General features: G+C 39.2%; 1 long non-coding RNA gene and 3 other non-coding genes across 5 annotated transcripts; 1 reads left to right on the top strand and 3 right to left on the bottom strand.

The window, feature by feature from the left end:
- Positions 1 to 56,217: 56,217 nt before the first annotated feature.
- TRNAY-AUA lies at positions 56,218 to 56,290 on the bottom strand. Its single transcript has one exon. It is a non-coding gene; the product is annotated as a tRNA-Tyr (tRNA).
- Positions 56,291 to 92,832: 36,542 nt separating this feature from the next.
- TRNAF-AAA lies at positions 92,833 to 92,904 on the top strand. Its single transcript has one exon. It is a non-coding gene; the product is annotated as a tRNA-Phe (tRNA).
- A 15,721-nt stretch (positions 92,905 to 108,625) lies between these two features.
- On the bottom strand, positions 108,626 to 108,697 carry TRNAW-CCA. The gene has a single exon. It is a non-coding gene; the product is annotated as a tRNA-Trp (tRNA).
- A 13-nt stretch (positions 108,698 to 108,710) lies between these two features.
- LOC123334105 lies at positions 108,711 to 141,273 on the bottom strand. Of its 2 annotated transcripts, none has more exons than XR_006551878.2 (2): positions 141,089 to 141,273; positions 108,711 to 110,033 (listed from the first exon to the last, which is right to left on the bottom strand). It is a non-coding gene; the product is annotated as an uncharacterized LOC123334105 (long non-coding RNA). The 2 variants fall into 2 exon arrangements; XR_006641217.1 differs by lacking the exon at positions 141,089 to 141,273 and adding an exon at positions 126,901 to 126,959.
- Positions 141,274 to 144,179: the final 2,906 nt, after the last annotated feature.

Below are 144,179 nucleotides of genomic sequence, written 5' to 3'. Positions count from 1 at the left end.
GGTGAGTGATCATACCATCGTGATTATCTGGGTTGTGAAGATCATTTTTGTACAGTTCTGTGTATTCTTGCCACCTCTTCTTAATCTCTTCTGCTTCTGTTAGGTCTCTACCATTTCTGACCTTTATCGAGCCCATTTTTGCATGAAATGTTCCCTTGGTATCTCTAATTTTCTTGAAGAGATCTCTAGTCTTTTGCATTCTGTTGTTTTCCTCTATTTCTTTGCATTGATTGCTGAGGAACGCTTTCTTACCTCCCCTTGGCTATTCTTTAGAACTCTGCATTCAAATGGTATGTCTTTCCTTTTCTCCTTTGCTTTTGGCTTCTTTTCACAGCTATTTGTAAGGCCTCCTCAGACAGCCATTTTGTCTTTTTGTATTTATTTTTCTTGGGGATGGTCTTTATCCCTGTGTCCTGTACAATGTCATGAACCTCCATCCATAGTTCATCAGGCGCTCTGTCTATCAGATCTAGTCCCTTAAATTTCTCACTTTCACTGTATAATCATAAGGGATTTGATTTAGGTCATACCTGAAGAAACAACTAGCAAAGGATTAATTTCCAAAATATACAAGCAGCTCAATACCAGAAAAACAAACAACCCAATCAAAAGCAGAAAAAAGATGTAAACAGAAATTTCTCTAAAGAAGACATACAGATGGCTAACAAACGCATGAAAAGGTGTTCAATATTTCTCATTATTAGAGAAATTCAAATCAAAACTACAATGAGATATCATGTCACACTGGTCAGAATGGCCCTCATCAAAAAGTCTACAGACAACAAATGCTGGAGAGGGTGTGGAGAAAAGGGAACACTCTTGTACTGTTGGTGGGAATGTAAATTGACATAGCCACTATGGAAGACGCTGTGGAGATTCCTTAAAATACTAGGAATAAAGCCACCATATGACCCAGTAATCCCATTCCTAGGCATATACCCTGTGGAAACCAAAACTGAAAGAGATAAATGTATTCCATTGTTCATTGCAGCACTATTTACAATAGCTAGATCATGGAAGCAACCTAGATGCCCATGGACAGATGAATGGATAAAGAAGTTGTGGTATATATACACAATGGAATATTAGTCAGCCATAAAAGGAATGCATTTGAGTCAGTTCTATGAGGTGGATGAACCTAGAATCTATTATACAGTGTGAAGTAGTCAGAAAGAGAAAGATAAATGTCATATTCTAACACATATATATGGAATCTAGAAAAATGGTACTGAAGAATTTATTTACAGGGCCACAGTGAAGAAACAGACATAGATAACAGACTTATAGACATGGGGAGAGGGGAGGAGAGGGTGAGATGTACGGAAAGAGTAACATGGAAACTTATAATACCATATTTAAAATAGATAGCCAAAGGAAATTTGCTGTATGGCTCAGGAAACTCAATCAGGGGCTCTGTATCAACCAAGAGGGGTGGATGGGGAGGGTGATGGGAGGGCATTTCAAAAGGAAGGGGATATATGTATACCTATGGCTAATTCATGTTGAGGTTTGACAGAAAATAGCAAAATTATGTAAAGCAATTATCCTTCAATAAAAATAAATAATTTTTCAAAAAATAAAGAAAAAAGAGAGACACAAACTACTAGGTACAAAGTAAACATACAACAAGAATATACTATAGCTTTAAATGGAGTATAACTTATAAAAATATTAATCATTATGTTGTACATCTGGAATTAATATTGTAAGTCAACTATATGTCAATAAAATTTTTAAAAAGTTAGAAAAACAATGTACATATCGTAATTTAAAAATACTTTGTTCCTAAAAATTTCTAACCATCATCTTAGACTTTAGCAAGTTGTATAGTAACCTCAAAGATCAGTGATCATAGATCACTACAACAAATAATGAAAAAGTTTGAAATATTGTGAGAACTAACAAAATGCAACACCGAGACATAACGTAAGCATATGCTGTGAAAAACTAATAGACAGTGATAGACTTACTCAACACAGGGTTGTCACAGTCTTTCAATTAATAAAGAACAACATCTGGGAAGCACAATAAAGCAAAGCGGAATAAAACAAGGTAGGCCTGTATGATTTCAGAAAATCAGAAGCTGAAAGGATTCATCACCAGCATAGCTACACAACAAAAAATATTAAAACAGTCTTCAAGCTGAAGAAAACTCATATAAGATGAAAATTTGAATCTGTACAAAGAAATAAAGACAGCTAGAAAGGGTAAATAGAAGATAAATCCCAAAGATATTTTTCTCATTTTTAAATTTTCTTCAAAAGAGAATTGTTAATTAGTAATAAAGCAATTGAATAAATATCAAAGATAATTGTTGAAAGAAAAATAATAGTCATGTATTTGGAAATCTAAAACACATGTGCACATGAAAATTCTAACCATAGCAGAATAAAAGATGGAAGGAAAAAATGATTGTATACTGTTGTATAGTTTTGATACTATAATGGAATGGTATAATGTTAAAACATAGTTTGAAGGAAAATAAAGATGCATATATCAAACTTTAAAGCATTGAAAGAACAAAGATCTTGAGCTAATTAAAGCTTATATACACACACACACTCACATGCAAATCTAATTAATGCCATTCAAAATCAGGATAGTTATTAACTTCATGGGAGAAAAAATTAGAAATGGCATAAGAGGAACTTTATGGTAATGTTTTGATATCCTATTTGTCATCTACAGGTTTATTTCATGGGTATATTCAGTTTTGATAACCGAATAAGTTATATACACTTACTACATGTATATTATTGTATTTGTTCAGTCTCTCTACCATATCCGACTCTTTGTAATCCCATGGACTGCATCCTACCAGACTCCTCTGTCCATGGGATTTTCCAGGCAAGAATACTGGAGTGGGTTGCCATTTCCTTCTCCATAATTTATGTATACTTTTCTATATTTAAATATATTTATAAAAGGGCTTTCCTGGTGACTCAGTGGTAAAAAAAAAAAAAAATCCTCCTGCCAATGCAGGGCACACAGGTTTGATCCCTGGATCAGAAAGATCCCCTGGAGAAGGAAGTGGCAACCCATTCCAGTATTCTTGGCTTGGAAATCCCATGAACAGGGAAGCCTCAAGGGCTATAGTTCATGGGGTCATAAAAAGAGTCAGACATGACTTAACAACTTAACAACAACAATATTTATAACATTTTTAAAATATATATATATGTATATCTTTGTGTATGTAGATATACATATGCATGTATCCAGATGTGCATGTGTATATGTATATACACACATATACAAGAGACAGACATGAGAGCATCTTAGGAATTATCAAGACTGTCATACTGCCCAACTCACAGGAGAAAATTTGTATCACAGCCTTTCTTTCGGAACAGCACCCCTTGGAGGCAGACCTGAGCAGATTGCATGACCTTATGTTATTGCTGTGGAAACTACCCTTCTATTAGAATTATATTTCAAAAACATTTAGTGCTCTCTATACTTCAAAGAACATCAAGCTCAAAGAATGTTAATCCCTGTTTCATCGAATTTATTTTCAAATAGCTTCAGCCAATTCAGCTTTCATTAAACAAATGCTTCAAAAGAACATTAATGAAATAGTTCTTATATTTAAATATATTGTTTCCAGAATCAAATTTTAGTTTATAATTTGTGCATTATTTTTACAAAGACACAGCTCATAATTGCAAAGGTCACTACAGTTGTCCAGACACTAATTGGGTCATAAGTTGAGACCTTAGATACAAAACAGACAATGTGGTTGTCATGATCCTGTTCAAATATCACTTCCTCTGGGAAGTCTTGCTGGATTCCCCTGAGACAGATAGAATTACTGTGTCCTGAAGCATCCCCAGCATATTGTACACTCGTCTATTACAGAATGTGTCCTAGTGAATAAAGTTGATTTGTTTATTTCTTTGTCTCCCCTGCTAGACTGTTTTAGCCATCTTTGTGTGCTCAGAAACACATGGCAAGTGCTCAAAAAAAATAAATAAATAAATACTAGAAGTGAGGGAGAGGGAAGACATAAGGAAAGGAAGAAAAGAAAGGCTTTTCTTAACACTAGCAAATTAGGCAGAAGATATCCTTGGTCAGATGAAACAGTTGTTTGTCCAGCAAGTTTCACTTTGCATCCATTGTCACAAAGTAATTAGAATCTAGGTTATTTACAGAGATGCCTAGAAATACTTTGGAAGTATTAATCCAGTGTTAGACCGATGCTTCATGTCCTGCTATGCCATATGAATCATTTCACTTGTGGGCTGAGGACAGTAAAATATTTTACAAATATTATCTTACCAAATGGGTATGTGTAAAAATTGTCCTCAGGGCTTCCAGTGACGAAAGAGTATGCACACCAACAAAACAAGCACACATCCCCAACCCCCAGGCAACATTTTTCACTCCCTCCTCTACTTCCCAGAGCACATTATTTATTCCTGTAACATAGCCTTCAGCACAATGTGTCAGAGTCTGCTGTGTTTCCCCTGCCCAATTGCATTGTAAGCTTCTTGAGGACAGAGGCTATCTTCATCTTTTTATCTCCAGTTTTCTCATCACAGGGAGTGGCACGTGAGAGTTGTTCCTTATTTATTTATTGAATGATTAAACAAGAGGACATCTTGTAATACTCATATTTGAGTACATTTTAAATGTCCAGTCAGCTTAGCTCTCAGGCATTCAACCTTAGAGACACCTCTAAAATGAGGAGTCAACAAAAGAATATTTAGCTCCTGACCATGTGGTTGCAGTATCATAACCAGAAAGGGACCTTAAGTCTTTTCAGTATCCTAGGAACTCTCAAACCATCCTGTGAGAAGGAGACCATCTGATCATTAATAAAATCTAGCAATAGTTGTTATTTTCCCATGTAAACCTGAAAAGCTCAGAGATATTTAGAGAATTCTGAGCTGAGAAGTAAAAAAGCAAACAGAAGGAAAACAAAAGGATAGAAATGGAAAAAAAAATCATTTCTATTTAAGCACCAACATATGCTTGGTATTAGGCTAGGTGCTCAGGATTTAATGTTCAAATAAGATGTGCCCCATGGCCTGGCTCACATACTATCTGGGTCTGTGGAATCCTAAAATATCTCCTGGGACAACCTCAGAATGTTCTCAGCAGAGGAAAGAACTTTAAAATTTATCACTGCAACTGCAGCAACCTGATGTTCAATTTTGGTTTGTGTTTAGCTTTTAAATCCCATAAAACATACTCTTGACTTACCAATAGATTAAACAAGTCAATAAAACAAAATGTCATAATCATGGTTTCACTCCCAAAATCTTAAATTCTTCTTCATAAGAAAAATAAGAACTCAGCAGTATCAGAGACAAAACTGTTCCACCCTCTACATTCAATCATAAAACACAAAACAGAGCCTTGGCAATCAGCAAAACAAGCCCTGCATTGGGGTTTTGACAATGGGATCAAACTGTAATCAAAGCAGTTATACCTGTCCAATTGCAGGGCAACTGACAAGGAGATATATGAAATATTCTTATGAGCCCATAAGAATACCAAGAAGAGAGGGTAATGAAGGGACCATGTGGGGTGATGGTTTAGAAGTTCTGAAATAATCCCCCTCAAAAAATGATTTTTTAAATATGCCAATAAAGAAGGACATGGATGCAGCATAATTACAATCTTCAGATGAAGCTTGAGGTTCTGTATATTAGAACTTATTTGAATGTGCTCACTAAAGGCTACTAAAGAAAAATATCCAGTAGCCCAAGGTCTCCAAAATGCTTTACTTTATTTTCTAAAAATTTTATTGGAAACAAATATAAGACCCAAATCCTTCCTATTTAGGAACAACAACAACAAAAAAAAAAAAAACAACAAACAAACCAAGGGATCCAAGGTAAAAAAAAATAAACTGGACTTTATCAAAATTTAAAACATTTTCACTTCAGAAAACATCAAGAAAGTAAAAGACAAGTCACAAATTAGGAGAAAATATTTGTAAATCATATATCTAATGAGAGACTGGTACCCAGAATAAAAGAGCTCTTATACTTCGATAATAAGACAATGAATAAGCCAGTTTTAAAATGCACAAGGAAAATTAAACAGGCATTTTGACTAAAAATACATATGAATATGCAACCAGATCATGAAAAAAATGCCTAATATAATTTGGCATTGGGAAGATACAAATTAAAACTATAATGAGATATCATTCCATGCTCACTAGAACGGCTACAATCAGAAAGCAAAAGCAAATGTTAATGTGAAACAGAAAAATTGGAAATTAGAATGTTAAAAGATACAGCCACTTTAGAAAATGGTTTGGCAGTTTCTTTAAGTGTTAAACATAGATTTACATATGACCCAGTGATTCCATTGCTTGGCATCTCAGCGAGAGAAATGAAAACATATGTCCACCCAACCTCGTACATGAGGAGCAGTTCGTAGCAAAATTATTCATAACAGACAAGCTGGGAGAAAGCATGATAGGCAAGTATTAGGAAGCCGTTGATAATGGGGATCAAAATGAGGCATATTTTAGGAGAAATCAGAGCTGGAAATCAGAACTTCAGAAAATCAAAACCTGACTTGGAGTCTTGAAGAATTTCTGACAAACTGGGAAGGTCTTCCTGGCTGTGACTCTGGTAGTCTCTGTGAGGTGACCTGCGGAAGTGCAGGATCCTGTCATGGATATCACGACAAGAAGATACTTCTTATCCTCTGCATGGTTGACCACTCATCCTTAGCACTTTCAACTCAAGACTGCCCCCAAATACAACCACATGATTAAAATTTCCTCAAAAGTAGGGACCACATCTTATTAACTTTGGTTTATGACACAGGCTCAATGGTCTTTACCCTTAAACCTGAGGACAGTAAGCAAAGAGAACTGTTTGTAATAGAGTCCAATGTTTCAGACAGAAACTTAGTTTCTAAATACATGACCTCAATGGGTTATGCCTCTCCTTGGAACTTTGGTTACATCTTCCCTGCCATGTAGGTAATTACATTATATCCCAGGGTTCTGATGAGATCTAAATGGCAGATATAAATAGGTCAGTCACTTGGAACTTGGTGCTCAATAACTGATGGTTATTATTTTTTCTGAAATTTAGCACTGAGCCATGGCTTCTCTGAGTCCATCACCCTGGATCTTTGTTCTTCCAGCATATGCCCTGTACTACATAATATTGTCACAGACCTAGTAGGCTGGCCTGCATCCTAATAAGCAGGTCCTTAGAATACTCAAGAAAGCCATCCTCAGCGATCAATGCAAAGAAATAGAGGAAAACAACAGAATGGGAAAGACTAGAGATCTCTTCAAGAAAATTAGAGATACCAAGGGAACATTTCATGCAAAGATGGGCTCAATAAAGGACAGAAATAGTATGGACCTAACAGAAGCAGAAGATATTAAGAAGAGGTGGCAAGAATACACAGAAGAACTGTACAAAAAAGAGCTTCATGACCAAGATAATCACGATGGTGTGATCACTCACCTAGACCCAGACATCCTGGAATGTGAAGTCAAGTGAACCTTAGAAAGCATCGCTATGAACAAAGCTAGCAGAGGTGATGGAATTCCAGTTGAGCTATTTCAAATCCTGAAAGATGATGCTGTGAAAGTGCTGCACTCAATATGCCAGCACATTTGGAAAACTCAGAAGTGGCCACAGGACTGGAAAAGGTCAGTTTTCATTCCAATCCCAAAGAAAGGCAATGCCAAAGAATGATCAAACTACTGCATAATTGCACTCATCTCGCATGCTAGTAAAGTAATGCTCAAAATTCTCCAAGCCAGGCTTCAGCAATATGTAAACCGTGAACTGCCAGATGTTCAGGCTAGTTTTAGAAAAGGCAGAGGAACCAGAGATCAAATTGCCAACATCCGTTGGATTATCAAAAAAGCAAGAGAGTTCCAGAAAAACATCTATTTCTGCTTTATTGACTATGCCAAAACCTTTGACTGTGTGGATCACTATAAACTGTGGAAAATTCTGAAAGAGATGGGAATACCAGACCACCTGACCTGCCTCTTGAGAAATCTGCATGCAGGTCAGGAAGCAACCATTAGAACTGGACATGGAACAACAGACTGGTTCCAAATAGGAAAAGGAGTACGTCAAGGCTGTATATTGTCACCCTGCTTATTTAACTATATATATAGTACATCATGAGAAACACTGGGCTGGATGAAACACAAGGTGGAATCAAGATTGCCAGGAGAAATATCTATAACCTCAGATATGCAGATGACACCACCCTGATGACAGAAAGTGAAGAAGAACTAAAGAGCCTCTTGATGAACGTGAAACAGGAGAGTGAAAAAGTTGGCTTAAAGCTCAACATTCAGAAAACAAAGATCATGGCATCCAGTCCCATCACCTCATGGCAAATAGATGGGGGAACAGTGGCTGACTTTATTTTTTGGGGCTCCAAAATCACTGCAGATGGTGATTGCAGCCATGGAATTAAAAGACGCTTACTCCTTGGAAGGAAAGTTATGACCAACCTAGATACCATATTTGAAAGCAGAGACATCACTTTGCCAACAAAGGTCTGTCTAGTCAAGGCTATGGTTTTTCCAGTGGTCATGTATGGATGTGAAAGTTGGACTGTGAAGAAAGCTGAGTGCCGAAGAATTGATGCTTTTGAACTGTGATGTTGGAGAAGACTCTTGAGAGTCCCTTGGACTGTAAGGAGATCCAACCAGTCCATTCTAAAGGACATCTGTCCTGGGTGTTCATTGGAAGGACTGAGGCTAAAGCTGAAACTCCAATACTTTGGCCACCTCATGCGAAGAGTTGACTCATTGGAAAAGACTCTGATGCTGGGAGGGATTGAGGGCAGGAGGAAAAGGGGATGACAGAGGATGAGATGGCTGGATGGCATCACTGACTCGATGGACACAAGTTTGAGTGAACTCCGGGAGTTGGTGATGGACAGGGAGGCCTGGTGTGCTGCGATTCATGGTGTCGCAAAGAGTCAGACATGACTGAGCAACTGAACTGAACTGATTACATAATATTCCAGGTATTCTACCTCAGGTTGTTATAACAAAGTTCCCTGGACTATGTGACTTAAAGAACAGAAAGTTTTCTCACAATTCTGGAAGCTAAAAGATTGAGATCAGGGTGTCACCATGGTTGGAGCCTATCTTCTTGGCTTGCAAATGGCTGCCTTCCTTCTGTACCCTCACATGGTGGAGAGAGAGAGATCTCTTCTGCTTCTTATGAAGCCACAGTCCTATCAGAGAAGAATCCCACCTGCATTTAATCTTAATTATTTCCTAAAGATCATTTCTTCAGTAATCGTCACACTGGGGGTTAGAGCTTCCACGCATGAATATTGGGAGGACACAATTCAGTCCATAGCACCAGAGAAGGTCTGGTTAGCCACAGAGAGAATGGGTGCAGGGCCCGTGTCACAGTGAAGGCCCCTTGGTTAGCTTCCTGTCTTTCATTCGTCCCCTCTCCATTACCAGGCTGGATTTGTGGGTTTTTTTTTTTTTTTCTTTTTTGTTTTTTCCTTTTTTTTCTCCACTGATTAACCATTCCAAAAACCTAAGATTTGGCCTACAAAAATCATATTGACACCTAATGAGACATGAGAATTCTCCAAGCCCCTCCTGAGTGCTGTATTTCCTGTATAAAACAAGGTTTCAGGATTTCTTGTTTTTTCAGTTTATGTTTAGATATTTCTCAGGCTCCTTTCAATGGACCCCATGGTGGCTTCCTGTTAAACCAGTAACCCTGATTACTTTAATCTGAAATTCTTCCTACTGGTATTTCCCCATGCACACACTTAGGCAATGGGCAGAATCTAGTTGACCCAGAGGCCCTACAGAGACTATGGACCTAATGTTTCATACGCTAAAACCCTAAACTGAATGGGGTAGTATTTGGAAATGGGGCTTTCAGAATGAAATTAAATCCTGAGAGTATAGTCCACATGAATGAGATTAGTATCCTTATAAGGTCAGAAAGCTAACTGTGGATAAACTACCTAGTTTGGTAGTTTGTTATAGCAGCCCTAGCTGACAAGATAGGAAGGCTTCATAAAATAAGTAAGACAAGTTGATATTTCCCTTCAGTGTTGAACAAAATTCCTTGGGTACATCACTCATTATTAGAGAAATGCAAGTCAAGACTACAAAGAGATATCACCTCAAACCAGTCAGAATAGCCATCATCAAAAAATCTACAAACAATAAATGATGAAGAGGATGTGGAGAAAAGGGAACCCTCACGCACTGTTGGTGGGAATATAAACTGATATAGCCATCATGGAGAACAGTATGGAGATTTCTTAAAATCTAGAAATAAATCTACCATATGACCCAGGAATCCCACCACTGGGTATACACTGAGAAAATCACAGTTTTAAAAGACACATGCACCCCAGTGTTCATTGTAGCAATATTTACAATAGTCAGGACCTGGAAGCCACCTAGATGCTGATCAACAGATGAATGAAAAAAGAAGATGTGGTCCATATATGCAATGGAATATTATTCAGCCATAAAAAATAAATGAATTTGAGTCAGTTGTAGTAAGGTAGATGAACCTAGAGCCTCTTATACAGAGTGAAGTAAGTCAGAAAGAAAAAAAACAAGTATTATATATTAATACATATATATGGAATCTAGGAAAATGATACTGATGAACCTAGTAGAGAATGAAATTGTGGCCACAGCAGGGGGAGGTGAGAGCGGGGCCAATTGAGAAAGTAGCTTTGACATATGTACACTATCATGTGAAAAATACATAGTATTGGTATATAACACAAGGAGCCCAGCCTGGCCCTCTGTGAGGACCTAGGGGGTGGGATGGGGATAGAGGAGGAAGGTATATATATATATATATATATATATACACACACACACACTTTTGTGTTTGTGTTGTGTGGCAGAAATAAATGCAATATTATAAAGCAATTGTACAATTAAAAAATGTAAATATTTACTTAAAAAGTCTGTTGGTATAGGGTAGAGGGGAAGATGAAAATAGAACCCAGAGCTGGTGATTGTATACTATATATGGGCACTTTAGATACATTACACAGTTTACCAACTACTATCCATTCTCTTACCAATATAATACCCTCTCATCAGAGTCTCAAATCCCTACTTCCCCCTTTCCAATTCACTTCTCATAGCAGTAATTTCACCAAAGTATTCATTTACTCTGGAAACAAGAATTTTATAATTGACCTTCCCATGATAGATTTGTTAAGAGCTGGGGCCTGGAGACCTGGATTTGTACCCCAGCTATTCACCAGGAAAAATGATTTAACCTCCCCTGTAAAAATAGTTAGTCACATCTTCCTCATAGAGCAGTGTAAGAATTAAACAAGCAATTATGCTGCATGCTTACTGCATGCCCTGACTCAACAAAATGTAGCTTTTAATATTGTTAGGACAAGTGACTTGTCCAGTGTCACAGATAGCAGAGAGAATTAGAACCCTCGGTATCACATTGAAGTCTTCCATGATGCTTCTTTAACTGAACGTCTTTGCATTCGAGGCTAAGAGATGGAATTGAGTAGGAAAAAGAGCATAAACATAAACATCTATATGAGGACCGGGCTCTACTTGTCACCATCATGTGCTAGTTCTGTTATTTGGTTAAATTCTGAGTCTGTAGTTTCTTTGTTAGGTCAAATGATTGACTGTGATAGTATGTTCTAGAACATCTACTAAATATTCATAAGATCAGCTAGTACGTAGTCTGGAAAAGGGAATGGCAACCCACTCCAGTATTCTTGCCTAGAGAATCCAATGGACAGAGGAGGCTGGTGGGCTGAAGTCCATAGGAGAACATCTACTAAATGTTGGTAAGATCAGCTAGAGTCTGTGGCATTTGAGCCACAACCCTCCCCTTTTCCCTACATGCTTACTGTGATGGAAACTCCTTTTCCTCAGCTCCCAGACAAGGATTACAGTATACCCTCCAGTAAAGGCAGATCATCAGTATTGTTCTCAGATGCTTTTGAATGTTAGTTGCTTGTTTTTTGCTTCCTTCTTTGTTAATGCCAATAAGGGACACCCCAGCTCAATTTATTCCATTTATCTTCATGACTCTCTTTTTTCCCTTCCTGATATAGATTGTTCTCATGTTCTCTCTGCCTGCTGCTCTCCAGTATAAATCTACTGTAAACAAAAAGCAGTCAATAGTTAAGAAGAACTTAGAGGAGAAGTGACATTTACTTGTTCGTTGCTCATTGACCTCATTTTCACTCATCACATCATCCTTTCCTGGTGAGCAAGAATGGGGCTTCAAAGTCATCATCATCCAGAGTTCTAACTGCTATTACTAATCGATCAGAGCCAAGATCCTATCTGAAACTTATTTGGCCATCTCAGACTTGGTGTTGTATCCATGCCAAGTGCAATATTCTTTTAAAATATTCCACAAGCAGTGTGTAAAGGTAGCAGGGGTTACCAGCAGTGGTAGTGAGGGATGCAGGGGAAGTGACTAAGGGGATTCCTGGCACAGTGAACTTACTCTAGCAGGCAACTGCAAAAGGCTAATAGATCATTCGTAGGAATCAATGGAACTTTCAAAACAACTGAAATCCAACAAAAGCAAAGCCTGCAATATCTCAGAACATCTGTGTGACATAGATCAATGGAAACTCAGACCTCCAAAAGAGTAATTATTCCAGAGTTCAGACCCCTCAATCCTGATCTCCAAGGTTCACCACTATTAAAATTGCGTTAAAACTGAAGCTGTTATTACTTCACCTGTCTTATCTACTAGAACTGAAAGAAATTTTAGAGAACTTTTCACTCAATTATAATAAAAATAAATATGCTGATTAGAGTCTCTCAGATTTGGAATGGAACTCAGAAACCACCAAGCTGAAACCTAACAATCCCCCTAACCTTGCATTGGCTGCATACGTCTTCTCTACAGCGAAGGGAGTATTCAATTTCTCCTTGCAGACATTCTGAATAGGGAGCTCAGTTTCCTAATAAGGATTGAGCACAACCCAAGGGCAAAATAAAACTATTATCTGGATCATCTAAAATCTGCAGAAAGACAAAATGTACTAGATTCAAAGTTGACCTTGGGCAAGTCCCCAGGCCTCAGTATTTTCATCTTAAATTTGAGCTGTTAGTAGTTCTCATCTCCTGGGTTTATGGGGATTAGAGAAGATGCATATAATACAGTTATTTTTCAATAAACGTTAGCAATTGTCCTCATTATTAAAGTTCATTTTCCCTATACATCTAAAGTGGAGACTTGGAAAAAATAAAACTAAATTTTATTATATACTTTGCAAATTTCTCAAATGGAAGTGATAGTGCTTTGATTCATAAATATTATTATGGTTTCCTTTGGCATGTCATAAAAACTGAATCCGGTCAGCCCTTTGTTCTCTGGTGTGTGTGTGTGTGTGAATTACTATATTATAAAAAGAACAGTGGCTGCCACATATTGAGCCCCCACTTTGTGTTAGAGCTTTTCACACTTTACCTCATTCAACACTCACAATAGTTCCACGAGGTGCCCCAACTCAGATGAGAAATCTGAGATTTAAGATGTTAGGTAACCTGCATAAAGTCACCCAGCCATATCTCTGGCTCCCACACTCCCCGCACCTGCCCTAATGTTTTTTGTGTTTATTCCTAAAATGGACCCTTGATTTAAGAAGTAAGAGCGAGGTTCCTGGGGGCTGGAAATGAAATCATACTAGTCTCAGTGCCTTCAGTGATCCTGAATAAGAATGCAAACTTCATGGAGAACTAGTAGCCTCGGGAAGAAGCTGTCAATCTCAATTAAGACATCAACATGTCAAAGGAGGAAGGTGCCACCATGAAGCCTATTGTTGAATGCGTGTCAGGTGAAGGCAGTAGTAATCACCGCATGATCCAAATGTGTCCATTTCCTACTTCTCCCAGACTAAGGTCACCGAGTTATTATGGCATGCTGGTTTGCACTACTTTGGATTCCACCAAGTGGCAGGTGGCCTGACAAACATGCACTCAGCATGTTTTGTTGGGTCCGTACAGCTGTGCTGCCAATCAGTTCAGGATGGCTGCAAGTTAATGCTAATTAGCTTCTGTTGATCTGCATATTCCAACAGCCTCCCAGGATTCCCATTTTGATATGCAAGATTGCCAGTTGGGTATGTGATTGAATTAAGGAGCAAAAAAGATTTTCTTCACGGAGGGATATGTGGCTCTGAATCCCCAGCAGAGGCCGTTACCCTTTTGGTTCACAGTTGGCTGCTCTGGCCCTTAGCATAGAGGCATGGGTTCCAGGCTGAGGCTGCTGCTGCCCTGCTTATAGAAACAAAAATGATGCCTTAACCTCCTAAAGCTATTAGGAGTAAACATTCTTTCCATCTGGTCTGTGAAATGGCACTGGCAATTTAGATGGGAAAAGAATCAATAGCTTTTTCTTCTGCTTGGTTCAAATCTAAGTTCAAATCATCTAAACCAATCTGACCAATTATTCATTAAGAATTGCTTCCTGTGGCATGCAAAGAGAACTAATCCCAAATGATTGGATAAACTACTTTACCTTCTGTACTCAGTTTCCTCAAATGCAGTGTTATAAAGCTGTGCTACAGCCCATTAAAGGAGAGAAAATGCATGACCGAGATAGCAAAATGTTTAACACGTTAGCCCCTGGAGATATATATATATATATCCATGGGGTCACCAAGAGTCAGACACGACTGAGCAACTGAACAATTACAAAAAAACTGATATTTTAAATCAGTTTTAAAATATAAACAGCTATACAGTACATGGGCTTCCCAGGTGATGCAGTGGTAAAGAATCTGCCTGCTAATGCAGGAGATGCTGGTTCAATCCCTGGGTTTGGAAGAGCCCCTGGAGGAGTATATAGCAACCCACTCCAGTATTCTTGCCTGAAGAATCCCATGGACAGAGGAGCCTAGCATGAGGCTCGCAAAAAGGTCGAAAAAAGTTGGACACGGCTAAGCGACTAAGCACACATGCAGGCATCCAGTACATACTAAGCACACATGATAACATCCGTGATAGCACAGTGCACATGGCTGGAGATTCAAATATGAAAAGATTATTCCTCTTCCTCCAGGAGTATATTGTAAACAGACAATTACAATGGAATAAAGTACCTCCTAACTATGGTATTCTATAATTCTTTCTTTTTGCTATGACTTCGAAGGAACACCACAAGTTTCTGGCTCTACCAATTAGTAGCCTTGTTTTCTTGTGTATGGTGCTTAACTTCTCTGGACCCTTGTTTCTTCTTCTGTAAAAGTCATGCACACCACATAAGGTCACTGAGTCTGTGAAATAAAATAATGTTTGTTAAAGTTACTGACACATATCAGGCATTCAGTAACTAGTATTTCTTTCTGTTTTTCCTTTCAGAGGATATTATTAGAATCACTTGAGTACAATAAATTTTGGGATGAAGGACAGAGGTAGAAGAAAAAGTGGTGGAAGGATTTCAGCCACATAAGAAAGGAACTCAGCAGGAAACTGCACTATGGGGGCTGGTGTATTTAGATTTTGCACCTGTATTTCATCAGGGCAATGAAAATATGATCTCACTGAGTAAACATTACAAAAACAATTTTCAAAAGTTTAACTTGGCTGCAGCCTTAGAAAGTTCTGCTTCCCTGAAGTGATTAAACAATATTTCTTGGAAAACATTTGCTAAATATAATTGCAAGGGAAAATTTTTTCTCCTTTTCATATTGTTAGATTTAGGAGGTCCGATCATATTTTTGTAGGAAAAGTTACAAAAACCATTGCTGAAGTTATATTTTATATTTATCACATAATACATATTTTCATGTTTGTGTGTATACATAAATATGTATGTCTCCATTTCTTTATGTATATCTGTATAACACATGTGAGAGTGTGTCCATATATATGGTGTATGTATATAAATATATGTATATACATAGATGCATACATCATCTCTGTAATATATACATTTATGTTAATTATGATCTGAGAATTGAGTACATGCATACACATATACATGTGTTTTATAATGTGGCATCTGTATTTATCATTCATTTAGGCATTATATTGTAGTGGTTAAAAGCATAAATTATGAAACCAGATCTCCAGAAACTGAATTCTAGTTCCATCACTTAATACTATGTGACTATAACCAAGTAACAATCTCTGCATCTCAGGGATTACCTTAAATAATGTCTTATTTAAAACATTATCTGTAAGATGGAGATAATTGTATCTACCATAAGGAATAATTGTAAGGAGTAAATAAATTAACATATATGAATGTACTTAAAAATAAACTTGGCAAATAGTTCTACTGATACTGTTACTATTGCTATTAAGACTTTATTGTTATTATGACTATTATTGTTATCTTTCATAAATTCATTTGTTCTAAATTACTTTGATTGAGTTTTATTTGTTGTTGTTTAAAACTTCAACACTGAGAAAGAAAAATGCAGCTGGAGGAATTAGGCTCCCTGACTTCAGACTATACTACAAAGCTATAGTAATCAAGACGGTATAGAACAGGCACAAAAATAGAACATAGATCAATGGAACAGGGTAGAGAGCCCAGAGGACATGTACCCATGGTCACCTAATCTATGACAAAGGAGGAAACAATAAACAATAGAGAAAAGACAGTATCTTCAATAAGTGGTGCTGGGAAAACTGAACAGCTGCATGTAAAAGAATGAAATTGGAACACTCCCTAACACCATACACAAGAATAAGCTCAAAATGGATCAAGGACTTAATTATAAGGCCAGACACTATAAAACTCTTAGAAGAAAACACAAACAGAATACTCTTTGACATAAATTGCAACAAGATCTTTTTTGATCTACTTCTAAAATTATTGTTCAGCCACTAAGTCGTGGCTGACTCTTTGTGACCCCATGGATTGCAGCCTACTAGGCTCCTCTGCCCATGGGATTTTCCAGGCAAGGATACTGGAGTGGGTTGCCATTTCCTTCTCCAGGGACTTCCTAGAGTAATGAAAATAAAAACAAAAATAAACAAATTGTACCTAATTAAAATTAAAAGCTTTTGCACAGCAAAGGAAACCATAAACAAGATGAAAAAAATCATCCTCAGAATGGGAGAAAATATTTCCAAAGTGACTGACAAAGGATTAATCTCCAAAATATACAAACAACTTATGCAACTCAATATCAAAGAAATAAACAAACCCAATCAAAACATGAGCAGAAGATCTAAAAAGACATTTCTCCAAAGACATACAGGTGTTCAAAAAGCACATGAAGAGGTGCTCAACATTGCTAATTATTAGAGAAAAGGAAATCAAAACTACAAGGAGATTATCACCCTACTTCAGTCAGAATGGCCATCATAAAAACCACACACACACACACACACACACAGACCATGGAATATTATTCAGCCATAAAAAGGAACAAAATAGTGTCATTTGCAGAGACATGGATGTACCTAGAGACTTCCACCTGATGCAAAGAACTGACTCACTTGAAAAGACCCTGATGTTGGGAAAGATTGAAGGCAGGAGGAAAAGGGGACAACAGAGGATGAGATGGTTGGATGGCATCAATGACTCAATGAATATGAATATGAGTAAACTCTGGGAGTTGGTGATAGACAGGGAGGCCTGGCATGCTGCAGTCCATGGGGTCACAAAGAGTCAGACATGACTGACTGAACTGAACTCAGAGATTGTCAAACAGAATGAAATAAGTCAGAAAGAGAAAGATATCATCTGTTTATATAAATACGTGGAATCTAGAAAAATAGTAAAGATGAACTTATTTATAAAGCAGAAATAGAGACACAGACATAGAGATCAAATATATGGGTACCAAGAGAGAAAGGGAAAGTGGGATGAATTGATAAATTGAGATTAACATTTGCACACTACTATGTGTAAAATGGGTTTCCCTGGTAATTCACCTGGTAAAGAATCCACTGCAATGCAGAAGACCCCAGTTTGATTTCTGGATTGGGAAGATCCCCTGGAGAAAGGAAAGGCTACCCACTCCAGTATTCTGGCCTGGAGAATTCCACGGACTATATAGTCAATGGGGTCAAAAAAGTTAGACGCGACTGAGCGACTTTCACTTAATGCATAAAATAGGTAACTAATGAGAACCTACTGTATAGCACAGGGGACTCTACTTGGTGCTCTGTGGTGACCTAAATGGAAAAGAGATTCAAAAGAGAGGGACTACATGTGGAGACAAATACTTTGGTGCTCAGCTATCTTTATGGTCCAGCTCTCACATCCATACTATAAATTCATGCCGAAGAATTGATGCTCTTGAACTGTGGTGTTGGAGAAAACCCTTTTAAGTCCCTTGGACTTCAAGGAGATCAAAACAGTCAATCCTAAAGGAAATCAGTCCTGAATATTCATTGGAAGGACTGTGGATAAAGCTGAAGCTCCAGTACTTTGGCCACCTGATGGGGAGAACTGACTCATTGGAAAAGACCCTGATGCTGGGAAAGATTGAAGGCAGGAGGAGAAGGGGATGACAAAGGGTAAGATGGTTGGATGGCACCACCGACTCGATGGACATGAGTTTGAGAAAGCTCTGGGAGATGGTGATGGAGAGGGAAGCTTGGCGTGCCGTTCATGGGGTCACAAAGACTTGGACATGACTGAGCAACTGAACTGGCTGAACTGATATGTATAGATATGGCTGATTCACTTTGCTGAACAGCAGAAACTGACATAGTGGTTTAAAGCAATTATTCCCTGATGGTTCAGTAGGCAAATGATCTGTCTGCAATGCAGGAGACACAGTAGATGCAAGTTCTATTTCTGGGTTGCAAAGATCCCCTGGGGAAGGAAGTGACAACCCACTCCAGTATTCTTGCCTGGGAAATCCCAAGCACAGAGGACCTTGGTGGGCTACAGTCCAAGGGGCCAGACATGATTCAACGACTAAACACATACACTCCAATTTTTTAAAATAACCCTCAACAAATGGATGTTTTTAAAAAGTAATAGAGCTTTTCTATTTTACAAGTGGTAGGTATTTTTAAATTTGAAATATATCACTCTTTTGTTGTGGAAAGAATCATCTGGATATTTGTACTTAGTTATGCAAATGTAACATAAGTACTCTCTGCCACACCCCACCACCATCCCCTTTCTTAGAAAAAATAGTGAAATAACCTGAATGCATATGTTTTAGACTAAATGGATAAATGTGCTATTTGGCAATGCAAATTTAATGTATGTTTTAGCAAAGCTATTTTTTTTTGCATACTTTGTTGCTTCTTTGAAATATTTCTTTATTAAGTAGTTTAGGCTGTAAATTATTACTTGTTTTGACCAAGATGCATATGCTTGTGTTTGATCAAAAGAGATTAGTAATAGAGATGCAATGATTGTAGAGGGGGGGGGAAAGTGCAGGCCCAGCATTTAAGTCAAGATGGAATAGAAATTGGATGAAAGAGCTGTGTGTGCTCGGGCCACCTCAGGCTGGACTGGATTTGAATCTCAGCTCCATCTATTCCTAGTGTTGTGACCTTAGGCCAGTGGTGAATTCAGAGGTAAATAGCTGAGCCTTTCAACCAATATTGATGTTGGACTATTGCCCTCTTGTATCAATGTCTTGTGGTCATAGAGCCAGACAGTACCTCTGTCAGTGAAAAGTAGAGTTTTTCATAAAGAATGTGGGCATTTTCACAATTATCCCTGGAAGAATTCAACCTTTGAACTGAAATGAGGACAGAAAGAGAGAAAATTACAGTTTTTATGGCTATCTCTTTGTTTCTTCAAGAAATTCTTATAACTATGGAACTGATATTCACTAGACTCCTATTCTGGGTCAGGTACCAATGGGGGTGTTAAGAACAGGAGATATAAGAAGACAAGGTTTCTTATACAGGTTCTTACAATGCCCATAGTTAAATGAGGCACATAAATAAGTGACCAGTCATTCATATGATGAATGCTATCTATAGTAGAGTATAAAAACACTGGATACAGACAAGGAGGAGATGGTTAATTCCAGGAGTAAGTGAAAGCATTTCAAATGAGATGAAGCTTGTTTGTTGCTCAGTCATGTCTGACTTTGTGTGACCCCATGGACTGTGGCTCACCAGGCTCCTCTCTCCATGGAATTCTCCAGGCAAGAATACTGGAGTGGGTAGCCATTCCCTTCCCCAGGGGATCTTCCCAACTCAGGAATCATATCTGCGTCTCCTGCATTGCAGGCAGATTCTTTATCATCTGAGCCACCAGGGAAGCCTGAGATAAAGCTTGAGCTACCTCTTAAAGAAAGGGGTGGGATATCATGAATGGATCAAGGAGGAAAGATATTTCAGGCAAAAGGAATACTCACAGTGACTGAGGCAATAGAGTCTAGCAGGTTCAGAGAATTGCTAGTAATCTAGTGTGCCTAGATCTCAGAAAATGAAGATGTAACAAGATGTAGGCCTGAAGAGATAATCAGCTAGAAATTGATACCCTATGTGCTGCTGCTGCTGCTAAGTCGCTTCAGTCGTGTCTGACTCTGTGCGACCCCAGAGACGGCAGCCCATCAGGCTCCACCATCCCTGGGATTCTCCAGGCAATAACACTGGAGTGGCTTGCCATTTCCTTCTCCAATGCATGAAGTGAAAAGTGAAAGTGAAGTCGCTCAGTCGTGTCCGACTCTTCGCGACCCCATGGGCTGCAGCCTACCAAGCTCCTCCATCCATGGGATTTTCCAAGCAAGAGTACTGGAGTGGGGTGCCATCACCTTCTCCGATACCCTATGAATGATATCCTAAACTGCATGGTTTATTTTTCCCAAAAGCAATACGGAACTACTGAAAAGTTTTAAATAGCTGAGAGACATATTTATGCTTTCCCTTTAGATAGTACATTCCTGCAGGTCTGTGAAACAGAAACGTGAAGAGGGGAAGAATAGAAGCAGGAAATTATTTGAGATGGCACAGCAGTAATGGGGACATGGAATTATAAAGGTTAGAACTAAGGAAGTCATAGTGGGGAGTAAATACAAAAGAATGTAATTTTTAAATCTTCATGGCCACCCATCTCTAAGACTTGGAAACTGGTCCATGGCAGGAGAGGGTCAAGAAGGACCAGCTTCCTTGTTTGGAGGTGGTTAAGTAAACATTAAAATACAGGTTTAATAGCAAGTTGGGAGAAGAAGGACAGGAAAGATGAATTTTATTCTGAAAGTGGTAAGGTTTGGGGACTTTCAAATTGATACAAAAATTTGGATATGTGGATTTGGAGCTAAGAGGAAAGATTGGGGCAAGGTAAAAATTTGAAAATAATTAGCTTACAGTGGGTAATTATGAGAATAGATGATATAACCCACAAAATGCATTCAAAGTAAGATAAGTATGAACAAGAAAGAAATCACACATAATGGCAAAATTTAGGAGGAAAAATTTCAATCTATTTATCAATCTATCATCTAAGTCTCATTGGTCTTTCAGTATACCAAATGAAGCCCTAGATTTGCTAAAAAGACCCTGATAGTCTTAGGATGTATTGTACTTTTCCAGAAGTTTTTACTTTCTCTGCCAAGGTGAAGCCATCTGAATCTAGAAGAAATAGCAATCTCTAGCAACTAGAGAAAAATAGAAAATTAAAAAGTCAATGACTACCACTTTGAATGCTATTGCTCACCTTTTCTTTAACACAATGGACAGACACTTCATCTTTTAAAGTAATTAAGCATCCAAAATGTAGGATTCTATTATACAAGAAAATAGTCCTCCATTGCAACACTATTACAATGAAATGAGACATTGAAAGGCTCTATTTATACAATAGTAAGAAGCAAGATAACCTTTTGGTTGCTGTTGGTTTAGGGAAATTTGAAGCTCATGAGTGAAAGGTCTCCAAATGATGTGGCCTCTGTGGTTTTCCTCAAATAATTTAATAAATATGAGACCTAGGGCTAGCTTAAAGATTAAGTTTGATCAGGAATTTGGAGTGAGAAAAAAACCTTAGGATATTTCTTAAAAATTGAAGGTAAGTTTTAATGAATTAGGTGGAGTTGATAATAACCCTGCTTGTTTAACTTATATGCAGAGTACATCATGAGAAACGCTGGGCTGAAAGAAGCACAAGCTGGAATCAAGATTGCTGGAAGAAATATCAATAACCTCAGATATGCAGATGACACCACCCTTATGGCAGAAAGTGAAGAGGAACTCAAAAGCCTCTTGATGAAAGTGAAAGAGGAGAGTGAAAATGTTGGCTTAAAGCTCAACATTCAGAAAACTAAAACCATGGCATCTGGTCCCATCACTTCATGGGAAGTAGATGGGGAAACAGTGGAAACAGTGGCTGACTTTATTTTTTTGGACTCCAAAATCACTGCAGATGGTGATTGCAGCCATGAAATTAAAAGACGCTTACTCCTTGGAAGGAAAGTTATGACCAACCTAGATAGCATAGTCAAAAGCAGAGACATTACTTTGCCGACAAAGATCCGTCTAGTCAAGGCTATGGTTTTTCCAGTAGTCATGTATGGATGTGAGAGTTGGGCTGTGAAGAAAGCTGAGCACCGAAGAATTGATGCTTTTGAATTGTGGTGTTGGAGAAGACTCTTGAGAGTCCCTTGGACTGCAAGGAGATCCAACCAGTCCATTCTAAAGGAGATCAGTCCCGGATATTCTTTGGAAGGAATGATGCTAAAGCTGAAACTCCAGTACTTTGGCCACCTTATGCGAAGAGATGACTCATTGGAAAAGAGTCTGATGCTGGGAAGGATTGGGGACAGGAGGAGAAGGGGACAACAGAGGATGAGATGGCTGGATGGCATCACTGACTCGATGGACATGAGTTTGAGTGAACTCCGGGAGTTGGTGATGGACAGGGAGGCCTGGCATGCTGCAATTCATGGGGTTGCAAAGAGTCGGACACGACTGAGCGACTGAACTGAACTGATAGAGCTCTAAAGTTTAATCCCCTCTATATTAAGGAAATGATCCCACAGTGAGAAGGCAAATGGTAAACATGATTCATGAAATATTTTTGTCTTTAAAAAAGTTAATTATGAATGGATTTCATAACTCCTTAGAGTCATAAAGCACATTCAGTTCAGTTCAGTCACTCAGTTGTGTCTGACTCATTGCGACCCCATGAACTGCAGCAAACCAGGCCTTCCTGTCCATCACCAACTCCCGCAGTCCACCCAAACCCATGTCCATTGAGTCGGTGATGCCATCCAATCATCTCATCCCCTGTGGTCCCCTTCTCTGCCTGCCCTCAATCTTTCCCAGCATCAGGGTCTTTTCAAATGAGTCAGCTCTTTGCATCAAGTGGCCAAAATATTTCAGTACTTCACTTATTCTCTAAGACAGGACTTCATGAATATTTGGGGAAAGATTTGGTTTAGGATAAATTAGATGCAATGAGTTCTTTTTTAAAAAAAGTCATGAGATATATAATAAATTTCTTTACTCTCATTTAAGCTTGAGTCCCTACTTTTTCAATAGCTGAATTTCACTTTGATTACAGCCTTCTTCTGCTCCTGTAACTTTAAAAACCCTACATATTCTAAACTCATCAAAGTCATGTACTACTCAAGTTACCTGGAATATCTTCTTTTTTGATCAATTATTCATCCTTCAAGATGCAAAACAATTTTATCTTCTGTGAAGTCATCTCTCATTTACTCTCTTGTTCCTACTTCTATGACTCAACAACACCTTGATCATATCCCTGTTTAAACATGTATTAATTTTCACTATAGTTACCAGCTACATGTGCATCTCTATAGCTGGACTGTGCCTAGCTCCATGCCTAGCACCCTTTCAGTAAATACTTTTTGTTATGTAACAATTGCTTTTTCAATCATACATTTCAATCATACATATATATACACATCTATATATGTCTGTGTCTGTCTATAACTTACACAGATACATAAAAGGTCTCTCCTGAATCTCAAGATAATCACACAAGACTGTAAGGACAGCTATCTTTAATCCCATTTTTCAGATAAGGAAGGGGAGAAGACAGACTCAAGGGAAGTCTTATCCAGTACAGCATGTGAAATAAACAAGAAACAAAAAAAAATCAACTCCCTTTTTGTGATTTCAATTCTAATATGCTGTCTTCAATTAAGTAGAATTTTTAGGGTCCTGCGTGCTTGCTCATTCTCTCAGTCATGTCTGAATCTTTGCAACCTGATGGACTGTAGCCTGCCAGGCTCCTCTGTCTATGGAATTTTTCCAGGCAGGAATACTGGAGTGGGTCACCATTTCATACTCCAGGGGATCTTCTGGACCCAAGGATCAAACCCACATCTCTTGCATCTCCTGCATTGGCAGCGATTTCTTTACCACAAGCACAACCTAAGAAGACCTGTTTTAGAGCCACATGCTTATAATGTATTCCTTGGAGTTTTCCTTTTATTTAAGTATACCTAAGATATCGCCCTGGGTGTTCTTTGGAAGGAATGATGCTAAAGCTGAAATTCCAGTACTTTGGCCCCTTCATGTGAAGAGTTGGCTCATTGGAAAAGACTCTGATGCTGGGAGGGATTGGGGGCAGGAGGAGAAGGGGATGACAGAGAATGAGATGGCTGGATGGCATCACCAACTCGATGGACATGAGTTTGAGTGAACTCCAGGAAATGATGATGGACAGGGAGGCCTGACGTGCTGCAATTCATGGGGTCGCAAAGAGCCGGACACGACTGAGCGACTGAACTGAACTGAAGATATACAAAATTGGATTAATCATATCCCTAGGTTTATCTCAGTCATCACTAGTTCATGCATGTCCCTGATTTTTTTGCATGTATTTTTTTGCATGTTCATTTTTTAATATGACTAATACTTATAAATTCACCACTCATTCCTACAACTAAAACATTCTCATTAACTATCTACATCTATAGACTTTTCCTTCCCTACCTCACCAACTCTTGATTTGCTGTCCAACCCTAAAGCATTTTTAATTCGAATATTTTCTTTCTCTATAGTTTTTTTCACTTTTTATTTTTGAACTTTATATTAAAATTATCTCATTTATGTAGTTTTTGAAATTTTATTTTCTTTATTTAACATTACTATATTCGTCCACTGTTTTGCATAGTTGCAATTCCTTATTTTGAGTATTGAATAATATTTCATTTTATGAATATACTGTAATTAAACTATCATTCTAGTCACAGAAATTTGGGTCATGTTCAGTTTTTTGTTTTTGCTACTATGAATAATGCTGTCATGAAATTTTCAACATTCTTTCAAGTATATACCTGAGAGAATTCCTGGGTTGTAAGTTATGTAAATATTTAATTTTACAGGAAAATGCCAAGTTGCTTTTATAAAATAATAAAAATTTACAAACCCACTAACAAGGTATGAAATCCTGATGATCTACCTTTTCTGCTGTAATTATCAGGTAACCGTAAAATGATATCTCATGGTATCAATTTGCATTTCCTCACTTGCTAATGAGGCTGAGACTGTCTTTATACATTGACCATATGTATTTTTTTGGTGCATGTATGCATGCTAAGTCGCTTCAGTTGTGTCCAACTCTCTGTGACCCTATGGAGCCTGCCAGACTCCTTTGTCCATGGAATTCTGTCCATAGAATTTGTATCACAAAGAAGTTTTTTTGGTAGAACTTCTTTATTTGCAATAAAAATCCTGTCGGGTCTGTGCATCCAAATCCTATGTCAGGTCTAAGTTAAGAATCTTCACCTAGTTTGTATGTTGCCTTTTGACTTTCCTAGTATTTGCTGCTCATGAATGAATGTTAACTGCTTGTAATTTACAACTGCATCTTTCTCAAAGGAATTATATGTGGCCAATGGGTCTTCCTTACACAAATCCTCGAAGTCAGCTTATAGCCAATAACTGACTAATATACAGATATAAGAGGCTAGTCCCCTTACCTTGAGACAAGACATATTCTGTGGAACAATTCATGTTCCAGAGCTTCCTATGAAATTAGACTGAAGCTAAACTCCAACTGAAATCACATCGTCTCAGCCCCTTCTTCTCCCTATATTTTTCTCATTTCCATAAAGGTGACTCCTGACAGCGTGCCCTCAATACACTATTCAAACAAAAGTCTCAATCTTAGGTCCTCCTTTTAGGATATTAAATACTATGAGATATCTTCGGATGAACACTTCTTAAATCTCTTAGTCAAATTTATCAGTCTTTTATGGATTTTCTTTTTAAAAATCTCAATCTTTTTTTCCCCATGGTCAGAAAGGTATCATGGTCTGTATTTCCAGTAAATTTTAACTTTGCTTTTAAAATTTAAGTTTTCAATCATCCTGAAGTTGATTTTTATATGTAATGTGATCCAATAATTTATTGTATATATGAATACATTTAGTTTATTAAATTCATTCATTTTCCTATCATGGATCCTTTTAGAAAACTAGTGATTTCTCAACACATTTTTAAATGCTCTTTATATCAATATATTGAGAGCCTTGCTTGGTGTTGGGGCTATAAACATAAAATGTTATTACAAACCTCCTCTCCCCACACTATCAAGGGGCTTCCAGTGTAAGTAGGAAAGCAGAATGCAGCTACAGTTGAAGTATATTCAAAATAAATTAATATCTACTAGGAGTCAAGAAAATTTTCTTAGAGAAAGTGAAACTAAAAGAACAAATATTTTATAGTTGAGAAACATGGATAATTCATGGCATTTCCAGGTTGAAGAAATCTTTTACAAAAGCACAGATTGTAAACTAGCATGAAATATTTTAGAATGCCTGCAGTTTTATACGGCACAAAAAGTATGACAGCAAATAAGAACTGAAAAGTAGACAAAGGATTTATTCATAAAGGATTTTTTTTATGGTATACCTTAATTTCTACCTGTATCTCCCAGCACTTTCCCTTCTCTTTGCATGTGGCTTCCACTCTTGCCACTGGTTGAAAGAAACTATGTGACCCAAGTTTGGCCACAATACTCTAGTCCTTTACACACAGGGATTGTCCTAAGTGTGGGCATCCAATGTCAATAGGTACAATGAAATCCTCCTACAAGGTATAGATGTTAATATAAAGAAGCCATTTCTGTTCAAGTTGCTAAACTGGGGCTAGACCAATCATGTTCCTTACCACATAGAGAATACCTGAGTAAGAAAATAAAGCCTACACACACACACACACAAAGATGAGACAGTAGGAATACAGAACTCACATAAACTTAACGTTGCATTGAAGTCCCAACTCCATTGCCTGACAACTTATCTCTTACAGATTTTTCTTCAGTTCTATTAGCTTTCCAGTTTTATTCTTAGGAATATAAGGCAGTCCATTATTCTTTTTTTTATTACACTTACTGAAATTGTCTGATATTTTCAACTGAGAAAAAATTAACTAAAACAAGCAATGACTTTATCCTGGTGACAATAGCCATCAAATAGTTTTTTCAGGAAAATATAATGGTTAGACTTGCCTAATGGAAATTTTCCTGTGGCCACAAGGTGGAGGGGGTTCAAGGAATTCAAGAACAAAAAATAAAAGGAAAAAAAAAACTGATGAAGGACATGCCCTATATCTTCTTGATTATGCCCAGCACTAGACATGATTTATGGGGCTTCCCTGGTGGCTAAGTGGTAAAGAATCTGCCTACCAATGTGGGAGATGTGGGTTCAGTTCCTGGTTGGGGAAAATCCACTGGAGAAGGAAATGGCAACCCACTCTGATATTCTTGCCTAGGAAATCCCATGGACAGAGGAGATTGACAGGCTATGGTTCATTGGCTTGCAAAAGAGTCAGCACAACTTAGTAACTAAACAACAAAGATCTGATTATATTACCTCTCTTCCCTTCCATTCTCTTTAAAATAAGTAGACTATCTGTATCAAACAGTTTAATAACATTTTTTTTAGGGTTCTTGAAGAAATGTTGCTGAATTATAATTTTGTTCTTCATAAAAGAGAACAATACTTTTAACAACTTGGGGGTTTTGTTGTTACAAATTAGAGGTCTTTATAAAAAGAGAGAAGACCAAAAAGTTTTAAGAAAATTAAGATTACCCATAGCCCCAACAATTCAAGAAAAATGATTAAATTTTTACTGTCTTATCCTTCAGGCTTATAAAAATATGCAGATAGTCATTTTAAAAACACAATATAATTCATTCCCTGTTTATCCAAATACTATACCATGAATAATTTCCCATGTAAATATACTTTGAATATTGAATTACTACATCTCATAGCATGGATGTAGTATACTGCTTAACCATCAGTCTGTTTTGCAGACTTTGGTTGCTTCCAATTTTCATAGTTTTAAAGAATGCAGCCATAAGTATCCAACATGTAGATCTTTTTCCACATTTTAGATTTCAGATTGGATAAATTCCTAATGGAATTACTGGGACAGAGGTTACATACATTTTTAAGACTCTTTCCACAAAAGAACTTTGCAAATTAGACTATATGTTTTATTTCAGCAGAATATGACAAGTCTGAAGTGACAGATGATCCCAATTCCCAGAATTTCACTGCACTTAAATGTGTAGGGCAATCAGATTTGGCTGCTCTTCTGCGTTTGGGGCATAATGTGATGGACTGATTTCTATTCTCCCCCTACAGTATTTTTGACTGATATAAATTCTTCAAAGTTTCTTTTTTGTAGGAACTAAATAGTCTAAGCAGCGTAAAACTTAACATTTGGAGTGTCAGCTGAATTTTTCCATGTTTCTTTGAGGGTGAAACGGGGTGTGGAATATTTTTCTTTCCTGAAGACAGGAAATGAATTCCGCAGATTGAAGCCCTTTTTTGAGAACTAACTACATCAAGATTCTTGTGCTTATGATCTCATTTAATCTCTCCCAATAGCATTTGAGGAGTTGAGTAATAGATCAGAAAACTTGCAGGTTTTGCTATCAGATGAATCCAAGTTCTATCCATTGTTATTTTAATTGAATGGCCTTCTGTGAATTATTAATCTGAATTAATAAAACCATGGGGATAGGAGTATATATTGTACTGGATGGATAATTTTAATTAAATGAGAAAATGCAGGCAGAGCAATCCACATAGTGTATAGCTCTGTCTTCATCTGGGACCCCTGGGACCAAAATCTGAGGCATGCATATGGTTTATTCTGGAATTGATCTACTAGAGCATGGGTAAGTGTTCAGGGAGGAGTACAGGGAAGAAGGGAAAACCAGTACAAGAATATCATCGAGTTGGTCACTAGTGCAGATGACTGGTGCCTAACCTTCTTTCCCTGGAGTCTTATGAAATGAATCTTAGAACTTTTTTTTTAATCTAAACACATTTATTGAAACTATTATGCTTAATGGTTAGATGGCATCACCGACTCAATGGACATGAGTTTGCACAAACTCCACAAGCTAGTGAAGGACAGGGAAGGAAGCTTGGTGCACTGCAAACTGTGAGGTGGCAAAGAGTCATACACTACTTAGCAACTAACAACACTGGATATTTCTTAACATTTGAGTAAAATGCGTTTCTCCGTTTGAAAAAAATAATGTGTCCAATTACAGTATCAAAAATTAAATGCAGAGACACTCTCTCTCTTCTCATTTTTGTATGGTTTAAGTTACTATGCTTTATATGAGACTCCATCTTATTTTTTTACAAATATTTTACATATTACTCCCATTTTTTAAGAGGTTACCTTTTGTTATTTTCTTTAATATCACTTACTACCAAAAGGAAAAAGAGGAAAGTGTTTACTCATCAGCAACCTTCCTCTTCCACCACAGGCGAGAGCAACTCTAGCTCACTCATTTCCAGGTTGTATATGTTTCTCAGGGAGTTCCCAGAGGCATCAGAGACACCTTCAGTAAGATATATGAGGGGTGAAGCCTATCTGGTTACAGCTCCTCAAAACTAGTCATTACTGGTCACTACAGCAATAGTTAAATTAAATAAAATGGGGAAAACCACTAGACCATTCAGGTATGACTTAAATCAAATCCCTTATGATTATACAGTGGAAGTGAGAAATAGATTTAAGGGACTAGATCTGATAGACAGAGTGCCTGATGAACTATGGATGGAGGTTCATGACATTGTACAGGAGACAGGGATCAAGACCATCCCCATGGAAAAGAAATGCAAAAAAGCAAAATGGCTGTCTGAGGAGGCCTTACAAATAGCTGTGAAAAGAAGAGAAGCGAAAAGTAAAGGAGAAAAGGAAGGATATAAGCATCTGAATGCAGAGTTCCAAAGAATAGCAAGGAGAGATAAGAAAGCCTTCCTCAGCCATCAATGCAAAGAAATAGAGGAAAACAATAGAACGGGAAAAACTAGAGATCTCTTCAGGAAAATTAGTGATACCAAGGGAACATTTCATGCAAAGATGGGCTCGATTAAGGACAGAAATGGTATGGATGTAACAGAAGCAGAAGATATTAAGAAGAGGTGGCAAGAATACACAAAGGAACTGTTCAAAAAAGAGCTTCATGACCAAGATAATCACGATGGTGTGATCACTCACCTAGAGCCAGACATCCTGGAATGTGAAGTCAAGTGGGCCTTAGAAAGCAGCACTACAAACAAAGCTAGTGGAGGTGATGGAATTCCAGTTGAGCTATTTGAAATCCTGAAAGACGATGCTGTGAAAGTGCTGCACTCAATATGCCAGCAAATTTGGAAAACTCAGCAGTGGCCACAGGACTGGAAAATGTCAGTTTTCACTCCAATCCCAAAGAAAGGCAATGCCAAAGAATGCTCAAACTACCGCACAATTGCACTCATCTCACATGCTAGTAAAGTAATGCTCAAAATTCTCCAAGCCAGGCTTCAGCAATATGTGAACAGTGAACTTCCTGATGTTCAAGCTGGTTTTAGAAAAGGCAGAGGAACCAGAGATCAAATTGACAACATCTGCTGGATCATGGAAAAAGCAAGAGAGTTCCAGAAAAGCATCTATTTCTGCTTTATTGACTATGCCAAAGCCTTTGACTGTGTGGATCACAATAAACTGTGGAAAATTCTGAAAGAAATGGGAATACCAGACCACCTGACCTGCCTCTTGAGAAATCCGCATGCAGGTCAGGAAGCAAGCGTTAGAACTGAACATGGAACAACAGACTGGTTCCAAATAGGAAAAGGAGTACGTCAAGGCTGTATACTGTCACCCTGCTTATTTAACTTCTATACAGAGTACATCATAAGAAACGCTGGGCTGGAGGAAGCACAAGCTGGGATCAAGATTGCTGGGAGAAATATCAATAACCTCAGATATGCAGATGACACCACCCTTATGGCAGAAAGTGAAGAGGAACTAAAAAGCCTCTTGATGCAAGTGAAAGAGGAGAGTGAAAAAGTTGGCTTAAAGCTCAACATTCAGAAAACGAAGATCATGGTATCTGGTCCCATCACTTCATGGGAAATAGATGGGGAAACAGTGGAAACAGTGTCAGACTTTATTTTTCTGGCTCCAAAATCACTGCAGATGATGACTGCAGCCATGAAATTAAAAGATGCTTACTCCTTGGAAGGGAAGTTATGACCAACCTAGATAGCATATTCAAAAGCAGAGATATTACTTTGCCAACAAAGGTCCATCTAGTCAAGGCTATGGTTTTTCCTCTGGTCATGTATGGATGTGAGAGTTGGACTGTGAAGAAAGCTGAGCATCGAAGAATTGATGCTTTTGAACTGTGGTATTGGAGAAGACTCTTGAGAGTCCCTTGGACTGCAAGGAGATCCAACCAGTCCATAGTACAGGAGTTCAGTCCTGAGTGTTTACTGGAAGGACTGATGCTGAAGCTGAAACTCCAATACTTTGGCTACCTGATGCAAAGGGTTGACTCATTGGAAAGGACTCTCATGATGGGAAGGATTGGGGGCAGGAGGAGAAGGGGACAACAGAGGATGAGATGGCTGGATGGCATCACCAACTCAATGGACATGAGTTTGAGTGAACTCTGGAAGTTGGTGATGGACAGGGTGGCCTGGCGTGCTGTGATTCATGGGGTCGCAAAGAGTTGGACACGACTGAGCGACTGAACTGAACTGAGCAGCAATAGTTGGGCAAATGATGAAGACTACAGGGTTTTTCAGAGACCATTAGAGGTGGTGTTTCCTATTTATTACAACACATTATCACAAACAGTGGCTTCAGTTCAGTTCAGTTCAGTCTCTCAGTCGTGTCTGACTCTTTGCGACCCCGTGAATCGCATCATGCCAGGCCTCCCTGTCCCTCACCAACTCCCGGAATTCACTCAGACTCATGTCCATCAAGTCAAAACAACACTAATTTGTTACCTTACTGAGCTGGAGATTAGAAGTTCAATAATAACTCTAATTTGGCTAAAACGAAGGAGTCGAGAGGGCGGCATTCCTTCTGGTGGCTCTAGGAGGAACTCCACCTCTTACTTTCACCATCTTCTAAAGGCTGTTCATTTCTTGGCTCAAGGAGACCTTTCAACAATGGCCTCACTCTGACTTCTCCCTCCACCATCACACTTTCCCCCCTAACACTAACACCTACCTCCCTCTTATAAGGACGCTTGTGATTACAATAGACCCACCTGATAATACATGATACTCTTCCCATCTCAAGATCATTAGTCACATTTGCAAAGTCCCTTTGCTATGTAAGATAACTCTTCCCAGGCTTCATGGATCAACACATGGACCTCTCTGGGGAGTCATTATTCTGTCTACCACAGTGCCCAGTATAAGAGTCTAATAAATGTGTATTAGGTTCTCTTCTCTTGCTGATCTCTGACTTTACATCTTGTCACTATTCCACTCCACCTTGTGTAAATTTTGATCAAGTCACTAGGTAGTAAATGGAAAGGCAAAGCCACAAACTCATATCATCTGGTTGCAAATCTATTCATCTGGGGGTCTTGCAATCAGTGACTCACCGTTGACTATGGTAAAGGACAGGGTTGGTGATGGTGCTGCTAGCATAAGAGCTGATGTGATTCAGAGTTGAGTGAGGATGAGCCAATGAGAATGAGGAGAAATTCCACCAAATAGGCCATGCTGGAGGCCCCAACAATTTCAGATGCCATTTCCAATGTGGTTATAGCAAATCACTTTCAATTCTCTGGGAAAGGAAATTTATTCTTTTTAAGATACCAAAGATGGATAACTTTGACTAAAAGATAAATTTGCTGAATCTAAAGCAGATCATCATTCATCTGATATCCTGAATAAATACTAAATGAGAAATACTTATTAGCATGACTTTTTAACATGACAAAACCTTGCTCAGGTTTTTGGTAAAAAGAAACACAAACAGAAGATTCAGGTAAATTTCAACACAACTGCTCCAATTTGAATATTTATAACAAAAGTATAAGTTAAAAAATAAACATTCACATAACCATCATCTAACTTAAAACACACACACATTACCACAATGTGGTACACAATTACACAATGACTTGATAATTCCTATACTTCTCTCTGATCTCATTCTCTACACTATTCCCTAATGAAGATCATTATCCTGAATTGTATGATATCCCTGTTCCTTCCTTGATAGTTTTTACAAATTATTTATATACTCTTAAACAGTGTGTTGTTAGTATTTTGTGTAAATTGAATCATATTATGTGAGTTTTGCCATTCAATATGTACGTACCTCTTGTTGATTCAATTTTTTACTGCTGTGTATTAACTCATTGCACTGGTAAACTATAATTTATTTATCCACCTCTTGTCAATGGAGCTGTTTCTCCTTTGGTGGTTTTTGTTGTGGTTGCTTTATTTATTTTGTTTTTTCCTCTCTTGGCCATTACGTACTAATGAATGTGTTTGGACTTGACTCTTCATGCACATGTGTAAGAATTTCTGTAAAGGAGATGAATTGCTTCTTTGTAAAGTCTGATTTTAGGAGAGGATTCTAAATTCTAAATTGATTTCCAAATAGTTTATATAGTGTAAATACCTATGGTATGAGACATTTTATTTATCAAAATTTGACATTAACTGATTAAAATTTTTGGAGAAGGCAATGGCAACCCACTCCAGTACTGTTGCTGGAAAATCCCATGGACGGAGGAGCCTGGTAGGCTGCAGTCCATGGGGTCACTAGGAGTCGGACACGACTGAGCGACTTCACTTTCGCTTTTCACTTTCATGCATTGGAGAAGGAAATGGCAACCCACTCCAATGTTCTTGCCTGGAGAATCCCAGGGACAGGGGAGCCTGGTGGGCTGCCATCTCTGGGGTTGCACAGAGTCAGACATGACTGAAGCGACTTAGCAGCAGCAGCAGATGAAAATATTCCTTTTTTAGCAAATATAAATAGTATATTTACAAAATGGTTAAATGGTTTTATAAATTTTATATAATTTTGTTTTTATGACAGTGTTTTTGCATCTTGTTTTTAAAAGCATCCGTTGCCCCAAGGTCACATAGATATTCTTTTATATTACCTTCTAAAATTTGATAGTACTTCTTCAAGTTTAAGTATTTAATCTAACTGGGATTGATTTTTGCATATAGAAAGATACAAATCCAATTTAATTTTTTCTAATATAGATGCTGTTTCATACAGTATCACTACTTAAGTAATCTCTTCTTTACACAATGATTTGCACTGCACATTTTGTTATATATCAAGTTTTTATGTTTGTGAGTTAAGTTATGTAATTTATTTTCAAATTTCATTATTTATTTGCCTGTTTTCAAACAAAAACTTTCAAACTATGGTATTGGAGAAGACTTGAGAGTCCCCTGGACTGCAGGGAGATTAAACCAGTCAATCTTAGAGGTTATCAACCCCGAATATTCATTGAAAGGACTGATGCTGAAGCTCCAATACTTGGGCCACCTGATATGAAGTGCCAACTCATCAGCAAAGACCCTGATGCTGGGAAATATTGAGGGCTGGAGGAGAAGGGGGCATCAGCAGATGAGATGGTTAGATAGCATCACCGACTCAGTGGACATGAGTTTGAGGAAACTCCAGGAGACAGTGGAGGACAGAGGATCCTGGCATGCTGCCATCCATGGGGTCACAGAATCAGACACCACTTAGCAACTGAACAACAAAAAGATGAAAACTACACTTTTAATTATTAGCACTTGATGTAAGAATTTTGATACCTAATAGGTCCTTTACTTTCTGTTTTTCTCCCTCCTCAGGTATGGATAGGCTTTTCTTAGCTTTTCCTCCTTTATAAAAACTTATAATCAATTTAGAATTTTAGAATCAATTTTTCAAGTTGTGCAAAAGCCTTGGTAAAAGTTTCACAGGAGTAGATAAATTTGAGTAAACTTGACAGTTTTAAACTTTTGAGATTTTAAAATACATAAACATGGTATATCTTCCCTTTAGTTTAGATCTTCTTGAATGCTTTTAAATTGTTTTATAATTTTTTCTCTAAATCTTGAAAATCTTAGATTTCATCTTATCTATCTATATATATGGGTGTGTGTATAGAAAGTAAATATTTTTTTGTTATTATAAACAATATCATTTTAGGGCTTCCCTGGTAGCTCAGTGGTAAAGAATCTGCCTGGCATGCAGAGGACACAGGTTCCATCCCTGCTTGAGGAAGATCCCACATGCTGCAGAACAACGAAGCCCATGTGCCTAGAGCCCACTTGCCTAGAGCCCATGCTCTGCAAAGAGAAACCACCACAATGAGAAGCCTGCATGTTGTAACTAGAGAGTAACCCCTACTCGCAGCAACTGGAGAAGGCCTGTACACAGAACTAAACAGTCATAAATAAATAAATGATTTTTAATGATATCATCTTAATATTAAATTTTATGACTCTTATTGGTAATGCACAGAAATGTAATGGAATTCTCTAAGATTATATTATTTCTGACTGGGGCTTCCCTGGTGGCTTAGATGGTAAAGAATATGCCTGAAATGCAGGAGACCCAGGTTCAATCCCTGGGTCACAGAAATTCCCTGGAGAAGAGAATGGCTACCCACTCCAGTGTTCTTGTTTGGAGAAATTCCCATTGCAATATTCCCTGTTGAAGTGCAGGAGTGGATGTATGAATAATGATGGCAAAACGGTGTTTTCCTTTTCTGTGTTTATGCATTTATGTCTTTCTCTTGTCCTGGACTTTCAGGAAATCATGAAGAGGAAGTAGTTATGATAAGCATCTTTGTTTTATATATATTTCAATATTTCTCTATTAAATGTTCTTTTTGATCCTAGTTTTTGTCACTCGTGAATACTGAAATTTAGTGAATGCTTCTTTGATATCCATTGAAAAGAACATCCATGTTTCCCTTTGAATCATATGCTAACATAATAACTTTATCTATATAAATTTATCTATATTTAACTATATAAATATAATAACTTTAATATAAAACAAAAAAATTTGTTTTATATTAAACCTAACAGTCTGAAAAAATTTAACTGTCCATGATGTGTTATGTATTTTCAGATTGCTGATTTATTTTTGCTGATAATTTGTTAGGGCTTTAACATATAAGTAGAAATAATATGTAATTCTTTTTTCTTCTACTACCTTTAATTTTGATATCAAGAATAGTAGACATTAAAATTTTTGTATTTTAAATGGTGTGCTAAGTCCCCTTAAATAAAACCACAATCACTAATAAGATTCTGATTTCTACCACCTAATTTTTATTTATTTTTCTACTTTTTTCCATTTTTCCCCATTTTTGTCTCGCTTTACATTGAGACTTTATTCTTATTTTTTAACATTCTCAAATTTGGAAAGTATATACTTTGTAGCTAACTTCATAGTGGTTACTCTAGAAATGTTTTACTGGATATATTACAAAGTTTAAAAATATTTATATATTTGTCCTATTTTTAAACATTGGCAAACATCCAGTTTTCTATTCTTTGTCTGATATTTTAGTTCCATTTTGTTTTTTATAACCTCCCAATATTTATTTTGTACCTTTATTTAATCATTCTTTATTTAGATATATCCTCATATGGAGGCTTATTCCTCAGAAGGAAAGCTACGACAAACCTAAACATCATATTAAAAAGCAGAGACATCACTTTGCCAACAAAGGTCCATATAGTCAAAACTATGGTTTTTCCAGTAGTCATGTACAGATGTGAGAATGTGACCATAAAGAAGTTTGATTACTGAAGAATTGATGCTTTTGAACTGTAGTGCTGAAGACCCTTGAGAGTCACTTGGACAGCAAGGAGATCTAACCAGTCAATCCTAAAGGTAATCAACCCTTAATGTTCCTTGAGAGAACTGATGCTGAAGCTGAAGCTCCAGTACTTTGGCCACCTGATGCGAAGAGCCAATTCATTGGAAAAGACCCTGATGCTGGGAAAGATTGACAGAAAAAAGGGAAGGGGGATGCAGAGAATGAGATAGTTGAATGGCATCACTGACTCAGTAGACATGAATCTGAGCAAACTCTGGGAGATAGTGGAGGACAGAGGAGCCTGGCATGCTACAGTCCATGGGGTCACAAAGAGTCAGACACGACTTAGTGGCTGAACAACAACATATGTATCAGTATCTGTATGTGCCATTGCGCACTAGACTTTCTTAATAGGGATAATTTTCCTTTTTACTGTAAGAAGTATCAATTTCATCATTTACTTTGTGACTTCGCGCAAATTATTTAAACTTTATGGTCTCACTTTCCTTATAAATAAAGTGAGAATAATAATAATATCTACTTCATATAGTTATTGAGAAGATTAACTGGCAGAGGTAAAGCACTGGTGGGCTACAGTCCACGGGGTCGCAAAGAGTCGGACATGATGGAGCACCTGAGCACAGCACAGCACAAAGCACCTAGAAAGTGCCTGGCACGTGTTAACAGCCGCCTTAATGTTTGCTAGTATTATTTTTATTGCCACTGATATTATTAACTCTATTATCTCTGTATTAGGATAGGCTAGAATATGCTGCAGAAACAAAGTGAAATCCTCATGCTTTCGAAACAAGGCTTTATGGTTTTGATTTGTGTTTTTTTTCACTTCCACCATATGTTCTATAAGAGTTGACTCCATCTGTTACTTATCAGTTTTACTCCAAAACCTAGATAGACAAAAAAGACAGTATTTAGAATATTGCCAATCATCCTGGAAAAAAAGAAAGAGGGGTTGGAGGGTCTCATTGAGAATTAAATGCTCAGCCCGGAAGAGACACATGTCATTTCTCCTCACAAGTCACTCTGCAGAATTGTTTACATGGCGGTCCAGAAAGTATGATCTTACAATGTACCAAGAAGTCAGAGACTTAGAAAAATTCAAAGATCAGCATTAATGAATAACACAGCATCTTGTGTAATTTCCTTGTATTTTTGTCTTAAAACCTTACTAGCTTAATATCCTGGATTCCGGCTCTAACTTCTTTTTACCCCTGAGGAATTCTTATTTTCTTGCTACTTCAATGGTGCATTCAAGTTTTCTTTTACATTTTATTTACTAGGTTTTTTAAATTTTTAAGTGGGGGTTTACTCTGTATGTCTAGTCCACCATACTAGAGATACAAAAAATAGAAATTCCTCCAGTCACTTTCAGCAGTTTAGAAAAACTCACCAAGACATAAAGGAACACAAAACCACCTTTCTGTGATTCCATTGTTTAAATGTCAGTCAATCAATTAGTTCAGTCAGTTCAGTCACTCAGTCCTGTCCGACTCTTTGCGACCCCAAGGACTGCAGCACACCAGCCCTCCATGTCCATCACCAGCTCCTGGAGTTTTCTCAAACTCATGTCCATTGAGTCGGTGATGCTATCCAACCTTCTCATCCTCTGTCGTCCCCTTCTCCTCCCGCCTTCAATCTTTCCCAGCATCAGGGTCTTTACAAATGAGTAAGTTCTTCACATCAGGTGGTCAAAGTAGTAGAGTTTCAGCTTCAGCATCAGTCCTTCCAATGAATATTCAGGACTGATTTCTTTCAGGATGGACTGGTTGGATCTCCTTGCAGTCCAAGGGATTCTCAAGAGTCTTCTCCAACACCACAGTTCAAAAGCATCAATTCTTCAGTGTTCAGCTTTCTTTATAGTCCAACTCTCACATCTGTAAATGACTACTGGAAAAACCATAGCTTTGACTAGACGGACCTTTGTTGGTAAAGTAATGTCTCTCCTTTTTAATATGTCTAAATGTCAAGAGAACAAATCTCATCCTATTATTCACTAAATAACTCTGCAGCCATAGCATGTTATTTCCCCTCTCTGCATCTGCCTTTCTCAAGTGTAAAGCATGTAAGTTTGTTTGTGTGAGCCATGTGCTTAGCTGTGTCCAGTTCTTTGTGACCCCAAGGACTATAGCCCACAGGCTTCTCTCCCCTTGGGATTTTCCAAGCAGAAATACTGGAGTGGGTTGCCATTTCCTTCTCCAGGAGGCTGGTATACATGACCTTTAAGGATGTTCCCCGATATACTCTTCATTTTTCATTTTATTTCACTGTGGAACATGTATTTTATAATTGTTTTTGACAGTCTCAAATTCCAAACACAATGTTCCTTTTTCAATGATAAGCCTGTTGCCATTTAAGTTATACTTGACATCTCTTGACTCAAAAATACTATCGGAGAACAGATTCTTGATCTCTTCTTACATCCTGTAAACATGCAATATAAGCATAAAGAGCTTTTAGAAAAGACGCACCCTCTGATTCCATGTAGTTCCTTTGCTCTAAGTGAACTCAATCTCATGCTGCTGCTGCTGCTAAGTTGCTTCAGTCATGTCTGACTCTGTGCGACCCCATAGACGGCAGCCCACCAGGTTCCCCCGTCCCTGGGATTCTCCAGGCAAGGACACTGGAGTGGCTTGCCATTTCCTTCTCCAATGCATGAAAGTGAAGAGTGAAAGTGAAGTCGCTCAGTCGTGTCTGACTCTTAGCGACCCCATGGACTGCAGCCCACCAGGCTCCTCTGTCCATGGGATTTTCCAGTGGAGTGGGGTGCCATCACCTTCTCCGCAATCTCATATCTCTCCTGCAACGTTTGCCACAGAGTACATAACACTCTCCTTGCAGAACCAGGAAACTAGAGAAGACAGTTTGGTATAATTTAACCTTTGGAAAAGTTTGGTCATCACCCAATCTATTCCCTAGATCTTCTACTTATCATGGTAGACACCCAAGGTAAAATGAAAGCACAACTAAAATAGTTATAAAAGACTATCATGTGTTTTCAAAACATAAGTATATTATCATGATTACATTTAACCCTCACAACAGTTCTTGATATAGATGTTATCATACCTTCTTTCAGGTGAGGAAAGTGAGATTGACACGGGGCAATTAATAGGTTCCGATTTCACATCTGAAATGCACTGTCTGATAAAGGGTCATTGTTAGTGAAATTATAGGAGAGAGATAAATCTAGGTAAGTAGAACTCTTTGCCTCACAGTAAAATTTAGAGGATTCATGGGTGAGGTAAGAGCCCCTCTGTCAAGATGAGACAATACACAGCATCCATAAGTGCTTAACACACCCTCTGATGCTTGAGGCGGGAGAGACTTTGAACTCTGGCAGGTAGGGCTTAGTGTCCCAGACCTAAGGCCGTGATGTGTTGCAAATTTCTTTTTCTCCTAACTTCTTTCTGACATGATTTTATTTTTTTACAATCTAAATACACATTTCTCCAAAGAAGACATACAGATGTTTAACCATGAAAGATGCTATCACTAATTATTAGAGAAATGCCACCTGATGTGAAGAGCTGACTCCTTGGAAAAGACCCTGATGCTGGGAAAAAATTGAGGGCAGGAGGAGAAGGGGGCCACAGAGGATGAGGTGATTGTATGGCATCATTGACTCAATGGACATGAGACTGAGCAAACTCTGGGAGATGGTGAAGAACAGGGAAGCCTGGAATGCTGCAGTCCATGCGGTTGCAAAGAGTCATACATGACTGAGAAACTGAACAATAAAAAAATTAAAACTATAATGTAGTATCATCTCACAATGGTCAGAATGGCCATCATAAAAAAAATCTACAAAAAAACAATCTACAAGCAATTAATGCTGGAGAGGGTATGGAGAATATGGAGCCCTTCTACACTGTTGGTGGGAATGTAAACTGTTATCATCACTGGTATGGATGTGATTTTAGATTTTAGGAAAATATATTAAGTTTCCTTAAATAGTGCCAATAATACATAACACAAATGGTACAAGGAAGAGGACGAAGAATTCCCTAGGGCCTTCTCCCAGAGTCTTTGGACGTTAACATGTTTCACACTTGTTTTATCACTCATACACACGCATTCACACACTTTTTCTGAACAATTTGAAAGTAAGTTACAAACATAATGACCATTCATAATTCAGTGTGTATTTTCTACAAAGACATTCTGTTACATAACCATAGTATAAATAAAAAATCAGGAAATCAACACTGATCTAAATCTATTATCTAACTTTCAGATGGCATTCGCATTTTTCCACTTATTCCTAAATTGTTCTTTCTATCAAAAGAAAATCCTGGGCCACATACTTTGTTCTGTTTTTGTCTTTCACAACACTGACATTTTTGAAAAAAACAAGTTAGATATAATTTAGAATGCCCCTCATTTTTGAGTTTTCACATGATGATACATGTTTCCAGTTATGCATTTTTGACAGGAATACCCCAGACATGATGCTGTGTCATTCTCAGTGCATAAGGTCAGGAGGAACAGGATATTATTCATCCTATTCATATACATATTAACCTCGATCACTGGCTTAGTTGGTATGCGCTAGGTTTCTTCACTGTAAAAATATTGTTATTTTGTCATCTGTAATCATAAGTATCTTACTAAACAAAACTTTGTGGTCTAGGTAAATATCTTAATCTCTACTGTTTCACCCACTTGCACTATCATGTACCTTCATCAATGAATAATATGCTTGCTAAATGATGATTTTTCTGATTTCATTGTTCCTTCCGCATTTATGAGATGGCCCTCGAATCCAAGGAAGAGCTTTTACTTCTTCATCATTTATTTATTTGCTTATTTATTTATAGCATTCTACACATCTGTATACAGTCCATGTTGCAAATTGCTTAATTATCATAGCCCTTAGTCTTCCTCTGTAAAATGGCAATGATAATATTTACCACCTTGATTTGGTGTGCTAAGTTAATATATGTAAAGTCCTTAAAATCATATGAAATAAATTGGAGCTTTTTGTATTAGTAATAATAGTAATAATTATATGACTCTCTCTTTTCACATCATAAGATAAAGAAATGGCAACCCACTCCAATATTCTTGCCTGGAGAATCCAATGGACGGAGGAGCCTGGTGGGCTACAGTCCACGGGGTCGCAAAGAGTCAGACACGACTGAGCCATTTCATTTTCACTTTTCTTTCTTTCAGTGCTTTATTATCTCAGACAAGCAATTTAGACTCTCTTGGTTACATTTTTCTCGCCTATAAGACAAAGGAATTCAGAGAAATGGTCTTTAATTAAATTACATTTCTAGTGTAAGAAATTAAGACTCTGTACCTATAAAATATTTGTATATAAACCTATTTTCTTCCAGCAAACTGTCAAATATTCTGTAATAGCTTTGCAATATGATTATCTTCCATAATTCTTCGTGTTCTTCCAAAATATCAAAAGATACATATCTTCTCTCTGAATAAACAGTTTGGGGATTCCATCTAATCATACTTTAAATTTTAGTAATATCAGTTGGTCACTGCTGTTTTCTAAGTATGCTGATGATTTTTGATAAAATGTGAAATAGCTAAAGACAGATGGCTTGCAACTCCAACTGTTGGAGTTTATTTTCCTCTGCCAGGAAGGTCCATGATCCTTCAACAGATGTAGTCTCAGACCACATGATGGCACATTTGCATATTAGAGAAGGAAGAATTCAAACTTAAAATTTCTTCCCAAACACATAAGTCCCAGTATGAAGTGTAACCAGTGAGTAGCTTGAAACTTTCTCATAGGTAGCCTTAGACAAGTCTTTGCACATCGTGAAAATGAAGAATATACTAATGGAAAGCTAGTAATGGATTAATCTTTTTATCAAACATTTCCCTAGGATAGATTGTTTGGGATACTGGAAAGGGCCCTGGACTTGAATTTTGAATCTCTGGGCTTAATTTTTTGTCTTTACCAGTCCCATGAACTGGATCAAGTTATTTAAGTTTTCTGATTTTAAATTTTTTCTTATGTCAAAATGGAATAGCCTGTCACATATCATAAAGATATTTTGAAAAGAAAATAAGTAATTTCAGTGAAAGCACCTAGTATATGAATGATGCTCAATAAGCATGAAAGAAACACACACACATACTTTAGGTCCAGTATAAGGTCCAGTATAGCCAGAATAACCAATCTTTAATATTTTCTACTATTTCAGCAACTAAACTTGGAAAGTTAGGAAGGACTATCTTTCAATTTGAGTATCTGAGAATTGTCAGTAATGATTAACTTATGACAGATCTATTATAGTAGCCAGACTGTTGTTGTTGCTCAGTCCTTAGGTCATGTCTGACTATTTGCAACCCCATGGACTGCAGCACGCCAAGCTTCCCTGTCCTTCACTATCTCCTGGAGTTTGCTCAAACTCAAGTCCTTTGTCCTTTGAGTTGGTGATACTATCCAACCAGACTGAGTGGAGCACAATCACTTAAGGGGTACTTCCCAAATGAATCTGACATTTCAGGATCCCTGTTCTAGAATGAAGAAGGATGAAGAGCGTACCAAAGAACCATCACAGCACCATGTGAAGACAATCAGCTACCAGGAGTGAAACATTGATGAGGAATACTGGTAGCTTAATACCTGGTACCTAAAAGAAGGTAGATGAGTTACTGTACCATGTAAGAGTATAGCTCTGGAATCAAATTACCAGTTCATAGCGGGGCCCTACCATTTTACAGCTATGTAGCCCTGGCTCATTATATAATACCATTGAGTCTACTTCCTCATCTCTAGATTGAAAGCTGTCAAAAGGTGTAAATATGTTCATCTGATGAAGCACTTAAGCACTTAGTACAGTGCCCACATAAAATAACCACCAAATGAATGTTGTTTAATTATCTTGAACTCATCAGATACTTTGAACTATTGTGCCTGTACACACACTGTTTCTTATGCTTGGAAAGTCTTTCCCACACCCCTCTGCTTAGTAGACTCCTCCTTATCCGTCAATATTTAAGATCTTATATCAGGATGCCATTCTCTGCTTTCTGTATACCCATCTCTGCCAGTGAAATTGTTCCCCATGTGCAGATCTTCTCACTACCCAAAGAAAATCCTGAGCAATTACCTGACAAGTCCTAATTCATCTCCCCTTTTCCTGTCATCCCTCATACAATCTGCTCATACTTATCTAAATTGGCCTTAGAGATGTAGTTCTTCCTTATGCCCATGTCTTTATTTCCCTGCTATTTTCTCTCAAAATACTTTCCCTGGATGAGCTCTTGCTTTCTCCTATCTTAGTTCTACAAAATCTGCATCTCTAATTCATACTTTTCTACTAAGTCTAAGACACATATAATTGTCAGTCTCCCCAAAATAGCCTTCTGTAGGTCTTGCAAACACTTCAAATTCAACATGCACAAAACCAAGTTAACTCTCAAATTTTTTCTTCAATTATCTCTTTCATGCCACCATGGAAAATAGTTTGTTCCTAAAATTTTGAAAATAGAGATGCCATATGATCTTGCAGTTAAACTCCTAGGTAGTAACGTGAAACAATGAAAACAAATGTGTGCACAAAAATTTGTACACAAACGTTCATAGGAGGATTATTCAGGATAGCCAAAAAGCAGAAACAATCTTAGTAACCACCAACTGATGGTAAACAAAATGTGGTTTATCTGTACAATAGAATATTATTAAGCTTAAAAATGAATGAAGTTCTGATACATGGTACAAAACAGAGGAACTTTTAAAACATTATAATAAGCAAAAGAAGCCAGACACAGTTTGCATGATATAATTTATATGAAATTTGCAAAATATTCAAATCCATAAAGGCAGAAATATTTTGCCAGGGAGTAGGGTTGAAGGGGATGGGAAATGGTTTCTAATGGGGTATGAGGCATCCTTGGGGTGATGGAAATGTTTTAAAATGATAGTTGCACAACTGAATATAGTAAAAACCACTGATTTGTACAGTTTAAGAGGGTGAATTTTATGTTATATGAATTACATCTCAATTTTTTTTAATCTCCTTTTCAATGATCCTTACTTCAGTATATCACACCATCACTCCCTCACTATCACATTCATTAACCCTAGAAAATTCAGCAACATTTCTCACTTTCTGTAATCCCCAACACATTAAAAAATGTCAAATATTTTAATCTTCTCTTTAAATAGTGTCCCTGATCCATCATCTTTAATATAAGCACCAGGGGGAGAAGTTTTAATTCCCACCTTTTCGCAGTGTGTCATAGTTTACAAAGTTCTATCCTTCATATATCATCATCAGAATAACTCTATAACAATGGAAGAACAAAATAAGTGATACCAAAGTTATATAATTAATTTGGTTTTAAACCTTAGACCTTTGGTTCCAAATCCAACATTATTTGACCCAATTCACTGTGTATGCTATGTACATAGGTCCAATCACTAGAAAGTACCAGTGGTAAGGACAACCCACTCTCTCTAATGCTAAACAAAGGAAGGGAAAGATCAAAGAAACATGGGCAACCTCCCATTTAGAGCCGCTAATTGGAGAGAACAAGCATCATCTTATGGCAGAAAGTGAAGAAAAACTAAAGAGCCTCTTAATGAAAGTGAAAGAGGAGAGTGAAAAAGTTGGTTTAAAACTCAACATTCAGAAAACTAAGATCATGGCATCCAGTCCCATCACTTCATGGCAAATAGATGGGGAAACAGTGGAAACAGTGGCTGACTTTATTTTGCGGAGCTCCAAAATCACTGCAGATGGTAACTGCAACCATGAAATTAAAACACGCTTACTCCTTGGAAGGAAAGTTATGACCAACCTAGACAGCATATTAAAAAGAAGAGACATTATTTGCCAACAAAGGTCAGTCTAGTCAAGGCTATGATTTTTCCAGTAGTCATGTATGGATGTGAGAGTTGGACAATAAAGAAAGCTGAGCACTGAAGAATTGATGCATGCTGTAGTCCATGGGGTTGCAAAGTGTTGGACACAACTGAGCGACTGAACTGAACTGAATATAGAATTATTTTTATATAAATTAGTCATTGAAACTCTAAATCAGGGATTCTCAATCTGGAGTTATTGTGCCTCCTAAAAGACATTGACAATGTCTGGAGATATTTTTATCAGGACTAGGTGGGATTTGGGGGATGCTACCAGAAGACAGGAGAATTTAGGAATACCATTAAACTTCCGACAGTGTACAATGCAGCTCCCCAAAGAGTTATCCAAATGTGAATAGTGCTGAGGTTGAGAAAATCCATTCCAAATGTATTCTCAGTTACTAAACATTGCAAGCTATATTCTCAACTGGCAGATCTCTATTGTTTGGTTGTAAAGAACTCCAACCAAGTCAGTCCATGGCCCAAGAGCCTCGGGCTTTGTTTAAAATAAACTTTTGTTTGTTTGTTTGTTTTAATTCAGTTGACCTAAAACCTTAATGTTTACTTACTGTGCTCAAAGTATTAAGATATGCATTTTGGGGAAATATGTAAATGAGTATAACATGCTGCATACCCTCCAGAAATTTATAAGTATTAAATGTGACAACTTCCTAGAAAACAAGGACCATGTAATCTCAGTACCTACATGATCAGTGTTTAACAGTTATTTATTAATTAAAGAATGGGCTTCCCTTGTAGCTCAGTCAGTAAAGAATCTGCCTGCAGTGCAGGAGACCTGGGTTCTATCCCTGGGTTTGGAAGATCCCCTGGAGAAGAAAATGGCAGCCCACTCCAGTATCCTTGTCTGGAAAATCTCATGGACAGAGGAGCCTGGTGGGCTACAGTCCATGGGGTCGCAAAGAATCAGACATGACTGAGCCACTAACACTTACTTACTTACTAATTAAAGAACAAAAGCGCCTCAGTAGTTCTCAAAATCTTCCCAATTTCCTCAAGTCCCACATTCAAATTTCAGTTCAGTTCAGTTGCTCAGTCATGTCTGACTCTTTGCAACCCCATGGACTGACTGCAGCACGCCAGGCTTCCCTGTCCATCAACAACTCCCAGAGCTTACTCAAACTCATGTCCATCAAGTCGGTAATGCCATCCAACCATTTCATCCTCTGTTTGCCCCTTCTCCTCCTGCCTTCAATCTTTCCCAGCATCAGGACCTTTTCCAATGAGTCAGTTCTTCGCATCAGGTGGCCAAATGATTGGAGTTTCAACTTCAGCATCAGTTCTTCCAATGAATATTCAAGACTTATTTCCTTTAGGATTGACTGATTTGATCTCCTTGCAGTCCTAGGGACTCTCAAGAGTCTTCTCCAACGCCACAGTTCAAAAGCATCAATTCTTCAGCACTCAACTTTCTTTATAGTTCAACTCTCACATCCATACATGACTACTGGAAAGACCATAGCTTTGACTAGATGGACCTTTGTCAGCAAAGGAATGTCTCTGCTTCTTAATATGCTGTCTAGGTTGGTCAGAGCTTTTCTTCCAAGGAGCAAGTGTCTTTTAATTTCATGGCTGCAGTCACCATCTGCAGTGATTTTGGAGCCCAAGAAAATAGTCTCTCACTGTTTCCATTGTTTCCCTATCTATTTGCCATGAAGTGATGGGATCAGATGCTATGATCCTCATTTTTTGAATGTTGAGCTTTAAGCCAACTTTTTCACTCTCCTCTTTCACTTTCATCAAGAGGCTCTTTAGTTCTTCTTCACTTTCTGCCATAACCGTGGTGTCATCTGCCTATCTGAGGTTATTGATAATTTTTGACATTCAAATTTATCATTCACTAATGTTCAAGGTCTGATATTTCATAATGAAAATTGAGATTATGCATATGATTCAACTTAGCCTCTGTTTCCCCTCATCTTCATTCATAACCTCTATTTTCTTCTCTCTTTCAAATCTCAGAGAATGAGGAATCCCTCATGCTACACAAGGCCAATTCCTCTGTTCCATTTGTTTCCTTAGTTCTCTCACCCAATTTCATCATTTTCAAGATCTGAGTTGATCAAAATCTAATACCTGATTTATGTAAGGTACATGATTCAGTGATCAGAATATAGTAAATGTCCAATGAATATAGCTCGTATAGTCCCCCTCCAATTCCATTCTCTCTCTTCCTGAAACATAACATTCATTTGATTTATATCCACCTTAATTTTTTCCTTATCTTTTGAGGCTACTTCTCTCTGTTCCCATTTTCTCAGTTCCCACTCATTTAACAGTCTGAAATCTTATTTTTCTTCTATTATTCACTGAAATTGCTCTCAAAGATAACAGTCTCCACATTGCAAAATTCCAAGGAGGAGTGATTCTTTAACTCGAAGCATGTGCCCTTTCCTAAAAACATGGCAATATATATCCAGATACAAACATTTTTTAATAACATTTTTTTTTTTCAAATAATTGACTGACACATCCATTGACCCAAGTAAAATGCTCTGCAGTTAACAATCCTCACTGGAGAACTATGTTGCATTTAACCCTGTTTTATCTCCAGTGGATGCCTGGGGCCAGGAAGAAGATATTCTACCTTTACTTCTTCAGCACTTATTCCATGCAAGATGCTTTATAGGATACACTGAGAGAGATCATTGAACAATATTTCCACCCTCTAGAAGCTCATATTAAGAACTGTTTGGGAAAGGAATGAGTAGTTTTTTGAGATTTCAAACCTGGATGCCTGGGAATATGGTAATAGCATTCATCAAAAAGGTGAATCAATAAAGGCATCTATGTTCACCACTATAGAACCAACATCACTGAAAAAGAGAACCAAGGAAATAGAGTGATATGGAATTCAAACACTGTCTGGCCTTGGACATACTATGATTGAGGAGTAAATAAGAAAGATATCCAGGTGGAGAAATGGGTAAGAGGCTGGAGGAGGGACTGTCTAGTACTGATAAGGGAGATTTTGACCTGCTCAGGAGAATCTGAGACTCAAACATGATTAGAATGAAGGATCAAATTAGGTTAGAGTTAAATGTTCCTATTCTTTAGATAATATCCCCCCCCAGATAAAAGTGAAAAATTCAATTTTTGATTAAGAAATTAAAATTTTCAGCAGTTATAGGATTGTGAATAAAGTCATAGTCATTGGAGTCAGACTGCTGTGATATATCTAAACCTTGATCCACAACATGCTATGGCTGACATCTTAAGCAAATATGTGACTTCACTAAATGCTAATTTCTTCACCTGCAAAATGAGGATACTTATAATAATACTTAATATATAATGTTGAGAATATTTAGTGAAACAATATATACAGGAAACAGAATAGTATATGACACATAATAAGGAGTGACTAAATTATAATGGATCACATTGTTTTTACTATTAGAATTTTTAAATTAAATATGCATTTATAAAGTCTTGAAAACTAGGAAGCCAAATATGCAAAATTTTCCGAAAATAAATATATTTCTCATTGTTAAACTTCATGTTCAAGAAAAAGAGCCATTTTTTTTTTATATTTCACAAATTATAACTTCCTGGCAGCAATTTATTGAAATGTTCTGTACTTCCATCTATACATAGAAAGATGGTAATTTATATCCAGATTTATGAACCTAAGGCTCTCAGAATTTGTTATTAAAAAAAAGATTGGTTGAAATTAATGATGACAACTGAGTCATTAATTTACTCATTCAACACATCTTGAAAGCATTCTATATGTCAGGCCCCATGATAGGCATTAGGGATACAGAATAGAAAAGTCTATGCCTTTACAGAGCTTACAGCCTAGTAAGGAAATCATTTTGTGAATGTAATTACAAATGTTGATAAATACCATGGATAAAATGTAAAGCAAGGTATGAAATTATGTCATAAGGAATCCAATTTATCTGAAGGTACAAAGAAAGCCTCCATGGAGAAGTGATATTTGACCTCTATTCTGAAGTCATTTGAGTGATGGGGAGGTGAAGAGTTTCCCAAGCAAAGGGAATAGCATATGTTCGGACTCTGCAGAAGGAGGGAGCACTAAAACTTAGAGAAAGAGGAAATCAAGTTCTACAGTTTAGTAGATATGATAGCAATAGAGGAACACCACTTAAATCTCCATTCAAAATAACTTTCTCTAAGAAACATGATTGGAGAAGGCAATGGCACCCCACTCCAGTACTCTTGCCTGGAAAATCCCATGGACGGAGGAGCCTGGTAGGCTGCAGTCCATGGGGTCGCTAGGAGTCGGACACGACTGAGCGACTTCACTTTCATGCATTGGAGAAGGAAATGGCAACCCACTCCAGTGTTCTTGCCTGGAGAATCCCGGGGACGGCGGAGCCTGGTGGGCTGCCGTCTATGGGGTCGCACAGAGTCGGACATGACTGAAGCGACTTAGCAGCAGTAGCAGCAGCAAGAAACATGATTAACTGCAGCCTGCAGCCAACCCCCCTTAGATCCAGCACAGTGTTCACACTGAGGGAAGACTTTTGCTGGGCTTATCCCAACCAAAGACCAAGCACAGTGGGGATACTAGAGCCTGGTCATTCTCACTTGACATGAGACGCCTCTAGCAAGCATTGCTTAGAGTTCCCATCAGCCTGGGCAACATTTTCTCAGAATTGCTCTATAGTTTGAGGCTCTTCCTATTTATCCTCCTTCCTTCCCCTTCTCATCTCGTAGCTTTCAGATATCTATTTGCATAGTGATCCAAAGGCTCGTTCTATCTACTTTTATTCCCTTCCCTTTATCATTTGCACAATTAAGATCAATCCTGAATGTACCATTTTCACCTTACAGTGGATTATCCCTGACACCACCTGACTTAAAATTGATGGTTCTTACATAATTCAGTCCATAATGGGTAGTGCCAGGTGTATGTTCTTTTGCTCCCCCGTGAGCAAGACTTCTGTTTCTACTAGAACCCAGTTAGACACAAGGGACTTTCTCAAAAGGCATATAATTTTCTATTGCAGATGGCATGGCCTTGCTCCAAAATCTGGGGGCTGTGCTGTGAATTTTCCAACAGGGTTTACCATAAACTCTATACTACATTCTTTCCTACCACTGACAATTACAACTTCATTGAATCTGCTCAAGCTGCAGGATCTCTTGCATTACAGCTTGGACCTGTTGCCATTCTTCAAGGCGTAAAGAAGGCGCTAGCACGAGGGGCATAAGCATCAGTAAGAAGTGCAGTGGTGGCGCCCTCTGCAGGCCAGCGCTGACACTAGGAGAGTGGTCTCAGAACTGGGCTCCTTCATTAACCATGGGCATGATGGACTCCCTATCACTCTAGGTGACAGTATTTAAACACCAGATGCCAGACCCACTGTGACCCAGGTGTTCTTTTCCACTAGGGTGTCTTTCCAGGTCCACACTAGTGAAATCATGGCACAACTGTGTAACCAGAACTATCTGTCCTCCACATTCCAGTCAAGAATTCTTCCTCCTTGCCAGCTCGTCACCAAGTGAGCCAATCCCCAAACCTCTATCTTCTCAAGCCACTCTTGGTACCATATTGTTTCAGTTTAGGTTCACTGAGAATCAGACGCCAAAATGGAACTTGATGAACAAGGGGTCTGCTGGGGGAAATGTGCAGTTGCATTTCAGCCAAATTCAGGGATGAACTTGAAAGATAGCAGAAAGGGAAAATCTTCACTCTGAGCTATAAATAGTAAACCTATTCATGGATACTTTGTGGGGAAAAAAGGTGGTCCTAAGTGAGATTATATACAGCTCTCTGGGCAATGATTAACCACCTGACCAGATTATAGGAACCTTAATGGAAAGGCCTCAAAAATTAGAGTTAGGGAGGTCTGGGATAGAGGCATGTGAATGGACATACATGAAAGACCACACATGGTATAAAAAGTTTTGTATCATCTAGTGATGCAAACCAGAAACAACCACCATGGAAGAGGCATTGAAAACAAAGTAGACAGGCAGTGAGTTGACATAATCCAGTCTTTTTAATCAGCCATCCAAGAACTGGCATGATGGACGCACGAATGGAGTAGCCGCAGAGGCAGAAATAGAGGCCACGTGTAAGCCAAACAGCATGAAGCCCCTTTACCAACGCTGATCTAGATTCTGTTGGCTCTGAATGTCACACCCAAGCAACCATGTCATAGCAAACTGACTGAATTAGGCTTCTTGCATCCTAGATGAACCAGCACCCATCCTCACAGAGATAGACGTCAATTCTATGGATTGACTTTCTTTACTAACCAGCACTGCGATTCAGGGACTTATGGAAAGTCTGATTCTCAAGCATGGAATACCATTTCAAGTGTGGGGACCACATATCATCTGAGCACAGACCCACTTCACAATGAAAGGAATACAGGAGAGAGCCCATGACCATGGAGTTCAGTGCTTGCATTGGGACAAAAAGCAACTATAACATTCTAACATGAATTTGTTTATATTAATTACTATAGCATTTACATAGATCTGAAAGGAGTCACATAGGACACTTGATCTTAGCCAAAAGATCGAGAAGCGATAGGAGTCACACACTTATGTGTATCAGCAGGCTGGGAATTCAGCTAAGAGTTGATGCCATGAGTTTGAAATCCAGAGAGTGGAACAACCAGCTGGGAATTCTGTTGGAACTTCTATGCTGCAGTCTTAAAACAGAATTCCTTCTTCAATTTTTCTCTCTCCCCTTGCATTTTACTATAAATGCAAGAAGGAGAAACCAAGCAGAATCTGGGATTCTTGGCAGTAACCTGGCTTGAAGATGCATCACTCCAGTCACATGTCTCTCTTCTCCCTGTGTGTCTTTAGATCATCTTCCCTCTGTGATTGTATCTGTGTCCAAATATTCCCTTTTTGTAAGGACGGCAGTCATAGCGGATTAGAGCCCAGTCTCATTTTAACTAGATTCTTTCTGTAAAGGCCCTATTTCCAACCAAGACCACATTCTGAGGTACTAGGGCTTAAAAGTTCAACAGGCCTCTTGAGGGGGAAAGCAATTCAAATCATAACATTATAGAAAAGACATTAGTTTGTCATTTACAAATAAGGTCAAGGATTATTTGCACATGAAAAACCCTTACAAATCCATTCAGTATTCCACGTCCCACAGGTTTAAATTACTAAATTTAGTCCAAAGTTTGCAAACTTTGAAGCAGATTTTAGCTCAACTCCCTTGTTTTATAAACAGAAGAAATGAAGTTAAAAAATCAAACAAATATTTTAACTTAAAATTTAGTCCCACTTCAATGCTCCTACTCCACTTTCTGTCTATATACTATTTAAACAGAGACTCTAAAGAGGTCAGTTTTTCTAGTAATCAGAATATTTGGGTAACCAAATATACTATGTCCATGAACTTTATAAGTCTTTGATTGGGACTTCCCTGGTGGTACAATGGATGAGAAGCTGTCTGCCAATGCAGGGGACACGGGTTTGACCCCTGGTCTGGGAAGATTTCATGTGCCAAGAAGCAACTAAGCCCATGAGTCACAACTACTGAGACCACATGCTGTAACTCCTGAAGCCCAGGCATCTAGAGCCTGTGCTCCACAACAAGAGAAGCCACCACGGTGACAAGCCAGGGCACCACAACTAGGGAGTAGACCCTACTCACAGCAACTAGAGAAAGCCCAATACAGCAATGAAGACCCAGCACAGCCAAAAATAAACAAACATTTTTTTAAAGTCTGTGATTAGCTACAAATATTTATAGTCATCTAAATGGAAAAATATAGTGTTCTAGAGTTACATTAGTCATCTCAGTCTAAATTATTACTTAGTAATAGAATGCCCTGAAGTCTTATTGGCTTGCAGTGACAAAGCTGTATTCCTCACTCACATTACCTGTTCATCATGGGTCAACCCTGGCTCTGATCCACTTTATGTGGTTTATGCTATTACCTAGACTGAGGAGCAGTCCCTTTCTGGCACATGCAGAAAGGAAAGGGAGGCCCAGGCACAAAGCATCTACGGGCTAGACCAGAAACCCCTTTGCCCTTTCTCCACCAGCTTTACACACACCAAATAGCAAGCAACGAATGTATACCACTGGGGAAGGTGAAAGGGCATGAATAAAGATCCCCACTATGTAGCATGTGTCACAAGGAAAATGAGCAATAAGGATCAAGTATGTACATTGAGAAAAACCCTCCAGCACCACAATTCCCACCCTAAGCATGAGGCATTTTTAAAGGAAAGCTTATGATAGCTTGCTGCTGCTGCTGCCGCCAAGTTGCTTCAGTCATGTCCGACTCTGTGTGACCCCACAGACGGCAGCCCACCAGGCTTCCCCGTCCCTGGGATTCTCCAGGCAAGAACACTGGAGTGGGTTGCCATTTCCTTCTCCAAGGCATGAAAGTGAAAAGTGAAAGTGAAGTCGCTCAGTCGTGTCCAACTCTAGCGACCCCATGGACTGCAGCCTACCAGACTCCTCCATCTGTGGGATTTTCTAGGCAAAAGTACTGGAGTGGGGTGCCATTGCCTTCTCCAATGATAGCTTAAGGGCAATGATAGCAACAACAAAACCCAAGCCCCACTTAACAACAAACTAGATTTTTTCAACCCCAAAATTATTGTCCTAACAAGATGTGTGCCCATTTTTTTGAGTAAGTAAACATTTACTCAAGTTTCTCTTACTCTGCATGAGATGACTGGTATTCAATAAAAAATTATAAACACACAGAGAAAACAACACGTTGTCAAGAGAAAAAGAAACATTTCACAGTATCAAAATCAGAAAGGACTGAAGTGTTGGATTTTAACTATGGTTAATACATAAAGAATTCAGTGAAAAATATGAACATTAGCAGGAAATTTCAGCAAACAGATGGAAATCCTGAGTCAAATGGCAATAGAAGAAATAATAAGGATTGCACTGGAGATGAAGAGTTCCCTTGTCAGACTCATCACCAAATTTGACACAGCCAAGGAAAGAATCCATGAATTTGAATTAGAAATTACTCAAATTAAGACACAAAGAGAAAAAAGTGAAAACCCAGCAAATAAAATGCACACAAACAAGCAGAAAAACAGAACAGAGCATTCAAAAACTGTGACAATATCAAACAGTCCAGCATATGTGTAATTGGAGTCTCAGAATGAAAAGAAAGAGATAATGATGCAGAAAGAATATTTGAAAAAATAAAGGCCAAAAATTTCACAGAAAAAAAATTACATCAAACCACAGATCCAAGAATCTCGGAGCACCCATGCAACATGAAACCTAAATACCCTATTTTGCTAGTCCTCTCCAGGACCCTATCAGATAGCGGAAGTAAATGTCCATACTTCTCTCGATGAAGAAAGATTGAATATTTTATCCACATTCATATAAGGCGTTTGCCAAACACCATTTTCTCTGTCTGCTACTTGGCTGAATTTGTTTGCCACTTCACACAAGTACTTGCTGTTCCATCTTGAAGGTACTATTTAAATGTCATTTTTTTCTCTTTAATAAATTCTAATACAACATTGTTTTTAGAAAATACATTTATTTTCTAAAAATATTTTATTTTCTAAAAATTATTTAGATAATCTAGCACCAAACTTGGCATAATTCTATACCATAGGGTTCCTATGATTTAGATCTGAGGGGGCCATTTGTGAATCTCCTCTCAGAATTACGGGCAGGAGATGAGCATGCGCATCTTCCACTTTTAGCTATCTATGTTTGCCTGAGAATTCTAGGGTTTCTGTTCCTAATCATAGCTTGAGGAGAGCAGGGAGCCTTCTATGGTGACTAACTTTTGTATTCTACACCCTTCAACTGCTTTCTCTTCCATAGTTGGAGAATTGTATGTGTCTAGGGAATTTGTTTCCTGGGGTCTAGGATATGATGCTTCCCAGGTGCACTAAAGGTAAAGAACATGCCTGCCAATGCAGGAGATGTAAGAGATTCTGGTTGAATCCCTGGGTCAGGAATATCCCTTGGAGGAGGACAGGGCAACCCACTCCAGTATCCTTGCCTGGAGAATCCCTTGGACAGAGGAGTAAGTAAGTAAGTAAGTGTTACTCGCTCAGTGGTGTCTGACTCTTTGCGGCCCCATGGACTGCAGCCCACCAGGTTCCTGTGTTCATGAGGTTTCCCAGGCAAGAATACTGGAGTGGGTTGCCATTCCCTTCTCCAGGGGATCTTCCTGACCCAGGGATTGAACCTTGGTCTCCCACATTGCAGGCAGATTCTTTACCATCTAAGCCATCAGGGAAGTCTGGACAGACCATGGAGGCTGGTTAGCTACAGTCCATAAAGTCACAAAGCATCAGATATGACTGAAGCAACTTAAGATGCAGAGGATATGGTAGGAGAAAAAGCAAAGCAAAGTGAAGTCTCTCGGTCATGTCCAACTCTTTGAGACCCTGTGGACTATGTCCATGGGATTTTCCAGGCAAGAATACTGGAGTGGGTTGTCATTTCCTTCTCCAGGGGATCTTCCTGACCCAGGGATCGAACCCGGGTCTCCTGCATTATAGGCAGATGCTTTACCACCTGAGCCACCAGGGAAGTCTCTTATGGGAGGGGGGTTGGGGTGAATTCTTCCTGGCCTCATCTTCTCTCAAACTTCTGTCTGTTACACCTAAGCTGGTTTTTTTTAAATAAAAATAATAATTTTATTATTATCATTATTGTTTTTTTCCAGTCACAGCCCACTTATGCAGCAATATTTACTTCTTATTTTCTGAGCATGGATGGGAAAATGTCACAAGATTAAATATATGCACACAAGAAAAGGAAGAGGGAGGGGTAGGAGAGAGGCTCAAGAGGGAGGGGATATATGTATATTTACAGCCGATTCAAGTTATTATACAGCAGAAACCAACACAACATGTAAAGCAATTGTGCTTCAATTAAAAATAAAAAAGAAATAAAAATCACATCAGTTTATTATATCACATAATATCACTACTATCACTGTTATGATTACATTATTGCATCACAATTAGTTCACTAAATGAACATTTCTTCATTGTTCCTGACACCAATCCATCTCCATTGTCTACATAAAAATCAAGTAAAGCATGCTCCAGCAAATTCCAAAATTCTTGATGACATATCTCCTATATCCTTCCAGCTCCCATCTCCTGACCTTTAGCTTGTGGGGTTTGTATCTCTTAGTTTTGCTTTCCCTGCCTGGATTCTGAGAGTTCTTAACCTCTAACCCATTGACTCTTCCCCTGATTGTCTCAACCAGCACACTCCACCCTTGTTGGGTCATCCAGGGACCCACACCTCAGCACAGACTCTTCCCAGCAAGCACGGAGACTCTTTTAAAGGCTGGGTGGTAAAAACAAAGGAACAAATCTTCAACTAGCTTCAGCCAAAGTTTCTATTTCTCCCTGCCTTTCTTTCTTTCTTAAAAAATCTGCTCCAAAGTATGCAAACACGCATTGTGAAACATATTTCCCCTTTCTGTGTATAAGAATATAAACACCTCGGTTGACATATGGGCTCGTGTGTTTCTTCACCAAGGTGTGATGAGACTCGGAGCAGCATATGCGCCAGGTGATGGAGAGTTTGCTGCTGTACGGGGAGGAGTGTCGCTATCTTGTGAAACAGGTGCAGGAAAGCCCATGTGGATAGAAGGCCCTGTGAAGTAAAGCTGCGGTTACTTGGAGTCTAGGCTCTAACACGGGACTACTAGGTTCAGCTGCCACTGTTTATTCAGAACCGTCCATGTGCACTTAATGGACTTCAGGGCTTAATAAGTCACAAAGATCACCTTGCAGAACGAAATTCATACCTCAAGATTTAAGAGATGAGGACTTAAAGAAATTAGATGAACTTTCTCTAGTGGGTCTTTTCAAATATCAGCATTGTAAAAATCACCTGGAAGGTTGTTGAAACTCAGATTGCTGGACATGACCTCCCCATCCCCAGAGTTTCTGAATCAGCATTTCTAGGGTAGGGCTGTAAAATTTGTATTTCTAACATATGACCAAGGTGATGCTGTTGCTGCTGGCCCAGGAATGATACTTTGAAACCACTTTTCTGGCATGCAAGGCACAGTGCTGAGGTCTAAATCCCTGAAAGGCTGAAGTAATGTGTGTGCATGCTCAGTCCTGCCCGACTGTTTGCGACCCCATGGATTGAAGCTCGCCCACCAGGCTCCTCTGTCCATGGAATTTTTCAGGCAAGAGTACTAGAATGGGTTGCCATTTCCTCCTCCAGGGGATCTTCCCAACCCAAGGATTGAACGCAGGTCTCCTGTGTCGGCAAGCAGATAAATTACCACTGAGCTACGTGGGAAGCCCAGGAAACATTAGTGCTATTAATCAAAACCAGGGAAAGCCAAGTCAGTCATTGTGCTCAAGAGGCAGGGATAGGGAGGAAAGGTGGATCCTATGCCAGTGTAATCTGCGTGGTGCTAGGAGGGAGGGGCCAAGTCAAAGAACTGGAAGTGATTGTCACGGGCACATCGACTCCCCATCACCTGGTTTAAATGGCTGCTAGAGATGGGTTTGGGGTGGGGGTTGTCCATCAGGGTTTAAATGTTCATGATGAGAGTGACCAGAATAAGGTGCCAGCTTCTGATTTTTAAATACTTCATTCTTAATGTTCCTTGTTGTTTAGTCACTCAGTCATGTCCAACTCTTTTGTGATCCCATGGACTGCAACCTGCCAGGCCCCTCTGTCCCTGGGATTTCTTTCTCCAGGGGATCTTCCCAATTCAGGGATCAAACATACGTCTCCTGCATTGGCAGGTGGATTCCTTATGACTGAGCCACCAGGGAACCCCCTGACTGTTCCTTAGTCATATGGTAAACTCTGATTAGGTCCAAAGATAAGAATTTCAAATGGAAATATTCAGTCTCTTTGTGAGTTTTTGTGTATTTTGATAGGATTAGGTGTGACTTCTTTAAACTTAAATATTGAAGTTCTTCTAAGTATGGACCATGGCCCCTCTCCATTTGCTGTGGGAGGAGGGAGGAGTTCAGAATTAAAGATAACTACCCTTGGCTTTGAAGATCTGCCCTTGACTTTGAAGATCGCATAATCTAGCAAGAAGTGGCTGTCCCAGGTCAGACTGTGACATGTGGCAGACATAGAGGGAGGAAGGATCATTAGTTCTAATTTGAGAGAAATGGGGTCAGAGGAGACTTCATGGAAGAGGTGACATTTAAGTGCACCCAAAAGATGAGCAGGGGCATCTTACTGGCAGGGACATATTAGACTTAATCTAATAATATGTGGAAGGAAAAATAATTTACTCTTCCAGTGAGGGAATAATATTCTACCCTAGACTCATTTTTATCCATGTTGGAGGAAAATTGTTGTTTCATTTTAAAAGACTTCCAAAGTGAAGGTAAAAATATACAGAAGAGGGCAGCTGGAGTAAACACATTTAACAAAGGCAAAAAACCCTCCCTGGGTGGAAGGCATTTCGTTTTATTCTAATCTCTTTGCTGCTTCCATCCCTCAAGGGAGCACTTCATTTAGAGCTGTTGAATTCTCCGAATCCCACTGTGTGTTTGCACAAACTTCCTCTTGAGTCAGAATGTAAAGCAAAGAAAGTTTTGTACCTTAGAGGCATTCTTTTTCAATCCACAGACAGCACACTGGTGGGAAGAATTGGCTGTTAGTATTAATAGTAATAAAATACAATAATTATAACGTGTATTGTTTGCTAATATTCACTAACGGACTTGTATTAATCTGCTTGGTCTGTCATAACAAAATACCACAGACTGGGTGGCGTAGACAACAGAAATGCATTTCCCACAGATCTGGATACTGGAAGTCCAAGATCAAGGTGCCAGCAGTGTTGGTTTCTGGGGAGAAGTCTTCTTGGATTGCAGACTGCCTCTCACTATGCCCTGCGGTGGCCTTTCCTCTGTGCATTATAGAGAGAAAGAGAGGGGTCTCTGGAATCTCCTCCGTTTTTATAGACACCAATCCTATCCAATTAGGGGTCCACACTTATAATCTCATTAACCTTCATCACCTTCCTTAAAGGCCTGTCTCCAAATGCAGTCACATTTAGGGGTTAGGGCTTCAACACATGAATCTGGGAGTAACAAAATTCAGTGAGTAGTAGGAGAAGATTGTGATTTCTAAGAAGTTACAGCACCTATGAAAGTGGAAGCTCAGGTCTCCGTGTCCCAACACCTAGGAGTGGACCAGGTTACCTCTCACAGATGTGGAACTCGTTCTCTCTTGCATCACTTTTTCATGAAATGTGTATCTCTTGTCCTTTCAGTACGTAGCCAGGTAGATGTTTTCATTGATGATTTAAGAAAAGCTGTATGAATATCAACTATTCTAGTGTACCTTCAGAGGCTAATGAAATATATTTGATTATTTCGCCATGAACAAAGTGGCCTGGAATTCTGTACGTTTTTTATTCTGCTTCTGCTATTCATGGTCTTTCTTTACTCTTCATTTTTAACTTTAAGTGTACTCACTGCTTCTAACATGCCACGTTCATCTTTTTAAAAAATCAAATGGGAAATAAATTCGCATAGACTAATTAACACTTCATTTTTTAGCTTATCAAAAAAGATATCAATTTCCTCGGCAAACTCTTAATCTCACTCCAACCTCCAGAGACCCCTCCATGTATCAGACACAGAAAATAATTTTCCTAAATAGGATCACCATAACACGATTCTGCTTCCTCCTCCTCCTACAAAATAGAACCTAAAGTAGAAAAAGAAAAGGAACTATAGAAAATTTTGAATGATGCCAATTTTACTTTGTCTCATTTGCTGGTTTACTTCTATACTAAATGGGTTCACCATCTGTGTATGGGCACCATCGTCTTTGAAGTAATAACCATAATTGCCATTTGCTGAATGACTACTCTGTCCCAGGAATTTTACATAGTCTATCTCTTTTAAGCCTTATCAGCCTCTTACTTAAAAATTAACAGTTGCTATTTATAAGTGAGGAAACTCAGGCTTAGAGAGAATAAGTAAGTAGGTTGCCCAGTGCCATGGGCCTAAAGAATGGGAAAGTCAAGCGAGACCCAGCACCTGTGTTCTTTTCATGGCACCAGGCAGGGCCAGTGTGGGTCTGCACTTAGAGAGCGTCTAGCCTCTTCTCCAAGGGAAAGTGTAAAGGGAGTCTTGGGATCTATGGTATTTTGGGGCAGTTCACAATGATTTGTTATCTGCCTGTACTCATTTCAGAATAGCAAAGTAATCTATTCTACTCAAAAGCAACTGAGAATTTCTTTCCTACTCCAAAGCCAGACCCAGCACCAGGTTGGCCTCAGCCTCATAATATATTAAGTTAATAAAATTTTCCCTGTCTCTTTTCCTACTGTAGTTAATGCATTTTTCTTAATTTGCTAAACGTTTAGTGTATTTTCATTTTTGAACCCTTTCCATATGGCTAGTAGCTAGTGGCTCTTTTCTTATTTCCCCTGGGCTGTTCTAGTTCCCCAAACTGTTTATCACATGAGATAATAGAAAGAATCTGTAATGGGGGCTCAGAAGATTGGGTTCTCTCTTTGGCTTTCCCTAGACCCGTGTGACTGGAGCCAAGTCCTTTCCATCCTCTGAGCTTCAGCATCCTTTTTTATAAAGTGAAGAATGTGGTATTGGAATCTCTAAGGTCTAAGATCAACTGATCCCTTTGCCAAATGCACAGCATGCACCACCTCTGCTGTGAGCAAATGTGTGTGAGATGCTACCTCCTTCACTGTTCTCCCAAAAGCAAACATCTCCCACACATTCTCTTCCTTAGAAAAGAGGAGAGTTTAGATACTTTTTCAAACTCCCAGAATTCTTCCATATCAGCGTTCAACATTCATTTAAGTAACACTTAATTAATTAACAATGTGGTAGAAACTAAAGATTCAGATGAACAAGACACAGACCCTGCCTTTAGGTACACAGACAGACCCTGCCCTTATGTACACAGACAGGCAAAGAGAGGAAACTCAGAGGAGGGAATCTCTCTCTCTGTGGCAGATGCCGACATGAAGGAAATTCTTCCAGAAGAGATCAGTGAAGCTCACTCCTTAAAGCTGATTAATAAGGTGTTTATGAGCCCAGATTCTATAGTCTGACAGTCCTACGATCAATCCTGGTTTAAATGAGTAGCCATATAATCTTGAACAAGTCACTTAACTTTTTTATGCCTCTCTTATATTCATCTATAAAATGGGGATCACAATGTTAAATTCATAGGCTTATTAGGAAGAGCAAATGGTATATGTTTATTAAAAGGATATAAACATATACTGGGCTTCCTAGGTGGCCCTAGTGGTAAAGAATCTGCCTGCCAATGCAGGAGACATAAGAGACACAGGTCAATTCCCAGGTTGGGAAGATCCCTTGGAGGAGTACATGGAAACCCATTCTAATATTCTTGACTGGAAAATCCCATGGACAGAGGAGCCTGACAGGCTACGGTCCACAGGATCACAAAGAATCGGCCATGACTGAAGCAACTTAGCACCCACGCATTAAAGCATGTACCATGTGCCAGGAATTAAGCTAAATTCCAAGAATAGTGTGCTAACAATATTAAATGTATACATACGTACATGTTGGCCAAAAAGTTCATTCATATGAGCCGAACGAACTTTTTGGCCAATCGTGTGTGTGTGTGTGTGTGTGTGTGTGTGTATACGCTATATAGTATATTAGTATATATATATTGGTGCTTCCCTGGTGGCACTAGTGATAAAGAACCTGACTGCCAGTGCAGGAGATGTAGGAGTCGTGGGTTCATTCCCTGGGTCAAGAAGATCCCTGGAGAAGGGAATGGCTACCCACTCCAGTATTCTTGTGAGAATTCTTGGAGAATTCCATGGACATGGAAAAGGAGCCTGATGGACTATATTTGAAATAAAAAAGTCCCAGGCACTATCCCAAGTACTATGCATATATTATTCCATTTAGTACTCACTACCACCTATGAGGTAGGCACTATTATTATCTATTATTATTCCTCTTTTAGAGATGAGGAACCAGGCCCAGAATAAGTGGTTAGCTGAGGTTGACAGAGCTGGTAACTGACAGATTCTGATTCCTGACTAAGGAAGGCAGCCTAACTCCAATCTAAGGCTTTCTGCTGCTTCTGCACAGTTCTGTGAGTTCTCTAGATGCAGTGAACCCTTTTGAAGCTGTCAGTACAGTGGGGAAACATAGCCCCAAAATAACCATGAAGTATAACGTTACCCCTGGTATCCAGGGCTAATCCAGGACCCAGGTCTGCCCACATAGAGTACTACCTATCTTTCCCTATCCCATAAAGATTGAGTGAGTGATGTACACATGGCCCACACTGGCCCTAGAACTTCTGCTAGAATGGGTGAGGGGGAGAGCCCTTTCTCCAGGGTTGTTGTTGTGGCAGTGCTTTACAACCTGGAGCTTTTTGGCAGGGCTGGCAATGGCACCCACTCCAGTACTCTTGCCTGGAAAATCCCATGGACGGAGGAGCCTCGTAGGAGTCAGACACGACTGAGCGACTTCCCTTTCACTTTTCACTTTCATGCACTGGAGAAGGCAATGGCGCCCCACTCCAGTACTCTTGCCTGGAAAATCCCATGGACAGAGGAGCCTCGTAGGAGTCAGACACGACTGACCGACTTTCCTTTCACTTTTCACTTTCATGCACTGGAGAAGGAAATGGCAACCCACTCCAGTGTTCTTGCCTGGAGAATCCCACAGACGGGGGAGCCTGGTGGGCTGCCGTCTATGGGGTCGCACAGAGTCGGACACGACGGAAACGACTTAGCAGCAGCAGCAGCAGCATGAGACGAAAGGCAGAGACCCTGAGAGTCAGGTCCATGACAACAAACATCTTTGTATCACAAGCCATTAGAAGCTGCTTTGTTTAAGAAAGTTTGGCTTGGATTCTATTACTTGCAACTAAGAGTCCTAACTAGCACACCCAGGAAACCATATGTAATATGCTTTAGTACATATAGTACAGCTACCAAGTTCAAGCTCACGCTACTGGACAAGCCAATGAAACAGAGCCAAGGTTTTGAGGCTGATGTAGAAGATAGATGGGCTCCAGGAAGACATTTACAGCTGACCTCCTGTTTACATTTCATGGGACATGAAGAAGTGGGTTTCAGGTTGGACACTTAAAGCTGTTAGCATTTCCTGAGACAAGAGATAGGTGGGCTTCTGTGGAATAATTTACAGTGAGCCTCCTGTTTGCCCTCCAAAATGGAAGTAATCGAAACAGGGTAAATTACCAGTCTATGTTTCTTGTAAACACAAGGTAAGGGTTATGGCAATGTGCATGTATGCTGCTAAGTCGCTTCAGTCATGTCTGACTCTGTAACTCCATGGACTGAAGGCCACTAGGCTCCTCTGGCCATGGGATTTTCCAGGCGAGAATACTGGAGTGGGAGGCCATTTCCGCCTCCAGGGGATCTTCCTGACCCAGGGATTGAACCCGTGTCTCTTACCTCTCCTGCACTGGCCAGCAGATCTTTTATCACTAGTGCTACCATAGTCAAGTAATAATCACAGCAAGGACAAAGCGGGGCAAAATCCTTTCTGAGTATTTTGGGGATCTCTGCTCCCCCCCTTTTTGAGACAAGGAAGACACTACAGATGTGCAAAAAGGTTCCTTGTGCGTCAAAATCAGGGGATAATGCCAGGCCATAATGAGTCTTGCTCTTCCCAGAAGCCTTCACTTGAAGGTCCATTTTGCCTGAGGGATGTTTGCACACCCAGGGATCCCAGGGTAGGTCAGGTGTGGAAAAAGGAACCAGATAATTGACCTGAAGGAAGACAAAGACCCAGAAGAACTGACCTATGTAAATGATTTAACTGTCTCTTTAGTGAGCTCCTCCTCCTCACTAGGGAGATGCCCATACCCTTTCTCTCTGGGTGCGCATCTCTGCCTTGCTTCTATCTTAACTAAACAAACAATTTCTCTGTATGCTTTCCCATTTGTTGTGATAAATCTCTAATAATAAACTTTGTACCTACATTTACAGTTTCTTCCCCTATGATAAATACATTTTTCACTAGGGGCAAATATCCAGGGAAAAAATAGCTTCTAGCCTCTAGGCCTTATTAGTCTGGTGGCTAGGATTCCTGGTTCTCATCCAGGTTATCCAGGTTCAATTCCTGAGAAGGGAATTAAGATTTCACTTCACACCACCGCTCAGTGCTGCCTTGCCCAGATCAAATAATATGATTTTCTTTGGAGAGCCAGCTGACCTAGGAGATGGCAGACTGAAGTCTCAAAATAACCATCTTACTGGGGTCCTGATGCCAGGTTCTTTTATAGATCAGAGATAAGGGGAAGTGATAAAACAAAATAAAAAGGCCATTAATCTTGCAAATATCTCCTAGAATGGCAAACCTCAGATAAGGGATGTGTTAATTTCTTCCTTCCTGTCATCTGTAGGCAGACAGGGTTCTGAACAAAGGCATTTTGGTTTAATAGTCAAGCAGAGGGGCAGGATTCTCTGAGGCAGGAAATTATGTATGATTATAATAACAAAAGCAGCAAAAAGCAAGTCAAAGAAACAGTTCCAAAGTGGAATCAGAATTGGCTTTTCCTGGCAACAGCACCACTACTCACCTGGTAGCAATGGGTCTAGATATGTTTGAAGAACAGTAGGAGTTAATCAACTAGAGAAGGACAAAGAATTCTCAACAGAGTGACTAGTATGTGTAAATGCAGAAAGCTATGAGAGATCTTTGCCTATAAAGAAAACTTAATGTCCATGAGAAATGGAATATTTCCTGACATACCAGTAAACAAGGATGTCATCAGTTTAGTTCAGTTCAGTCGCTCAGTCGTGTCTGACTCTTTGTGACCCCATGAATCACAGCATGCCAGGCCTCCCTGTCCATCACCAATTCAGACTCACGTCCATCGAGTCAGTGATGCCATCCAGCCATCTCATCCTCTGTCGTCCCCTTCTCCTCCTGCCTCCATTCCCTCCCAGCATCAGAGTCTTTTCCAATGAGTCAACTCTTCGCATGAGGTGGCCAAAGTACTGGAGTTTCAGCTTTAGCATCATTCCTTCCAAAGAACACCCAGGGCTGATCTCCTTCAGAATGGACTGGTTGGATCTCCTTGCAGTCCAAGGCACTCTCAAGAGTCTTCTCCAACACCACAGTTCAAAAGCATCAATTCTTTGGTGCTCAGCCTTCTTCACAGTCCAACTCTCACATCCATACATGACCACTGGGAAAACCATAGCCTTGACTAGACAGACCTTTGTTGGCAAAGTGATGTCTCTGCTTTTGAATATGCTATCTAGGTTGGTCATAACTTTTCTTCCAAGGAGTAAGCGTCTTTTAATTTCATGGCTGCAGTCACCATCTGCAGAGATTACAGCAGTTTCAGCCTTCCAACATGAGCCCTGAGATAACTCAGGAAGGAAAAGAATGCCTGCCATCAAGTCACCATCAGACTACAGCCACTCCCTGGGGCCAGTCCCTGTGGTAAGCCCTGAGGAAACACAGGATACTGGCTCCAGATAGGTGAGATGCATATCAAAGGAATGATTTCAGTGAGCCCTGACAACTGTCATGCCATACATAGAAAAGTACTAAATTCCATTATAGGGATATATGGTTTTCTTTAATTAATAGTATTTTTTTTTTTTTTTTTTTTGGCTGCCCAGTGTGTGGTATCTAGCTCCCTTACCAGGGATTGAAACTGCATCCCCTGCATTGCAAGGCAGAGGCTTAACTTGATATTCCAACTACCTGTCCTTTGTTGCAAAACTCCTATATATCATAAATCCCCCTCAAATACTCAGAGCAGTTTCTCAGAACTATCTGAAATGCTGTCTCCTGGGCTGCAGATCTCGTTTTGGCCCAAATAAAATTTAACTCGCAACTTTCACATTGTACATTTTTCAAATTTCAACATCCATATTAATCCCGTGGTTCAAATGGTAAAGAATTTTCCTGGAATTTAGGAGACCTGGGTTCGATCCCTGGGTTGGAAGATGCCTGAGAAAAGCATAGCAACTCACTCCACTATTCTTGCCTGGAGACTCCTATGGACAGAGGAACCTGGCAGGCTTCAGTCTATAGGGTCCCAAAGAGTCAGACACAACTAAGTGATTAACACTTTCAAAACATTCAAACCTCACCTTATCATCATCTGCTGACTTACAGAGAACTCATCTTTGATAAGGATTTTAGAATCTGGTCCAGAATTTTTCTCTTCATTTCTTGTCATGTTGTGGAAAATATTAAGTAATGTCAACTACAATTGTTGTTGCTGTTCAGTTGCTAAGTCGTGTCTGACTCTTTGTGATCCCAAAGGTTGCAGCATGCCAGGCTTCCCAGTCCTTCACTACAAACTGGTGTTTGCCAAAGGCATTTGCCATCTGCCTCTACAAAGTCTTCCCTGGTGGCTCAGAGGTTAAAGTGTCTGCCTCCAATGTGGGAGACCTGGGTTCGATCCCTGGGTCGGGAAGATCCCCTGGAGAAGGAAATGGTAACCCACTCCAGTATTATTGCCTGGAGAATCCCACGGATGGAGATGTGTGGTAGGCTACAGTCCACGGGGTCACAAAGAGTCAGACACGTCAGACACGACTGAGCGACTTCACTTTCTACTAAGACTGAACCCTATGTTACTGCAGCTGTTGACCTTCAACATGCCCTGAAGGGAGTTCAGGGTATACTCCAGGGAAACTGGTGGAACAGGTCTTTATATAGTTAGATACTTTCAGAAACTAATTTCATGATCCCAGTCCTTGCAACTCTTCATATCTAGGAAAACACTAAATCCCTTCATGATGACATCAACTCAAGGCCAGCAGAAAACCTTTTGTAAAATAAGGGCTTGATTGCATTGAACTTCTCCTTCACCAAAATCATGTATATTGACCTTCCCCTGTGACCACTTTTGAACAGTTTCTCAGAGCTGAGATGCTACCTCCCATGCTACAGTCTTCATTTGGCCCTCAATAATACTTAACTCACAACGCTCACCTTGTGCATCTTTTTTTAGTTGACAATAACTATGCAAATATATTCAAGTCTTCTGCTTTTGCCACATCTGCAATGCACTGACTGAATCTATCAGATTGCTGATCTCAGGGCATTGGATCTTTAAAATCTGCAAAAGTACCAGGTTTGTCTTTGCTCTCATCAAGTATCTTTATTAGTCTGCTCTAGCACATTCTAGAGCTCAGTCTTTTCTGATCAGCCTGTCCATCTACAGGTAATCAGTATAGCTATTATTGTCTCTGTTTCATGATGAAGAAACAAAGTCTCAGAAAGGTTAAATAGTTGATTTTGTATACCAGTTGGTCTGTGATAGTTTTGGAACTTGAACCAAGTGTGTCTGGGCACCAAGTCCATGCTCTTGACATCATACACCCTTTAGTTAACACTGTCATTTCAACTGAAACATGAAGCTTACCATGAATATTTTCTATTAGTTGTTACCATTATGTGATTTCACAGAGATTGTTTGTATTCATCTCCAAACCGCCATAAAGGCTTAAGGGGATGTTTCTTCATTCCTCACACAGGTATAGCAGTGTTACCATCAGCCTCCCACAAGGGAGAAAACATACAACTACCAAGTAAACTTCTCTTGCCAACATTGGCTGATCAACTGGGAAGGGCTTCTGGGCTGCAACCACTGGGAATGTTTCTTGCTGAAGGCATGGACTCCACCCAATGTATTGTTCAAGTCATTTAGGTAATATTCATTACTGTATTGTTTATTTATCATATACACCTGCTGATTTTTATTTGCTTCTTCTATTATTTATGGTGGTGGTGGTTTAGTCGCTCAGTCGTGTCTGACTCTTGCAACCCCATGGACTGTAGCCTTCCAGGCTCCTCTGTCCATGGGATCCTCCAGGCAAAAATACTGGAGTGGATTGCCATGACCTCCCCAAGGGGATCTTTCCAACCCAGGGATCGAACCTGGGTCTCCTGCATTGCAGGCACATTCTTTATTGAATGAGCTATAAGGGAAGATTTCTGTTTATAAGAAGTGTTTATTTTAAAATATTCCACTGTATTTATAATGGTAAAAACAAATCTGACTCCATATTTCATCTGTTTCTTGTACTTTAACCTTTGTAATCTACTGCTTTTGCTACAAGTTAATCACTAAAGTAATGTTGCCTATAGCTTAAACTCTACATAATGGCCTATCTTGGGAACCCTGATAAGCTAAAATACCTTTCATTAACTCACAGAAAATATCCTGACCAGACCCACATGTGAATGGCTGCAGGACAGGAAAAATTAATACATTCTCTCTGGAGTCTGGCCAGAAGGAGAAAATACTCGTAAAATCTTGTTGCCTTTTCATTACTTTTCCTCCTTATCTCCCCTTTGTGTTTAAAAAAAAAAACAAAAACAAAAAAAAAAACCAGCATCCAAACCAGGCAAGATGATACTTTGAGACACTAGTAGACTACCTTTGGAGAAGGCAATGGCACCCAACTCCAGTACTGTTGCTTGGAGAATCCCATGGATGCAGGAGCCTTGTGGGCTGCAGTCCACGGGGTCGCTAAGAGTCGGACACAACTGAGTGACTTCACTCTCACTTTCCACTTTCATGCATTAGAGAAGGAAGTGGCAGCCCACTCCAGTGTTCTTGCCTGGAGAATCCCATGGACGGAGAAGCCTGGTGGGCTGCAGTCCATGGGGTCGCACAGAGTCGGACATGACTGAAGCGACTTAGCAGCAGCAGCAGACTACCTCGATTCACTGCTTTCTGAATAAAGTCGCTATTCCTTGCCTCAACAACATGTCTCTTGATTTGTTCTTCTGTCACGTGATGAGCAGTATGAGCATGGACTCATATGTTATCCATAACATAATTATGGATCAGACTGTTTCTCCTTTTATTTCTGTTAGTTTCTGTTGCATGCTTTTTAAGTTATGTTATTAGATGTACACAAAATTAGAACTGTGACATCTTATTGGTGATTTTACCAACCAATACACTATTGATGTATTACAATATTTTTAGCATCAGTTCAGTTCAGTGGCTCAGTTATGTCCTGATTCTTTGTGACCCCATGGACTGCAGCACACCAGGCTTCTCTGTCCATTACCAACTCCCGGAGCTTGCTCAAACTCATGTCCATCAAGTCGGTGATGGCATCCAATCATCTCGTCCTCTGTTGTCCCCTTCTCCTGCCTTCTATCTTTCCCAGCATCAGGCTCTTTTCCAGTGAATCAGTTCTTCCCATCAGGTGGCCAAAGTATTGGAGTTTCAGCTTCAGCATCAGTCTTTCCAATGAATATTCAGGACTGATTTCCTTTAGGATTATCTGATTTGATCTCCTTGCAGTCCAAGGGACTCTCAAGAGTCTTCTCCAACACCACAGTTCAAAAGCATCAATTGTTCAGTGCTCAGCTTTCTTTATGGTCCAACTCTCACATCCATACATGACTACTAGTAAAACAAAAACCATAGCTTTGACTAGATGGACCTTTGTAACCAAAGTGATGTCTTTGCTTTTTAATATGCTGTCTAGGTTTGTCACAGCTTTTCTTCCAAGGAGCAAGCAGCTTTTAATTTCATGGCTGCATAGTTACAAAAAAAACTGTTTATCAATACTCATTATCTGGCAACCTACTTTGCCTGATATGTACAGCTATACTACCATTCTTATGATAAATATTTACTTGGTACATTGTCTTCCATACTTTTTACTAAAGATTTTCCAAGTTCTTATATTTAAGATGTATCTTTTATAAATAGCCTGTAGTTGAATACCCAGCTTGATATATTTTCACTTTTTATTGGATTATTTGTTTTGATTACATTTAATGTGATAATGTGCTTACTGATATATCTGGATTAAAATCTACTATCCTCCAACTTGCTTTCTCTTTATCCTTTGTGTTTCTTTCTTTTTCTCTTTATACTGTCTTCTTAGGATTTATGATGTACCCTTTTATTATATTATTTTCCTTCTATCAGTGTGTTAAGCATGCATTTAAACTTTTTTTTCTTTATAGTTATTTTACAGATCACAACATATATCCTCAGTTATAATTCTTTTATAAATTAGTACCTTCACCACTTAGGCAATTCAAGAAATTTAGAGCACTTGAACTTGATCTTGGGTGGCCTTGGCCTGCAGTCACTTGAAGCAGGTCTTCAGTTCCTGGCCAGAGACTGAGTAAGGTAGAAATAGTGAGAGCATCAAATCCTAGCCACTAGACCAGTGGCCAGTGACAAGACCCTTGCCCTTTGGCTTTTCATAAAAAGAATTCTCACAAAGAAGGAAAGTAGTGAACAAGTATTTCTTAGGAAGAAAAAAGTACAATACATGTGTATAGAAAGACAGGCGGACACAGAGTGAGTCATTGAGTCATACCCTCATAGCAGTTTATTACTTATATGGGGAATTTCTTCTGGGTTTCCTTTAGCCAATCATTTGGTTTGCCTGGTTCAGAGACATTTTTTGGTATATCTCAGAATCCTCCCATGTGTGCACATCCAACACTTAGCCAAGATGGATTCCACCGGAGGGACCTACAGGTAATGAGCATCAGTTGACATCACTCCCCTTTGACCTCCAAGGAACCTTCTGCATGTTGGCAAGGAGGTCTCCTGATCTAGAGCATGAGAAATATGTGGTCTCTTATATTCTATCTGAGCAGAGCCCTACCTTCTCTGTTTGTATGTGTTAGTTGCTCAGTCACGTCCAACTCTGAGAGTCCATGGACTACAACCCATCAGATTCCTCTGTCCATGTAATTTTCCAGGCAAGAATATTGGAGTAGATTGCCATTCCCTTCTCCAGATGATCTTCCCAACCCAGGGATCAAACCTGGGCCTCCTGTATTGTAGACAGATTCGTTACTGTCTGAGCCACCAGGGAGACTCATACTTTTCTCTCTATTGTCCTGCTATTCTAGCCTTGGAGTATCAGTACACAGGGGATGAATGTCAATTTTACTCTGGGAGTGGGGCATACCTCCTGCCTTAAATTCAATTTGCTTTTATTTTCCTTTTTTTTGCTTGTTTTTTTTATGATAATATTGTTTATTTAACAAAATGTTTGTGAACAGTGAAACATTTAATAAAATATCCAGTGTATAACTAATATACACTAAATATTCACTTGTTTAAAAGTGAAATTACTTGTAAAAATCATCTAACAATTGGTAAATATAAAACTAGACCTATAGTATAATGAATGAACTTACACATATTGAGTCCCAGTTATGTGTGAAGTGCTTTGCTAAGCTCTTTCATACACATTTGTCACACATAACCTTCATAAAACCCCCATGACACTAGCAGTTTTTAAATCAAGTTTCGGAGATAGTAAATAATATGAGTAAACCATGATGGTGCACTATTTTGTGTTACCATTGTTATACACCCTAATTCTACATATATGTTAAACATAATAAGTAGTTGAAACTGTTTTAGGAGAACAAGATGGTGGAGGAGTAGATGGACATGGAGTACATCTCTCTCCACGGATACATCAGGAATACACCTTCAGACACAGAAGTGCATGCAGAACATCAGCTGAGAGTGAACAGGGGTACCTGACCAGTGGAAAAGAATATATAGAAGCACGCAAACCTCGGTAGGATGAAGGAAATAGAGGGGAAAATGGGAGTGTTAGTAGGACTGGACCTGCCTCCTCAGGTGGGGGAACTGAAGCAGGGGTCCAATCCCCACATCGGGGAAATTATCTAAGTCAGAGGAGAAACATTTAAGGCTGAGAGTAAAACAGCTGATCTGTGGCTGCCTAAATGGAATGAGAATCAGAAAGTCCTTGCCACAGCCATACATGCCCTAGACAGTAACACAGGTCCCCTGGAAGGTGCAGTGACTGGGAGCTGGAGTTGAGGGATTGTGGAGTAATCCCAGGCCGAGGGCTGCTGTTGACTGCAGAGAGACAGATCGAGGGGCTGTGAAGGAGGATATTGTGGTGGGAAATGCCTGTGGGGGAAGCCTGGCAGCCACGGAAGCAAGGGGACACTGCTGAGTCATGTCTAGTGGGTGGAGCCATCACCGTAGCCTCACTCTCCCCACATGCCAGCATCAGCAGCTGAACAATAGAGAGGCTGGCCCATCAAACGCCTGCCTGACACACTGAACTACAGAGTAGGAACCCCTGCCCAGGGTGCCCCTTTAAGTGCTTGATGTGCCAGTCTACAGAGTAGGATCCCAGCCAGGGGGACCCCTCTATGTGCCTGACTTTCCGAACAACAGAGAAGGACCCCTGGGAAGGGAGCCCTCTAAGTGCCTGAATGGGCGGAGCTACAGAGAACGACTGGCCAAAGAGGCTTTCTAATCACCAGCTACAAGAGGCTTGAAAAAAGTCTCTGATAGGGCTATAACTCCCGCAGCAGAGACAGTCCATGTCCCTGCACACTTGGTGCCATCAGAGTCTCTGCAAGCCAAGCAGCTGTGCCACCTTCACGCTCAACTCTCACTGGGGCAGAATTACCACAGGCAAAAAAAGTCTTGGGTCTACGCACACAGGGTCGCTTTGGTAGTGTCTGACTCTTTGAAACCCTGTAGACAGAAGCCTGCCAAGCTTCTCTGTCAGGGAGGGGGGTTCTCCAGGTAAGAATACTGGGGCATATTGGCCAATACTGGTTGCCATACCCTTCTAGAGCACTGTATTTCCTGCTGCCCTAGGACTCCCCTGAGTACCTGGTGCTGCCAGAATCCCTGCAACCCAAGCAGCTACACCACCTCCACACCTGGCGCTCACAGGGGCAAACCCAAGCCCTCCAGGGTGGCCTCAGGAGCAAACCCCAGTGGACGACCCACATGCAGAGGTGGGAATAAAACCACAATTGAAACCCAGGTGCAAAAAAATAAAAAAGAAACCCAGGTGCAGTGTGCCTAAGGAAGAAGACCCAAAACCTACCCACCAGCTGCAGATTAAATCCACACAATCAACTAGCCAGACTCTGTCTATGCAATATATAAAAGATCATTGAGAGCTCCCACAAAAGAAAACTCACTAGTTCTGATAGCTATGGATATTGGAGGCAAGAACACACAGGAGTAGGACCAGATTCAAATCTGAGCTGCCCCCACAGCAGGTCCAGAAATCAGCACAGTATTGGAGGGCATCCTAGGGAGGTGAGGTGGACTGTGACTCCCAGCAAGGGAAAGGACTCTGACAGCAGTGACTCAAGAAAAACATTTATTATTTTTATGTTTTAACTTGTTCTGTAGATTCTTTTTTTTTAATTTTATTTTATTTTTTAATTTTACAATATTGTATTGGTTTTGCCATATATCGAAATGAATCTGCCACAGGTATACATGTGTTCCCCATCCTGAACCCTCCTCCCTCCTCCGTCCCCATACCATCCCTCTGGGTCATCCCAGTGCACCAGCCCCAAGCATCCATTATCCTGCATCGAACCTGGACTGGTGACTCGTTTCATATATGATATTATACATATTTCAATGCCATTCTCCCAAATCATCCCACCCTCTCCCTCTCCCACAGAGTCCAAAAGACTGTTCTATACATCAGTGTCTCTTTTGCTGTCTCGTATACAGGGTTATTGTTACCATCTTTCTAAATTCCATATATGCGTTAGTATACTGTATTGGTGTTTTTCTTTCTGGCTTACATCACTCTCTTGGATTTTTTTTCTTTTTCCTTTTTTCCCTGTTCTGTTGTAGTTGTCGATTTTATGGCATTATGAAATCTAATTAAGCTTTTGAGCTTTTTTTTTTTATTCTCAGTCACTTTTTTTATTGTATTATAAACCTCTGCCTCTACATTGAGCTTTTGTAGTTCTGTGGAGTTTTCCTTTTTCTCTCTCTCTTTTTTAAAAATATTTAAACCTATTATTTTTTTTTCTACATTTATTCCTTTGTTTGTTTTTCCTACTGTTCTTATCCCCTTGTAGTTAATCTTTAATGTATATAAATCTTCTTTATCTACCTCTATTTAACTTTGCATACCTATTTTTTTTCTTTCTTTCCTTTCCTCTCAACATATTTGTTAGTTTTGTTTTCATTGCTTTATTCCCCACTTGGCACCTTGTTTTAGTTTTCAAGATGTGCTTTACTTAGTTTTGTTCTTAACTGGTAAATATAATTTTTGAATTCCTTTGCTCACCAGGTCAATCTACTGTACTTTATTTTTGTTGGACTGTGTTGACTTTGCTCACGGGTGTGTATGTTCCATTATTTTAATTATTATTTGCCTGATTTTGTAACTGTGATTTGTCTGGGGTTCAACTTTGGTTTATCATTTTTGGATATTTTTTTTACTCTCACTTAATGCCATAACAAACTACTTGTGGAATCCTCGTTCCTGACCAGGGATCAAGCCTTGAGCCTTTGGAGTGGGAGCACTGACTCCAAGACCCTAGACTACCAGATAACTAACCCTAAGGAGTATCAAATAAAGTGAGAACTCACAAAAAGGACACCACTTGAATACAAGACCCAGCATCACCCAATCACCCAGTAGCACCCTGTGCAGGATGCCTCATGTAAACAACAAATAAAACTACAAGCCAAATCATCAGCATAGAGGATTACCACCTCACTCAGCCTTGCCTATCAGAGGAATAACAAACAAACAAACAAAAACTCAGCACAAATCTCACCCTATATGAAGCTTACAAGAACCACTGGGCCAACCTTAGGAGGGCAGAAACCAAAAGGAAGAAAGAATTCAACCTTGAAATCTGGAAAAAGGAGATGTCAAACACAATAAGTTAAAAAAAAATAATAATGAAAAGGCAGAGAAATACTACTCAAATAAAGGAACAAACTAGAAACACAGAAGTCCAAATAAAGAAGGAAATAGGCAAACTACCTGAAAAAGAATTCAGAATGATGACAGTAAAGATGATCAAAAACCTTGAAAACAAAATGGAGAAAATGCAAGAATCAATTAACAAAGATCTAGAAGAATTAAAGAATAAACATACAGAGATAAACAACACAATTACTGAAATTAAAATACTCTAGAAGGAATCAATAGCAGAATATCTGAAGCAGAAGAATGAACCAGTGAGCTGGAAGATAAAATGGTGGAAATAACTTCTGAAGAGCAGAATAAAGTCAAAAGAATGAAAAGAATGGAGGATGGTTTCAGAGGCCTCTGGGACAATAATAAACACAGCAACATTTGAATTATAGGGGCCCCGGAAGAAGAAGAGAAAATAAGGGTATGAGAAAATTTTTGAAGCGATTATAGTTAAAAATTTCCACAAAAAGAAAGAGGAAATAGTCAATCAAATCCAAGAGGCACAAAGAGTCCCAGATAGGACAAACCCAAGGAGAAACACACTAAGACACATATTAAACAAACTAAGAATGATTAAACACAAAGAAAGAGTATGAAAAGCAGCAAGGAAGAAGCAACAAGTAACATACAAGGAAAACCCCATACACTTAACAGCTGATCTTTCAGCAGAAACTCCGCAGGCCAGAAGGGAATGGCAGGATATATTTAAAGTACTGAAAGGGAAAAATCTACAACCAAGATTATTGTACCTGGCAAGGGTCTCATTCAAAAATGATGGAGAAATAAAAAGCTTTTCAGACAAGCAAAAGTTAAGAGAATTCAGTATCACCAAACCAGCTTTACAACAAATGTTAAAGGGACTTACATAGTCAAGAAATACAAGAGAAGAAAAAAGATATACAAAATCAATCCCAAACAATTAAGAAAATGGCAATAGGAACATATATATCAATAATTATTTTAAATGTACATGGATTAAATGCTCCAACCAAAAGACACAGACTGGCTGAATGGATACAATAACATATACCATATATATGCTATCACAAGAAACCCACTTCATACCTAAAGGCACATGTAGGCTGAAAGTGAGAGGATGGAAAGATATATTCCATGCAAATGGGAAGCAAAAGAAAGCTGGAGTAGCAATTCTCATATCAGATGAAATAGACCTTAAAATAAAGAAGATTACAAGAGATAAGGAAGAACACTACATAATGATCAAGGGATCAATCCAAGAGGAAGACATAACAATTATAAATATCTATGCACCCAACATAAGAGCACCTCAATACATAAGACAAACACTAACAGACATAAAAAGAGAAATTGACAGTAACACAATAATAATAGGAGAATTTAACACCTAACTCACACCAATGGACAGATCAACAAAACAGAAAATTAATAAGGAAACACAAGTATTAAATGATATATTAGATGAGATGGATCTCATTAATATCTTCAAGACATTCCATCCAAATGCAGAAGAATATACCTTCTTCTCAAGTGCACATGGAACATTCTCCAGGATAGACCACATCTTGGGTCACAAATCAAACCTCAGCAAATTTAAGAAAACTGAAATTGTATCAAGCATCTTCTCCAACCACAACGCTATGAGACTAGATATCAATTATGAGAAAAAAATATAAGAAACACAAACACATGGAGGTTAAACAACACGATTCTAAATAACCAACAGGTTACTGAAGAAATCTAAAGGGAAATCAAAAAATTTCTAGAAATAAATGACAATGAAAACACAACAAATCAAAACCTATGGGAGGCACCAAAAGCAGCTCTAAGAGGGAAGTTTATAGCAACACAACCCTACCTCAAGAAACAAGAAAAACATTGAATAGACAACCTAACTTTACACCTAAAGCATCTGGAAAAAGAAGAAGAAAAAAACCCCAAGATTAGTAGAAGGAAAGAAATCATAAAGATCTGAGCAGAAATAAATGAAAAAGAAATGAAAGAAATAATAGTAAAGATTAATAAAACTAAAAGCTGGTTCTTTGGGAAGATAAACAAAATTGACAAACACTTAGCCAGACTCATCAAGAAAATAGAGAGAAGAATCAAATCAACAAAATTAGAGATGAAAAAGGAGAGGTTACAACAGACAATGCAGAAATACAAAGGATTATAGGAGACTATTATGAACAACTATATGGCAATAAAATAAATAATCTGGAAGAAATGGACAGATTCTTAGAAAAGTTCCATCTTCCAAGACTGAAACAAGAAGAAACAGAAATTATGAACAACCCAATTACAAGCACTGAAATTGAAGCTGTGATCAAAATTCTCCCAAAAAAACAAAAACCCAGGACCAGATAGCTTCACAGGAGAATTCTATCAAACATGTAAAGAAGAGTTAATGCCTATCCTAAAACTCTTTCAAAAAAATTGCAGGGTAAGAAACACTTCCAAACACATTCCACGAGGCCACCATCACCCTGATATCAAAACCAGACAAAGACAACACAAATAAAGAAAACTACAGGCCAATAACACTGACAAACATAGATGCAAAAATCCTCAATAAAATTTTAGCAAAAAGAATTCAGCAACACATCAAAAAGCTCATACACCATGATCATGTTGGATTTATTCCTGGAATGCAAGGATTCTTCAATATATGCAAATCAATCACATAATACACCATATTAACAAATTGAAAGTTAAAAATCATATGATCATCTCAATAGATGCAGTAAAAGCCTTTGACAAAATTCAGCACCCATTTATGATTAAAACTCTTCAAAAAATGGGCATAGAAGGAAACTACCTCAACATAGTAAAGGCCATATATGATAAGCCTACAGCAAACATTATTCTCAACGGTGAATTTCTGAAAGCATTTCCCCTAAGATCAGGAATGAGACAATGTTGTCCACTTTTACCACTATTATTCAGCATAGCTTTGGAAGTCCTAGCTACAGCAATCAGAGAAGAAAAAGAAATAAAATGAATCCAGATCAGAAAAGTGAAGCTCTCACTGTTTGCAGATGACATGATACTGTACATAGAAAATCCTAAACATAGAATCAGAAAATTACTAAAGCTAATCAGTAAATTTAGCAAAGTTGCATGATGCAAAATCAATACACAGAAATCACTTGCATGTCTATATACTAACCATGAAAAATCAGAAAGAGCAATTAAGGAATCAATCCCATTCACCATTGCAACAAAAAGAATTACATATCTAGGAATAAAGTTACCTAAGGAGACAAAAGAACTATACACAGAAAATTATAAAAGACTAATAATGAAACAAAGCCATGCCCGTGGGGCAACCCAAGACGGGCAGGTCGTGGTGGAGAGGTCTGACAGAATGTGGTCCACTGGAGAAGGGAATGGAAAACCACTTCATTATTCTTGTCTTGAAAACCCCATGAATAATATGAAAAAGCAAAATGATAGGATACTGAAAGAGGAACTCCCCAGGTCAGTAGGGGCCCAATATGCTACTGAAGATCAGTGGAGAAATAACTCTAGAAAGAAAGAAGGGATGGAGCCAAGGCAAAAAGAATACCCAGCTGTGGATGTGACTGGTGATAGAAGCAAGGTCCGATGCTGTAAAGAGCAATATTGCATAGGAACCTGGGATGTCAGGTCCATGAATCAAGGCAAATTGGAAGTGGTCAAACAAGAGGTGGCAAGAGTGAATATTGACATTCTAGGAATCAGCGAACTGAAATGGACTGGAATGTGTGAATTTAACTTAGATGACCATTATATCTACTACTGTGGGCAGGAATCCCTCAGAAGAAATGGAGTAGCCATCATGGTCAACAAAAGAGCCCGAAATGCAGTACTTGGATGCAATCTCAAAAATGACAGAATGTTCTGTTTGTTTCCAAGGAAAACCATTCAATATCACAGTAATCCAAGTCTATGCCCCAACCAGTAACGCTGAAGAAGCTGAAGTTGAACAGTTCTATGAAGACCTACAAGACCTTTTAGAACTAACACCCAAAAAAGATGTCCTTTTCATTATAGGGGACTGGAATGCAAAAGTAGGAAGTCAAGAAACACCTGGAGTAACAGGCAAATTTGGCCTTGGAATACGGAATGAAGCACGGCAAAGACTAATAGAGTTTTGCCAAGAAAATGCACTCGTCATAGCAAACACCTTCTTCCAACAGCACAAGATAAGACTCTACACATGGACATCACCAGATGGTCAACACCAAAATCAGATTGATTATATTCTTTGCAGCCAAAGATGGAGAAGCTCTATACAGTCAACCAAAACAAGACCAGGAGCTGACTGTGGCTCAGATCATGAACTCCTTATTACCAAATTCAGACTGAAATTGAAGAAAGTAGGGAAAACCACTAGACCATTCCGGTATGACCTAAATCAAATCCCTTATGATTATACAGTGGAAGTGAGAAATAGATTTAAGGGCCTAGATCTGATAGATAGAGTGCCTGATGAACTAGGGACTGAGGTTTGTGACATTGTACAGGAGACAGGGATCAAGACCATCCCCATGGAAAAGAAATGCAAAAAAGCAAAATGGCTGACTGGGGAGGCCTTACAAATAGCTGTGAAAAGAAGAGAAGTGAAAAGCAAAGGAGAAAAGGAACGATATAAGCATCTGAATGCAGAGTTCCAAAGAATAGCAAGAAGAGATAAGAAAGCCTTCTTCAGCAATCAATGCAAAGAAATAGAGGAAAACAACAGAATGGGAAAGACTAGGGATCTCTTCAAGAAAATAAGAGATACCAAAGGAACATTTGGGAGAAATATCAATAATCTCAGATATGCAGATGACACCACCCTTATGGCAGAAAGTGAAGAGGAACTAAAAAGCCTCTTGATGAAAGTGAAAGAGGAGAGTGAAAAAGTTGACTTGAAGCTCAACATTCAGAAAACTAAGATCATGGCATCTGGTCCCATCATTTCATGGGAAATAGATGGGGAAACAGTGGAAACAGTGTCAAACTTCATTTTGGGGGGCTCCAAAATCACTGCAGATGGTGACTGCAGCCATGAAATTAAAAGACACTTACTCCTTGGAAGGAAAGTTATGACCAACCTAGATAGCATAGTCAAAAGCAGAGACATTACTTTGCCAACAAAGGTCCGTCTAGTCAAGGCTATGGTTTTTCCAGTGGTCATGTATGGATGTGAGAGTTGGACTGTGAAGAAAGCTGAGTGCTGAAGAATTGATGCTTTTGAACTTGGTGTTGGAGAAGACTCTTGAGAGTCCCTTAGACTGCAAGAAGATCCAACCAGTCCATTCTAAAGAACATCAGTCCTGGGTGTTCTTTGGAAGGAATGATGCTAAAGCTGAAACTCCAGTACTTTGGCCACCTCATGTGAAGAGTTGACTCATTGGAAAAGACTTTGATGCTGGGAGGGATTGGGGGCAGGAGGAGAAGACAGAGGATGAGATAGCTTGATGGCATCACTGATTCGATGGACATGAGTTTGAGTGAACTCTGGGAGTTCGTGATGGACAGGGAGGCCTGCTGCTGCTGCTGTCGCTTCAGTCTTGTCTGACTCTGCATGACCCCATAGACAGCAGCCCACCAGGCTCCCCTGTCCTTGGGATTCTCCAGGCAAGAACACTGGAGTGGGTTCCCGTTTCCTTCTTCAATGCATGAAACTGAAACGTGAAAGTGAAGTCGCTCAGTTGTGTCCGACTCTTCGCAACTACATGGACTGCAGGCTACCAGGCTCCTCCGTCCATGGGATTTTCCAGGCAAGAGTACTGGAGTAGGTTGCCATTGCCTTCTCCATGATGGACAGGGAGGTCTAGCGTGCTGCATTTCATGGGGTCGCAAAGAGTCGGACACGACTGAGTGACTGAACAAACCTGAACTGAACTGAACACATTCTGATGTAACAAGCTATGTGATCTTAGGAAAATTTGAGGATCCAGGATTCAAACACATATGTCTGACTCTAAAGCCAATGATCCCAGCCATTACAACATACTATTAATACTTCTTATTGAGACAATCTATGAGAGAGGATGTGGCGCTTTTCCAGATGAATGCTACAGAGAATATGGGCCAATTGACCTGATGCGGGGCTATAGTAAATTGAAAACTACCTAAACAAACTGTTACAATTACATCCTTTATATTAAATTTACTTCATTCAATGTTATCCTCCTCTTTTCTCCACCTGTTATTATTGACCTTTCATCTTGCTCTCTGTGATAATCTAACCTTGTCATTGCAATCTGAAAACAACTCTGGTACTATCTTGCTTTCAACCTAAACTCCCTTTTTCACTTTAAATAGAATCAGATTCCTTTCCTGAGTACAGAAATTGCATGAGAGAAGAGAAAGATAAGGATAAGGGAAGGGGTAGAAAGTGAATCTGGCAGAAATTCACTATTGGCAAATTTTCTCAAGAGTAAAAGTTTCTGCAAGCAAACTCTGGCCTGCTGATCCAGTCATCCTATTTGTAGATCAAGATAGGTAGGAGGAAGTAAATGAGAGTGATAAGGAGAAGGAGCACTTGCACATGTAAGAGAAATAGATTTTCCCAGAAGTGACTGGTCACAGAGGTTAAAAATCAGGTAGGGATATATCTATTTCTATGATTCAAAGATATAGCTACTGCAAGTAGGGCTTTAAAAATTATGCATCTGAATATTCTACAGGGGGGAATTGTGCTCAATCCTGCTTCTCACAGCCTCCAACAAAGCTGACTGACTCCTTCCTGTGTTCACTCAATGACCTTTGTCGTCGAGGCATGTGAGTTAGTGACATCTATACACTTTGGTGAAACCTGTACACCTTAATTTCTTTTGAAGTTACCACTTTTGCAATTTATTAGGATCATATTTTCTACACTGGCCTGTTTTTCCCAACTCATAAGCTTTAGAATGTTACAATAACCCTTTTATAATACATCACCTACTGTAGATATCTCACTTTTTCAACTAATCAGTTACCCCACGTCCAAGGTCAGGGGCAGCAGCCTAGAGTGCCAGGCTCTGACGGCCCAGGAACGGCTGAGAAGAGCTACCCAAGTCCAAGGTCAGGGGCAGCGGCCGAGAGGAGATACCCCGCGAACGAGGTCAGGGGTGGCGGCCTGGAGGAGCTACCCTATGCCCGAGGCCAAGAGCTGCGGCCAGGAGGACCAACACAACACCCAAGGCCAGGAGCAGTGGCCGAGAAGACCAAGGAGCAGTGGATGCGTGGGAGCAGGAGGGCCTAGAGGAGGTATCCCATGTTGAAGGTCAGGAAGGGCGGCGGTGAGGAGATACCCCTCGTCCAGGGTAAGGAGCCACGGCTGCGCTTTGCTGGAGCAGCCGTGAAGAGATACCCCACACCCAAGGTAAGAGAAACCCAAGTAAGATGGTAGGTGTTGCAAGAGGGCATCAGAGGGCAGACACACTGAAACCATACTCACAGAAAACTAGTCAATCTAATCACACTAGGACCACAGCCTTGTCTAACTCAGTGAAACTAAGCCATGCCCGTGGGGCAACCCAAGACGGGCGAGTCATGGTGGAGAGATCTGACAGACTGTGGTCCACTGGAGAAGGGAATGGCAAACCACTTCAGTATTCTTGCCTTGAGAACCCCATGGACAGTATGAAAAGGCAAAATGATAGGATACTGAAAGAGGAACTCCCCAGGTCAGTAGGGGCCCAATATGCTACTAGAGATCAGTGGAGAAATAACTCTAGAAAGAATGAAGGGATGGAGCCAAGGCAAAAAGAATACCCAGCTGTGGATGTGACTGGTGATAGAAGCAAGGTCCGATGCTGTAAAGAGCAATATTGCATAGGAACCTGGGATGTCAGGTCCATGAATCAAGGCAAATTGGAAGTGGTCAAACAAGAGATGGCAAGAGTGAATATTGACATTCTAGGAATCAGCGAACTGAAATGGACTGGAATGGGTGAATTTAACTCAGATGACTATTATATCTACTACTGCAGGCAGGAATCCCTCAGAAGAAATGGAGTAGCCATCATGGTCAACAAAAGAGCCCAAAATGCAGTACTTGGATACAATTTCAAAAACGACAGAATGATCTCTGTTTGTTTCCAAGGCAAACCATTCAATATCACAGTAATCCAAGTCTATGCCCAACCAGTAACGCTGAAGAAGCTGAGTGGTTCTATGAAGACCTACAAGACCTTTTAGAACTAACACCCAAAAAAGATGTCCTTTTCATTATAGGGGACTGGAATGCAAAAGTAGGAAGTCAAGAAACACCTGGAGTAACAGGCAAATTTGGCCTTGGAATACAGAATGAAGCAGGGCAAAGACTAATAGAGTTTTGCCAAGAAAATGCACTGGTCATAGCAAACACCCTCTTCCAACAACACAAGATAAGACTCTACACATGGACATCACCAGATGGTCAACACCAAAATCAGATTGATTATATTCTTTGCAGCCAAAGATGAAGAAGCTCTATAAAGTCAGCAAAAACAAGACCGGGAGCTGACTGTGGCTCAGATCATGAACTCCTTATTGCCAAATTCAGACTTAAATTGAAGAAAGTAGGGAAAACCACTAGACCATTCAGGTATGACCTAAATCAAATCCCTTATGATTATACAGTGGAAGTGAGAAATAGATTTAAAGGCCTAGATCTGATAGATAAGAGTGCCTGATGAGCTATGGAATGAGGTCCATGACATTGTACAGGAGACAGGGATCAAGATCATCCCCACAGAAAAGAAATGCAAAAAAGCAAAATGGCTGACTGGGGAGGCCTTACAAATAGCTGTGAAAAGAAGAGAAGTGAAAAGCAAAGGAGAAAAGGAAAAATATAAGCATCTGAATGCAGAGTTCCAAAGAATAGCAAGAAGAGATAAGAAAGCCTTCCTCAGCGATCAATGCAAAGAAATAGAGGAAAACAACAGAATGGGAAAAGACTAGAGATCTCTTCAAGAAAATTAGAGATAACAAGGGGACATTTCATGCAAAAATGGGCTCGATAAAGGACAGAAATGGTCTGGACCTAACAGAAGCAGAAGATATTAAGAAGAGGTGGCAAGAATACACAGAAGAACTGTACAAAAAAGATCTTCACGACCCAGATAATCACGGTGGTGTGATCACTCATCTAGAGCCAGACATCCTGGAATGTGAAGGCAAGTGGGTAGCATCACTTGACTAGCATCACTATGAGCATCACTAGAATCACTACTAGTATCACCAGCATCACTATGAACAAAGCTAGTGGAGGTGATGGAATTCCAGTTGAGCTATTCCAAATCCTGAAAGATGATGCTGTGAAAGTGCTGCACTCAATATGCCAGCACATTTGGAAAACTCAGCAGTGGCCACAGGACTGGAAAAGGTCAGTTTTCATTCCAATCCCAAAGAAAGGCAATGCCAAAGAATGCTCAAACTACCACACAATTGCACTCATCTCACATGCTAGTAAAGTAATGCTCAAAATTCTCCAAGCCAGGCTTCAGCAATACATGAACCGTGAACTTCCTGATGTTCAAGCTGGTTTTAGAAAAGACAGAGGAACCAGAGATCAAATTGCCAACATCCGCTGGATCATGGAAAAAGCAAGAGAGTTTCAGAAAAAAACATCTATTTCTTCTTTATTGACTATGCCAAAGCCTTTGACTGTGTGGATCACAATAGAATGTGAAAAATTCTGAAAGAGATGGGAATACCAGACCACCTGACCTGCCTCTTGAGAAACCTATATGCAAATCAGGAAGCAGTAGTTAGAACTGGACATGGAACAACAGACTGGTTCCAAATAGGAAAAGGAGTACGTCAAGGCTGTATATTATCACCCTGCTTATTTAACTTATATGCAGAGTACAGCTTGAGAAACACTGGACTGGAAGAAACACAAGCTGGAATCAAGATTGCTGGGAGAAATATCAATAACCTCAGATATGCAGATGACACCACCCTTATGGCAGAAAGAGAAGAGGAACTAAAAAGTCTCTTGATGAAAGTGAAAGTGGAGAGTGAAAAAGTTGGCTTAGAGCTCAACATTCAGAAAATGAAGATCATGGCATCCGGTCCCATCACTTCATGGGAAATAGATGGGGAAACAGTGGAAACAGTGTCAGACTTTATTTTCTGGGGCTCCAAAATCATTGCAGATGGTGACTGCAGCCATGAAATTAAAAGACACTTACTCCTTGGAAGGAAAGTTATGACCAACCTAGATAGCACATTCAAAAGCAGAGACATTACTTTGCCAACAAAGGTCCTTTTAGTGGAGGCTATGGTTTTTCCTGTGGTCATGTATGGATGTGAGAGTTGGACTGTGAAGAAGGCTGAGTGCTGAAGAATTGATGCTTTTGAACTGTGGTGTTGGAGAAGACTCTTGAGAGTCCCTTGGACTGCAAGGAGATCCAACCAGTCCATTCTGAAGATCAGCCCTGGGATTTCTTTGGAGAGAATGATGCTAAAGCTGAAACTCCAGTACTTTGGCCACCTCATGCAAAGAGTTGATTCATTGGAAAAAAACTCTGATGCTGGGAGGGATTGGGGGCAGGAGGAGAAGGGGACAACAGAGGATGAGATGGCTGGATGGCATCACTGACTCGATGGATGTGAGTCTGAGTGAACTCCGGGAGTTGGTGATGGACAGGGATGCCTGGTGTGCTGCGATTCATGGGGTCACAAAAAGTCGGACACGACTGAGTGACTAAACTAAACTGAACTGAAGGCAAATATTAATATCAACCATTATAGTTTACTTACTGGCTTTTGAGAATGGATATAAAAACATCTTCCTAAGCCTAATGGGCCCTCTTGACTTTCTTTGTGGTCCAGCTGGTCATCAGTCTGTCTGCAGCTTCACTAGTGTGTATGTTGTGGTTACAACCTTTGATATGAGGTCATGATGGGTGCATTTTATACTCCACAGACAATGTAATAGCCTCAATCTATTCAAAATAAATATCTGATGCTGCACAGTCCAGATTTTCAGATGAAATGCCCCATGGCACAAAAGCTCAAAATATGTACACATTAATAATATAAAGTTCACATGACTTAATACTGTACATGAGGAGGAAGTCTCTTTATTTGCAATGACTGAGTGGAGTGTTCAGCATTCCAAAGAAGCTAAACAGGTATCTATTGTGATGGTAGTCTCATTTTCTAGGGAAGGCCTAAGCAAGCTACTAGCTTGTCTCACTGAGTAGCAGCTACCACTTCCTTTGTGGCTCAGTCAGTAAAAAATCCACCTGCAATGCAGGAGATGTGGGTTTGATCCCCGAGTCAGGAAGATCCCCTGGAAAAGGGAATGGTAACCCTCTCCAGTATTCTAGCCTGGGAAATTCCATTCACAGAGGAGCCTGGCGGGCTATAGTCCTTACAGTAGCAACAGTTGGATATGACTTATCAACTAACCCACCACCACCATGACTGCTCTAGGAAATATAAGGGTAAAATGACCTGCATATGAGTGTGGAGTCAGAAGCAGAGATGGAAGGATCCAGGTTTCTGTGGGATTCATAGAAGATCTCTCAGTCTTCTTGTACATAATGCACTGGGGAATGGAAAAGGAGGGGTACATAAAGGTGGCATTGAGGAAAATCCATTTTGCCAAACACAGAAAATCATTCTGTGTGTGCACTCTAAAGGGAATGGAAGCCATATGTTTCTGATTCATTTACATGTAATCCATCAAAATATTATTTTGTAAGAGATATTTAATGTCCAAGAAACCTGCCAAGCCTTCTTATAAACATTTTTTCCAAAGGACCAGCTGCACTGAGGCAACTGTGTAAGAAGTTATCCTTGAAAAATGGAACTGGCTTCAAAGTCACAAGCACATTTCAAACTTCTCAAGGACAGCTTGACATAATAGAAATAGTGTAGGCTTTAGATGTGAACAGATTCAGACTTAAAATCTGGTTTACTTTTTTACTAATCATTACAAAAATATATTTCTATGTATTTATTTGTTTCTTTAGAGTCTGATTTGTGCTAGACAGAAAACTCAATATTGAATTATGGATACAGTACTTGATGAGTAAAATAAATAATATCTCTCTGGTCATTAATATAGTTAATCAATTTTTCTGAGCCTATTTTCCCTTATTTTTAGAAATGGCACTAGTAATGCTCACCATAAAGTGTTCAAGAAAATCATTCAGCATGAAACACAATGCCTGGCAAGCAAGACACTCAAAAAAAGGAGTTGTCTTTCATTTTCAGCATTTTCAACCTCTTAACCATTTAAGCCACTTCTATTCTTCAGTCTGTCTGCACTCACACTCTTACATGAGGTCCCTGCTCCTCTAATACCCACAAAGATCACAATCATTGGAATTTCTCACATATGGTGGCCCAGATGGTAAACAATCCACCTGCAGTGCAGGAGACCTGGGTTCGATCCCTGGGTTGGGAAGATCCCCTGGAGAAGGGAACAGCTAACTACTCCAGCATTCTGGCCTGGAGAATTACATGGACAGAGGAGCCTAGCAGATTAGTCCATGGGGCTGCCAAGAGCTGGACACAACTGAGCGACTTTCACTTCATATATAGTTGGCTCATTACCCACTAGGTAAATGTGGCTCCTTTCTTGGGAGAGTAAAACAAAATGCTTTAGACTAGAACTAAATGGCAATTTGTATTGAGGATGATGAAAAAAACCATGAACTTTTGAATAAGAACAAACTGAATTTGAATTTTAGATTTTCTATTCATAATCTTTTCATCCAGGTTGAGTTTCTGAGCTTCAGTTTCTAAATCTATAAAATGGGATTACTGTATAAAGCTGCTTAGTCACTCAGTTATGTCCAACTATTTCCAACATGGACTATATAGCCCACCATGCTCCTCTGTCCATAAAATTTTCCAGGCAATAATACTGGAGTAGGTAGCCATTTCTTCTTCCAGGGGATCTTCCCAGCCCAGGGATCAAACCTGTATCTCCTGCATTGGCAGGTGAATTCTTTATCACTGCACCATCTGGGATTAAAATGACTTAATAAGGGACTTCCCTGGTGGTCCAGTGGTTAGGAATCCACTTTCCAATCCAGGGGATGCAAGTTTGATCCCTGGTCAGAGAACTAAGATCCCACATCCCATAGAGCAACTGAGACCACATGCCGTAACTACTGAACCTGTGTACTCTGGAGCCCACACACCACAACTAAAACCTGATGGAGCCAAATAAATAAATATTTTTTAATGACCTAATAAACAGTGCTGCTGTGACAAATTAGATGACATAGTATATGGAAAGTGCCTAGCCCAATAATGGCAGATTTTATGGGCTTCCCAGGTGGTGCTAGTGGCAAAGAACCCACCTATCAATGCAGAGACTTAAGAGACATGGGTTTGATCTCTAGGTCAGGAGAATTCCCTGAAGGAGGGCATAACAACAAACTCCAGTATTCTTTTTTTTTTTTTTTTTCCCACTCCAGTATCCTTGCCTGGAGAATCCCACGGACAGAGGAGCCTGGCAGGCTATAGTCCATAGGGTTGCACAGAGTAAGACATGACTGAAGCAACTTTAGCACACACACTTGATTTCCATAAAAAGTAAATCAAAATGTTTTGTTTCAAGGGTTTAATGTTCAAAATCACAATGCTGAAATCCCCTTGGTGGATCATAACCAATTTAACCCTGATATTCATCAATTTCACTCACTAAATGTATATACTTACATTGATCTCGTCTTGAAGATGCCCAAGGTTAAACCTCTACTATGAGAATGCAAATACATGATATATGGTTTGCTGGTCTCCTGTTGCAGACATGACTAATCAATCACAGAAAACTTTTCCACTAAGCATAAGCAGACTCAAAATTCTTTTCTCAGCACTTCATGCAGCCACTACAAATCACCTGGAGCTGGCAAGCATTTGCATCTATGATGTAATTCATCAGTTTGCATGATCCACTTTCCTGAAACTTCAAGTATAATGGACATTTATTTAGCACTTACTACGTACTTGGTCAAGGGTTTATAGATATAAGTAAGCTATGACAGTGTTCATCAGATGCATGACAAGGCAGAATAAATAACTGCTAAATAGGAATATGAATTACTACAGAGAAGAAGAACATTAAATAATTGAAGAAAAGGAGCATGATTTGTTTTCTTATTTGGTTACTCTATCCTGAATGCCTAAAGTAGAACTAGAAAACCAGAAAGTCAAAAACTGTTAAGCAAAGAAATGAGAATTAATTTGTGTAATACCTATTGTGTTCATCTGATATTTATTCGCTTAGAGAACAATGCACACTGAGTAGAAAAGGCGTTTGAGCTGGATTTTGAAGGACAAGAAACTTTCTGCCAGACAGAAAAAGGAAGACATTTCAAGTAGAAGAAATGACCTGAACAAACACAAATGCATATGAAAATTCACAACCTAAGGATGTTTTATAATTTTACGGATTTGGAGTACATATGACTAACCCCAGCAACCTCCTAAGTTTGGACTGCCAGAAAAGAACAATGCCTGTGGCCAAGTGGCATAGAAAGCTGGGTCTAGAAAAGCTGGTGAAAGATGCCAAAGAAAGAAGCTGCTCTTCGTTGTTTTTTGGGCTTGACTCATGCTATTTTTCCCAGCAGTCACTGCTGCCTGCTTGATCATTAGCACCCGAACATCTTGTTTGTTTCCACCAGACGTAAGTAATATACAATTATGCAAATTATCTTAACTCCAAGTAAGGAATCACAGGCCAGTCAATAATGTTGATGCATTATGAAAGGGCAGATCCTCCTGGAAGAAATAACACGAAGGGCCGATCATAAGCAAACATTTTGAAGCCTGCAGAGGACTGGTCCCCGCAGCGCAATCTATTATCATATTTCCACATAATTAGTTTGTTTTCCACTTGAAATCAGAAAACGATTCGACATTGCCTTCCCTGCCTCAGGATGGAAGAGCATTCACTGGAATTCTCCTGCAAAGGTTCATATGGTGAATAATTAGTGAGAATTAATCTGTGGAAATTAAAGTTTGGAATATTGTAGAACTCATGAATAGTGCATGGGACAATTGGGTGGAGGAAGAGAAGAGCAGCCCTTCCATGGTACACGATCACAGATGACTGCTGGCAATCCACTTTTTAATCAGTGCAGCACGAGCCAAAGAGATGAATGTGGCTACAGGCTGTGGAGAAATACTGTCAAATTTTAACAGGCAGGATAAAGAAACGTTTCCAAAGAAGCCTATCTCTATGTTCATTTTCAGCAGATTTTATTTGGAAGGGATGCGCTGGAATGAGAGCACTTTTCTCCAATAGATGCTGATGACATTGCTTTAATCTTTGCAGTTGCCCTGTGTCTTCGAATTTTTTATTATCCCCATTTTACTGACAGAGAAACTGGGCCTTAAAGAGGCACAGTGATTGACTAGAGTCCCCAGCTTCTAAGTCAAGGCACTGAGACCAAAAGCAAAGTCTTTCTGATATAAAATTCCATAACTTAAGGGTAAACAATGCTTGGGTGCTCAGTCGCTCAGTTGTGTCTGACTCTTTGCAACCCTATGGATGACCTGATATCAAACTGATATATCAATAGATTCAAAATTTTCAACTTTATAAGATCAATTTCCTCAACTGAAGTGTATATGATGAAGGTATATAGTTCATAAAGTTGTCTGAGGGTGACATGAAATAGCACATACAAGTCCTTCATACAGAATCTGGCCCATAGAAGGACACAAGAAATTGATTTATATAAAAAGTGTTAATACAAATTATTTCTCAAAGATTACTCTGACACTAAAGTATATAGGTGTCTCATCGTGGCCTGAAAATAATTCCCTCAAATGATTTCAGGATCAAGTTACAACTCCCTTTCTCCTACAGCCCTGTGATGGCAGTTTTCCCAAGCATCTGCTTACCTGAAAATAAATTTAAATGGAAAATTTGCAAGTGATCAGGGTTAATGTCTCCAATTATTAAGTGACTGGAAAAATGGGACAGCAGGAACTCACAGCAGGGGAGCATTTTTTTAGAAGTAGAAAGCAAAGATATTTTATTGTAGATTATAGAGTGGTTTTATTTTCCATGGCTGTAGCACACTTTAGCAATAGTTGCTTATGATTTCTAGAACAATATGGTCACTGGAGCTGAAAATACAGTAAAAGAAACAGTATGTTTTCAAAAGAATGAATAGTTTATTTCTCCAATTATAAACTTAAAACTTATTATAGAAGAAAACCATATAAAAGGAAAAAGGAAAAACTCACCATAACCTTAAACATGCCCCCCTTGCCACTGTTAATGTTTTTGACATTTTGGGTGTTTTCTTCCAGTGTTTCTCTGGGCATATTTTTTTCATAATTGGGGTCATAATTTCTCTGCAATTTCAATATTCATTTAATTTAAAATGGTAAGATAAGGATTTTTACTAAGGTTCCAAAAGCATGAGCATTTTATAAAATAAGACATAATCAATAGACAGAGTATTAATTGCTCTCAAAGCAAAGAATTCTTTCCAGAATCAAAGATCACCGTTTGTTTCTTTATCTGAGAGAATCGTTTCTAATCCAAATGCACATTTGCCTCTCAGGCATCTGTTGGGTTTGGAAGAGGTTTCCAGATTGAGTTGAGAAATGGTCATTACAGTTAAGCTGCAACTTTAATCTTGAAAATGAATGAATGGATCCAGTCCAGTCCTTTGGCTGGGACCCAGTCTTTAAAATCCAGCAGAACAATGAGTATGTGGCTTCACAGCCAGCTGGTATCAGACTTGGGCAGGCAGAGTGTCAAAATATTAGTGACTTTTTTACATTTGTCAAAGCTGAGGCCAATACAAGAAACGCAGACAGCTTGCAAATGTGGGTTGTACACCAAAGGGTCTGTGTGTGTGTGTTTTTTTTCAATCCTGCCCACCGGATGTCAACATTTCCTTGCCTTCTGACTACATCTCCAGCAAAGACAGAGTGAAATATCTTTTACTTTGAATATGAAAACCACTATAGATTTATCATCAATGCATCAACCGGTAATTTATTATACCAGGGCAATGTACTCAGCTAGAATAAAGGGGCCATCAGCATTTCCATGGCAATCCTTTCTTTTCTTTCCTCGATTTATAACGCATCTGCTTACTCAGTTGTTCCTGAACCTGGCAGGCAAGGTCTCAGTGGGAGAATAAATATATTTATACAAAATGTTTAAGAAAGGCTGCCCACATTGAGCTAGAAAAATAAGCATATGCTAGTGCTGTCTGGCACTCTCTTTGCAATTCCTGCATCTCTCCAAAAGGGAAAAAATCTACAACTGAACATTTTTATTTTATTTTTTAAAGAAACATTGCTGGCAGCCAATGTGCAATATGGGCTTGATGGGTTGGGGTTCTCTGTCTCTCTCTTTTTCTCTCTAGCTCTCTCTCTCCCCCTTTAACTTTTTCTCTGCCTTTTTCAAAGACAATTATACAGAAGAAAAAGATCATTGATTCCATCACAAAAGAAAAGCAATTATTCACATGCCTATGCAGCTGAGACTTCCCTGGTAGCTCAGACGGTAAAGCGTCTGCCTAAAATGCGGGATACCCAGGTTCAATCCCTGGGTAGGGAAGATCCCCTGGAGAAGGAAATGGCAACCCATTCCAGTACTCTTGCCTGGAAAATCTCATGAACGCAGTCCACAGGGTCACAAAGAGTTGGACACAACTGAGCAACTTCATTTTCACTTTTCATTTTCGTACAGCTGAGGTGTCTTTTTCTCCATCTCTTTTCCATATTCCTGGGTTAAAATTGGGCTGTTTCACGTGCATGAGCATTTCATGTTCCATGAGACCTGATGAGAAAGAGTCAAGTCAGATACCTCACACCTGTATTATCTCTTTCCATCACCTGTGAATTGTATGAACTTAGGCAAACTTTACTGAGCCTCAGTTTCCTCGATCTTTATATGAGAACACACACTAAAGAGATAGCTTTGGATTTTATTGTGAGTAACAACTTGCCCTGTATCAGGCACCTAAAATTCATTCTAGAAATGCCTGCTCCCTTCCCCTTCTTTGCTGCATGAGGTGAGATTTATCCTTATTAAAGCAGAAGAAGAAAAAGAGAAGAGGAGGAGGGGGCAGAGGGGGAAAAGGAAAAGAAAAAGAGAAGGAAGCAGAGTCCATGGAACCACTAGTAACAAAAATGAAACAAACAAACAAAACCAACATTTATACAATATTTATAGGTGTTAGGCACTTGTCAGTAAACTTCATAGAAATCTAGCAAATTAGTTGTTACTATAATTATTCCCATTTTACTGATAAGAAAACTGAAGGTCTGAAAGACTAGGCAACTTGCCTAAAGATAATATATTTCAAATGACTAACTATACACAAGAAAAGCAATGATAAAGGTGATGTCTGGCAGTGTTGAAATTTATTTAAGCCTTGTGCTCCTGGAAAACAGCAATAATTAAGAAATTCTCTTCACCCTAAATGGCTTTCTGCAAAGAACCACCATCCTCTATGTGACTTATATATGACTCATGTACGACACCTTGTTTGCCTATGACAAGGCCAGACCCAGACTTCCAAATTCCCATCTTTGTCTCATTTGTGAACTGTCTTTTTCTGCTGGCCAGTTTGGCCAACAGCCCAAAACTTGACTTGACCAAGTTTTGCTCAGGGTTTTCTACTTCTCCCAGATCTGCAAACTTTGCCCCACTACTGAGCATGGAACTTGAAATAATTCTTCTTGAAAATTTTCTGAGAATCAGCTGATTTTAATGGTTTTTACCTCTCCCTCTAAAAGAAAATCCCTTTTCAGATTAAGATGCTTTCAGATCTTATAGTCAAAGAATTCTCTCTATTGCAATAGTCTCACTTTCCTTACTAAAATATTGTTTTTGAATAAAGTCTCTCCTTACTTTAGTTCATATTTGCTTTTTATTTGATATATTATTAATAGCAATAATATTAATGATTGCTAACATTGTATAGTGCTGCTGCTGCCAAGTCGCTTCAGTCATGTCTGACTCTGTGCGACCCCAGAAACGGCAGCCCACCAGGCTCCCCCGTCCCTGGGATTCTCCAGGCAAGAACATTGTATAGTACCTAACATTAATTACTTTGCATCGGAATCATAACTTCTATTTGTATAGAGCTACACGGCTATGATAGTTTTTAAAAAATATTTACTTTCTCATTAATTATATCATTAGCATCAATAAGACAATTATTTCCTCATTAAAAAAATAAAGCTCATGAGCATGAGAAATATGGTGACATCTAAGATGTTAATCAATATAGTGATTCTCATGAATTCTTTTTTAATGAACCATCTCTTCGCATCAATGTTCCTGAAAACAGTTTTAAAACATAATGGATTAAGGAACTAAGTCTTCAAGGAACCTCTGTTGCAATGGAGGAACAATAAAAAAAAGTTTTCTATGCTTTGGAATAAATCAATGAATCACAAGAATTTTTAGGTTCCTAGCCAGACTGTAATGGAATAGAATATCAGAAAAAAAAATCAATTTGGACAGGCAGTCAGTGATGACCTTGCAATCAGGTGATGCCTTAGGGGGCAGCCTAGGTGAAAGGCCAAATTATGTGGAGGCATTTTGCCTATGGTGGTTGGTGGTTTAGTTGCTAAGTCATGTACAACTCTTGTGACCCCATGCACTGTAGCCCACCAGGCTCCTCTGTGCATGAGATTTTCCAGGCAAGAATATTGGAGTGGGTTGCCATTTCCTTCTCCAGGGGATCTTCTCAACCCAGGAATTGAACTTGGGTCTCCAGCATGGCAGTTGGTCTCCTGTATTTCAGATGAATTCTTTACCAGCAAGCCATGCAAATGGGAAGCCCATTTTGCATATAATGAGAAGAAAGCCCAAGGAGATTCAGAGCACTTGAGTGACAGAATCTATCCCAAAAAACGAGATGGGAGCTCAGCAAATACTGACTTTACCCACTGAAAGTGGTGACGATTATTATGTGCAAAACATTTTTTTGTTAAAACATTGTTATTTTTATGATTCAGTGTTTTGGAGGGAAAGGACTGGATTTAAAGTCCAACATGTACTGTTCCTAAAGTAAGTTTGGGTCCCCTCACCTGCTCACAGTGAAGTCAATCTACTAACACTAGGTTGTGGTAAAGGAAAGTGTGGCAGTTGTTGTGGGGTCTCATACAAGGAGTCCATGACAGCTAATACTCAAAAGCCTGAGCTACTCAATGGGTTTCAGCAAAACATTTTTAAAGGTCAGGTAAGTGAGTGGCATTCAAGAGTATGTAATCAATTAATGCACAATTCTCTGGTTGGTTGATGGTGAGGTAACAGAGTGGTGTCACAGGGGCTGACATTATCAATCCTTGGGCACCAGAGATCTGTAGGCAACATGTTCATGGTCATCAAATCATTAATTTCTGGGTTAGGTGAGGAGACAAGATGATAGGGTAGGACTTGAGATCACCTCCTTTCACAAAGACATCAAAATCACAACTAACTGCTGAATAACCATTGACAAAAGAGATTGAAACCCACCAGAAAGATATTCTACATTCAAAGACAAAGAAGCCACAACAAGATGCTGGGAGGAGTGTTTTTATGATATAATCAAACCCCATACCTGCCAGGTGGGTGACCCACAAACTGGAAAATGATGACATCACAGAGGTTCTCCCACATGAATGAAAGTTCTGAATCCCATTCCTGGGCATATATCCAAAGAAGAACATGGTCTGAAATGATACTTGCACCCCAATGTTCATTGAAGCACTATTTACAACAGCCAAGACATAGAAGCAACCTAAATGTCAATCAACAAAGAGATGGAGAAGGAAGATGTAATATGTACATACAATGGAATATTTCTCAGCCATTTAAAAGAATGGAATAATGCCATTTGCAGCAACATGGATGGACCTAGAGATTAGCATAGTAAGTCAGACAGAGAAATAGAAATCCGTATGTTAATAATATCCCTTATATGCAGAATTTTAAAAGACATGATACAAATGAATTTGCTTACAAAACAGAAACAGACTCACAGACAGAGAACTTATGGTTATGAGGCCAGGGTAGGGAAAGAGGAGGAGGAGATAGTTAGCGAGTTTGAGATTGACATGCACACACTGCTATATTTAAAATGGATAACCAACAAGGACCTGCTGTAGAGCACAGGGAATTCTGCTCAATGTTGGCTGGCAGCCTGGACGGGAGGGAAGTTTGGCGGGGGTGGGGGTGGGGGGCGGGAACTGATACATGTCTATATATGGCTGAATCACTTTGCTGTGCACCTGAAATTATCACAACATTGTTAATCGGATATCCTTGCATGCTTGGCAGCTTAGTTGCGTCTGACTTTACAGCCTCGTAGATTGTACCCTGTCAGGTTGCTCTGTCCATAGGATTATCCAGGCAAGAAGAGTGGAGTGGGTTGCCATTTCCTCCAGGGGATCTTTCTGACCCAGGTATTTTTTTTTTCTTTTTTTTGTATTTTTATTTATTGTTTTTTTTTTAATTTTATTTTATTTTTAAACTTTACATAATTGTATTAGTTTTGCCAAATATCAAAATGAATCCGCCACAGGTATACATGTGTTCCCCATCCTGAACCCCCCTCCCTCCCCCCTCCCCACACCACCCCCCCGGGTCATCCCAGTGCACCAGCCCCAAGCATCCAGTATCGTGCATCGAACCTGGACTGGCAACTCATTTCATACATGATATTTTACATGTTTCAATGCCATTCTCCCAAATCTTCCCACCCTCTCCCTCTCTCACAGAGTCCATAAGACTGTTCTACACATCAGTGTCTCTTTTGCTGTCTCGTACACAGGGTTATTGTTACCATCTTTCTAAATTCCATATATATGCATTAGTATACTGTATTGGTGTTTTTCTTTCTGGCTTACTTCACTCTGTATAATAAGCTCCAGTTTCATCCACCTCATTAGAACTGATTCAAATGTATTCTTTTTAATGGCTGAGTAATACTCCATTGTGTATATGTACCACAGCTTTCTTATCCATTCATCTGCTAATGGACATCTAGGTTGCTTCCATGTCCTGGCTATTATAAACAGTGCTGCGATGAACATTGGGGTACACATGTCTCTTTCCCTTCTGGTTTCCTCAGTGTGTATGCCCAGCAGTGGGATTGCTGGGTCATAAGGCGGTTCTATTTCCAGTTTTTTAAGGAATCTCCACACTGTTCTCCATAGTGGCTGTACTAGTTTGCATTCCCACCAACAGTGTAAGAGGGTTCCCTTTTCTCCACACCCTCTCCAGCATTTATTACTTGTAGACTTTTGGATCACAGCCATTCTGACTGGTGTGAAATGGTACCTCATAGTGGTTTTGATTTGCATTTCTCTGATAATGAGTGATGTTGAGCATCTTTTCATGTGTTTGTTAGCCATCTGTATGTCTTCTTTGGAGAAATGTCTGTTTAGTTCTTTGGGCCATTTTTTGATTGGGTCATTTATTTTTCTGGAGTTGAGCTGTAGGAGTTGCTTGTATATTCTTGAGATTAGTTGTTTGTCAGTTGCTTCATTTGCTATTATCTTCTCTCATTCTGAAGGCTGTCTTTTCACCTTGCTAATAGTTTCCTTTGATGTGCAGAAGCTTTTAAGGTTAATTAGGTCCCATTTGTTTATTTTTGCTTTGATTTCCAATATTCTGGGAGGTGGGTCATAGAGGATCCTGCTGTGATGTATGTCAGAGAGTGTTTTGCCTATGTTCTCCTCTAGGAGTTTTATAGTTTCTGGTCTTACGTTTAGATCTTTAATCCATTTTGAGTTTATTTTTGTGTACGGTGTTAGAAAGTGTTCTAGTTTCATTCTTTTACAAGTGGTTGACCAGATTTCCCAGCACCACTTGTTAAAGAGATTGTCTTTAATCCATTGTATATTCTTGCCTCCTTTGTCAAAGATAAGGTGTCCATATGTGCGTGGATTTATCTCTGGGCCTTCTATTTTGTTCCATTGATCTATATTTCTGTCTTTGTGCCAGTACCATACTGTCTTGATAACTGTGGCTTTGTAGTAGAGCCTGAAGTCAGGTCGGTTGATTCCTCCAGTTCCATTCTTCTTTCTCAAGATCGCTTTGGCTATTTGAGGTTTTTTGTGTTTCCATACAAATTGTGAAATTATTTGTTCTAGCTCTGTGAAGAATGCTGTTGGTAGCTTGATAGGGATTGCATTGAATCTATAGATTGCTTTGGGTAGTATACTCATTTTCACTATATTGATTCTTCCAATCCATGAACATGGTATATTTCTCCATCTGTTAGTGTCCTCTTTGATTTCTTTCACCAGTGTTTTATAGTTTTCTATATATAGGTCTTTAGTTTCTTTAGGTAGATATATTCCTAAGTATTTTATTCTTTCCATTGCAATGGTGAATGGAATTGTTTCCTTAATTTCTCTTTCTGTTTTCTCATTATTAGTGTATAGGAATGCAAGGGATTTCTGTGTGTTGATTTTATATCCTGCAACTTTACTATAGTCATTGATTAGTTCTAGTAATATTCTGGTGGAGTCTTTAGGGTTTTCTATGTAGAGGATCATGTCATCTGCAAACAGTGAGAGTTTTACTTCTTCTTTTCCAATTTGGATTCCTTTTATTTCTTTTTCTGCTCTGATTGCTGTGGCCAAAACTTCCAAAACTATGTTGAATAGTAATGGTGAAAGTGGGCACCCTTGTCTTGTTCCTGACTTTAGAGGAAATGCTTTCAATTTTTCATCATTGAGGATAATGTTTGCTGTGGGTTTGTCATATATAGCTTTTATTATGTTGAGGTATGTTCCTTCTATTCCTGCTTTCTGGAGAGTTTTGATCATAAATGGATGTTGAATTTTGTCAAAGGCTTTCTCTGCATCTATTGAGATAATCATATGGTTTTTATTTTTCAATTTGTTAATGGGGTGTATTACATTGATTGATTTGCGGATACTGAAGAATCCTTGCGTCCCTGGGATAAAGCCCACTTGGTCATGGTGTATGATCTTTTTAATGTGTTGTTGGATTCTGATTGCTAGAATTCTGTTAAGGATTTTTGCATCTATGTTCATCAGTGATATTGGCCTGTAGTTTTCTTTTTTTGTGGGATCTTTGTCAGGTTTTGGTATTAGGGTGATGGTGGCCTCGTAGAATGAGTTTGGAAGTTTACCATCCTCTGCAATTTTCTGGAAGAGTTTGAGTAGGGTAGGTGTTAGCTCTTCTCTAAATTTTTGGTAGAATTCAGCTGTGAAGCCGTCTGGACCTGTGACCCAGGTATTGAACATGCATCTCAGGACATATCCTGCATAGGCAGGCAGACTCTTTATGACTGAGCCACTTGGGAACCCCAGGCACCCCAATACAAGATAGAAAGTTAAAAGAATAAATAAATAAAAGTAGAATCACCATGAAATTCAGCAATCATAATATATAACCTATATGGGGAAAGAATCTGAAAGAAATGGACATACATATATAAAATTGAATCATTTTGCTATATACCTGAAACTAAACCAATATTGTAAATCAGCTACACTCCAATATAAAATAAAAGTTAAATTTTAAAAAGTACTTAATTTCTTCCATTTGAGGGGGGTTTATCATCTGTAAAACAATTCAGGAAATGTGCATCAGATGCTATTATCTAAGTACTTAGAAGAGAAGCTAAAGCAGAGGATATGGGGGAGGGGTTTGTCTTGAGAAGGTCCCATAGGTTTCCACTCTTAAAATGTGATTTTGGATATCAACACCTCTATGACTGGTTGTGTGAAACTAAATAGACCCTTTACCTCCCTGAGCCTCAGTGCCCCCATTTCAAATGAGACAATAATATTTACTTAAATATATGGTTGTAATTTATTGAGATGCTGCCTGTGAAAGAGTAAGGTCAGAAATGACCTTATAGCAGGGCATTAAGAACATGTGATGTACAAGCTTCCAGATGTACAAGCTCGATTTAGAAAATGCAGAGGAACCAAAAATCAAATTCCCAACATCCATTGGATCATTGAAAAAGCAACAGAATTTCGGAAATACATGTACTTCTGTTTCATTGACTATGCTGAAGCCTTTGACTGTGAGGCAGTTTTTTTTTTTTTCCACAAAAAACTGTGGAAAATTCTTCAAGAGATGGGAATACCAGATCACCTTGACTGCCTCCTATAAAACTTGTATGTATATCAAGAAGAAAAGTTAGAACCAGATATGAAACAACAGACTGGTTCCAGATTGGTAAAGAAGTACATCAAGGCTGTATATTGTCACCCTGCTTATTTAACTTATATCCAGAGTACATCATGCGAAATGCTGGGTGGGATGAAGCACAAGCTGGAATCAAGATTGCAGGGAGAAATAACAATAACCTCAGATATGCAGATGACACCACCCTTATGGCAGAAAGCAAAGAGGAACTAAAGAGCCTCTTGATGAAAGTGAAAGAGAAGAGTGAAAAAGCTTGCTTAAAACACAACATTCAAAACACTAAGATCATGGCATCTGGTCCCATCACTTCATGGCAAATAGATGGGAAAACAATGGAAACAGTGACAGACTTTATTTTCTTGGGCTCCAAAATCACTGTAGATGGTAACTGCAGCCATGAAATTAAAAGACACTTGCTCCTTGGAAGAAAAGATATGATAAACCTAGAAAGCATATTAAAAAGTAGAGACATTATTTTGCCGACAAAAGTCCATCTAGTCAAAGCTATGGTTTTTAAAGCAGTCATGCATGGATGTGATAGTTGGACCAAAAAGAAGGCTGAGCACCAAAGAAGATGCTTTTGAACTGTGGTGTTGGAGAAGACTCTTGAGAGTCCCTTGGACTCCAAGGAGATCCAACCGATCAATCCTAAAGGAGATCAGTCTTGGGTGTTCACTGGAAGGACTGATGCTGAAGCTGAAACTCCAATACTTTGGCCACCTGATGCAAAGAGCCAACTCATTAGAAAAGATCCTGAGGCTGGGAAAGATTGAAGGCAGAGGGGGAAGGGGATGACAAAGGATGAGATGGTGGGATGACATCACCAACTCAATGGACATGAGTCTGAGCAATTTCTGGGAGATGGTGAAAGACAGGGAAGCGTGGCCTGCTGCAGTCCTTGGGGTTACAATGAGTCAGACACAGCTGAGCAACTGAACAACAACAAGAACACATGTGGGCTTCCCGGGTGGCTCAGACCATAATAAATCTGCCTGCAAAGCAGGAGACCCAGGTTCGATCCCTGGGCTAGGAAAATCCCCCAGAGAAGGGAATGGCTACCCACTCCAGTATTCTTGCCTGGAGAATTTCATGAACAGAAGAGCCTGGCAAGCTACAATCTATGGGGTCACAAAGAATCAGACACAACGGATGGATTAACACATTTTACCTTCAAGAACACATGTATGGGATCTAAACTACAACTCTGGGAGGAAGATATTTTATAACTTCCATTTTATATCTAGATAAGGAAACAGTTTCAATTGAATTAAATTCCTTCTTCCATATTGCTCAGATAGGAAACAGTTGAGCAGAGGCTCAAACTCTGGACTACTGATTTTGAATCTTGGCTCCTTTCCACATGCTCTGTGTTTCTTTTCAAAAGCTTTCCTGGGGCTGCCCCTGCAAAAGGAGCTGTAGAATAATTAGAGGGTCCCTGAGGATTTATTCATGATGTCCCCAGAGAAAGGATCAAATCTGGTCATTCAGCAGATTATGAACCTACAAGGCAAAACTTAAACTACTTAGCATCTGCTAACTAAAAAATGTCACCTGCCATTAGAAGGATTAGGTCATTAGCCATCCTAGTTGCTGACCTTCAACATACCTGGAAAGGAGTTCAAGGTGGAGATCAGGAATGAGGCACTCTGTTTTGGGGGCAAGTGGCAGAACAGGCCTTCAGACAGTCAGATATTTTCAGAAGATGATTTTATGAGCCCAAATTCCTATATCTCCTCATATCTAGGAAATCACTGAAAACATTAATGAAGATTCCTGCTCCTCATGACTAGCAGTAACTTTCTGCAAAAATGTGTGCTTGGCTGTATCTATCCCCCTTCACTATAATCATATGTATTGACCTTTCCCTCTACCTCTTTGGGGGTTTCCCTGGTGGCTCAGACAGTAAAGAATCCACTTGCAATACAGGAGACCTGGGTTCAATCCCTGGATCAGGAAGATCCCCTGGAGAAGGGAATGGCTACCCACACCAGTATTCTTGCCTGGAGAATTCCATGGGCAGAGAAGCCTGGTAGGCTACAATCAATGGGGTCTCAAAGAGTCAGACACAATTGAGGACTAATGCTTTCACTTTCTACCTCTTTGGAGGAATTTCCCAGAGCTATCTAAAATGCTGTCTCCAAGGCCATAGTCCTCCTTTTGCCCTGAGTAAGACTTAAATAAAAATTCTTCACATTGTCCATTTTTCAGCTAACAAATCTTATCAAAGACATTCCATGGTCTTGCTCCTACCTACTTTTCCAGATACCTTCCTTGATGCTTCATCAGCTTGTATTTTGAGCTCATTACATTAAACCTGCATTTCCCAAAATATACCTACTGTTTTACACCCCTGAATTTTTTCACGCTACAAAAACCTCCCTTTTTTTCCTCTACTGTTTTTCTCCAAGTTAATTATTACTCTCCATAAGGCAATGGCAACCTACTCCAGTACTCTTGCCTGGAAAATCCCATGGATGGAGGGGCCTGGTAGGCTGCAGTCCATGGGGTGGCTAGGAGTCGGACATGACTGAGCGACTTCACTTTCACTTTTCACTTTCGTGCATTGGAGAAGGAAATGGCAACCCACTCCAGTGTTCTTGCCTGGAGAATCCCAGGGATGGGGAGCCTGGTGGGCTGCTGTCTATGGTGTTGCAGAGAGTCAGATACGACTGAAGCAACTTAGCAGCAGCAGCATAATTCAGTTTAGGTGTTATCTCCTGTAAGATTTCTCTGACCTTCTTAGGCCAAATTGAAAGCATCCCCTCTTTGTACATAGTAACCTGACCAAACTTTATTATTGCACCAGTCATGCTAAAGATTTTGGTTTATAGTTCTTATCTGCATAACTTTTTAATGGAAATTTCACTGCAAGAAACAGAAGCCTATTCAAATTCTCTTAAGGCCACGTTGAAATAAAAAAGAAAAAAGAATAAATAGGGCTCAGGTCAGGATTGAGACCCTCCCAAGGACCAAAGCAAAAGGAATTCATGGACATCTGTATTCTACCATTTACACAATTCAAAGGCCAACTCCCTTAGAGTTTGTTCCTTTGATTCAAATTTTTATGAAACTGATTCACAGTATCTACCCATAGAGCAACAGCAGTGCCCAGAAGAGGGAATAAGCTATTATCAACGTGAACACCTGACCCTTTCCATCACCAGGGATGTGGGATGTTTCCAAGAAGTCATGTGCAGGCTGGACAGGGATGTGACCATGTAACCTAGAGATGGAGAGCTTCTCAGGAATAGGGACAGTATCTTAACCACCTTTATATTCCCCTTGGGTAGTTCAGTGGGAGATCAATGCAAGCACCCCATAAACATAAATAATGAGAGAGATGACTTTTACCATTCAGGAATCCTTCAGTCTTCCTTAACCCTCCTACCCCTGCATCTCCAAATAGATAAGACCTTGAGTTACAAGAGATTAATTTCATTTGGCCATCAGGCAGGAGTGCTCACTCAGCAATTTTTAAATGCAAATCCAATTGTGGATTGCTCACAAGGTAATTGTGCCTTATTTTCTTCTTTTTTTGTAAGAATTGACTAGAATGCAATTCCAAAGGATAATGACCACAGCCAGTTATATTAAAATGTCAGATATAAAGTAGAAGTAATTATCTGTCCTTCAAGAAAGTCTTGATGTATGGAGCCAAAAGCCCATTATATAGTCCATTCATCAACATTTATTCAATACTTACTATGTACACAAATATTGTAAAAATGCATAGGATGCTTTCAAAGAAAGGTGAAGACCAGCTTCTGCTCAGAGCAAATATAGGGCAAGGTAACTAGAATAGATTGTTTGTGAACATGGAATAGATTATAGTTAATGAACTCACACTGCTGCCATCGTATACTAAGTATTTGAAAGAATAGGAGGAGTTAGCTTGAAAAAAAAATTAAATAGAAAAACAGTACTTTAATAAGTACACAACCACTGTGTATTACACATCATTCTAGGCATTTGGTTTATTCCTGAGGATTTTGTATTCTTTGGCAGGATTATGGATAATCAGCAAATATGATAATTTCACATAGATGAGTTATGTGAAAAATAGAATAAGATGATTCAATAAAAGTGATCCTGTGCTTTAACTTGGTTTCTTTAGATAAGGTAGTCAGGAATGGCTTCTCTGAGCTGTATCTTACATGATAAGAAGGAGCTAGACATGAAAAAGTGTTGAAGCTCAAGAAATAGCAAATACAAAGTACTGAGAAATGAATGAGGTTAGTGTTCAAGGAAAAGAAAGAAGATTCATGAGGCTGTCATGAGAACAGAGAAGAAAAGTGGTAAAGATGGATTCTGGCAACAGCCAGAACATGTACAATTTTTAGGACACAGGAAGAAGTTTGCATTGTTTTTTCTTTTTCTTTTTTTTTTTTTTTTTTTTTGATGTAGCAGAACATCATTGGAGGGCGTTAGGCAGGGAAGCAACTTGACATAATTTTAGAAATATTGCTATAATTGCCATGGAGAGAAAAAAATTATGAACGAGAGGAGTTAAAAATTCCAATTGAAAAGAAAAATGATTTATTTTGGACTTACCAATGAGAGATTGGTGAAAAAAAATCATGGAACTATTTTAGAATTTCAGTTCATTTCAGTTCAGTAGCTCAGTCGTGTCTGACTCTTTGCGACCCCATGAATCGCAGCACGCCAGGCCTCCCTGTCCATCACCAACTCCCAGAGTTCACTCAGACTCGCATCCATCGAGTCAGTGATGCCATCCAGCCATCTCATCCCCTGTCGTCCCCTTCTTCTCTTGCCCCCAATCCCTCCCAGCATCAGAGTCTTTTCCAATGAGTCAACTCTTTGCATGAGGTGGCCAAAGTACTGGAGTTTCAGCTTTAGCATCATTCCTTCCAGAGAAATCCCAGGGCTGATCTCCTTCAGAATTTAGGCTTAAACAAATGAATAGGTGGTGCCATTAACTGTGATGAAGAGGACTTTAGTGGAAAAATCAACATTTCATATTGGGGCAGATGAAGTTTGAGATATCACCTAGAAATATCAAATAGAGAGTGATAAAAAAAGTGACTGTAGTTCAGAGAAAGGTTAAGGTAGAATATTTGACACATAGATGATATGCAAAGCCATGGAATTATAATTATCTTCAAGTGCTTACAGAAAGATGTGTGCATGCTCAGTCTCTCAGTCATGTCTGACTTTTTGTGACCCCATGGACTGTAGTTCACCACGCTCCTTGTAGATGGGATTTCCCAGGCAAGAATACTGGAATGGGTTGCTACTTCCTCCTCCAGGAGATCTTCCCTACCCAGGGATTGAACAGGCATCTCTGGCAGCTCCTGCATTGGCAGGAGGATGCTTTACCACTAAGTCACCTGGGAAGCCCCACAGAAAGATGAAGTAGATTTATTTGCAGTTGTTGCCCAGCAATGATATCAGATACTAGTTGTTTGATAAAACATTTTGAAAATATAAATGTCTTGTTTCTGTTCCACACATTTTTGACTTGGTAGGTCTGGGATTTCTATCCATGGTGCAACCAACTATGCGTATGTCTTTTGTTAATCTCCTCAGGTGAATCTAAGATTGAGAATTACTGCTTTAAGGGCAGCATCACGATACGTGAATACAGTTAACATCCTCTGGTGCTTCACTGAGGATTAGAGAAGCCATTTCAGAATTGCTGTGTTAACAGTAGAACAGCTTGAACTAAAATTCATTTTGATATTTGGCAAAACTAATACAATTATGTAAAGTTTAAAAATAAAATAAAATTAAAATAAAATAAAATACAGTTTGGATAACATTTCTTTGTCTCAGTTCTCCAACTCAAAATTGCCAAATTATTTTGGCTGTTACTTTGCAATATCTCATGTAGTGCATGTGGCCACCCTATGATAGCCTATCATGCTCTCTGTATACATTCTATATAGGTAAAATGAAGGAATTATGCAAAAGTTCTAATGCTGGAGCTGACAAACTTTCTTTAAAAGGGTCAGAGAGTAATATTTTAGGCTTTATGAACTACACAGTCTCTGGAGACACTATAACTCTGCCCTCGTAGTGAGGAAACAGCCATCACAATATGTAAATTAAAGGTTGTAGATGTGTTCCAATAAAACTTTCTTTAAAAATCAGAAAGTGAACAAGTTTTGGCTGTGGGCCATAGTTTGACAACTGCTGATCTAATGTATGGTGTGAGATATGAAAGAGGTCTCCAGTGGTACAGTGTGTACACAGATGACGGTGAAAGCTGGGATTTATCTGGACCACCTTTGCATTGCTCTTCAGTGCTATATTCTATAAAATTTTGGCAGCAGGAAATAAGAGAGTAGGATTACATAGCCAACTTCAAATTGAAGATTATGGCTGCATTTCTTCTCCTGGTCATGCTGTCCTTGCATATTGCATGCTATGGATTGCTGTCATGTTAGGAAAAGGTTGAAACTGGGAGCTGTTGCACTACTTTGATGTTAGGAAAAGGTTGAAACTGGGAGCTGTTGCACTACTTTGATGTATTACTCTTAGTTATGTGACTTGGACAAGTTATTTAGTTTCATAAGTTCACATTCTTCTTCAGTAAATTAGGGGTAAAAATAGGGCATAAATTATTGGCTTATTGTGATGAATAAATCATAAAATAAATGATAGGCACTACAGTCTCTAGCAGAGCAAATATTCTCAAGTCATAATTAGATGTGGAATACAATTGTACATTTATACATATAAGGTCATAGGTAGAGATATTGGTTTATGAATAAACATAGCAGTATGGGAACCAAGATAGACATGGATGGATGAATAGGGAAAGAAAAATCTCCTGGCCACTGGAAGTGTTCAAGTGGAGACTGTATATTCATTATCTGTAAAAATTAAACCAGGAAATCCTCTGAACTTCTGATTTTATATTTGCAAACTGAGGATAGAATCAGGATACCTAGATGCTGCTTACCACTTTCTTTTTTTTTTTTTAACTTTACAATATTGTATTGGTTTTGCCATACATCAACATGCATCCGCCACGGGTGTACATGTATTCCCCATCCTGAACCCTCCTCCGACCTCCCTCCCCATTGCATCCCTCTGGGCCATCCCAGTGCACCAGCCCCAAGCTTCCTGTATCCTGCATCAAACCTGGACTGGCGATTCGTTTCTTATATGATATTATACATGTTTTAATGTCATTCTCCCAAATCATTCTCCCGAAACTGGAGCCTATTATACAGAGTGAAGTAAGCCAGAAAGAAAAACACCAATACAGTATACTAATGCATATATATGGAATTTAGAAAGACAGTAATGACAACCCTGTATGCTTACCACTTTCAATTAAGGTTTCCTGTCAGGGCAAGGTTGAACATTTTGTATCTTAAGGAGACAGAATGCTATGTTAGGAGAATCTTGGACTTTGGCATCACACAGGCTTAAGTTTGAAATTCCAGTTCTGCTATTTTACTGTTTGACATTAGGCTAAGTGTTTCATGTCTCTTATCTATTCAAAGGGGATCATAATCTTTAAAAGGATTAAATTATTGTGTATAATTAATTTAATCCTTTTAAATATTATGATCCTCTTTAAATAAATAAGTCCCTGATAGCTCAGTTGGTAAAGAATCCGCCTGCAATGCAGGAGACCCTGGTTCGATTCCTGGGTTGGGAAAATCCTCTGGAGAAGGGATAAGCTACCCACTCCAGTATTCTTGGGCTTCCTTTGTGACTCAGCTAGTAAAGAATCTGCCTGCAATGCGGGAGACCTGGGTTCAATCCCTGGGTTGGGAAGATTTTCTGGAAAAGGGAATGACTACCCACTCCAGTATTCTGGCCTGGAGAATTCCATGGACTATATAGTCTGTGGGGCTGCAAAGAGTCTGACACGGCTGAGTGACTTTTGCCTTCATTGTATGTGTGTGTGTGTGTGTGTGTGTGTGTGTGTGTGTGTATAAATATATTAGTGCACATATATATTTACACACACACACACGGGCATGTTCATATGCTCAGTCATGTCTGACTCTTTGTGACCCTATGGACTGTAGCCTGCCAGGCTCCTCTGCCCATGAAATTTTCCAGGCAAGAACACTAGGGACTGTAGTCTGCCAGGCTCCTCTGTCCATTGGACTTTCCAGGCAAGAATTATGGAGTGAGTTGCCATGCCCTCATCCAAGGGATCTTCCCAACCCAGGGATTGAACCTGGGTCTCCTGCATTGGAGGCAGATTCTTTACCACCTGAGCCACCAGGGAAGCCCTATATTAGTGTATATATATGCCACACACACATATACATCCATATATATACAGAGAGAGAGAGAGAGAGAGAGAAAGATCTTCTGGCACACAGTGGATAATATTACTTTCCTCTCCAGCATTTTCTTTTTATTCTGAATACCCTTCTATACATTTCATGTGTCACCTAACGAGGTTCCTACCTTACGTTTCCTCCTTAATCCTCCCATTTTCATTATCAAGAAAAAAATTAAGTTTCTATCAAGTGCTCACTGACATTACTCTGGCATCTGAACTATCCGATGTGACATACAAAAAACTTTAATGTGTAGACATGCTAATCAGAAGGGAAATGTCAAATCTGCATACATTTCAAGTGACCCAACAATATTTACCTTCAAGCTAAGTCTCCTGTTTTTCTGACAATTGCCTCATTGAGGAAGTGACTCATTCAGCATACCAAGCCTGATTCCATACAAGAACTTTACCTCAGACTGGTTTGAAAGCATCAAAAAGATGAATGTCACTGCCTTACAATTAGTAACAAGCCTAATTTGATTTGACAAACGATGTTGAATTTAAAGGGGTCACTAACCATTAGAGCTGTCGAGGACAAAGAGTGCCTTGAAGGTGGATCACAATGGAATGTTTAAACAGTTTGTTATGCAAATTTGCTTTCTACCTGTCAGGGGTGGGTAAAGGATAGTGATAGAGGGCTGGTGGGAAGGCCAGGTCCAGAATTGATGACTGTCTGGCACAGTTCTTAGTTGTCGCAGAGATAGACTTGCAGAGCCCAGGTCAAAGACCTGCCACCTTCATTACCCAGGAGGCTTAGATAAGCACAACTTCCACCAGCAGTATGAGACAATTCTCTTCCATTTTCCATATCCATTTTCCATGGTCATCAAAGCAAGTAAGAGTAAACTGAGTTCAAAGCAAGCATCCCATGGAATACCAACTCCTGAATTAGTGAATCATCTCTCAAAGAGATTGATGGATCCTCTGGAGGGTGAAACTGACATCTAGAGGGAAGTGAACATGTCACAGTCCAGGGCGTACCTCTGTCTCTTGTCCCATAGGCAAGCCTTTATCTCTTTAACTGTTCACTCTCCATTTTAACTAAATAATTTATTTTAGTTTTTAATCAAAATCTCCTTAAGGAAGTCTGTGTCTTCATGTATGCCACAAACAGTAATTGTATCTTAGCATTTGTTCCATGGGGAGGGCCTTCATCTTTTGGTGGCTCCGCAATCCCACTTTCTCTGTGAGTGTGATGTCACCATGGAGCTGGGAAGGTTTGACCTGGCCCACTCTGTCTCCTGGCTGGTGCTTGAACTGAAGCAGGTCTCCTCACCTGGAACAGAAGAACAGAGACCATAATATTCCTGTGCAATTCAGTGCATCCCTGTATCTGCAGTAGAGCAGACATCCCAGGTGTTCACCTCCTTCATGATACTGTTCCTTACACTCAATTTATGATAATCAGATTGGTCCTGGAGGGCTCTGTGAGCCATGGTGCAAACATTAGGTACTATCCTAGTGAAATAGGAAGCCAGTGGAGAGTTTTGAGCAGTGTCTTCTTTTACAACATGTGGACAACGATATGCTCTCAGAGGGCCATTGTGAAATAATGTATGTAAAGCACATAGCAGAAGGCCTCTTACATAATTGGTACACAATAAATGTTTGCTACCACATTGATGTCCATTAAATTCATAGCCTCTTTACCTTGGCCTTTCCTATATTTTATTTCATTTCTCTTTCTTTTGGTGGAAGGGAGAGTACATAATAAATCAAAAGGATGCCCTTGCTCTTGAAAGCCTGATATATACTTATGAATAGTCTAACAAAAACCTAACAGTTCCAGACTACACATGCTTTTAGCAACTGAACCAAAGCCAGACTTCTTGTTTTTAATATCTTCATGGCGGGAGCTAAGAACATTTTGTGACTGAAGGAAAGTTAAAGTTGAGTGTGACTGGCCTTTGCCCACTAATTCAATCACCAAATACATATGGAAGACCTCCATAAAGTTCAATGGCTTTTAACCCAAAAGTCCTGGATCAAATGTCAGCTCTGCTCTTTACTTAATGTGTGACTGTGAGTTTATCACTTAATTTCTCCCAAGTCTATTTCCTCATATTCAAAATGGGAATACTTTAGAAGAGACTTTGTTGTAGGGGCTAAAATGAAAAGGAAGAAAAACCCAGCATCACTTGGTGTGAGAAGTCATAGAATAACACAAATAATTTTTAAATGTGGGCATCCATCATCTTTAAATTTTTTAAATGCCCATTATGTGGGCAAGCATCATCTTCCTAGATGAACTAATTGCGAAGTAGGAATAATTTAGTTCAAAGTTCTACTACCTTGGAAAATTTAATTTCAACAATTGAGCATCCACTAGTAAAATTACTCTGATAATCCCTCTGAAAGATGTAACCCTGAATAACATCTGGCTCAGTTAGGACCCTTTAGGACAAAGCTCCATCCTAGCAAAGCATGCTGGGAAGCACCTGAAAGGGAAATCCAGCTTTCCATCTGGGTTCAGGAATGGGTATCTACACTATCCCATTTCACATGTCCATATCTTTCTTACTTTCGTTATCACTAACCCTTATGCTGCTGCTAAGTTGAGTCAGTCGTGTCTGACTCTGTGTGACCCCATAGATGGCACCCAACAGACTCCTCTGTCCCTGGGATTCTCCAGGCAAGAATACTGGAGTGGGTTACCATTTCCTTCTCCAATGCATGAAAGTGAAAAGTGAAAGTGAAGTCACTCAGTCATGTCCAACTCTTAGCGACCCCATGGACTGTAGCCTACCAGGCTCCTCCATCCATGGGATTCTCCAGGCAAGAGTACTGGAGTGGGGTGCCATTGCCTTCTCCCACTAACCCTTATACTACATCTATAAAGTAAATATTTTTATCTCTCTTTTACAGATGAGAAATGGAGATGCAGTAAGTGGAAAGCACTCATCTAGTGTTTTCCAGTTGGCTAAGTGGTAGGTCTGAATTCTTTTGATTTTGATTTTGGCAAAGATTTATAAGATACCTACTTTGAATCAGATACTGTCATAGGTACCAGGGCTATAAGGGTGGGCAAAACATGCCTGACCGCTTGGAGTTTACATTCAAGATTTGAACTCAGATCTGACCTACTCGGAAACTTCCATCTTTCATCCAGACCCAGTGCTTCATTGCAACAGTGCTGTGTGGGGAGAGGATCCTGACCCCAATTCGGTGAGTGACGATGGTCCCATTATGTCATTTTTATTCTCTTTCTGATTTAATCAGAACACTTGGTTAAATTAATATATAGCTTAGTCATGCATATGATCTTTTTTCCCCAAACATTTTTTTCATGGGGCTGTCAGTTTTTCAAACTAGCTTGATTTATACAGATATTTTATCCAGAAATAAATTGAATTAATTTAAAATGCAGAATAGAAAAGACTGCCAGTGTGCTAACAGCTCCATTTCCCTGATTAAGAGGGCTCTGTCCAAGATGACATAAAGAATAAAGCCCTCACTGGCCTAAAATTCATTTGGATGATGGTCCTAGAAGAGAGATTCTAGAAGAACACTGTCTTGTCTGAAGAATAGAAACCTACCCCAAGTCCTGTTGCCAGACTGATTTTCAAAAATATTACTTTGTACATGCACTTTGGTCAAAAGCTTTTGTGGTTTTTCTATGCTTGCAGAATAAAAATTCCAAATCCCTAAAGTTGTCATTCAAAGTCACAAATTTTTCTCAAACTTCTTTAGTCTTATCCCTCACCCTGACACTTTCCCAAATTTTGGGAGGTGAAGATTGGACTTTGAGGTCCCCACTGTTATAGAGTAGAGGTGTTACCTTAACCAAGTCACTTTGCCCCTCAGAGTTTGCTTTATCTTGATCTATTCTTTAAAAGGAGATAATGGAATTTGTTCTCTCCTCCCTTAGATCTGAGGAGGAGCTCAAGTAAGGCAAAAAATTTTATAAACAAGAAAGTACAATGTGCAAACCACCTTGCAATATCTTTGCTCCACCCACAATGATCAACTCTTCTTCCCATATATAACCATACACATGTCTGTTACGTGTCCTTTCTCCCTTTATGCCACATGCATGCCCCCTCCTCCCTGGCTGTCTAAATAAGAGCTTGTCTTTCTTCAGAAGCTTGATCCTAAAAGAAATTAGTTGTTTAACTATCCTAGCCCTCAAGAGAATCTCCTCCTCTATTGACCTGCCATGGTTTCATGCACGTAGGACTCGATCTTTGCTACCTTTTTGCTGTCATTCTTCAGCGTCTCACCAATTAGCTTGTAAATCCCACAGGAGAGATTGAATTTTGCAGTAATCTGTGTTATTGCATAAAATATGAATTAGATTCAGCTAATACTTATTGCATGCCTACAACATGCCTGCACTGCATCAAGGACAATGGTTTGCTTCCTCACCATCTCCTTTACTCCTAAGACAGATATTACTCTTATTCACAATTTACACACACACAGACGAAGATTCAGAGGAGCTAACTCTTCATTGTTCCACATCTCATAGCTAGTACATGGCAGAGCTGAAACCTGATTCCAGGGCAGATTTCAAAGCCCATGTTCTTTTCACCAAAATATGCCGTCTCCTTTATGAAGTGTCGGCTGATGCCCATGCTAATCGTGATGATGGTAGGTAACTGGGGCATCAAATGGGGTCTCTAGTAGCTCAGAGCACTAACCATCTGGACCTGATTATAACTGACCATACGGATTCATATCTGACTATTCATCCTACAAATATATATTTCTCTGGCTTTTATTTTTTATATAGGTTAAGCATATAAAAGTACAGGAAATGATATGGAATAAAATCTGTAATTCAAAACTTAAATGCCCTTATCATTACAATTTTAGTTATTTTTAACTCCTCATGCTCCAGTTTCCTCATATGAAATGTGAGAACAGAATTACCAGTCCCACAGGATTGTGCAAAGATCAGTTGAGATGTATAAACAGAAATCTGCATTAGTAGTTGTTATAATAATAGTGGGAAATGAGCAGGAATGATATCCAGTAACAGCTAGTTAATTCTAATTTATTGTGTGTGCCAACATCAAGTAAATATTCTCTTTGTAAAATCTCTGAATAGAGAATAATCTAGGCAATTAAGAGTTCACAGAAATTTGTATGGAGATAAAAATGATTCAGAATAATTATAAAAAGCAAAGTCTTCATAGAAATCTTTAAGTATTTTTAAAACCTGCACTCTAATGTGCTTTCTGTTACTAGAGAATTTCTACCATAGGGTTATATATTGTCTAGGAGGATAAGGGGACCATTTCTGAGTGGGTTTGTGTCAAATATACTTACATATTTAATGCTACTAAGTACACGCCCATATGTGTGCTATTGACAGAATGGGGCAAGAGAGACAGCTTTCATCAGCTAGCTCTGGCTGCTATAATAAAATACCACAAACTTTGTGGCTTAAACAACAGAAATTTATGTCTCAGCATTCTGGAAGGTGGAAGTCCAAGATCAATGTGTCAGGTCATCTGGTTCCTGAATTTTAGTCTTCTTGCTGTGTTTCAGCACTGGCTCCCTGATCTTTACTTCTAAGGACACTAACCTCATTCTGAGGACTTCATCTTCAAGACCTAATCTAAATCTAACAAATTCCCAAAGACCCCATCTCTATCACATTGGGTGTCAGGATTTCAACAGATGAATTTGGGTGAGGTGTAAGACACACATTCAGTCCATAGCACTGTGTGAGGTGAAGTCACAGACAAGTGATACATTCGCTCTGCCATCAAAATAACTTCTCTTCCAATGGGTGGTCAGTTGTGTGTCTGGAAGGCAAAGGATGGAGACTAATGGAATTAGTAGGGGAGAAGCTTTCTAATTAGACACAATATGGGACTAGAAGATATGTATCTGTTGCAATACATGAATGAATTAATATATAATTTAAATAATTCCATTGAATTGGAGCTGCTAGGATTTCCAAACTAGATTTCCCTCTACTATATGGACAGGACCTCATCAATCTTATCCCCCAGTGTCTATGTGGCTCTATTTCCTAAAATCACACAAATCTTAGATTTGTAATCTTTGGTAATGTAATGTCACAAAGAAATTGCTTTTCTCCTGTTACTATTCAGTTCAGTCATCCTCATATATGCTTACTCTTTACTAGTCACTTGTGTTATTTCATTTTCTTCTGTTTTGCATTTCCTGTGGAATATCAATGTCTTTTTACTAATTTCTAAGAATTCATTTATAACTAAGGATGTTAACCAATTGTTATATAGTACAAATGAAATATATTTTATTGCCATCAATTTGCTATGGTATTTTGTTTTTTGGTTGTGTATTAAAATAGAATCATGTAGTGTTATAAAACAAAAGAAAGGAAAAAATCTTACATAAAACTCTAATATATGAATAGCAGAAGTAGAGTATATCCAGTTTAAATGAAGATGCAGGAACCAGACTTTTTTCTTGGCCTCTGTAGTAGTCTACTAGGGCTGCCATAACAGAATACCATAGACTGGGTGGGTTAAACAACAGACATTTATTTTCTGATAATTCTGGAGCCTGGACAACCAAGATCAAGTCATCAACAGTGTTGGTTTCCGGCGAGAGTTCTCTTCTTCCCTTGACAGTGGTTACTTTCTGAATGTGTCCTCTCATGACCTTTCCTCTGTGCACATACCTTCCTGATGTCTCTTCTTCATATAAGGACACCAGTCTTAGGACTTCCCTGGTGGTTCAGATGGTAAAACGTCTGTCTACAATGTGAGAGACCTGGGTTCGATCCCTGGGTTGGGAAGATTCCCTGGAGAAGGAAATGGCAACCCACTCCAGTACCCTTGCCTTGAAAATCCTATGAATGGAGGAGCTTGGTGCAGGCTACTATCCACGGGGTCGCAAAGAGTCGGGCACAACTGAGCGACTTCACTCACTTAGTGAATTAGGACCCCATCCATATGACTATATTTAACCTTAATAACCTCCTCAAAGGCCCTATCCTCAAATACAGTCACGCTGGAGGTTAGAGCTTTAACATACAGATTTTGGAGAGATGCCATTCAGTTCATCTTCCATACTGTTTACATAGTCTGTAAGGCATTTTTAAGAAACTCTAATAGTTTATGGAGAAAAGTATGAAAATCATTGGTCTACATCATCAATGGCTCACCTATATCACTCAAACCTTTTAGAATATTACAGTGGATTGACCAGTGTTTCTCATTGGTTTGTGTTTATTTCTTCTTACTAGAATTAAGTCAACAATGACTAGAAAGCAGTTTAAGTAAATGGGATCTGGTTAGCAGGAAATAATTCACTTAACTAAATGCACCTATTTCCAAGGACATTTTCTCTGGATTTGGCCAGGTCCACACAGATTTTAGACTCTACAGTGTTGAGCTTTTCTGTGCTGTGTGCAGCAGCCAACAAATGCCTTGTGTGCATTTAAAAAGGGGCATTAAGAGTCTACTTTACCTTCCTTTCTGGAGGCTTAGGTAAAACTCTTTGATTGGCTGGAAAAAAATACTAAATATAAATCCTGAATTATCTTTAGTGTTATCAGACACTATAAAGGATATATAAACTACTCTATGTAGCAGACGATAAAAAGAAATTTACAAGAAAGCATCATTATGACCTTCAAAGTTACAAAATTTGTAGTAGCAGAATTAAATTTGTAGTAACCAAGATTAAACTTCAGATTTTTGATCCAAAGCTACCATCTCTCCACTAAATCACACAACCAATAGAAAAGACATTGCTGTGTCTTTTTATAGCTAGACCACAACTAGAAATCATGTGGCTTCCTATGTGATTTGCATAAGAAAATTAAAACTTTAATGGGGTAGAATGGAAATACTAAACCAAATTTATAAACTGATCTCTATTTTATAAATTAATTGGTAAATGTAACCTTCTTTCTTAATAGAAAAGTTCTTTTTTTTTCTCAAAATGTCATCAGTGCCAACTCTGAATTCCATAAAGTGTTAATGAAAAGCTGTGGAGAAAGTGTTTTCAAATTCATACTTGCATGAGAAAATTACAGATATCTGGATATATGCCAGAACCTCAAAGATAGGGCAAACCTGGTATCATTTCCAAAGATGATAAATAAGCGCATCCCAGGAAATTAAGATGTTTATGTATGACTTTATCCCTGGCAAGATAACTGGTCATAAACAGATTTCTTGTTAGCATGTGAGAAAAGCAAAGTGATCACATGGAGTCATCATGGATTCACTTGGGAAAGAGTCTACCAAACAAACCTCGTAAAGTTAATATGACATTTAAAGTTAATACGACATTATCTTTGACAAGTAACAGAATGTCACAAAAATCTGTAATGCAGCAAAGTCTAGTAGCACATAACAAAATCTCTCATGATATCCTTATGGACAAGATGAGGTCATTAGCATTAGCTGTAATACTGAATAATAGTTGGTAGAACAATTATAATTATTGATGTTAACTCTTTGCTATCGTAACCACTAGGTCAGTGGACCTTGTTTTCCTGGGAATGAAGAGAGACAGCAACGAGGGGGGAAAGTCTTTGAAAATAGAAAAACGTAGAATGAAACTAGCAGCATCAGGGCTACATGCAAAGAGTGGTATGTCCATTCAGTGCAGTCCAGTGTCAAGAATCAGAGAAATAATATCTTTGAGGACTGGGCAGTTCTGTAGCTTCAGAAGCATAGAATGGAGAAGGCAAATGATTCCACTCCAATTATAAGTCCTTCCAGGAATCCCACTCAGAAATAAAGTACAAGAGACAAAAGCAGGTTACACTGTCGCCCCTCTTACCAGGGGAAAACTGCTGCAGGATTTAACAGAAAAGCTAACTCTGCGTAATAGACAATGTGCTCAACAAGATCACCAATCACCTCCACATTATTAAAGTTTCCATTCTCCATCTTCATCTTTATTGGTGTTTCAGCAACACTCCCTATGCACTACAAGCTCCTGTTGGTTTTCAGGACAGCAACCTCCCTGGCCACTCTTTGTCACTCTCCTTCACTCATTTCCCCTTGTCTTAATATTGAGGTATCCCAGAAGCAACTCCTTCATTGTCTTCTCTTCTTTATGTACACTCACTACCCTAGAGAACTCATCCAATTTCCTGGTTTGAAATTCCATCTATATTTTGACATCTCAAATTATTATCTCTAGCCCAAACCTCTCTCCTGAAGTCCAGATTCATATATCCAACTTCTTACTCGACATCTCCATTTTCATGTCTAGTAGAGATTAAATCCAAAATTAAACTCTGTTTTCCCTCTGAAACTCTCTCCATCCACAGTCTTTTCCATCTCAATTTCTAGCAACTTGCTCCTTCCAGTTGCTGAGGCTAAAAATCTTGGAATCATTCTTGACTCCTCTCTTTATTCCTTGCATACAGTCTGCCAGGAAATTCTATTGGATCTATTTTCAGAATACATCTAGAATCTGATTGGTTCTTGTTGCTGCTACTATTTCAGGCCAAAGTACTGAAACTTTCCCCTGAACTCTTGCAACAACTTCCTAATAGGTCTTCCTACATCTAACCTTGTTTCCCTACAATATGTTCTCAGGAAAAGTGCCACAGTGATTCATTTAAAATTTAAAGATCATTTCATTACATTATTCAAAACCTGCCAATAGCTCTCAATTTCACTCAGAGTAAAAGCCAAAGTCACTCAATGCTTACCAAACCCACTATTACCTAGCTTTCCATTAATTCTCTGTCCTTTACTACTCCCCCATTTGTGACCCTGCTCCTTGCTGTTTCTCAAAGATGCTGGACTCACTCCCAGCTCAGAGTCTACCTGGAATTCTATTCCTTCTGCCTGGAATTCTCTTACCTCCAATAACCAGGTGATTCAATTCCTCACTTCTGTCAAAAAGTTACTCAAATTTCACCTTCTTCTGGAGGTTCGCCTTGAACAGTTTGCTTAATACAACAATCTGTCTACCCACTCCATGAAACTCTCATCTCTTACACTTCTATTTTCCTTTTTTCATTGTAATTATGATCTCATAATTTACCTAATTTACTTGTTGGTTGGTTTTAATGTTTATTACCTATTTCTCTCCGCTAGAACAGTAACTCCATGAAGACAAAGTCCTTTATCCATTTTCTCATTGATATACTTCAAACATGTAAAAGTGTACTTGGAACATAGCAATCAATAAATATTTGTTGAACTAATGCAGTTTAGAACCTTCCTCACATTCATCTTTTCCCCATATCCTAGATTTAAGACGATGAGAGCTCTGCATTCTCCTACGAAGACAGAGAAGCTTCTGCTACTGAAGAAATACAAGCAAAAGGATCAAAATCTGAGAACAGGGGAAATCTGGACCAGGTGCCAGATGAGAGGATCAGAAAAGCCCTTTAACCATTTGACCAGGAATTGCCAATTCTCTTTCTTCATCTTCAGTTCTAGAAAGGTATTGATATAATGGCTGGTTGTCTCTTCCTTGGTTTGGAGGTCAAGGAACCCTACTCTTGTAAGTGATTCACACTCTTTTCCACTAACTGGGATAAAGTAAGGACCCAACCAGTTTTGCCAGAATAAAGGAGGGATGATAGATTGATGTCAACCCATCACCATTCAGTTTTACTCCCATTAAGGGTAGTTGGCAATGGCACCCCACTCCAGTACTCTTGCCTGGAAAATCCCATGGACAGAGGAGCCTGGTAGGCTGCAGTCCATGGGGTCACTAGGAGTTAGACACGACTGAGCGACTTCACTTTCATTTTTCACTTTCATGCATTGGAGAAGGAAATGGCAACCCACTCCAGTGTTCTTGCCTGGAGAATCCCAGGGACAGGGGAGCCTGATGGGTTGCCGTCTCTGGGGTCACACAGAGTCGGACACGACTGAAGCAACTTAGCAGCAGCAGCAGCAGCAGCAAGGGTAGTTGGCACAATGGTACAGGATGATCTAAAAAATCTGTCAAGGTCACATGATTCCCTCGGGAACTCCTAAAAGTTTACCTTCTATCTCTATGAACCTAACTATGAAGTCATAGTTAGGTTTCTTCTCCCCATGGGATTTCTTTGGAAGGAATGATGCTAAAGCTGAAACTCCAGTACTCTGGCCACCTCATGCGAAGAGTTGACTCATTGGAAAAGACTCTGATGCTGGGAGGGTTTGGGGGCAGGAGGAGAAGGGGATGACAGAGGATGAGATGGCTGGATGGCATCACTGACTCGATGGACGTGAGTCTGGGTGAACTCTGGGAGTTGGTGATGGACAGGGAGGCCTGGCGTGCTGTGATTCATGGGGTCACAAAGAGTCAGACACAACTGAGTGACTGAACTGAACTGAACTTTTCTTTTGGATGTCCCTTAGGCATTGACCTTTTCTCCTTTGGGACAGAAACTTCATGCTTATTTTATTGTATAGCCTCAAACATTACAAAAGTCACCCAAATCATCCCTAAATCATACCAGTTATCTGAAATTCTACCTTGTCAGATTTGTTCCATATTCAGCTCCTGCTGAATGAGAATGAGAATTTTCCTAGGAATGACAACCTAGAAGAAATATTTCAATGGTTTTTACTATCTTCTTTATTTGGTTCAAATTTATTCAATATATTCCCTCAATGGCTTGAATAATTACATGACAACATGCTTGTCAAATTTGCAGGTGACAAACAGCAAGTATAAATAGCTCTTATTTTAAATGATACACTCAAGAATCCAGAATAACTCAAGCAATTTAAGAAAAGATGATAATAAAGTGATAATTCATAGAGGTGACTAGGCCAACACCTGACACATAGTAGGCATTCTATAAATGCTTGTGGTTGTATACAGAGGTTATAAAAACCAATAATAGATGCATAGGTTTATTGGATGATAAATGCCATAAGAGTCAGTTCTGTGACAAAATGGGGCTATTGCTAGTGAGAGCACACCAACAATTATTGTGTTGATTTGTGGGATTCACATTTTTCAACTAATGTTGACAAATTTGAGTGATACCTGAGAAAAATGATTATGAAACTGAAAGATTATACACTGATTTATTCATTCATTATGTAGTCTGGAGTGCCTATTCTTTAAAAGCCTTGGGCTAGTCATTAAGGATACAGACTGTTTCCTTAGCTATATGTAATAGCTAAAAAAACTGAATATATAACTCATTATTTTGCCATTGTTATTAATATTAAAATAAAATGTTATGGCATCCTTTAATAATACATATAAATAGTAACATAATATTAAGCATAAATTGACATGATTTTGAGCAAACTCTGGGAGATAGTGAATGACAGGAAAGCCTGGTATGCTGCCATTCATGGGGTTGCAGAGTTGATCACAACTGAACAACAACAAAAATCATATAATATTGCTACTGTAATAAATACAATAATATATTATGATGTAATCTTACATGTCATACTAATAATATGGAAATAACTTTATTTGACCCCATGTTATTGATTAATAATAGTAACAGGAGATGCTGGAGACAAGGGTTTGATTGCTGGGTCAGGAAGATCCCCTGGAGGAGGGCATGGCAACTCACTCCAGTATTCTTGCCTGAGAATCCCATGGACAGAGAAGCCTGGTGGGCTACAGTCCATAGGATGGCAAAGAGCTGGACACAACTAAGAAACTTAGCATGCACATACTTCATAAATACTTTTTGGCATGCCAATCTTTCCCTTATCACAATTCCATTGGAAGCTAGGACACAATTTCTATGACATCCTTCTATTAAAGTCTTTAAAATAAGAAAAAATACTCTAAATATGGAATCCTTCTGAAAGATTGCACTTTTCCACAATCATTATACTTTTCTTGTTCACACCTTATTTGATGCTAATTCTTTAGTATGTGCCTTTACTGAGTTTTTCTAAAGCGTTCAACATACTTTCATTGAAACAAAAGCTATCCTTCTTTTTAAGTATTATTTTATTGCTGTTGTTGCTTAGTTGCTGAGTCATGTCTGACTCTTTTGTGACCCCAAGGATTATACCCTGACAGACTCCTCTGTCCAAGGAATTTCCTAGGCAATAATACTAGAGCAGGTTACCATTTCCTTCTCCAGGGGATCTTCATGGACCAGGGATCAAACCTGGGTCTCCTGCATTACAGGTGGATTCTTTACCACTGATCCAACAGGGAAGCCCCTAATATTTTGTTAGCTTGAGTAATATTTACTCAAATTATATATCTATAGTGAAAACTCTGAGCTTCCCAGGTGGTGCTAGTGGTAAAAACCCACTGCCAATGCAGGTGACATTTAGAGATGTGGGTTCCATCCCTGGGTTGGGAAGATCCCCCGGAGGAGAGCATGGCAACCCATTACAGTATTCTTGCCTGGAAAATCCCATGGACTGGAAAATCCCATGGACAAGGAGCCTGGTGGGCTACAGTCCATAGCATCACAAAGAGTCAAACATGACTGAAGCAACTTAGCACACACACACAGTGAGAATTCCAATGGTATAAGGAATTTGGTAACTAACGCAAGTGACTCTGCAAAAGCATATGTCAGTGATTGGAGCAGAAGTACAATTGAGCATCAGAGTATTGCCTACTGGCCACAGGTATGCTGTAGAATCCATTACAATGCTTTACTATGGACAGTGAGAAATGGAAGATTTCCTGCCACATCAGTAAACAAAGGATGTCACAAGTCATCAGTGATTGCAACCACTGCTAATGGCGAGGTGGTAAGCCATGAGGAAACTCAGGAAGGAAAGAATACTTGCCAAGAAAGAATACTTGCAGCAGTCAGACTGCAGCCACTCCCCCATGGTGAACCCTGAGGAAACTCAGATATGAAGACACAGGATACTGGCCCCAGATAGGTGAGGTGCCTATGGAAGGAAAGATTTCAGGGAGCCAAGACTCTCGCATCTTCTCATACATAGAAAAGCACTAAATTTTGTAACTTGAGATATCTGGTTTCCCTCTAATTAACAATAATCTTTTGACATTCAGACTACCTGCTCTTTGTTGCAAAACTTCTATATCACCTGACTCCCCCCTACCACCCTCATCTCCTCAAAGCATTTCTCCCAGGGTTACTTGATATGCTTCTTATCAAGCTTGAAGTCCTAAAATTTCCCACTGAATAAAACTTCACTCTCAGCTTTCAGGATGTACATATTGTTAAGTCAGGAAGAGGAAAAACAGCATTTAATTGTGCAAGTTGATTAATCTAGCCAAATGGTTGAGTGGAAGTGGGCTAAGATAAATAATAACTGAACACTAAACCCACTTTCATATAGCTTTCATATAGTGGGTTTCATAAACCCTCTTTCAGAGTTTTCTCTCTAGAAAATGCACCCAAAATTTCAGTCTCCTCCTTAAATTCCTTTAACTGTCCCCATGTAAAGTGAAACTCCATGGACAAAACAGTGAGAGATAAAATTTAGCTTATCCAGGAAAGATTCCCTTCAGGTTATCTTTTACTGAGTTCTGAATAGTTTATGTTAAAATAATTAATTATAGGAATAATCAGCATCTAGGTGATGTTTCCTGCTCCAAGGAGCATTTAGTTCTGCCTCTGGCAGTGGCTAGGGGCACTCTCAGTGACAACTTCACTTCAGGTCATTTATAGTGATTGAGTCTCTAGAGAGCCTGACTATTTCTGGCTCTCTGTCCCAGAGAGTAGAGGCCTTTGAGTTCCCAATTTAATAACTGATTTACTGTGACTCCCCATCCACAGTGGGCCTTGGACCTCACATGCCAACCTCTTGGCTGCTTCTGCCTGAATCGGCAGATGTTCCTGGATGACCAGGGGTTCCACCTGCCAGATTCACCCCTCTGAGTTATGAGACAGTCTACAGATTAACTTTTCCTTTATCAATATCAATGTTTTCGTTCACACATATATTTGATTATTGCATGCATGCTCTACCCTGGGTCTGGTGCTAAGTCCTGAGGATACAGAAATGACACAGAACAATGTCTGGATTCAATAAACTGCTAACAGGCTTTCTGAAGGTGTTTTAATTTCAAAGAACCCCTCATGATCTGGGGTACAGTCTCCTGTTGTACAGTCTCCTGCCATCCTTAGCCCCCACTATAATTTGCCTTCAGGGGATTGATTATAATTTTACATATATGTGTATATATATTACTATTTGTTAAATATCTATTTCTACCATTAGACTACAATGCCATGATGGTCATTACTGTGCCCGCTGTATAATCTATAAGTTATTGCTAAAGATATAAAAAGGAATGAATGAATGATTAATCACTGGAGGCTAGCAGATCTAATAGGATGTGGTAGGAATAATATTGGAAAGGTAGATGGGGCTGTTTGTGAGGAGCCTTGAATGACCTGCTAGGTCATAATGGCTTTAAACCTTAAATAGTGAGGAAGCTCAGAAAACTGAGATAACAGCATACACAAAGGCAAGAAGATGTTCAGCCCAGATCTGAGTAGAAAAGCAAGTAATCCTATTTGGTTAAAAGAAGATAGCATGGTGCTACCTCAGGTCACTGACTCAAAATGAACAAAGGGGATCACCCAGTTTCTTCTTATGACACATTCAGCTCCCAGATTTGGAGAACTGTTTTGCATCTTCCTGACTTTAATAAGAAGCTCTTCAAGGGAAGCACAATAGCACTGATTGGGATCAAATCTCTGGGCAGAGTTCCATCTCCTAGACCAAACCTGGGAGGCAGGAGCACTTCAGCAATGAAATATACTGATTGTCAAGGACATTTCAGGATCATCAGAGTAGATATGAATGTTGATTGGCATGATCTTAAATGGGGTTACAGGGAGAGAACCCAGAGGAAGAGCTGGAGCATGTGAATAGAAATCAGTGATTCCCTTGCTTGGCTGACTCTCCCATGGCAGGATCTCAGAGGGTGGCAGGAGATTTTCTCATTCATCCAGCAAATGTTTACTGAACACCTACAAGGTGTCAAGGTACTGCCTACACTAGACCCTAGAGATACAAGGTTGAGGGAGTGGCCAGGGCTGCCTAGAAGTTCAAGGTCTAGTTGGGAAGAATGGCGAGGATCAGGCATTTAGATAAAGTATGGTAAGTGTTCTGCTCCTAATAAGAACAAAATGTGAGTCCAGAGCAGTAGTCTCTAATGCAGCAGTAGATTCAGGAAAAGTTTCTGGGAGGAAAAAAAGTCTTAAGTTAGATGTTAACCCTAAGTCCAGGTTAATCTAGTTGGAGGGAAATGTTATTGGTCACAATTTTTAGATGCATGAAAAATAAAAATTAATGCTACAGAAAGTAGTTTACCATTATTGCTTCTCTTCTTCTTCCCCCACCACTTCCCTGTGCTCCTTCTACTCTTCTTCTTTCAGTTTTGTTGTTGTTGTTGTTCAGTTGCTAAGTCATGTCCAACTCTTTGAAATCCCATGGACTGCAGCACGCCAGGCTTCCCTGTCCTTCAATGTCTCCCGGAGTTTGCTCAAACTCATGTCCATTGAGTCGATGATGCCATACAACCATCTCATCCTCTGTCTCCCTCTTTTCTTCATGCCTTTAATCTTTCCCAGCATCAGGGTCTTTTCCAATGAATCAGCTCTTCACATCAGGTGGCCAGAATATTGGACCTTCATCATCAGTCCTTCCAGTGAATAGTCAGGGTTGATTACCTTTAGGATTGACTGGTTTGATCTCCTTGCTATGATTATTACTATTATCAACAACAATAGTAATAAGACGTAACATTTTGAGCAGGTACCATGAGCCGGGCATTGTTTCGATCATACTGTATGTTATGTTTAATCTTTGCAAGCACTATTTGAAGTAGGCACTATTGTTAGCCAATTTTAGAGATGAAGAAACTGATGTAAAGAAGTTATTTTGCTAGAGTAAGGCTACATAACTAATAACTAAGGTAGAGAGTATTTGGACTCAGTCTCTCTGACCTTGAAGCTTCTACTGTTGCTGTCTCTGTCAGAAAATTAGAGACAAAGCCTGTTCCTTCCTACTTGTGTCACAAGTCCCTGAGCCAAATTATGTTTGACAGAGCCTAAATCATATGCATATGTCTTAGCTACAGAGGGGGTTGTAATGAACCAATGATATCTCATCCCCTATGCAGTAAAACTATCTGTCCCACAAAGATCTCAAAATGGAAGTTTCTCTATACTTAGAAAAGGGTCCTATCGATAGATAAACAATGACAGGGATGAAAAATTTTCCAGGCACAGGAAGACATTTGCAAAGACATAGAAGCAATAAAGAGCAAAGATATTTCAACAAACTGCAGTTAGTTGCTATGAACAGCACTTAGAATGAAAGTCTGGGGTGAGTATGAGAAGGGGATACAGATGCAGCAGCCTCAGATCATCAAAGGCCTCATACTCCATGGTGAAGGTGCTGCATTTTATCTCTAGGGCAATGAAGTAAGGAGTTTTAAGCAAAGGAATGATGCAATCACATTTGCAACTGGAAAGATTTCACTGGATGCAGAGAATGAAGGTAAAGAGAAAGCTACCAATATCCAGAGCATGACCATGTAATTTGTTACGTCTGAAGGGGGATCAATTAAAGTGTGAAGGGGAGTGCACCTATGTGTACTAAAAAACAGGCATTTACTGTCACCACATTTCAAGTAAACAGAGGGGTAAGAGGAAAAGATTGAAAGAAGAGAAATAAATTATTTGCAGAATAGTTTCACCAAGCAAAGACCTAGAGTTTTAAAAACATCTCATTTCCTACTCATAATGGAATGGTTTTAAGTTATCCCATTTGAATGGAAACCAATTCCTTGAGATTAAATTAGTTGTCCAGGATCGCAGTGGTAGGAAACCAAAAACTCAAACCCCAATCCAGTTCTGCCAGACATGAAAGCATGACCTCTATCCAATTTTCTTACCCCACATACAAAGACTACTGTCCATCTGCTATAAACTAGAATGATGATTAAAAACATGTCTTTTGGAGACAGACAAGCCTAGATTTGAAGACTGGTTATGCCACCACATACACATGGACTATACCAAGAAGCCAAAAAAGTCTTTTAATCTAAGTCTGTTCCTTCTTCTGTAAAATAGGAACACTAATATTATGTACCTCAAGGTTTGTGGTTAGAATTAAACAGAATATACAAAGTGCTTGAGTACACAAAGTATTCAATATATGACAGCTTTCATATTACTAATACTTGATATATTCAGTTCAGTTGCTCAGTCATCTCCTACTCTTTGCAACCCCATGGACTGCAGCACGCCAGGCCTCCCTGTCCAACGCCAACTCCCAGAGTTTACTCAAACTCACGTCCATTGTGTTGGTGATGCCATGCAACCATCTCATTCTCGATCGTCCCCTTCTCCTGCCATCAATCTTTCCTAGCATCAGGGTCTTTTCCAATGAGTCAGTTCTTCACATCAGGTGGCCAAAACATTGGAGTCTCAGCTTCAGCATCAGTCCTTCCAATGAATATCCAGTACTGATATATTAGCTGGAACAAAATAAAGGATCAGTGACTATAAAACAAGAGGCTGTTTCTTTAACCAAAGCTGAGACTATTTTAGTTTGGCTTATTATTGAGAATTAGAGCAAGACCAAGTCAACTGGTAGAAGGATCTTTGGGCCCAGTAAGGTATGGGATCCAACATCTATTGGATCATTGAAAAAGCAAGAGTGTTCCAGGAAAACATCTACTTCTGCTTTATTGACTACACCAAAGCCTTTGACTGTGTGGATCACAACAAATTATGGAAAATTCTTAATGAGATAGGAATACCAGACCACCTTATCTGCCTCGTGAGAAATCTATATGCAGGTAGAGAAGCAACAGTTAGAAACAGACATGGAACAACAGACTGGTTCCTAATTGGGAAAGATGTCAAGGCTATATATTGTCACCCTGCTCATTTAACTTATATGCAGAGTACATTATGCAAAATGCCATGCTGGATGAAGCACAAACTGGAATCAAGATTGCTGGGAGAAATATCAATAACCTCAGATACACAGATGACACCATCTTTATGGCAGAAAGTGAAGAAGAATTAGAGTGTCTCTTAAGGAAAGTAAAAGAGTTGGCTTAAAACTCAACATTCAAAAAACTAAGATCATGGCATCTGGTCCCATCACTTCATGCCAAACAGATGGGGAAACAATGGAAACAGTGAGAGACTTTATTTTGGGGGACTCCAAAATCACTGCAGATGTTGACTGCAGCCATGAAATTAAAAGATGTTTGCTTCTTGGAAGAAAAACTATGACCAACCTAGACAGCATATTCAAAAGCAGAGACATTACTTTGCCAACAAAGGTCCATCTTGTCAAAGGTATGGTTTTTCCAGTAGTCATGTATGGATGTGAGAGTTGCACCATAAAGAAAGCTGAGCACTGAAGAATTGATGCTTTTGAACTGTGGTGTTGGAGAAGAGTCTTGAGTCTTTTGGACTGCAAGGAGATCCAACCAGTATATCCTAAAGGAAATCAGTCCTGAATATTCATTGGAAGGCCTGATGCTGAAGCTGAAACTCTGATACTTTGGCCACCTGATGTGAATTGACCCATTGGAAAAGATCCAGATGCTGGGAAAGATTGAGGGCAGGAGGAGAAGGGGACAACAGAGGATGAGGTGGTTGGATGGCATTACCAACTCGATGGACATGAGTTTGAGCAAGCTCTAGGAGTCGGTGATGGACAGGGAATCCTGGTGTGCTGGAGCCCAAGGGGTCACAAAGAGTCAGACATGAATGAACAACTGAACTGAACTGAAGTTATGGGAGGATCAACCTGAGGAGAAGCAAGGGGAAATGATGTGGAGGCTCATACACACTGCTTTATCCACAGAACACTTGGCCAATCAGTTCAGTTCCGTTCAGTCACTCAGTTGTGTCCGACTCTTTGAGACCCCATGCAGCACGCCAGGCCTGCCTGTCCATCACCAACTCCCAGAGTTCACTCAGACTCATCTGCATTGAGTCGGTGATGCCATCCAGCCATCTCATCCTCTGTAATCCCCTTCTTCTCCTGCCCCCAATTCCTCCCAGCATCAGAATCTTTTCCAATGAGTCAACTCTTTACATGAGGTGGCCAAAGTATTGGAGTTTCAGCTTCAACATCAGTTCTTCCAAAGAACACCCAGGACTGATCTCCTTTAGAATGGACTGGTTGGATCTCCTTGCAGTCCAAGGGACTCTCAAGAGTCTTCTCCAACACCACAGGTGAAAAGCATCAATTCTTCAGCACTCAGCTTTCTTCACAGTCCAACTCTCGCATCCATACATGACCACTGGAAAAGACATAGCCTTGACTAGACGGACCTTTGTTGGCAAAGTAATGTCTCTGCTTTTGAATATGCTATCTAGGTTGGTCATAACTTTCCTTCCAAGGAGTAAGCGTCTTTTAACTTCATGGCTGCAGTCACCATCTGCAGTGATTTTAGAGCCCAAAAAAATAAAGTCTGACACTGTTTCCACTGTTTACCCATCTGTTTCCCATGAAGTGATGGGACCAGATGCCATGATCTTCGTTTTCTGAATGTTGAGCTTTAAGCCAACTTTTTCACTCTCCTCTTTCACTTTCATCAAGAGGCTTTTGAGTTTCTCTTCACTTTCTGCCATAAGAGTGGTGTCATCTGCATATCTGAAGTTATTGATATTTCTCCCAGCAATCTTGATTCCAGCTTGTGCTTCTTCCAGCCCAGCGTGTCTCATGATGTACTCTGCATATAACTTGGCCAATAGATCATGTCTAAAGAGTTAAGCTCATTTCCAGGGCTTTCAAAGAAAGTTGAAAATTGAATTCAAAAAGAATAAAGAGGTATTACAATAAAAGGATGAGAGAAATGGATGCAAAAGTTGAAATTCTTTTAGCCCAAGAGAGAAAGTACCAATATAAAAATCTACTTTCCACTTATTGTTTATAGGAAGCTGACTTGTAGAGTACTTTCAAAACAGACTATTAAGTTAGATTCTGCTTGTTCTATTTTCTTACTTGTTGTGGGTCTATACCCATTCATTGATCATTTTATGAGAAACTTATGTGTCAGGTAGAAGTTTTGCATTCTGGAGCACAAAAAGATGAATCAGAAATAGGGCTTACACTCATGTAACATGCCAATCTAGTGATAGAAATTAAATGTGCTTAGGGGAAGTCGCTCAGTCGTGTCCAACTCCTAGCGACCCCATGGACTACAGCCTACCAGGCTCCTCCATCCATGGGATTTTCCAGGCACGAGTACTGGAGTGGGGTGCCATTGCTTAGAGTATGCTAAATTCAATGCAAAAGGAGCTAAATGCCATAAAGGAAGACCAGGTAAAGCATTAAAAAATTTAAAAAGTAAAAGAGACTTAAGGGGAATCATGAAAAACTTTATGGCAGCACTGGTCTTTGAGGTGGGTAGATGGTTAAAATGAACCAACACTGTGACCAAAGACTTTGAGAAGAAGTAAGGAGCATATGTGTATCACTCTTGTTCTTAGATGTCTGTTCAAAAAAAGGCCTTTGACTTTTTATAATCAAAATAAAAGAGGCAACCACCTTTCCTGACCTTTACTTTGGGTTGGCTGTCGAGATGTTACAAGCACATTTGTCAGCAATGGCTTGGAGCCCCTTTTCTCTCTGTTAAACCCTTAAAGAGAGATGGAAGACAGATTATATCATTAGCAAACCGCACACCATCAACAGCTGTTTTCAGAAGTTTCTAACCTATTCAAGATACTACTTCTAGCTCGTGAATAGTACATTAAGGAGATTGACATAGCTCTGCTAGCAAATGATCCACACGGCTAAACAGTGAAGTTTATATATTTAAGTAATTTTTACTAAAACTCTTAAAATTCAGAAAATGACTTATTAGCATTTTGATGGAATTGACAAAAATACTAGCTCTTTCAATTATTTTATAGTTGTCAATTTCATTGTGTTTTTTTTTTTAACTTGCAGAGCAGTCCTTAAGATTAGGAAGGCAAAGACTGTTATTATTCTTATTTTAATGGATGAAGAAATTGAAGTCCAGAGAGTTTAGTGATTTTCCAGAAATCACACAGTGAATATGGACACAAATAGGGCATGGCTTTCAATTTTTGAATCCCATATCACCAAGCCTGTGTGGAATATAGATAGGACCATAATCTGAGGTATTGCACTATTACCTACATCAACTGTTCACTGTATTAGTTAAAAGAAAAAAAAATAAGAAAGTCCAAGGTTTAGAAAAAAATTGAGAATAGGAAATAATCTTAGTGTTTCTTCTTCTTTCCTCTCTTCCCTGAGCAAGATGGATTCCAGGATTGGGGGTTTTGAAGGGAGTTCTCCTGGCTATGCATTATCATTTACCCATTCCTTAATGGTCAGTCTTATGGGCTCTGGGTAAAAGACCTTATACCCTTCAGCCAGATGCAACTTGATGGCTAGTTTTCTTCAAATAACTAGGAATAAACATATATGCACATTAATAAGTTTGGTTTGCTTCGAGTTTTTATTTATTTAAGAAGATGCAGAGAAAAATTTTCAGTTGCTGCAGATCCCATCCTCCAGGTGGATAGAATATTGCTCGAGAACTGGGAGGCCATTCCAGTGACCAGCCTCTGCGACACTGGAAGTAAATGCCCAGTGTCCCTCTTTGATGTCTGCCATTACTGTGAATCACCCATTCTTCTCTTGCTGCTACCAACACATTCCTGGCTAGTCTTTTTGTTTACTCACACTTTCATATTCATGTCTCTGTCACCTCAAACTTCTAGTAGCTCCTATCTGCATTATGGCTTCTCCCCTCATAACTAACTGCTATTTCTCTCTATGTACTATATTCAAGTTCACTGAAGTTAGCTCCAAGTGGTTCATTTGGTGATTAAAATACCTATTGGATGGATTTATAATGCCAGGCCCTTGACTGCCCTTGAGCCAGTTACCTAGAAGATCAGCTGTGTCAGCTGCACCAATCTACTAAGATCACTTAGCAAACTATACTATGAGGAAGCAGTGCTTCATAAACTCTTCTGCAATAAAATTAAAAATAAGGTAGAGAATATCTGACTTATGAATCATATATTTACATGGAGTCTAGAAGAAAATCAGCCAGGAGAGTAAAATAGTATGGAAATCCCAACACCTTGAAGAATAGAGTATTCAACTTCAGTTTGGGCCTAATCCACCATAGAACTGCCAAAGGAATCATAAAAGAATATAACGTAACTGAGAAATGAGAAGGCTCAATCACTTTCATAACAAGACAAAGGCAGTGGTTTGGTCAGAGTAGAGAAAATGATGCATTAAGTATGCAGTCTTTATATAGTCTGGGATAGTGAGAAGAACAAAGGCATTGGAAACAGATAGACATGGTTTATACCTGTCTGGGTAGGCTATTTAGGCAACCTTGGGTAAACTTTAACTTATATACCTTAGCATTGAGAATATAATACTTAATCTGCATGTCAATTTCGAGGATAAATAGAACATATATAAATTGTTCAGCATATAGTAAACATTCAGGAAATGATAGATCATCTATCTCTCCTGCTCAATAATGAAGGAAAATCTCATTACTAACACTCTCATCACTCATACTTGGTAAGTACTTGATAAAGATGGAAACTTTTTGGTATTTCTATTTATTGGTTTATGTATACATTTATTATTTTGAATAATTTATACAGAGAGTTTTTCAAGTGGGCATATATGTGAACACAGAGGAGTCTCCAGAGCCCCTTGGGGACAATAAAAATGTATAGGGAAAAACAATTTCTGAAATCACCTTTAATCTAATTTTTAAAATGAAGTATATTATATTCTCAATCCAAAAATATTATTTGCACATTATGAAAATATATTGAAAAAATGGAATTGAAAAGTGAAAGAAGAGAACTAATCAGAGTTTCACTCCTCAAGGGAAACATCTGTTATCAATGATATATATATTCCATTATAGTTTTCTACTCTTTGAGCATACTTTGGTTTGTTTTACTTGGTAGTTATCTAATTGAATATACAGTTCCTTCTGCTGATTATTTGCCTTAAAATTATACCACATTTTCCATGTCATTTAAGCTCTTCACATTGAATCATGTCTGTGTAATGGGCTTCCCTAATGGCTCGATTGTAAAGTATCCACCTACCAATGCAGGAGATGTGGGTTCCATCCCTGGTCTAGGAAGATCCCCTGAAGAAGGAAATGGCAACCACTCCAGCATTCTTGCCTGGAGACAGCCATGGACGAGGAGTCTGATGTGCTACAGTCCACAGGGTCACAAAGAGGCAGACCCGACTTAGCGACTGAACAGCAGCAATGAGTAAATCAGTAAGTGGATGTGTGTTGATTGACTCAACCTTTCTTCATAGCCAAAGGGCAATGGTTTTTCTTTTTTGTTGTTTTATTTTGTTTTGGCTGCTTTAACTAATGCTACAGTAAAAATGATTTGTGTAAACTATGTCTGTACCTTTATTTCAGGAAAAGAGATTGTAGAATAAATGTCTTCTGGGGACTAAAAGTATGCATTTCATCATATCTATGATAACATTTCATATTCTAATTTTTGCTCATTTCCTAGTTCATAAGCCTCTTTTTAGGGGGTCTGGGGTTCTAGGCAGTACCAGTACTTCTGCTTTCCTGAACCTTCTACCCATTGCCCTTTCCACCAAATGAGATCACACAGAAAGAAAAAAAATATCTGCTTCTACCTCCTTATGACAGCCCGTGAGATAACTGAGGACAGTTCTCACATCCTGAGACTTCTTTTTAGCAACAAAAGAAATGTTTACACTGTGACTATTTTTCAGGAAAATACAAGTTTATAACAAGTGATTCTAAATTTTTTGCAGCAAAGTTTTAAGTTTAAGCATTGAGATTCCCAGAAAAAATAGTTTTAATGTCCAATACCATTGCCTATATCCTAGTTCCTCAATGGAATGGAGATCACTGTGTTTCCTCCTGAGGCAGAGAACTGAATCCAGAGACTGAACAATAACACCAACCATAACAATCATAATGATGATAATAGCTAACATTTCACTGCTTCCTATGTGCATTGTTCTAAGGGCTTACAGATAATCTCCCAGCAATCCTTAAATAATGCTATGACGTTTACATACAGAGCTCTCTTACACAGAGCTGAATCCACTTGTTTTAAATGTGAATAAAGAGAGCAAAATGGAGAAGAAAATTCATTCATTAAGCCCAAATAGGTTATCCTATGTATTCATTTGCTATTGCTGCTGTTATGAATTCTAACTTAGTACGGAAAGTAGTGTAAATTCATTATCTTACAGTTCTATAGGTCAGACTCCAGCACTGGCCTCAGTGGGGTAAAAAATCAAGATATCAACATGACTATATTTCGTTCTGGAGACTCTAGGGAAGACCGTTTCCTTGCATTTTTCAGCTTCTGGAGGCCACCTGTATTCCTTAGCTCATGCCCCCCAACCCCCCGCCTTTCTCTGTCTTCAAAATAAGCAAAAGTGGGTTTCATACTTCTAACTTTGCATCTCTCTGACATTCTTTCCATTATTACATCTCTCTGTTTCTCTCTGACCACAGCTAGAAAATATTCTCTACTTTTAAGGACTCATGAGATTAGATCAGGACAACTGGCTAACCCAGGAAAATCTTCTCATCTTAAGGTCTGTAAAACTAATCACACCTGCAAAGTCCCTTTTGCCATGTAAGTTTCCCATCATTAGAGCATGAACATCTTTAGGTGCCATTGCTCTGCATGGAAGTGAAAGTGAAAGTCGCTCAATCGTGTCCAGCTCTTTCCAACTCTACGGATATACAGTCTGTGGAATTCTTCAGGCCAGAATACTGGGTGGGTAGCCTCTCCCTTCTCCAGGGGATCTTCCCAACCCAGGGATCGAACCCAGGTCTCCTGCATTGCAGACCGATTCTTAACCAGCTGAGCCACAAGGGAAGCCCCATCACTGTCCATAGGACAGCCTAAATATGTGATTTCATTTATTCTTCCTGGGAAACCCCAAGGCAAGTCTATTCATTACCAACAATTGTATAACAAATTACCCCAGAAGTAAGTGACATAAAATGATATTTATGACTTCACAGTTTCTCACAGAATCATGAATACGGCTGAAGCTCAGCTATAACTTCTCTTTCAGGGTCTCTCACAAAACTGTAATCAAGGTATCCATTTAGGCTTCAGTCTCATCTGAAGGGTCAACTGGGATTAGATTTGCTTTCAAATTTATGACATGTTTACTGGCAGGATTCACATCCTCATAGGCTGTTGACTAGGAGCCCCAGTTCCACTCAGCTGTTAGCCAGAGGCTGTCTCAGTTCCTGTCTATGTGGGTTTTTCCATATGACAACTTTCTTTTTCAAAGTGAGCAAGCAGAGAGAGTGAAAGTGTCAGCAAAATAGAAGTCATAATCTTGTACAACATAACTTCAGAAGTGATGGCACGCCAGAACTTTTGCTATATTCTACTAGCTTAAAGCAAGTGACTAGATCAATATATCCAGCCCACACACAAAGAGAGGACCACAAAGAATGACTACATGAGGAAGGGATCATGGGAGCCATTTCAGAAGCAGCCTACCACAGTGTTTGTATCAGTTAGCTATTACCACCTAGCAAGTCACCACAAAGCTCAATGACTTGAAGTGAAAATTATTCACTCTTGGTTACCTGCCTATGAGTTAATGGGGCACATCCGATTCAAGCTACAGGTTCTGCTGACCTTGAATCCTTGCTGCAGATTCAGTGTAAGTATGCTTCATTGGAGCCCAGACGGAGGAGGCTGCAAAATCCCAGGGAAATTTCTTTTTTTGGCAATAACATAAAAGCAAGAAGGTAAAAGAACAATGGGGCTACTTTTAAGTTCATCATACTGTATCTGTTCCTCCTCCATATCCCATTGCCCAAAGCAAGTCATATAAATAAGCTGAAAATAAAAGGACAAGAAAATATGTATCCCACTAGATTTTCCTCTAGTAGGAGCGACTGCAGTCACAAGGTAAAAAAAGTCAAGGATCCAGGAAGGAGTGAAGAATTAAGGCCAATAATTCCACCAATAATTCCACCCTCCATTGCATCATTACTCACATTTCACAGATAAGGAAATTGTGGTGCAGAGAAGCTAGCTGACTTGCTCAAGTTTACATAACTCAAATTCAGATTTGTCTGACTTCAAAACTCATTCTACCCTGCTTTGTACCACAAGGCCTCAAGATATATTCCCTGAATCAGTTTTTTTTTTCCCCCAAATAAATGAGTTTATAAATTGACATTTAAGAAATCCTTTGGCAAACGGTAGTTAGAAATTCTATTTTGTTCTTCTGTCTCCTGTTCCACTTTATCAGCCTAAATTTGTAACATGGGCAGAAGCATGGAGATAAAATCAGCTCTGAAAATGAGAAAATGGATTTTCTTGCCATGCTTTTGCATTACAAATGGTCCCAGTCCACAGTAATCGTGGCTGCACCTGGAACACTGCACAGGCCGCCATGAATAATCCATGTTCCTCCCACACACCTCCCTGCAGCGCTGACTCAGCAACTCCTCTCCTACTTCTGTGGAGCAACAGCAACGTAGAGGTCAGGTGAAGTGTAAGAATGCAACAACACTGTGAACATATTGGTTGAACCTTGAAGGCAGACAAGGGACTTAAAAATCTGATTAGGATTTAAGCAGACTGCCACGCTTCCCTTCTTAGAATACTCCATTCCCTTCAAGATTAAATCTAGGCTCCTTTATGTCACACATACAGAAGCTTTCATGATTTCACCATTGCCTATCTGAAGAGATTCTCATCCTCTCATTCTCTGACTTTCAACTTGACTGCCTTGGCCACTTCTCTCACCTTCAAAAATGTCAGATATACCTATTCGGATTTTGCCGAAAGCAAACATAATCTGTTGTCCTTTGCACTGTTGGTCCCTTTTCCTAGAAAATTATTCCTTCCCTTTGTCACTGACCTAAATTGAATTTGTTCTTTCAGAAGTAGTTCAGGGGTCACCTTTTGCAGAAAATCTTTCCTGACTTTGCCCTCACCCTGGCACCCAGCTTACTTGGGGCTTCTTGACTAAGAAACATTTCATACTTCCAACTATAGCCCTTATCAATTTAGATTAGAATCACCTCTTTACTTGTCAGTTCCACAAACATTCAGCTTTTTAAGACTTGATTCTAAATTCACATTATTTTATGTACAGTGTCCAGCAATCATTAAATATTTGCAGAAGAAAAGATTGGGAAGAGAAGGGAAAGAAAGGAAGAAGGGAAGATAGGGGAGAGGAAGAGAGGGAAGGTAGAAAGAAAGCAGGGAGGAAGAGGGAGAAGGAAGAGAAGAGGAGGCAATTGAAAAGGGAAGGAGAAAAGACACAAGAGAAAAACTACGATCCTATATGAGAAGGTATTTTGTAATAGCATATAGTTGTGTGACTGTAAGGAGCTCTGTTCATTTTCAATAGGAAAATGCTGAAGTGCTTGGCTGGCTATTCCTGGGCAAGACTGTTTCCTTAAATTCTTCCACTCTGGCAGTTCCAACCCACTAACATTCTTTGTAAACTCAAGCAAGGAAACTTTTTAAAGAGTGAAGTCTTTTAGCCAGTTCCTCAAACTGCTCTAGCGCGATCAATAACCAATCCAGATGACAAATTAATGTTAAATACAGTTTGAAGAATGGCAAGAAAAAAATGTAGTAGGAGAGGATTAGTGGAGAGTTTTCCCCCAGAATTGTGGCCTCATAGGATGTTTAAGGACCCTGCTGAGATTCCGCAGGAGTGCTGGGAAGATGGACTGTGGGTTAGATTGGAGATGATGAGTAATCTGGCAGGTGGGAGGGCACTCTGCAAATGGAGTTCTCAATTCTGCTGTAGAAATTGGACTCTTGAATCAACCCAAACAAGAGTTTCCAGGTAATAGTTCCAAATGCCAAGTGCGCTATTTTTGCTTCTGTACCACCACTGGCTGAGCGTGATTGCTTGATGGTTTTGAAGCTGCCTTCATACTCTAAGAATCGCACTTTGTGAACTGCACCTGAGGTATTACCATGCCTGATAAGGCTCTTAATTGATGTTTTAGTATAATGTCTTGGAAAACACATCCCTGGAAAGATTAGTTAGAAGATAAATCAAATATGTTCTAGGCTAATTCTTTGCAATCATGGGATAACTGCTTCTCCCTATGACCTGTCCTCCTCCTAAAATCAATCTAACAGTATTAAGGCTTGAAAATTTTTCAAAACCTCTAGAAGCTTTGCTCTTCTAATAAAAGATCCTTATGTCTTTCTTCTGTAAATTGCCACAGCATACAGCCAAAGAGAGGAGGTGTGGCTGTCATGATCTAGGGTTACCAAGCTCCTGACCCTTTCCCTGACATTAAAATGGTGTTTGGATTTGAGTAGCAATAGCAACTCACTTAGAGCAACTTATATGAGCTGAAACTCTTTGTGCCACATTCTCTTTACATTGTAAAAGAGGGGAAATAGCTTATTTTCACTGGACTGCGGTAAGAATCTAATGAAATCTGATGGATAAAAAAACAAAGCTAAAGCTAAACTAGTCTGTGTGATTGGAGAATTATGGATTAAAATTATAATTGAGGGCTAGAATTAGTTGAATTAGAGTAGGCAAGGTGTATTATTCTGTTCTGGTTTCCATAAAAAAATACCAAAGATTGGTGGCTTAAATAACAAAAATGTATTTTCTCACAGTTCAGGAGACTGAAAGTCCAAGATTAATTCCTTGCTGGGCTTCTTTCAGATGGACATTCTCTTTCTGGTTTTTAGATCACCTCTTTGGTCTCACGTGGTCTTTTCTCTGAGCATGGACAGGCCAGATGAAGAGAAAGCTCTGGAGTGTCTCTTCCCTTTCTTATAAGGATGCTGCTGCTGCCGCTAAGTCGCTTCAGTCATGTCCAACCCTGTGCAACCCCATTAGATGGCAGCCCATGAGGCTCCCTTGTCCCTGGGATTCTCCAGGCAAGAACACTGGAGTGGGTTGCCATTTCCTTCTCCAATGCATGAAAGTGAAAAGTGAGAGTGAAGTCGTTCAGTCGTTTCTGACTCTTAGTGACCCCATGGACTGCAGCCCACCAGGCTCCTCCGTCCATGGGATTTTCCAGGCAAGAGTACTGGAGTGGGGTGCCATTGCCTTCTCCATTATAAGGACACCGGTCCTATCAAATGTGGGTCCCTCCCATATGACCTCATTTAATGCTCATCATCACCTCACAGGCACTATCTCCAAATTCAGTCACATTGAGGGATAGAGCTTCAAGGTATGACTTTGGTGGTGAGGAGTAGACACAAGCATTCAGTCCATAGCACACAGGTTTTACCTAAGGACTTTTCTTCCACAGGTGTATTCTTTTACTGTTCATGGAAATCAGACATGGCTTTAGAGTCCACTTAATATATTTTAGGCTGGTTTAAAACTTTTGAAAGAAGTTTTCTCTACTGCTCCTGCAGGACTAACGCCTGCCTTCTCTTTGCATCTGCTAGAACTTTCTTCTCCAATAGCACTTAGCTCATTATCACTTATCTGTTTCCCTTAGGAAAAGTAGATGTTTCTCTGGGTCAAAACACCACTTCTTTTCAATTTTACATAACCAGACTATTGAGGATTCTCAATATGGTGTGGTAAAAACATGAATATGTTTTAGCTTTTTTGTCATTAATACTTTCAACCCAATTTTGACAGATCACCCTTTCTGATTTCCTTACAGATACCTTGGGCAGATTTATTTCTAGTTATTTTTCATAACTGAGAGCACAGTTTAAAATTTTAATCTCAAGACTGGGAGATTATGGGAGTAGGTCTGATGAGGTCTTTACAACCTCCAGATATTCTTTGGATTATATAACTTCATTGTTAACACTAGCAAGTGGGTACTCTTTCTGCCCCCTTCTGATGCCTATGTCAGAAGCTTTCTCTATCTCCTTTATACTTTAATAAAACTTTATTACACAAAAGCTCTGAGCGATCAAGCCTCGTCTCTGGCCCCGGATTGAATTCTTCTCCTCCGGGGGCCAAGAATCCCGGTGTATTCGTGTGATTCAACAACAACCTTTCAAGAACAGAGGTCAACCCTGAGAGGGAGATATTTTGATAGTATATTCTTTTGTTCTTAATTAATTTTATTATGCAAATTTATTAAATTTTTAATAAAAATAAGATACTTGAAACAAAAAAAAAAAAAAAAAAAATCTCAAGACTGATTGGAAACCCATCTCTTTCCTTTTCTCCAACTAAGCTTTGGGCTCTGACCCTTGCTCAGCAGTGTTAGAGTCAGAGATAGGCTGGGTTATAAGATTCATGCAGGCAACAACATAGATCCAAGCAGGACATAGAATGCTCAACTCTGGAGAGCTGGATTCATACAATATACCATATGACCTTCTCCTTGTGTTGTCCAGTACACAATCTGCACAACCATAGAAGAAGCCCTGAATACACAGTCTTCTACCCCCTTGTCTAGGTCCAGTTATCCCAGAATTTGATAAGGACTGAAAGAAGAATAGGAGAATCAGGGGTCATCTTATAAACCATGTCATATTATCAGTAAAAGGAAGTCATCTTTGACCTTGCCCTGATTTTGTTCGGTTCATCATCTCCTGGTGATTTTCACAAATAACAACTATAACAAATAATAACTGTAATTATAATGATGTACTACATAATGCTTCTTGAGTATTCATTACCATACTACATAAATTCTAAAACACATTCTTTCATATTCCAAAATTTCTGAAATAGCAATGTAATTTACAATTGATGATGCATCATAGTTTAATTGTCAGAATTCTTTCTTTGTGGTACATAAAGGAATGATGAGTCTATCAATTGCTGATCTCTGATACTTGATGAAATACAGAATGTACAAGACAGTTCTAAGCACTTGTCTTAATTCATCTGATACAATAATACTGTGAAATTAGCTACGATTATTATCATTCTATTTTACTGGCATTAAATCTGTGATGATGAGATTAAGAAAACTACCCACAGTCCCACCTACTAAGGATTTAGAGCTGTTGTTGTGTTTAGAGAATGAATACCCCACATTGGATGCTGAACCTACACAGCTGTGTGACCTTAAGAGATACATTCTCACAACATCTGAGCCTCAGTTTTCATTTCTGTAAAGAGATAATAATGAATACTTCCCCAAAAGTATTATCATTAGGATCACAATACCAATACAATGAGTGCATTCTGTCCTCTTCTTTCTTTGCCCTTTCCAGTTCAGCACTATTGATAATATCCTCAGTAAAACTCTCAGCTCTCTTCTTTCCTTTTGTATTTCCTATCTTACTTGCTTTCATCACAGTTACTGAGTCACCCACACCAAAATCTTGGATGTGACCTTTGAGTCAGCCTTCCCATTTATCCACCATTTCCAATTACTACTAAGTCGTCTGTACACTTAGCCTTCTATTGGGCTGCAACCCACAGGCTTGAATGCCTTGTGTTTGCCTGGCCTTGAGACTGAAGAGCCTGGAGACAGCAGCAGTGACATCAGTGGTTTATGGGACAGGGGGATCTTACATACTTGAATAAAAGTCCTGGAGCAACACCCCACTGTGTGCAGCAGACAGCATGAAGGACGTGCCAGCAGTCTTTGCTCCTTGGGGGAGACTAAGCCTACAATTTATAGGAGGATTTGACATCAGGTGGGCTTCCCAGTTGCCAGAGACTAATTAAGTCCTGTAATTAAGAGGATTGGATAGTCATGTGAGTGAAGCAGGGCCTGATCAAGCAACCAAAGTACAGAGAGAGAGAGAGACAGAAAATAGCCATCTTGAAGAGCCTGACCATATACTTTTAAAATATTTTATATTTCCACTAACTCTAGCCTAGTTTAGGCCACCATTACCCCTTAGATTATTATAATATCTTATCAGCAAATAACTCATATCTCTGCTTTTGGCCCTAAGTCCCTCCAATCTATTTTCTATACTAATGTCATAAATCTGCCCATGTCATTCTGTCCCTGAAAATGTTTCACGGCCACCTACTAACATTCAGCAGGCCACCTGCTGAATGCTTGCTACCTGCCTAACAACAAATCTGTTAGGTAGGTACTGTTATTATTCCTATTATGCAAATGAGAAAGTTGAAGCACAGAAAGGGTAACAACTTAGCAAGTTACCAATATTTGAAATGATTTTGTCTTTCTCAAGAGAATTATACATCCCTGTATACAATGTTTTCCCTACTTGACCACCTTGATTTAAATTTCAATAAAACTTAGGTCTCAATAGTGCTAAACTGCTTTCCTGAACATTTAATGCTCTATCTTGACTCAGTCTTTGTTCATGCTATTTCTGTGACTGAAATTCACTTTCCAGGCAAGTCATCTTCCTTTTCCTAGTTAACTCCTCTAATCCCACAAGAGGATTAATTCTTCCTGCTTAGTGTTCTAATATCCCCATTAAATACATTTGTCATTGTATTTGCTATGATATATAGATGATCGATAATAGATACATAGACATATATGTACATTTATGTACCCCTCTCTCTCCCAACATAGATTAATGATAATGATTATATAATAATACTAATAAGACTATTCTGCTAGTAATAATGTGTATTAAGTGAATGGTTGATACAGCCTAGAAGTGTGCATGTGTTAATTCCCAGTAAGGTTATCTTTAACCAGTGAGATAAAGGAAATTGGAATGAGCCAAGAAAATAGTCTCACTCCTTCTCATTTCTTCTGAAATGCCCTGAGGCCTCAGATCGTTGTATAGCCTGATGGGAAATGTTTCATGAGACCAAGTAAAGCCAAGTGCTGATAGTTGAAGTTCATATTTGTGGCATTTGTAATGGATAATGAGTAATATAGCACTTTGCCTTGTTTTCCAACTTCCAGAATATGGAATATGCACTGAATCAAAACACAGTTTATCGTACTGTGTCTATAACTGTTAGAGTTCAAGAGTCAGCTATCAAGAACTGGATGTAGATGTGGCCTCTCTTAACTCCAGTGGTTCACTAACAGAATTGTGCTTCTTGCCCTCACAACTTTGTTCCTAGAAATAGGGAACATATCCACCAAGGAAGTCAATGAGGATTCCACTGAACAGAAAAACCTGTGACTGCGACTTGGCTACTTTAGGCACTTCCTTCCAGTGGACTAACAGGCAAAAGAAAAAATAATGTTACAACAAGGTAAGGTCAGCAGGGAAAACAGTATGTGTAACTGAAGAAATCCACTAAAGATACGTTTAATAATTGCTGTAAGTTTATATTACAGCAAGTAATAATTGCTGATGGGCAATGGCAGCAACCCCAACCCAATAAGAGTTAGGCAATTAAGGGCTCCTTCCCATCAGGGATGAAGGTCTGTGTTTCTCCACCAGGAAACTAACCAGACTGACTAAATACTGGCCAACAGTGATTGGAAAGTCTAGGATGGTAAAGGATGGAGCTACATTTCTCAAGACCAATCCCTAGTAAGAACCTACCACATGCCAGAATTTTTCACATCTTTCATTTCATTCAGTGCTGCAAATTGACTAGTGATACAGGAAAATTACTACACATCTATTCCACAGAGAACTAAACTGAAACCAAGAGAGACAGAATGGAATCTCAGAATGGATATTGATTTACCTTCAACTGGAAAACAATATTAAGCAAATTATTTAATACATCTGAATCTTTTAAATGGTGCTAATTAATGGTCAATGTCCTAACTTTCTTGATGCGAGGGTAAAAAATAAACTATTCTAGAAGTGCCATTTTCCATATATTGATGAGGAAATTCAGATTCAAAATATACCATTTAATGGGACCATGTACCACTGGGTAAATGTCCTACAAATTGAATAACACACAGTTGAATAAGACTCTTAATCAACCACCTGCACAATTTATGCTACACTTGGGTAAAAGTGGAGAAGAGATCTCAGGTATTCTCATTCTAGTCCACTGTGTTCTCACAGAACAAGTCCAGTGGCAGCAGATAGGAAGAAATTGTGAAAGGCATGTTTTAAAGGACTTGTGTATCCTGACATCTTTCAAAAAAGCCCACAGAGTAAAGGAGAGAAACAGTTTACCAATGTGAACACAAAGTTGTCTGTATTGATACTAAGGAGGTACTTGGTACTCCTCCAAGGTCTTTTATTTATTTTGGTGGTTAGTTTGTAAGGTTAATTCTATATGCCAAATAAAAGAGAAAGGTGTGTGCAGACAATACTTCTTTCAAAGCTAGAAAAGCATTTGGGTGGTTAAGAATAAGGTCAAAGGAAAAATAATAATAATAGTGAAAAACAACACAATTAACATTAACAACAACAGAAACTGTCCATTTACTAAGTAAAGGACTCAGGTTAGTAACATACAATAGAATTCTGTGTAAGAGACATAGAGGTAACTCCTACGCACATGCCCAGACTCTTGCACTTCTAAGAACCTTTCCTTCCTTAAGACTATTACAGATGGTTGGGCATGGATTGAAGGAACATGCTCTTAAAGCATAAAATGTGGAATATAATATTTACAGAGTTCAGAGAAGGCAATGGCACCCTGCTCCAGTACTCTTGCCTGGAGAATCCCATGGACGGAGGAGCCTGGTGGGCTGCAGTCCATGGGGTCGCTAAGAGTCGGACACGACTGAGCGACTTCACTTTCAC

This window comes from Bubalus bubalis, chromosome 6 (genome assembly GCF_019923935.1).
Source record: "Bubalus bubalis isolate 160015118507 breed Murrah chromosome 6, NDDB_SH_1, whole genome shotgun sequence".
Classification (NCBI taxonomy): Eukaryota; Metazoa; Chordata; class Mammalia; order Artiodactyla; family Bovidae; genus Bubalus; species Bubalus bubalis.
The sequence above is the reverse complement of the archived record's forward strand: the minus strand, read 5'-3'. Positions and strand labels throughout refer to the sequence as shown.